General features: G+C 45.5%; 46 protein-coding genes and 1 non-coding gene across 47 annotated transcripts, besides 2 other annotated features; 32 read left to right on the forward strand and 15 right to left on the reverse strand.

Annotated features, from left to right (window-relative positions):
- On the forward strand, window positions 1-472 carry BO94DRAFT_293810 (uncharacterized protein). The gene is made up of 2 exons (XM_025606701.1): window positions 1-151; window positions 216-472. The coding sequence occupies exons 1-2, from the start codon at window positions 78-80 to the stop codon at window positions 448-450; spliced, it is 309 nt and encodes a 102-aa protein (XP_025462427.1). The 5' UTR covers window positions 1-77; the 3' UTR covers window positions 451-472.
- A 2,440-nt stretch (window positions 473-2,912) lies between these two features.
- Window positions 2,913-3,933, reverse strand: BO94DRAFT_590387 (HNH endonuclease signature motif containing protein; the record flags this gene model as incomplete). Its single annotated transcript, XM_025616019.1, has 2 exons — window positions 2,913-3,453; window positions 3,650-3,933. 2 exons carry the CDS (start codon window positions 3,931-3,933, stop codon window positions 2,913-2,915), a joined length of 825 nt encoding a protein of 274 aa, XP_025462428.1.
- Window positions 3,934-4,738: 805 nt separating this feature from the next.
- Window positions 4,739-6,177, forward strand: BO94DRAFT_610826 (uncharacterized protein; the record flags this gene model as incomplete). Its single annotated transcript, XM_025616613.1, has 4 exons — window positions 4,739-4,801; window positions 4,959-5,014; window positions 5,053-5,412; window positions 5,451-6,177. 4 exons carry the CDS (start codon window positions 4,739-4,741, stop codon window positions 5,902-5,904), a joined length of 933 nt encoding a protein of 310 aa, XP_025462429.1. The 3' UTR covers window positions 5,905-6,177.
- Window positions 6,178-7,904: 1,727 nt separating this feature from the next.
- On the forward strand, window positions 7,905-8,135 carry BO94DRAFT_477792 (uncharacterized protein; the record flags this gene model as incomplete). The annotated part of the gene is made up of 1 exon (XM_025608663.1): window positions 7,905-8,135. One exon carries the CDS (start codon window positions 7,905-7,907, stop codon window positions 8,133-8,135), a length of 231 nt encoding a protein of 76 aa, XP_025462430.1.
- A 751-nt stretch (window positions 8,136-8,886) lies between these two features.
- On the forward strand, window positions 8,887-10,845 carry BO94DRAFT_569663 (uncharacterized protein; the record flags this gene model as incomplete). The annotated part of the gene is made up of 4 exons (XM_025614748.1): window positions 8,887-9,561; window positions 9,726-9,882; window positions 9,973-10,530; window positions 10,576-10,845. Exons 1-4 carry the CDS (start codon window positions 9,065-9,067, stop codon window positions 10,843-10,845), a joined length of 1,482 nt encoding a protein of 493 aa, XP_025462431.1. The 5' UTR covers window positions 8,887-9,064.
- Window positions 10,846-11,722: 877 nt separating this feature from the next.
- BO94DRAFT_560715 (transcription factor domain-containing protein) lies at window positions 11,723-13,224 on the forward strand (the record flags this gene model as incomplete). The annotated part of the gene is made up of 3 exons (XM_025614178.1): window positions 11,723-11,784; window positions 11,834-13,029; window positions 13,076-13,224. 3 exons carry the CDS (start codon window positions 11,723-11,725, stop codon window positions 13,222-13,224), a joined length of 1,407 nt encoding a protein of 468 aa, XP_025462432.1.
- A 359-nt stretch (window positions 13,225-13,583) lies between these two features.
- Window positions 13,584-14,953, forward strand: BO94DRAFT_477671 (FAD-dependent oxidoreductase; the record flags this gene model as incomplete). Its single annotated transcript, XM_025608653.1, has 2 exons — window positions 13,584-13,876; window positions 13,924-14,953. The coding sequence occupies 2 exons, from the start codon at window positions 13,584-13,586 to the stop codon at window positions 14,951-14,953; spliced, it is 1,323 nt and encodes a 440-aa protein (XP_025462433.1).
- Window positions 14,954-15,325: 372 nt separating this feature from the next.
- Window positions 15,326-15,992, reverse strand: BO94DRAFT_477772 (uncharacterized protein; the record flags this gene model as incomplete). Its single annotated transcript, XM_025608661.1, has 2 exons — window positions 15,326-15,544; window positions 15,660-15,992. Coding segments are annotated over 2 exons (552 nt in total), but the record flags the coding sequence as incomplete, so codon positions are not given.
- Window positions 15,993-17,021: 1,029 nt separating this feature from the next.
- Window positions 17,022-18,209, reverse strand: BO94DRAFT_590392 (uncharacterized protein; the record flags this gene model as incomplete). Its single annotated transcript, XM_025616020.1, has 5 exons — window positions 17,022-17,207; window positions 17,264-17,372; window positions 17,429-17,729; window positions 17,784-18,060; window positions 18,195-18,209. The coding sequence occupies 5 exons, from the start codon at window positions 18,207-18,209 to the stop codon at window positions 17,022-17,024; spliced, it is 888 nt and encodes a 295-aa protein (XP_025462435.1).
- An 867-nt stretch (window positions 18,210-19,076) lies between these two features.
- On the forward strand, window positions 19,077-20,729 carry BO94DRAFT_610844 (efflux pump antibiotic resistance protein; the record flags this gene model as incomplete). The annotated part of the gene is made up of 2 exons (XM_025616614.1): window positions 19,077-19,588; window positions 19,637-20,729. The coding sequence occupies 2 exons, from the start codon at window positions 19,077-19,079 to the stop codon at window positions 20,727-20,729; spliced, it is 1,605 nt and encodes a 534-aa protein (XP_025462436.1).
- Window positions 20,730-23,019: 2,290 nt separating this feature from the next.
- On the forward strand, window positions 23,020-23,545 carry BO94DRAFT_590394 (uncharacterized protein; the record flags this gene model as incomplete). Its single annotated transcript, XM_025616021.1, has 2 exons — window positions 23,020-23,199; window positions 23,312-23,545. The coding sequence occupies 2 exons, from the start codon at window positions 23,020-23,022 to the stop codon at window positions 23,543-23,545; spliced, it is 414 nt and encodes a 137-aa protein (XP_025462437.1).
- Window positions 23,546-30,978: 7,433 nt separating this feature from the next.
- BO94DRAFT_610845 (NAD(P)-binding protein) lies at window positions 30,979-31,944 on the forward strand (the record flags this gene model as incomplete). Its single annotated transcript, XM_025616615.1, has 4 exons — window positions 30,979-31,026; window positions 31,052-31,342; window positions 31,401-31,620; window positions 31,691-31,944. The coding sequence occupies 4 exons, from the start codon at window positions 30,979-30,981 to the stop codon at window positions 31,942-31,944; spliced, it is 813 nt and encodes a 270-aa protein (XP_025462438.1).
- Window positions 31,945-32,930: 986 nt separating this feature from the next.
- Window positions 32,931-33,851, forward strand: BO94DRAFT_424934 (WD40 repeat domain-containing protein; the record flags this gene model as incomplete). Its single annotated transcript, XM_025607433.1, has 3 exons — window positions 32,931-33,035; window positions 33,233-33,633; window positions 33,686-33,851. Coding segments are annotated over 3 exons (672 nt in total), but the record flags the coding sequence as incomplete, so codon positions are not given.
- A 932-nt stretch (window positions 33,852-34,783) lies between these two features.
- BO94DRAFT_628452 (MFS transporter) lies at window positions 34,784-36,862 on the forward strand. Its single transcript, XM_025617484.1, has 5 exons — window positions 34,784-34,954; window positions 35,020-35,512; window positions 35,578-35,920; window positions 35,965-36,220; window positions 36,265-36,862. The coding sequence occupies exons 2-5, from the start codon at window positions 35,101-35,103 to the stop codon at window positions 36,592-36,594; spliced, it is 1,341 nt and encodes a 446-aa protein (XP_025462440.1). The 5' UTR covers window positions 34,784-34,954; window positions 35,020-35,100; the 3' UTR covers window positions 36,595-36,862.
- Window positions 36,863-37,460: 598 nt separating this feature from the next.
- Window positions 37,461-38,754, forward strand: BO94DRAFT_539961 (sterigmatocystin 8-O-methyltransferase precursor; the record flags this gene model as incomplete). Its single annotated transcript, XM_025612807.1, has 4 exons — window positions 37,461-37,656; window positions 37,701-37,842; window positions 37,888-38,014; window positions 38,074-38,754. Coding segments are annotated over exons 1-4 (1,109 nt in total), but the record flags the coding sequence as incomplete, so codon positions are not given.
- Window positions 38,755-38,931: 177 nt separating this feature from the next.
- BO94DRAFT_579119 (MFS transporter) lies at window positions 38,932-40,505 on the reverse strand. The gene is made up of 2 exons (XM_025615247.1): window positions 40,226-40,505; window positions 38,932-40,169 (listed from the first exon to the last, which is right to left on the reverse strand). The coding sequence occupies exons 1-2, from the start codon at window positions 40,498-40,500 to the stop codon at window positions 38,984-38,986; spliced, it is 1,461 nt and encodes a 486-aa protein (XP_025462442.1). The 5' UTR covers window positions 40,501-40,505; the 3' UTR covers window positions 38,932-38,983.
- A 1,080-nt stretch (window positions 40,506-41,585) lies between these two features.
- Window positions 41,586-42,743, forward strand: BO94DRAFT_527175 (class I SAM-dependent methyltransferase). Its single transcript, XM_025610374.1, has 4 exons — window positions 41,586-41,786; window positions 41,842-41,862; window positions 41,914-42,060; window positions 42,117-42,743. Exons 1-4 carry the CDS (start codon window positions 41,622-41,624, stop codon window positions 42,633-42,635), a joined length of 852 nt encoding a protein of 283 aa, XP_025462443.1. The 5' UTR covers window positions 41,586-41,621; the 3' UTR covers window positions 42,636-42,743.
- A 530-nt stretch (window positions 42,744-43,273) lies between these two features.
- Window positions 43,274-44,664, forward strand: BO94DRAFT_610871 (MFS general substrate transporter; the record flags this gene model as incomplete). Its single annotated transcript, XM_025616616.1, has 4 exons — window positions 43,274-43,477; window positions 43,540-43,858; window positions 43,912-44,480; window positions 44,572-44,664. Coding segments are annotated over 4 exons (1,185 nt in total), but the record flags the coding sequence as incomplete, so codon positions are not given.
- Window positions 44,665-45,793: 1,129 nt separating this feature from the next.
- On the forward strand, window positions 45,794-46,354 carry BO94DRAFT_477755 (GNAT family N-acetyltransferase; the record flags this gene model as incomplete). The annotated part of the gene is made up of 1 exon (XM_025608660.1): window positions 45,794-46,354. A coding segment is annotated over one exon (561 nt), but the record flags the coding sequence as incomplete, so codon positions are not given.
- Window positions 46,355-48,166: 1,812 nt separating this feature from the next.
- BO94DRAFT_293949 (uncharacterized protein) lies at window positions 48,167-49,358 on the forward strand. The gene is made up of 3 exons (XM_025606702.1): window positions 48,167-48,196; window positions 48,286-48,508; window positions 48,575-49,358. Exons 2-3 carry the CDS (start codon window positions 48,485-48,487, stop codon window positions 49,265-49,267), a joined length of 717 nt encoding a protein of 238 aa, XP_025462446.1. The 5' UTR covers window positions 48,167-48,196; window positions 48,286-48,484; the 3' UTR covers window positions 49,268-49,358.
- Window positions 49,359-50,247: 889 nt separating this feature from the next.
- Window positions 50,248-51,306, reverse strand: BO94DRAFT_590404 (uncharacterized protein; the record flags this gene model as incomplete). Its single annotated transcript, XM_025616022.1, has 1 exon — window positions 50,248-51,306. The coding sequence occupies one exon, from the start codon at window positions 51,304-51,306 to the stop codon at window positions 50,248-50,250; it is 1,059 nt and encodes a 352-aa protein (XP_025462447.1).
- Window positions 51,307-51,654: 348 nt separating this feature from the next.
- Window positions 51,655-56,691, forward strand: BO94DRAFT_527179 (RHS repeat protein; the record flags this gene model as incomplete). Its single annotated transcript, XM_025610375.1, has 2 exons — window positions 51,655-56,058; window positions 56,098-56,691. The coding sequence occupies 2 exons, from the start codon at window positions 51,655-51,657 to the stop codon at window positions 56,578-56,580; spliced, it is 4,887 nt and encodes a 1,628-aa protein (XP_025462448.1). The 3' UTR covers window positions 56,581-56,691.
- Window positions 56,692-56,887: 196 nt separating this feature from the next.
- Window positions 56,888-57,055: a sequence feature (Protein overlapping with rRNA (BO94DRAFT_293973, PWY69621.1) was converted to a misc_feature.).
- Window positions 57,056-57,350: 295 nt separating this feature from the next.
- BO94DRAFT_628459 (uncharacterized protein) lies at window positions 57,351-60,026 on the forward strand (the record flags this gene model as incomplete). The annotated part of the gene is made up of 2 exons (XM_025617485.1): window positions 57,351-57,985; window positions 58,021-60,026. The coding sequence occupies 2 exons, from the start codon at window positions 57,351-57,353 to the stop codon at window positions 59,909-59,911; spliced, it is 2,526 nt and encodes an 841-aa protein (XP_025462450.1). The 3' UTR covers window positions 59,912-60,026.
- Window positions 60,027-60,672: 646 nt separating this feature from the next.
- BO94DRAFT_590407 (uncharacterized protein) lies at window positions 60,673-61,038 on the reverse strand (the record flags this gene model as incomplete). The annotated part of the gene is made up of 2 exons (XM_025616023.1): window positions 60,673-60,757; window positions 60,812-61,038. 2 exons carry the CDS (start codon window positions 61,036-61,038, stop codon window positions 60,673-60,675), a joined length of 312 nt encoding a protein of 103 aa, XP_025462451.1.
- A 447-nt stretch (window positions 61,039-61,485) lies between these two features.
- On the reverse strand, window positions 61,486-62,632 carry BO94DRAFT_527182 (ankyrin repeat domain-containing protein). The gene is made up of 2 exons (XM_025610376.1): window positions 62,222-62,632; window positions 61,486-62,169 (listed from the first exon to the last, which is right to left on the reverse strand). The coding sequence occupies exons 1-2, from the start codon at window positions 62,593-62,595 to the stop codon at window positions 61,641-61,643; spliced, it is 903 nt and encodes a 300-aa protein (XP_025462452.1). The 5' UTR covers window positions 62,596-62,632; the 3' UTR covers window positions 61,486-61,640.
- A 411-nt stretch (window positions 62,633-63,043) lies between these two features.
- On the forward strand, window positions 63,044-63,607 carry BO94DRAFT_590409 (uncharacterized protein; the record flags this gene model as incomplete). The annotated part of the gene is made up of 1 exon (XM_025616024.1): window positions 63,044-63,607. The coding sequence occupies one exon, from the start codon at window positions 63,044-63,046 to the stop codon at window positions 63,605-63,607; it is 564 nt and encodes a 187-aa protein (XP_025462453.1).
- A 689-nt stretch (window positions 63,608-64,296) lies between these two features.
- BO94DRAFT_527186 (uncharacterized protein) lies at window positions 64,297-65,666 on the forward strand. Its single transcript, XM_025610377.1, has 2 exons — window positions 64,297-64,554; window positions 64,615-65,666. The coding sequence occupies exons 1-2, from the start codon at window positions 64,419-64,421 to the stop codon at window positions 65,295-65,297; spliced, it is 819 nt and encodes a 272-aa protein (XP_025462454.1). The 5' UTR covers window positions 64,297-64,418; the 3' UTR covers window positions 65,298-65,666.
- Window positions 65,392-67,706, reverse strand: BO94DRAFT_539968 (glycoside hydrolase family 15 protein). The gene is made up of 3 exons (XM_025612808.1): window positions 65,942-67,706; window positions 65,834-65,898; window positions 65,392-65,784 (listed from the first exon to the last, which is right to left on the reverse strand). Exons 1-3 carry the CDS (start codon window positions 67,692-67,694, stop codon window positions 65,560-65,562), a joined length of 2,043 nt encoding a protein of 680 aa, XP_025462455.1. The 5' UTR covers window positions 67,695-67,706; the 3' UTR covers window positions 65,392-65,559.
- A 323-nt stretch (window positions 67,707-68,029) lies between these two features.
- Window positions 68,030-69,089, forward strand: BO94DRAFT_539971 (uncharacterized protein). The gene is made up of 2 exons (XM_025612809.1): window positions 68,030-68,455; window positions 68,511-69,089. The coding sequence occupies exons 1-2, from the start codon at window positions 68,335-68,337 to the stop codon at window positions 68,642-68,644; spliced, it is 255 nt and encodes an 84-aa protein (XP_025462456.1). The 5' UTR covers window positions 68,030-68,334; the 3' UTR covers window positions 68,645-69,089.
- A 541-nt stretch (window positions 69,090-69,630) lies between these two features.
- BO94DRAFT_579129 (C6 zinc finger domain-containing protein) lies at window positions 69,631-71,735 on the reverse strand (the record flags this gene model as incomplete). Its single annotated transcript, XM_025615248.1, has 3 exons — window positions 69,631-71,270; window positions 71,328-71,355; window positions 71,410-71,735. 3 exons carry the CDS (start codon window positions 71,733-71,735, stop codon window positions 69,738-69,740), a joined length of 1,887 nt encoding a protein of 628 aa, XP_025462457.1. The 3' UTR covers window positions 69,631-69,737.
- A 358-nt stretch (window positions 71,736-72,093) lies between these two features.
- Window positions 72,094-74,119, forward strand: BO94DRAFT_477746 (MDR family MFS transporter; the record flags this gene model as incomplete). Its single annotated transcript, XM_025608658.1, has 5 exons — window positions 72,094-72,255; window positions 72,302-72,583; window positions 72,638-72,973; window positions 73,037-73,217; window positions 73,269-74,119. The coding sequence occupies 5 exons, from the start codon at window positions 72,094-72,096 to the stop codon at window positions 74,117-74,119; spliced, it is 1,812 nt and encodes a 603-aa protein (XP_025462458.1).
- A 170-nt stretch (window positions 74,120-74,289) lies between these two features.
- Window positions 74,290-75,560, forward strand: BO94DRAFT_294085 (hydroxyacyl dehydrogenase). The gene is made up of 4 exons (XM_025606704.1): window positions 74,290-74,764; window positions 74,814-74,921; window positions 74,990-75,146; window positions 75,198-75,560. The coding sequence occupies exons 1-4, from the start codon at window positions 74,460-74,462 to the stop codon at window positions 75,363-75,365; spliced, it is 738 nt and encodes a 245-aa protein (XP_025462459.1). The 5' UTR covers window positions 74,290-74,459; the 3' UTR covers window positions 75,366-75,560.
- A 3-nt stretch (window positions 75,561-75,563) lies between these two features.
- On the forward strand, window positions 75,564-77,934 carry BO94DRAFT_590416 (Zn(II)2Cys6 transcription factor; the record flags this gene model as incomplete). Its single annotated transcript, XM_025616025.1, has 8 exons — window positions 75,564-75,602; window positions 75,651-75,778; window positions 75,827-75,886; window positions 75,945-76,324; window positions 76,369-76,673; window positions 76,727-77,146; window positions 77,201-77,433; window positions 77,481-77,934. 8 exons carry the CDS (start codon window positions 75,564-75,566, stop codon window positions 77,932-77,934), a joined length of 2,019 nt encoding a protein of 672 aa, XP_025462460.1.
- A 105-nt stretch (window positions 77,935-78,039) lies between these two features.
- Window positions 78,040-79,058, reverse strand: BO94DRAFT_539975 (alpha/beta hydrolase). Its single transcript, XM_025612810.1, has one exon. The coding sequence runs from the start codon at window positions 79,013-79,015 to the stop codon at window positions 78,107-78,109; it is 909 nt and encodes a 302-aa protein (XP_025462461.1). The 5' UTR covers window positions 79,016-79,058; the 3' UTR covers window positions 78,040-78,106.
- Window positions 79,059-80,627: 1,569 nt separating this feature from the next.
- BO94DRAFT_421845 (uncharacterized protein) lies at window positions 80,628-81,149 on the forward strand (the record flags this gene model as incomplete). The annotated part of the gene is made up of 1 exon (XM_025607408.1): window positions 80,628-81,149. A coding segment is annotated over one exon (522 nt), but the record flags the coding sequence as incomplete, so codon positions are not given.
- A 603-nt stretch (window positions 81,150-81,752) lies between these two features.
- Window positions 81,753-82,157: a sequence feature (Protein overlapping with rRNA (BO94DRAFT_477670, PWY69635.1) was converted to a misc_feature.).
- Window positions 82,158-82,423: 266 nt separating this feature from the next.
- BO94DRAFT_539976 (uncharacterized protein) lies at window positions 82,424-84,093 on the forward strand. Its single transcript, XM_025612811.1, has 2 exons — window positions 82,424-82,777; window positions 82,831-84,093. Exons 1-2 carry the CDS (start codon window positions 82,629-82,631, stop codon window positions 83,909-83,911), a joined length of 1,230 nt encoding a protein of 409 aa, XP_025462464.1. The 5' UTR covers window positions 82,424-82,628; the 3' UTR covers window positions 83,912-84,093.
- Window positions 84,094-84,868: 775 nt separating this feature from the next.
- BO94DRAFT_590420 (uncharacterized protein) lies at window positions 84,869-85,485 on the forward strand (the record flags this gene model as incomplete). Its single annotated transcript, XM_025616026.1, has 5 exons — window positions 84,869-85,003; window positions 85,065-85,169; window positions 85,225-85,245; window positions 85,300-85,335; window positions 85,405-85,485. 5 exons carry the CDS (start codon window positions 84,869-84,871, stop codon window positions 85,483-85,485), a joined length of 378 nt encoding a protein of 125 aa, XP_025462465.1.
- A 1,165-nt stretch (window positions 85,486-86,650) lies between these two features.
- Window positions 86,651-86,724, reverse strand: BO94DRAFT_t288. The gene has a single exon. It is a non-coding gene; the product is annotated as a tRNA-Val (tRNA).
- A 31-nt stretch (window positions 86,725-86,755) lies between these two features.
- BO94DRAFT_569682 (ABC transporter ATP-binding protein) lies at window positions 86,756-91,423 on the reverse strand (the record flags this gene model as incomplete). The annotated part of the gene is made up of 11 exons (XM_025614749.1): window positions 91,003-91,423; window positions 90,880-90,957; window positions 90,717-90,832; window positions 90,602-90,656; window positions 89,953-90,554; window positions 89,308-89,905; window positions 88,655-89,216; window positions 88,434-88,606; window positions 87,859-88,388; window positions 86,840-87,812; window positions 86,756-86,782 (listed from the first exon to the last, which is right to left on the reverse strand). The coding sequence occupies exons 1-11, from the start codon at window positions 91,207-91,209 to the stop codon at window positions 86,756-86,758; spliced, it is 3,921 nt and encodes a 1,306-aa protein (XP_025462466.1). The 5' UTR covers window positions 91,210-91,423.
- A 654-nt stretch (window positions 91,424-92,077) lies between these two features.
- BO94DRAFT_477788 (transcription factor domain-containing protein) lies at window positions 92,078-93,835 on the forward strand (the record flags this gene model as incomplete). Its single annotated transcript, XM_025608662.1, has 5 exons — window positions 92,078-92,414; window positions 92,466-92,749; window positions 92,806-93,291; window positions 93,347-93,564; window positions 93,628-93,835. Coding segments are annotated over 5 exons (1,533 nt in total), but the record flags the coding sequence as incomplete, so codon positions are not given.
- BO94DRAFT_539979 (kinesin family protein) lies at window positions 93,432-95,284 on the reverse strand. Its single transcript, XM_025612812.1, has 2 exons — window positions 93,628-95,284; window positions 93,432-93,564 (listed from the first exon to the last, which is right to left on the reverse strand). Exon 1 carries the CDS (start codon window positions 95,211-95,213, stop codon window positions 93,855-93,857), a length of 1,359 nt encoding a protein of 452 aa, XP_025462468.1. The 5' UTR covers window positions 95,214-95,284; the 3' UTR covers window positions 93,432-93,564; window positions 93,628-93,854.
- Window positions 95,285-95,441: 157 nt separating this feature from the next.
- On the forward strand, window positions 95,442-97,284 carry BO94DRAFT_294569 (HET-domain-containing protein). Its single transcript, XM_025606705.1, has 3 exons — window positions 95,442-96,878; window positions 96,933-97,063; window positions 97,119-97,284. The coding sequence occupies exons 1-3, from the start codon at window positions 95,747-95,749 to the stop codon at window positions 97,167-97,169; spliced, it is 1,314 nt and encodes a 437-aa protein (XP_025462469.1). The 5' UTR covers window positions 95,442-95,746; the 3' UTR covers window positions 97,170-97,284.
- A 1,689-nt stretch (window positions 97,285-98,973) lies between these two features.
- Window positions 98,974-100,416, reverse strand: BO94DRAFT_477642 (acid protease; the record flags this gene model as incomplete). Its single annotated transcript, XM_025608650.1, has 3 exons — window positions 98,974-99,357; window positions 99,405-99,720; window positions 99,767-100,416. 3 exons carry the CDS (start codon window positions 100,414-100,416, stop codon window positions 98,974-98,976), a joined length of 1,350 nt encoding a protein of 449 aa, XP_025462470.1.
- A 1,391-nt stretch (window positions 100,417-101,807) lies between these two features.
- BO94DRAFT_550809 (Zn(II)2Cys6 transcription factor) lies at window positions 101,808-103,388 on the forward strand (the record flags this gene model as incomplete). Its single annotated transcript, XM_025613508.1, has 2 exons — window positions 101,808-101,847; window positions 101,908-103,388. The coding sequence occupies 2 exons, from the start codon at window positions 101,808-101,810 to the stop codon at window positions 103,386-103,388; spliced, it is 1,521 nt and encodes a 506-aa protein (XP_025462471.1).
- A 2,852-nt stretch (window positions 103,389-106,240) lies between these two features.
- BO94DRAFT_294715 (C2H2-type zinc finger protein) lies at window positions 106,241-107,436 on the forward strand. Its single transcript, XM_025606707.1, has 2 exons — window positions 106,241-106,910; window positions 106,966-107,436. Exons 1-2 carry the CDS (start codon window positions 106,486-106,488, stop codon window positions 107,156-107,158), a joined length of 618 nt encoding a protein of 205 aa, XP_025462472.1. The 5' UTR covers window positions 106,241-106,485; the 3' UTR covers window positions 107,159-107,436.
- Window positions 107,437-113,523: 6,087 nt separating this feature from the next.
- BO94DRAFT_477748 (uncharacterized protein) lies at window positions 113,524-113,865 on the reverse strand (the record flags this gene model as incomplete). Its single annotated transcript, XM_025608659.1, has 1 exon — window positions 113,524-113,865. A coding segment is annotated over one exon (342 nt), but the record flags the coding sequence as incomplete, so codon positions are not given.
- A 14,073-nt stretch (window positions 113,866-127,938) lies between these two features.
- On the forward strand, window positions 127,939-128,580 carry BO94DRAFT_539983 (uncharacterized protein). The gene is made up of 2 exons (XM_025612813.1): window positions 127,939-128,441; window positions 128,504-128,580. Exons 1-2 carry the CDS (start codon window positions 128,188-128,190, stop codon window positions 128,517-128,519), a joined length of 270 nt encoding a protein of 89 aa, XP_025462474.1. The 5' UTR covers window positions 127,939-128,187; the 3' UTR covers window positions 128,520-128,580.
- The last annotated feature ends 4,373 nt before the right edge of the window (window positions 128,581-132,953 follow it).

Below are 132,953 nucleotides of genomic sequence, written 5' to 3' on the forward strand. Positions count from 1 at the left end.
CTTCATCCCCACAACGCTAACCCCATCCTAGCACCACCAAAAACAACGTCAACTCCGGCACTTGTTACACGAACGGAATGAACGCCGGCTTTGGCTGCGGAGTCTTTGTCGAAGGGAAAAAGTGCCAAATGACGGGCGCCGAACTCGCAGCGTAAGTCGGATACCAGCTACTTACTACCTTGACACCTATACAATATACTTACTCGGAACGATAGACACTACGATCACATCATGCAATTCACCGGTGGTGGCTGCAAGAAGTGCGGCCAGGCGTTACTCTCGAATGGTTGCAAGGTGACGGTCAACTACGTAGGCCATTGTCAGAATACCGACGGTATTTTGAATTTAGTGGGCGGGGATGATGAGTCGGATGGGATACCTGTGGGTTCTGGTTCTGGTTCTGGTTCTTCTTCAGCGTTGGCTGCTACGAGTCATGGGTTGTTGACTTAGTTGGGTCTTGGTGATTGTTTCGTAATGTGTATTATATGTTAGATGGAAGTGAGATGATAGAAACAAATATCCAGTATTATTTAATGATGATGTAGAGGTATTTTCACCCCGCTAGGTCTGTGAAAGTAGGTTGTTAAACTAGTAGCCAGAGAGTATATATCTTACGTAGTATTACGGAACTAAGAAATGAAAACACGAGCGTAAAATATCCACTGATCGAGTAATGTATGTCAACCATCCCACAATACATATATACAGCTCTCATCGTGCAACGTTACTCTTCTCCCCACCTGACCTTTATTGACATTCGATTAAATATATCAATTACCAGTAGATTGGCTCACTGAACTAGTCTTGATCCTATCCTAGAATGTAGGATCCTACATCGGAAGAGGGACGAATTCCAACTTATCTGGATCGTATCCTTCAATCTCTTTCGGTATGATTATATTGGTTATCTGGTTCATTACAATATGAAGATGATAGGCAACAGGAACGTGCTATACTCTTGCAGCCTAGAGAGAATGTATTGTCTGCCTAATGCTGGCTGTAGCCTGATGCCTGATGCATCCCTTGCTTCCGGTAGAGACCCCATGGGTCCGGAGACATAAAGACCGGGCTACATCCCAACGAAATCGTGATCATTAGCAGAACCTATTCTCTTTCCCTTTGAAATCACAGGAATAAGTCCCAGCTGGAACAAATTTTATTATTCAGGTACATCACCCGACCGGCTCGAGGTATCAGAATTTGAAGTTTCCCCAACGCCAACGATGGTTGGGCTGAGCGATCTCCCGACCGACATTCTTGTCCTTGTTTACGGGCGCCTAGATGATGTTGATGATGCATTGCGTCTCCGTCGCACTTGTCGAAGTCTGTGTCAGGTTTTTGAGCCGGAAAACCGACGGGCGATTCTTAAGGCTATTCTCGTAGCTACCCCCCCCCCCCCCCCCCAACCACGAGACAATACATAGATGCTGATAGCTTCACAGAGTCACCTAGACTATAGATCATACGAGGATGGTGACAACGGATATATGAACTGGAAACGAAACACGTTGACGGCGTTGGAGTTCCTGGTCAATGATCTAACCCACTCGCTACATAACATTACCGGCGTGGTCTGCCGATGGCATACCACCCAGTTACTGAGGAAGTTTCTGGTCCATGATGTGTTCCCCGAATTTACTCTAGTTGGAATAGGATCCTCAGAGGTGATTCATATGTCCAATCCGAAACCTGACCCAGGTCGACTAGCAGATATCGACCCCGCAACACTCATGTATCGCTATGAAGGACTGGAGTTCCTGGCCGATAATCTGACACAGGGAAGCGACGAGAATAAAGGCGACGCCTTGGTTTGGGCCGCCGTGAACGGACTAGAGGCGATCATTGAGTTGATGCTGGAGATCGGCGCGGATGTGCACTTCGAGGTGGCGGGGGAAGTAATTGCTAGAATCTGCGGCGTACCGATCGTTCAGAAGTGGCATGACGATTTCTCGGGGAGCCCGCTGGCACAAGCAGTTTTTCGGGGCCACGCGGGCGCAGCGCGGCGATTGCTCGACGCAGGAGCAGGTATCCAGGATCAATCAGGGGAGGGGAATTCGGTTCTGCATTTGGCAGTGGGGAGGTTGTTCGTGGGTATTGCAAAGAGCCTGCTCGAACGAGGCGCGGACCTGGAAGCTTGTGAAAGAAATGGAATGACTCCCTTGGAATTAGTCTCTAGGCTTGGTCGAGTGAAGACGGCGGAATTGTTGTTGGACCATGGTGCTGATGTTCAGGGCGCGGCATTGGGTCCTGTGTGGTGGGCCCTATGCGATGACAACCCATCTGTTTTGCCCTTGCTTCTAGAGAGGGGCGCAGATCCGAATTACAGACCGGCACAGCCACGCCCGCCGCTGTTCAATGCGATACGGAGAAACAATCTGGATGCTGTTGAGATGTTGGTTGATCATGGGGCCGACATTGAGCATCGTAACGAACGTGGCCGGACACCCTTCGCGAAAGCCTGCAAGGTTGGCAGCGTTGAGATTGCAGAGTTTCTCCTAGCCAAGGGTGCCAATCTGCACGTCAAAGACAACGATGGGAGAACGGTCTTGCATCTGGTGGCGGAAAAAGGATCCCGAAATATGTGCAAATGGCTCTTAAAACGGGGATTGGATATTGATGCCCATGACAACGCGGGTAAAACACCGTTGGATGCGGCGATCAGAGCCGACAAGAAGGATACATTGGCCCTTCTTGTAGAGCATGAGTCGAAATGTGAATCGGAGGATGAAACTTTGAAACCGATACCGTTCGTGCTAGGTGCTCGCGTCCCAGGCTGGGGAGAACGTAAAATAAGATGAATCATGCCATGTCCTATGAGTTATAGGAGCTGTTCGTCCTCCTTCTTTCCCACTTGACTGCGAGCCCGTGGCTTTGGCGTTTCTTCCCTAGAAATATCCCTTCTTGATTGCTTGTTAATAGTCTCCCGCTGACTCTAGAAGCCCTAGAGTTGATAACGACAAGAGCGACTCGACGTCGCTTCCACCTTCAGGAGCGAGCAACCCTGAGTCATCATACTCCCTCTTCAGCTTCTCGGCCTTTCCCCCCCTCCCCGTCATGTGTAGGATGTGGGCTACAGCATTGTGCACCTGCAGAAGGAGCGGGTGAGGGAGCTGGTACCGGTTGTCGTGGGATATGAAAACTACCCGCCCATTGGTTGGTAGAGCTATATTGTAGAGAGTCGAGAATCCCTGATACGTCTTCACCGTGTATGTGTTCTCGGTGCTGGTTGGTACTAGGGTAAGACAAAAGCGACCGAACTCCCGGTGGATACCTGCCTCGAGCATCATGACGTTCTCATGACGGTTTATCTCGTCGGATATAAAGCCGAGCCGAGAACGAAGGCTTGGGAAATAGCGCAATATATTGGCCCAGATGACGCAGTTTTGCGCTCTTTCGTTTGAGTTGCGATAGGCCCCAAGAGCGAAGGGAATGATGTGGGCGGCCTCAAGTGCACTGGTAAGACAACCCGGAATTGAATTAAAGACATCAAACACCAGTGATTACACAACGCCGGCCATCTCGACGGAGACATTCTGTTCGTAGACGGTTTTCGCGAGATGGGGACTCTAGATCCAATGAGGCGAGGTTGTCGACCGAATCGTTAAGCCCAAATCGTGGATTAGAGGTAATAGTAGGCATTTTCCCTCACAAAGCTTTCATCGGGAAAAGTAGGCCGGTCTCAAAGCTCCTGACAAGTTGGCGGAGCGTCTCGTCTGTGTCACAGCTGTAAATATCGACTGCCAAATTCATCGTTCCGTCTTCTGGTAGCTGCTGGAACACAATTCGCAGAAATTCCACAGTGTCGTCGGCTTGGGAGGTGGTAGTATAGCGTTCTAGCCTTCTGTTCATTTCGACCTGAGAGACGCCAAACCCCGAGATGTCTGACGGGGCCTCGGTGAGGAGGGATGGGCTGAAGGGAGAAGCATTTGCCATTTGACTATAAAGATTGAATGATGTCTAAGTGAAATGCGCAGGAAATGCGCAGGTTATGTGAGATGTCTGAGGTGAATGGAGTAAGGCCCCCTTTTTGGTTTAGCGGCATGTAGATTGGGTCACTATGATATCCATTCCCCTTAGGTGGGCGCTATTGGCCAGGTACCACAACACTTTCTGTCTACTCCATCTACTATTCGGAAAGGTTTACTTTTATATCTATTGGAATCCTTGCTGAGTGAGCCAAGATGTCTGGGGCTCTTGCTATGTTTAGGGGTATCATGGAGATATATGTTCGACTACTATATTCTTTCAGCAGACTATCTATATGAAGATTATTTAAGTTCTTTATACGGTTCCGAAGAATAGTATCCCTGAAGCTATGTATGAGGTCCGAGTAATTACCCGTATATAATTATTTACGGTAGATTAACAACTGATAAGTTAATCTGGATAGAAAGATATCCTTTTAGCCGAGTGATAAATTATCCCCAAGGGATGCCTTGAACAGTGCTATTATATAATAGCTGATATGAATAATAGACAAGCTTTTCTATATGGAGTAGGCTACCTATCCACCGTGGACGCAGATGGAGTAGACTGAAAGTGTTTCCCCTATTGGTATGAGGCTGCATCATGACGATGCCTCAGGCCTCAATCACAACCAGCGCGTGACTTTTCGAGAACGCCGGAGTTCCGCCTTCCTCAGATGGCGTTCCCTTACTTTTCGGCGTCTCGTGTCTTCTAGCTGTACGAATACAAGATGCTCTGGCAATACTTCACTTAGCCCCGAGAATCTAGCAACATGGAGCTGCTGTTTTCGGCCCAACCAAACTATGTTAGTGACGTGATCAAGTCATCGCGTTGTGTATGTTCTTTAGTTCACTTTTACCTGGCCTTATCCCGTCCTTTTGCTCACCACTGTTATTTGACTTGGGTGCGAAACCACCGGTCTAATAGCCTCAGTGTCAGTCATCCCGATGACCATCGTGGGAAATATGCAACAACTAACCACTGGTCTCCAGAGTGCAAGGTCGCGGGGCTTGTGGACCATCCAAGCAACCTCTCTGATAGGTGAGGGGTGAGCCAGTGATCGGGCTGATATGTACCCGCGGCCAGATGCTCCCTCCCCATCACGCTTATGTCTTGGTTCAGGTGCACTAAACAAAATCACTGCATAGGTCCACAAACCAGATGTGAACCACTTCGGCTCTACTCCACTCCCGGGATGATGTCTTATCTTAGAGAACTTATCATGCGAGCGGAAGACCAATCCGCAACTCGTAACCGTCCAGCGCTTTGGGGACCCCGGGACTTGGGCCTACGCAAGGGCCGTGCTCCTATCCTCTCAGGAGAGGCGCGAGAATATTGCTTTTTCTCACTCTCCGTAAACAGAGGATACACGAATATTGACGCGACCGAGCGAAAAGGTTCATGCATACTCAACATGCCATTATCGACTGACCCAAAATTGGCCAGGTGATGGGCGATGTTAACTGAACGGAACATCCAACCAGAGTGAACCGAAACTCGTATACCCATGATGAAATCCAGCTTCATGGACTAGCACCACGCAGACGAGGTCAGAAAGCCAACCCAGCCCGCTCACTCATTACCGAGTGTGGCTCACAGAATCCCCTCCAGGTAGACGTTTCCGTCGACACGATATCAACGATCCGCAATGAATCACTAGATGCAGGGCTGTCAGCAAAAGGCAACACTAAGACGGATGACGCTTCTTCTTCAGATGACAATATCCATATGTCTTTTGATGTCATTGTTGGGTCGCGCTGGAAGGAAGCAATCCAGGCCAATGATATTCAAGCGGCGAAAATTCTGATCGAGGAAGGGCAGCTGGAAGCCCGTTTTGATCATTTGTTTGAGGGAGATGAGGATGTCACAACGGGGCTGACCCCTCTCCTGCTTTCGACCTTTATACCATGCACTGAAATTGTCAAGGCTGCTCCCTAGGTGCGCTTCTAGAGACGGAGCCCCTGCTAGACACATACACTATCTGGCAAAAGACTAGGATTCTAAGCCACTAGTCTCAGATGCGCATCCCTTATAAGCTTGACCCCTCTAGAGGCTGTCACAGAAATTGCCGAATTTTTACTTGACAAGGGGGCTGACATTTCTGTAAAAACAACAAGTGCTGGTCAACCGCCATTCATTTTGCCAGTACGACAGGGGACGAACATCTTGTGGATCTTCTGTCGAAGAAGGGTGCTTCGCTTGAGGCCAGAAAGGCTGATGGAACAACCCCACTGCATTTAGCGGTTTGGGACAACCAGGAAAGATTGGTCCGATTGCTTCTCGACCTCGGTAAGACGGATGGTACTACCACGGACAATATAGGATGGTCTGCACTCCATTACGCTGCCTACAGGGGACATGGTAGCGTGACAAAGGCTCTTTTCCCGAAATTGAAGGCGATAATAAATGACAAGACAGACCAAGGACATACCGCACTTCACTTGGCTTCAGAAAGGGGGCATGTGGAAGTGGTTGAATCTGAATAGCACGAGAGAGAATGTGGGGAAGCATGAACGGGAGGACAAGCTACATCCAGGGAGGTTATGTAGACCTCGACATAAGGCGTCAACGGATGGTTTTGACCTGGAACAGCAGAGGTGACAAACAATAGTAAGCGATGTGATTAGAGTCCAAGCAAGAATGTGCCCATCGGCTGGTAGAACCAAAGCCATATAGGTAGAACTGTCGATGGTGGAGCGTTAATGGACTGAGCTATGGTACCACCTGTTGATCAAAAAAGGCTTTTCCGCACTGGTACTGGCCATGGATTTGATGGGTTACAGGCGATATCACCGCGTGGGCTACAGCTTGTTCCAGTTCCTACCACTACGCTTCTAACTTTTGCATTCCACGATATAACAGTCAGATACCATAAGCGAACATTAAAAGCAGAACTCCTCTATTAGCTATGTTTATAATTACGTCAATGGAGTATTTTTCATTGATGGGAGATGGTTGGAAGGGTAATGTTATCGAAACGGGGAAAGTAAGGCAGCTATTGCAGTATGTATACAAGCATCACCGTCATAACAATATGAAACACTATGTTTCCGCTGTATAGATGTTGATAGTGAGCCAATAGGGGGTCTACCTACATATATACTGTTTACGTTTAATATAAACTAGCACTGGATGATCTCAACACATGAAGACATCCTCTGCGACAATATTCTAACCTTATAAATAGTTAGTCTATTTCGCAGGATTAACGAATCCGTCATAAAAATAACCAATTTTGCCTTGAAAATTTATGATAGATTTTGGGAGGCGCTACAGGCACACTGGCGGTCAGGATCCGACATAGTGCCCTTTAAGTCGTAGGATTCTACCAGTTAGCAACTCGGCTATCTGGCAAAAGACTAGGATTCTAAGCTCACTACCTTAGACCACGCATCACTGATTAGGTTACTCACGTAGAACCGCCCCGGGTAGAGCTTTTCGATGGTGCCAATCCTCACATAAAGCGGGACCTATGTAGACAAACCTTCAGGTATGCTAGAAACTTACCTAGATAGGAAATTATTGCGGCTTCTTTCCCGTGCCTAAAGGGAGTGTGTAGGCGGTCTTCGGCTGTAGGAAGCCTCCAGCTGTAGGAGACTTTCAGCTATCTGTAGAAGCTCTCAGACTAGTTGGGAGGATCCCGGCCAGCCAGGGGAGGCCTCCGGTGGAAGAGGTCACCATGCCTCATCTCTGAAGGCTAATTCAAGCCCCTAAGGTCCCTGCCTTCTGTGGGCCATGCATTGCATCCATAGTTTTGTGTCTAGTAAGCGTCTTCGGCTGTTACGCTGTACTTTCACAATCGCGTTAAGGTTTGTCGTGTTCATACCATGCAAGCGCAGTATCAACCATCAGTTCTAGGGCTGACGTGAAGCAAAGCAGTAGGTTCTCTCGGTGTCCACTAAGCGCCCACAATCGTTCCAGTTATTCAAAACATCAAGATGACTGCCAGCTCCGGTCTACCCGGATTTTGCGTAGTCTGCGAACATGCCAATAATGAGCATAGGCCCTATTATTGTACCGTTCCACGTTGCGGAAAGTTATTCATGGTCTGCCATATCAAAGCCCATTCAGAAGTAGATCAGCCTGTTTGGGTGCTTTGCTTGTGGTACCCTGATCATCCTTATAGCTGCCCCATTGACGTCACCAATATGCCTCGCCTGGAAATTTAGAAGAAGCGCCGAATTTAGGTACCTTGCCTAGGTCGTCTTTGAAGGGGAGAGGTGCTTCAAGGAAACCGGGTAGGCTAAACCACACTCCTTTTACACTTCCTGCCTACCCTTTTCAGAAGCTGCCGGGGAGAATATCAATCCTAAAACTTTAGCTACGTACGCCGTGAATCGCAGATCAAAAAGTTTTTTATTTAGTATTACACCGACAGCCCGGGTAGGACTTTATGTAGATAATTGTGTAGGACCTCGCGTAGGAACTAATGTAGGTCATGTAGCAACCCACACAGATTCTTGATATTTATTTCACTCCTGTATTTAGCAGCCTGAGGTATGTTTTGCTGTTTTAGAGATCAGTATAAACAACAGCGAGATTCAAAGTAATCTATTCCCATCATAGTAGGAGGAGAGTGAACCTGAAAGGGTGTGGTTAGTCCGGCCAGGATGCCTGTAGCGCGTTCTTAAATGACACGTACAAGAGATATACACATATATGAAGTTGTTTCATTAAATACTTAGTCTCTATAATCCCCTAGTTGAAATCCCTTGAGACCCTTGCTGCGACCAGGTGACTGATCATGCGGCATGCCTTGTTGATATGGCTCAACATGCCTCTCCTGTGAAGGGGCATCGGACGTCATCTGGCTTGCTACGGGCCTTTCCGGGCCCACGGGCTTGTTCCGACCGCACCGCTGACATATAAACCCGATTCATCTAGTCTAGGGGGGTGGAACAAAGAAAACTTGCCTTTTCTTGATTGTTTTTCTTCATTGTTTCTCTCGTACAGAGACTGGGCTTCGGTATGTTCCGCTGTTGGTTGGTTCATGACCAACTTTGATTAGTAAGCCTTTGTTATTGTCCAACCTACAAATCTCGCGATCTCCCTCTGAATCTGCACCGTTTACTCTCTCACCCTCATCACTTTGTTCATCATGAAAGACGCGGTCCCCAGTGCTGAAGAAGGCAGAACTGTGTATGAAAAAGGTTTTCGCATCTGGCAAAGTCTCTACATGCGTGCTATGGAGAGATCTGACCTTCCCCAAACCTGTTTTCAGATCCAGCCAGCATTGCAGCACCAGCCTTACTTTCCTGATGACTTGAATCTCAAGCTCGCTTACAAGAAGCTCTGGGCTTCGGGAACATCGATCTGGGAAGGATCGTCGGAGAACTGCACCATACCTCCACTGCAACGGCATGTTCAAATCGGAGTCTCGGCCGACATTCCAACCCCTCTCATTGTGTCTACAAACCCGGATCGAAGCCACCAGCAATGGTTTAATACAGACGAAAATCACCTCACTGTCTTGATATTTGCATGGAGTCATATTCTTTCAGCACGCTGGGCTGAACTCATGCCCGAAGCCATACTCACATATACGGACAGCAAAGCATGCAACAGCGACAAGGCCGAGAACAAGATCCTGTCTTGGTGAACGTAGGGGCTGTTGATGATAACGCAGCAAGATGGTGGACTGCTATTCTGGCTCCGGAAGAGGGCTGGGAGGCCTATATTGCTCTAGGAAAAGACAAACACTGGTCCCCTTGGTCAATAACTCTTGCGGAGACCTCGCAATTTAGGCTTTTCTCTCACAGCAACCGATGCATGGTGTCAGATACAGCCATATCAGCTGCGACTGCCTTCGGCTTTCTATCTGATTACTGCTCTCTGCATAAGATTGTTGACCAGGGCTATGCAGCATTATCGGCCGTGTTATTGCTCCCACAGTTGCCTGGCAGAGGAAAAGGCATCGTTCTACCCAGACCACAATTCAGCCTTGAACCGAAGTGTAAAGTGGGGTCATCAAAATGCAAAGTGCAACTTGACCTTGCTCGGGTGCAGGAAGACCATCATTTAGACAAACTTCTCACGTTGAGCTGCACTGGAGGAGCGATTCATTCTCTGCTGGCAAGCGTCTTCTACGAGCCTGGCATAGCTTGCAATGTTGCAAGCCCATGGCTGCAATCCATATTTGCTGTTGTAAACTCTGTTGACGACGATCGCATTCTGATCCATATGCTAATGAGTCGAGTTCCGCACCTTGCCTTCTTCTGGCTTGGAGGAGCAATCCTGGGTAGCCATAAGCAGGTATTAAGAGATGGTCAATTCGGATTTATCCCTACTGACATAGATGTTGCGGCGTGGTCTGGAACCATGCAATCGTTCATGCAAGAGCCTATCCATCCAGCAACAAATAGCTCTATTTTGCGCTCTGATAAATGTCGAATTCTCTATCTTATCCAAGAGGACCGTCATACACGCTGGCCTATATGTCCGTGGATGCCGTTTGGTGCTACCGCTCTTGAAAACACTGAAATTGACGTCCGCCTGCACGCGAACTGCACCGGGCACGGCCTCCGATATGCAGGTTGGAAGTGGACGTGTCAAAATGGTCGCGTGGTACATCAATTGTCTGAGCCCGCTTTTGCAGCATCATTCCCGCAGGTGGAGCCAATAATGCCAAACATCACAATCAATTATGATGCTCTCAACCCGGGGGAAGAGTGTGAGTCAAAGAATGAAACACGATGCATGTTCGGCTGGCTGCGACGTGAAGGGTATCCTCCGCAGGAGAAGAGAATACATGAGTGGATAGAGCTTAATGGATTGGATGGCAGATTGTCACCTGACAAAGATTCTGGAGAGGGCCACAAAGCTTCAAGAACTGATGTGGAAGATTGGATAGACCACATTGTCTGTGATGATGACCCATGATTCCACAGTTACGTCAATGGGGAAAATGATCATGGTTGATGGAAGGTGTCTGGGACAGTAATGTTATTGATATGACGGTAATCAGGCAGCAACTGTAGTAGGCATACATGTACATATTATTCCATAGCCCAAATTTGGTCTAAGAATAGGCGTGGAGTCCCGTAGATGCACTATTCTGGATGTAGGCTAGCCCCGGAAAGTCTATTGCACGTGACAGGGAGATCCTCCGAGACAAATTCCGACTTGCCGAGCAATCCATCATCACCTCACTTCGGAACAATGACAAATCCTCCGTAAGAGAACCAGGCCTATCACCAATATTCCGTGGACGATCCCGCGTGGAAACTCTAACCTACAGTAACATCCCGCCAATCAGACAACTCCCATGACCTTGAGAGTCTGTGACAGCTGTATCCGGTATTTCCTACCCCTTTTCTCCACTGCGCGCTCTGACGTTGTACAGCAAAAAGGTAAAATGTACGGTCTTGGCAGCTCTCCAATACCTGGAGTGACTACTAACAGGTTGGATATCTGCAGGTGACCGAGCGCGACCTTCATGCTCTCGCTGTCTTGAATGGGGATTTACCTGTACCTACACGTCCGAACGGCGAAGGCCAGGGCCTTCACGCGGCTCGCAGCGCGTTTTACCTAGGCCAAGGCCATACAGACCTTTGGGTATTGAATCTCCCTCTAATCACTTGTTTTCGCGTGTTCTGGCGAGAACAACGGATGACATACTAATTAGTTTTTGAACTGTCATAAGATCAATTGAATGACCACACCTCGGCTTCTGGCTCCAATCAGAATCCGTCTCCAACGGCCACAGTTTCGCAGTTAACAGACCGCATCGGACCCGGACCATCATCCGTCCTGCCCCATGGAAACTCTCAAAACCATCCTGCCTTCAGTATATCCCGACATCAGGAAGAGGCCTTGTATGTACATCGTTTAACCCCGATGGTCCTACGCTGAGATTATGGTTATACAGACTTGAAAGGTTTTTCGACATTGCTCGCGATGCAAACCCCATTCTTGACAAAGAAAGGTTTCTCCAGGACTACCGTAGATCATTGTGCAGCCCGGAACTGGTTTCTGCAATTGCCCTGATTACAGCAAAGCTCATAGGGAGGGAACAATTCAGCCATGCTCTAGGACTGGATACTAGTATCGAAAGAATGCTTAGCTCAAGTCTGCTGGAGGAGGAGATTGTTGGAGATTTTCCGTCCCTTGATCAATTCCGCAAAGCATGCATTCTTGCATTCTACGAGTTCCATCAATTCCCTGGCAACCAGTCGTGGATGCGGGTGGGAAAGTTAACACGCATGGCTTATCGGATCGGGCTTGACCGCCTCGAAGTACTTCGTGTGCGATATGATGAGTGGAAGACAGTTAGCTATGAGGATATCCAGGAATGGCGGTCGATATGGTGGTGCATTTATCGGCTGGATGCGTACTCGAATCTTTCATCAGGAACACCGTTTTTGATTGAAGATAGCCTGATCGATACTTCACTAGTGGTGGGGAAGCAGATATTGGATGACGAACAGCCCCCAGAACTATACGTGTCACAACAGGTCAACAGTCTGTGGAGATTAGTTCCTGCGATTACAGCACACCCAGAAACAATGGTTCCCAATATCCATAATATCACCATCGCCGCCGTCCGTCAGATGGGACTTGTTACACGGCTACATTTCTTACGGCCACGAGAGGAGACTTTATTCCATTTAGCCACCGTTTCACAACACTTGTCAGAGTTTCGTATGTCCCTCCCTCCCGGATGGCTAAATCCCAGACGCAATGCCTTCACCGCCGAGTCTCAAGCCAGCCATCACGAGCGGATGGTCTCCGTTCTTCTACTGCTGATGGCACAATTGCTACTCTCGATACTCCACTGCGCGGCTTCTCAGGGCAATGATTGGCTGGTAAATTGGCAGCGAGTATACCAGACATGTCAGGATATTGCCTTGGTTGCCGAACAGTGGGATAGCTCTTTTTGCCTCAAGGTGGATCCGGCCATCTGCCTCACAACCCTCACTGCTCTTGTGTTTCTTGAGCTTCATCGAAAGTCGGCGACAACAAACGTGTTTAATATCGATTCCGAGATTGACCACGAGAAGACTGTTCTGTATCTTCAGCTTGAGCAGTTTGCCAGTGTTTGGACACTTCCCAGGCTTTTGATCCGTATGTAGATCCCTGGATTCCGTGGCCTCACTAACGACGCAAATAGTCTCATTCAAGAGCTTCAGCGAATCGGTTCCTGGTCCGCTGTCAAATAGTCAAATTTCGTTGATACTGTCTCGTTTTGAGGCACCGCTACACCCACGGTGGCTGCAGTTTCTTTCGTCGGCGCAAGTCATTTTGGATGCTGCTGCGTGATGCTGCTCCAGTTACGTGTAACAGTTACTGGGCCATTTATAATTGGACAATCTGTGGCGCTGCTTTGAAATAGTCAAATTGTGAAAGTGAAATGTTTTAACTCCATTTCGGCCGATCTTGCAAACGATGATGGGTTGGTGGATCCTCCGAGGGCCCACTTCATTTTCGCCGGCCGCCAGTCGAAATAACTCCGTCTAAGTCAATTCCGCCGTTGTGGAGACCTTTCCACAACATGGATACATGATGATTCTATTCCCCTGACGAGCTCCCGCACCTATAACCCATAAATCTAGGGTCGTGAAATTTGTACTGATCTCCCTCCTACGAAAGAGTGCTATACAACTACATCAAAAAACAACATGGAGAAGACCTTCAAAGTCATAATAATTGGCGGAGGTCCGGTTGGACTGACAGCTGCACATGCACTTCATCACGCAGGGATTGATTTCATCGTTTTGGAAGGCAGATCCGCCATCGTTGAAGACAAAGGTGCTAGCCTGGTGGTTTACCCTCACACCTTCCGCGTCATGCACCAGTTCGACCTCCTGGAGGCGCTACTCTCCGTAGGCGGCGAACTGAACCACCATCTGTCTTTTACTTCTGACGGACATGTTTTTAACGAGGGCGCAAGATATGAGCGCATACGCGAGAAGTGAGTTACCTAAGTTACCTGTCAATGCTGAGCTTACAAGCCAACAGCCACGGCCATGGACCTGTTGTTCTCCACCGGGCAGAGGTAATCGAAATCTTGTACAAAGGCCTTCCAGCTACCACCAAGTCGAATATATTGACCAACAAGAAACTAGTCGACATTGTTTCCCACAAAAATGGCGTCGATGTGATTTGTGCAGATGGCAGCACCTATCACGGATCTATACTCATCGGAGCTGACGGCGTCCACAGCAAAACCCGGAACCTGATGAGAGATATTGCCCTGGATGAGGACCCCTCACGAGCCTGGGACCCAGTGCAACCATTTACATCCTCCTACCAGCTCTTGTACGGGGCATTCCCTGCTCCTTCGTCGTCCGGTCAGGGGTATGATGTCCAAGCAAAGGGAAAGGCAATCATGTATCTCAGCGGGCCAAAACGAGCTTGGTTCTTCTTGTACAAAAAGCTACCGCGACCTACGACAGAGCGGAGACAATATAGCGAGGATGATATCGAGACACTCGCCCAGGAGTTTGCCGGATTTCCCCTGACCCAGACAGTGAAAGTGAAAGATGTCTGGCCACACATGCTAGGAGCCGGAATGACGAATCTCGAAGAGGGAATCGCGCAGCACTGGTATCTGGGGCGGATTGTGCTCGTGGGAGATGCATGCCACAAGATGACGACCCATCTCGGGCATGGATTCAACAATGGGGTTCAGGATATCATTGTGCTTTGTAATGAGCTTCGACGGGCTGTACAGATGCCGCCTAGCAAGAACCCGGATATCTCGACTCTGACGGAAGTGTTTGAGGCATATGAGAAGACACGAAAGAGCCGGGCATGTTCGCTTGTTGCTGATGTTGCGAATGCGGGGTTGGAGACACGTATGCATGCTTGGGAGAATATATGTTATTATGGACTCTCTCGGTATCTGAGCACTCCGAGGTGTGTGGAGAGTGTGGCTGTGAACTGGCTTATCTCTCCGGAGCTGCGCAAGGGTCGGGTGTTGGAGTATATCCCGATGGAGGAGGTGATGAGGGGGAGGATGAGTTGGGTGTATCCGATGAATGAATAATAGTCTCTTTTTATCTTCAATCACTCGATATAACTCAAGCGGCAGTGACAAATACATCCAACCCCCTATTCAACTCATATATCATTACAAACATCCACAACGATACAAACAAACATCTCAACCGACAATCCCCCCAAACCCTAACATTCCACTACCACCCGAACATCTCACCTCCTCTTCGTCCCCACCCTCTTCCACACCCACTCACTCTCCTCCCCCCTCGCCAAGTCCCTCGCAATAAAATCCGCATTATCCTCCAACGCTGTGGCATACCCCCCCCACCTGAGAAAACACATTCAAATGCCCCCCAATCAGCGGTACACAAAGAAACCTCCCATTCCACTCCGCGGCTCCTCCGCCCCCACCACCAAATCATCCGCATTCCCTACCCCACCCCCACCATGCCGGATACATGACCTCTTCACTAGCGGGGTACATCACCCCCGGACAAAGCAACGACCAATTCAAACTTGATTTCGGCAGTGCGTTAAGTTTCGCGATTGTTTGTTGATGGGAGGGGAAGATGTGCATACTATTCATTACCCACAAGAGGTACATACAGTTAGCACTAACCCCAACCTCAAAACCACTCTAACCAAACAAAGAAAAGAAAAGAGAGAAGAGGAAGAGAGACATACAAATCCACCCACCTCCACCCTCCCATACCAGGAACATCCAACCCCCTCACCCCACCCAACAATCACACCCGAACTGGTCGTCCCCGTTCACGGCCGATTTCCACCGCTGCTTGGATGACTGCGTCCACGATATCAGGGAGTGAGGTGGAACTCCATGGGAACATGGCTGCGTAGCCGGCTGCGTTGATGATGGCGTCGCAGTTGTGGTCGAAGAAGGCGGATTTTATGGTTGTTGCGGAGCGAGGGTCGCTTTGGATTATGGTTGGGAGGTGGGGGAGGAGTGGGACGGGGAGGGAGGACGGGGTGCGGATGTAGGGGATCACGGTGTGGGAGTGTTGCAGGAGGGAGGGGAGGGGGCGGCTGCCGAGGAAGCCGGTGGCGCCGAGGAGGAGGATACGGATTTTGTTTTGGGGTTTTGTGTGGTGGCGGTGAATGTAAAGGGAGAGGTGAGGAGAGATGAGGTGGGGAAGAATGAGGAGGGATATGGTGGGAAAGAGGTGTATATGTTTATATGGTAGATGGGTTTTATTGTCCGGGGTTGATGGTGGAGTTGTTCCGCGGAGGATTCTAGCCGCGGTGGTGGGGTGGTGGGGGGGGCACTGCTCCACTCTGCAAGGCTGAAAAGGCACTACAGCCCTCACACCGGCCAGGCTACAACCACATTTTTTCGTACTCCAACTACCTAAATGAACAGTTTACTTTACATATTAGAGTAAGTAGACCCATTGTTATAATCAGTGGTGGAACATCTTGTTTACTGTCCACTCCAGCAGCCAACTGGGATATATATATATCATTATCTCTATGGATGGAGATTGCAGCAGTTTTGAAAATGTATTTCATAAGTTTATGAGCTATTTTGGAGAATCTTGAGAAACGTGCCTTTGATTTCTGTCCACAATGGCTGAAGTAGAGCCTCATGTATAGCTTCCCATAACAGTGAATAAAAGTCCCTGTCATGCATGGATTATATAGACAGCAGTTGAGATCATATAGTAGACTAAGATAGGTATATGATTCTGAAAATATAGATAAGAAGCCTCAAAGCATTTATGCCTTTCTGAGCAGTACGAATTCTGCTATTTCTTTAAAACACATATCTTTGATTCTATAGGTAGACTGAACCGAAAGTGTGGTTGTATTTTGACTGGTGTGATTGTAGCGCGTCGGTATAAGCTCCTGTATAGGTCATCACTTAGAGGTAGAATCTCATACGGAGTGTTATAGAGAGCATTGTCTTGGCCCTGAGATGGATACTAAATGGCCTGACAAAGGTCTTGTATACAGGTCGTTGTAAAGCAGTATATATGCAGTAGTCCGAAACAGGTATCACATCATCATTAGGACTCGGGCATGAATGAATATCAAGCAATGTATTTCTACGAGTTTTAAAGTAACCTATGGCTAAGCAAGCAGACATCGAACCTCTATCAGTGCCAGTAGAGATCACCCGCTTCATCAATAGGAATGTTGACAAGGTCCCCTTCATCATCTGTAACCTCTTTCTTCAATCCTGGAGAATTTGTAGAAGTGACTTCGTTCAGCAAGCGATCGAATTTTCGGAAGGCATCTTTGTCCATCAAATCAATACTGGTTCGGTAGCACTTGTGTGAATACTTTGAAGGTTAGTGTATCAAACAGCATAGCAGCTCAGGCCCATTCGATGGCTCACTGTGGAATCGCTGTCAATCCGAAAAAAGTGCCACTCCCTCAGACTGGCTGCAACCCATAGACTCTGTAATCGGGATGACCTGCTCGTTTCCTCGGTTGGTGGATCATCCCTGTTAATCTTAGTATAAGACCCATGTAATGGAAAACGCAAAACTGACCCATGTACGCAAGAGTTACGGATGATTCAACCTTATAGGAATCGTCCTCAACGCGCTCTCCAGTCTCAGGGTCACGTCGAGGGAAAGCGCGTTGGTTGCACCACACAGTCCAACCTATTTTCCCTTTGATCTTGGCTGTCCGATTTTCGTATTGCCAATTCTTCAAAGTCAGAGGCGTCCTGGCTCGTAGCTGTAGGGTATATTGGCACGAGATGAAGCGTTTACTAAGCAGCGCGAGGAGAACCATGGTGATGTATTCTGAGTCGAAGGACAAGAACCCCGCGCTATAGCAGTCGGTCCAAATATTATCTAATTTCGATCTGTCAGAAGTGCCATACCAGAGGTTATGGGATCCGGACTCACCGAGATACTCCGGGACAGGTTTGGTACGCTCTTCCTCTGAGAGCTCCCACCACTTAGAATCGGGGTCAGCGTGGAGGTGGAATACCTCGGGCACGTTCTTAATCTCTGATGCAGCCAGGTTTAAAACTTGACTTTCCAGAATAGCGTCATTGAAAAACCCCTCACAGGCTTTCTGGAGTTCTTCATTGGACTCGACGGAGGTCAATACTCTCTTCTGCAGCCTATCAAACCAGGCCATGGTGAGGGCGATGAAAATTCGATCGTAGAGTGCGTAGGGCTGAGGGGTTGAGATAAGGGAAATTCAAGACAGGTTTGTTGCGATCTTGGGTGTGGTGGGTTGAAGGAGATTTTCATGGATGGCGAAGGTTATGTTGATCCTGACGTCTGACAATGATGTATTGCCGACGTTACAGGCACATCGGCCATCACTTTCTCCAGGCTAGAGCCTTTGCTTACTGTATCAGGCGGCCGCCACGTAGAACCTTGACAATTTAAGCCTTATAAAACACTTCACGTAGCACCTGCCAAGTTTGAATGCAAAATAACATCATGTACAATGTGACCCAGGGCCTCATTCGTTATCCAATAGGTATTGAAAATCCTTAGGTATGGGCCCTTCGCCTAGACCGAGCTATCGGAGGCGAAAAGGTATAACACGAGACAAGCAGATTATATGTGAGAGTGGCATTGGCTTGGCTGAATACGAGAAACATTAACAGGGAAGGTTACTAATCCGTACAAGATTCATCTCTTTGTTCGGTGAAAAGAAAACATGGGCATATTTCCAATACTCTGACCAGCTGCATAAAGTTGAGCAGAATGAATGGATAAAAAATCCAGGGATCTGCGCCGGAATGTATCTGGTCTGGTGGCGGCATCAGTCCCTCAAGAACCGGATGTTCATTGGCTCCAAGGCAGTCAGAGTCACACCCCACTTAGGGTTAAAAGACTGGGCCAACCAGGCACGACTTACTATAAGTATTCGTTGGATCGTTCACTGGTTGTTGTATGCACTATCAAGGTACATTCCATGTCGATCCGAGACATGATAGCGGCGAGGCGCATAAGCCGTGCATATAATAAATAGCTCTGGATGAAGTGCTCGGCAAGTTTTCTCCCAATTTCTTCGCTTATCTCTACTAACATTCCTCCAGACAGTCCTGTTTTTTCAGCTCCCAAGAGTCCAACCAGGATAAAGTGAAGTTTGCTCAATTATCGCTTTTGCTGGCTACTGAGCTCGCATTCTTTCAACGTCCATTGATCGTCTACGATCCCTACCCTTATCTCCATTCGATGGCCTCCAAGCAAGCCGAGGTGGAAGCCAAAGAGGCACCTGCGATTCCTGAATCTTCAGGCCCCGTGGAAAGAGACCGAAAGCCTTTGACCTGGTTCTTGGTCGTTTTCTCCCTTATGGCCTCACTGTTCCTCTTCGCATTGGATAACACCATCGTCGCGAATGTGCAACCGGATATCATTGATGCTCTAGGTGAAATTGACAAGCTGCCTTGGATCTCAGTTGGAATTGCCCTCGGAGCCATCGCCACTGATTTACCTTGGGGTCAATGCTATGGCCACTTTGAGAACAAGACGCTCTTTCTGGCCGGCGTCATCATCTTCGAGGTCGGATCTGCCCTCTGTGGTGCTGCCCCGACCCTCAAATCTCTTATCGTCGGTCGCGTCATTTGTGGGATTGGCGGCATGGGGGTCTATCTGGGTGCCGTGAACATGGTATCCGTGTTGACGAGTGAGGCTGAGCGACCACTTTATCTGAGTTTCATTGGTTTAACCTACGGTATTGGCATCATGTGAGTCAACAAATACCTCATCCGAGCATACCTAACAGCATAATCTAGTCTCGGCCCCATCATCGGTGGCGCCTTCGCCGACAGCTCAGCTACCTGGCGCTGGGCCTTCTACATCAACCTCTGCATCGGTGGCCTCGCTGCGCCCGTCTACCTTTTCCTTCTCCCACAGGCCGACCCCCGTCCCGACGTCTCGTTCACCACTCGCATCCGTGCTCTCGATGGTCTAGGTACAATTCTCAGTGCAGGAGCAATCACCAGCCCACTCATGGCCATTGCATTTGGCGGCAGCATCTATGCCTGGGACAGCGGACAAACCATTGGACTCTTCGTGTGTGCAGGGGTTCTCTCCATTCTATTCATCCTCCAACAGGCCTTCTCCATAGGGACCACCCCTGAGCACCGCCTCTTCCCCGTGGCCCTGATTCAATCCTGGGAGATGGACATCCTATTCGCTCAAATGGGTAGCTCCCAAGTTCTGGTCGTGCCTACGATCTACTTCCTCCCCATACTGTTCCAATTCGCACACCAAAATACCGCTCTCGCCAGCGGCGTCCATCTCCTACCCCTCGTCTGCGTGCTAGTCTTAGCCATCCTGCTCAACGGCGCCCTCATGTCCAAGCTAGGCTATTACATGCCGTGGTACTTAGGCGGTGCAATTCTATCCCTGATTGGAAGCTGCCTCCTCTACACCATCCAACCAGATACCAGCAGTGCAAGGATCTACGGGTACTCCATGCTGGCGGCTTTTGGGGTCGGGTGTTTTTCTCAGGCGGGATTCCCTGTTGCTCAGGTCAAGGCGCTTCCTAGCCAGCTGGCGCAGGCGGTGGCGTTTATTGGGGTGGGTCAGGTCGGTGGTTCGGCTCTTGCGTTGACTATTTCGAATAGTCTGTTTGTCAATCAGGCGACGAGTCGCATTGCGGATATTCTGCCAGATATGCCGCGGAGTATTATCCAGCAGGCTATCTCGGGGGTTAGGGCTTCCATGTTTGCGGATTTGAGCGCGGAACAGCGGGAGCGTGTCGTGGCGGCGATTGTCCGGAGTGTGGATGATGTGTTTGTCATGGCGATTGCATCGGCGGGGTTGTCGGTAATCATGGCGGTGTTTATGAGGCGGGAGAAGTTGTTTGTGAAGAGTGAGTGAAGAATGTGGTGGCGTAGATGCATCCTCCGAGAGAATACTGCTTGTGATATGTGATTGATTATTTGTTTGCTATTGGATGATTCAGAATGGAAACAAGGACCAAGGGCATCGGAGGGTAACTGCTTTTCCACGGAAAATGTAATGCAATAATCCTATTTTCTTCTCCTATCTGGGATTTCTCGCTTTATTTCCACTATTGATATAGACAGCTTCCTAATCCCATCATCTCTAGTAGGAATCTAAATGAAAGCTTCAGTCAGAAAGCAGGGAACCCTCTATATACTCTCTGCATCTCCCGCCATCCTCCTCCTCAAAAATACACAAACCCCCTCACAAAAGGTATATAAATATCCTTATGTCCCTCCCTCTCCCATCCCTCGATACCTCTCACCACCCCACCCCACCCTCCGGGGTCGAGGGAAGTATACAAACGGCATTTCTACACCGCTCAGCAGTGGACGTGAATCACACTATATGTACCTAGCTTCAAAGAGCCTCGATATCAAAGGATGCTCTTACCAAGATGCAAGCTCGTAAGAGAATACACGACGATGGTGTCGTCATCCCTTTTCAGACATTCACCATTCCAGTATGTATATTTCCTCCTGGCACCATATTCACAAAACATCTTCAAAGCTAACGCTTGAATTATAATAGTCCTGTTCGCTCACTGGACATCCAAATCGAATCGACCGTCCACTGATGCAAACGCAAAGCATCCCTTCGCGCAATACCCGTCACTAAGCAGGGCATCTAATCCCTATCATTGAAACTTGGGCTGTCTTGACACTACCCAGGAGGGGCTCTAAGGTACAAACCATGTCATTGCCTATGTGTTATGGGCTATTGTGGAGTCTGGGGACACTAACAGTTACAACATGGCTGGTGTGGAAGAAAGGGGCTTGTTATGAACCCTCTATTTGAAGCCTATGATATACGGCCCACGTGCTGATGAGGCAGTGCTGCTGTTGGGAAGGAAGGGACAGAGGATCAGATCATGGGGGTAGGGTAGTCACACTCCTGCATGATCTACCACCGAATTAGTTTCCCGGGTTGTTAATGCACCGTTTACACGTCGAATGAGAGATGCAACATCGAAGAAGAGAAATAAACGGAAGAAGGACAGACACGGACTAGGACAGTGCCAGCGAGTCATCAGGACAGTTACTTTTTTTGGACAGCTGAGCTTCTGACTACCTCGTCGGCTATTCCGATGCGGATTTGTTGAATGAGGTGATTTTATGGGACATGCTGGTGTGGCTGATTTGGTTTACAGAAACATTCTGATGCTGTGCAGCAGTGGGACGGGCAAAATCTGTCTGTGATGACCGTGATTACTCGAAACTGGACTAGTCCTGCTCATATATGCCATCACGACTACCGTGGTGGTTTCATGGACGCAGGATTTTCCTGAACTAGAAATACATGGAACCTTGCGGCCTTGTCGCCAATCCTCGGCGCAGGCCTCTTACTGCGTTATTGATTCACACGTCCGTCTCAAGGGGTGCCGCTGCCTGATCTGGCCCATCATTGAACATAATATCCATTGGAAGCAGGAGCGGGGAATTTGAGGAAGGATATATGAATATAAGGTGGAAGCATGGCTTCAGTTGCCAGTGAGATGGACGGGTCACACCACCCCGTTGGGCAGTAGAGGGCAACCACCGTCTCCTTGCTCGGGGGTAAAAAAATCGAGCAGTTCCGGAAGTAGATCCAGGCTACTCACGGACCTTTGCCGGGAACTTTCTGCTGCAGCTTAAACCGCTGGTTGTCACTGGAGGTCGTTCGTGGGTTAGCTGATCTTGTCACACCTGCTTCCTCCAGGTATCCATTCCTCGTCAACCCTTCCTCACCACAAGTTTATGTCACGGACTTCTTTCACCCAGCTGGTCATTTTACCATCTACTAGTTCCTTAACGACCTACCTTGCAGAGTCGACTCGGCCACGATGGCACTCTTTTCTCTAACCGGAAATAATGCCCTGGTTACAGGGAGCACACGGGGCGGATGTTATCCTCGTACAAAGGGCCACGCAGGCATCTGGCACTAAGGCGATGACTAAAAACCTCATTCGGCGTCATAAAGAGGTCCACTGTGATCTGACCGACCCGGTCCTGGTGGAGACACTCATCCCTCGCCTGGTTTCTAACAAAACGTCTGTTGTCATTCTGGCCTCGACCAAGACTTGGCCAACTACACCCACGCTGTTAACACCAACCTGACAGCGCCTTTCCTATTATGCCTGGACATGGCCACTTTCCAGGGAGGCCTGTTGGCATAGTGACCAAAAATGCAGCACGTGTTGTTGTTCTTTGCTGACAAGGATGCTGACATCACTAAATCGTCTGCCGAATACCAAGCAACAACTTTCATTGTCAATGTGATGGATGAACAGTGGTTGCAGGATATAATAGACTTTGTTGTCAAGGATTCTGGCCGCATTTATTACGTAGTCAAGGAACAGGAGTGCGTAAGCACTAAATAATCCCCAAAGCGATCTAACCCAGACTCGAAACAGGTCGACAACGGCGTGCAGAAACCATAGCCGACACTGACACATGGCAAATTTCGACCGCATGCAGACCATTAATGCCCGGGGTATGATGCTCTGCTGCCTGGCTGAGGCTGCCGTCATGGGCAAGCAATCCCCCAGCTGCACTGGCACCAGGGATATTGATCGCGGTGCGATTATCAATATTACCTCTTCGGACTCCTTTGCTGGAGTTCCTGTAAAGGCAACTCACAATATTCCAAAGCACGCTTGTTTGGCGGTTACCAAAACGACAGGCACATTAGATAGAACAGAAGTTGATTAATGAACGTTGTTATTAATTCCGTGGCAGGTCTTGACCTTTCCCCCGAAGCAATTCAGTGTGTCGCGCCTGGGTGCGCACTCCGTTGCTGGGTATTGAATTTGAGAAGAACCCTGAGGTGCGCGCGCAGATGGAGGCCGTGTCCCCTCTTGAGCGTGCTGCTGAGTGTGATGAGGTGGCTGATGGTATTATTTATTTGCTGAGTCCATAGCCCATTTTTATCAATGCATCTGGAGAACGTAGGTTGAGCTTTTCTTCTGTTGCTCAGCAGACTGTACCGAGAGGGGCATTATCAGTATTAATAACTAGAAAATCATACTCTGTTTTCTCTTACCTTTTTGACCTTTTGTCCCAATGATGTAGATTATTGGCCAGACCTAGATGTGTCTGTGGCTCTGTCTACAAGATCATCGAAAAATATGTTTAGGTAAACTGTCAGTCCTATATAACTATATGGACCTAATGAAGGTGATGAATGGCTGAAATGATTAGAGGTACTTTGTGCCAATCAAGGTGGACCTTACGAGCTACAGTCATAGATGTTTCTCAGAGACCTATCTAGCTACCTGGGGCTCCATGTAATAGGCCCCCCAACTATGATGGAATGAAAGGAGATTTATTCTTTGTCTAGACAGCCAGTTGGTCAGTAGGCAAGCGCGTCACGTGCCTTGTCACATTGGCCACCATGTTATTATCCTTTTCATCCCGTGTCGGCAGAAGCCTTCTAGCTAGTCATACTAATATTACTTATTTTCTTTGGCTTCGTGTTCTAACAGGTTATAAGCCCAGTTCTTTACCGTAAAGTATTATTATATTCATTATTAAATATTATTTAAAGTAACTTTATAAGATTTTAAATTATTAAAAATGTTTATAATACTTTTACAAAATCACAGATGCAGAGATATTAAACTCTTATAATACTGAGAATCCTGATCCCGATCAGTATTCATAATCTATAACCAATCATTTATACTAACTATTAAATAGAAATTGATTTGAGCTAAAAGAGCTATAAAAAGATCTATAATAGAAAGTAAAAAAGAAATTATATTATTTTTATATATCAGCAAGAATAATACAATAAATATAAATCCCTTAATTTAGATAAATCAAATCTTAATAAAACTATTAAAAAGTCTTACTAAAGTCTCAGATAGACTAAATAAATATATTAATTTTAATATATAAGATTTTTGTCAAACCCTAGGATCGCTTCCCTTTGTTCCTGTTAGCTTAGCTCTCTCTTGTATACGTACCTGTGAACTGGGTCACGGTGGTGTCAGGTCGATGACTATCTAAAGGATAACTTGGTCTTGAACAATGGAAGAGAAGTAAGGCCAGATAGAGCAACGCTCCTATCCGTAAGTGAGTGCGGACGAGTGTTGTCGCTAAGCTTCCAAACTTATGGTCACTTAAAGACGATTGTATTGAGCACGAAGAACAGAACTAGCTAAGTACAGGAAAGAGTGTCCTTAAATATCCTATTCCTCGTATACTATTCCATATACCATCCTGTATACCATGATCATATACCATATACCCGTTCGTATACCAATTCATATACCATAATCACGTGATGCGCGGCTGTGTTCAGGCGTTGTCGCGTCAGCCCGCAGTCCTTCTTGATAAGGGTCGCTGAATACCCGAGTTCTGCCTTTATCAGTGCTTTCTGCCTGGTGAGTCCGCCTCACTAGTAGCTTTAACTAGCAGGGGTCTGTAACAATTTTATAGTCAAGACAGTGCTGAAAAATATCAGATTGTAAGACTCAATAAATAAGAAATTAGACAGATTTTTAATTATATATCTAAATTACAATATCTAGTATGCAGTAGCAGTTAATCTATAGTTATAATTGATTATTTAATTAAATAAAAATATATTAGAGTAATTCATAAAATTAAATAATCTAAAGAATTATATTAATAATATCTATAAGATAATTAAATATCTTATTCTTAATTATAGTTATATTATAGTCTAGACTGCCTGGTTCAAATCTACTAGAATATTAAGATCAGTGTATTTAACTATTTTCTAATTTATTAATAATTTTAAAAATATATATTCTTTGGCTCAGTAACTCAAAATTAATATATAGCTATATTATACCTTATTAAATCTGCTAAAATAGTAGAGCCTAATCTATTTAACTAAATAATCAGTATCAAACTCTGCCTTGCTAATAATATTATAAAATTACTAACTAAACCTGATTTTTTTAATTACTATAAAGATATTAAAAAAAGATAAATAAGACTATAAGAATTCTGCGGCATCTGCTATAAGAGTAAAGATAATTTTCTCTTAATTATTTAAAAAAAAGATTAGATAAAAATAATATTTTTACAAAAGAATCAGAGCATGGAGAAATACTTGAAAAAAATAAAAAAATTATTATAGATTTTATACAGTGACTGCAGATTCTACTATATTTAAAAATATAAGATTTTAAAGTACTAGTATCTTATTTCTAATTTTTATTCTAAAAACTAGACTTATTATATTTATAATATTTAGTACTATCAGTTAAAAATAATATCAAATTATTAAAATTAGTAATTTCTGCAAAGGCTATTTCAGTAACATAATTAATAAAATTATTTATTACAGTTTATATAACTTTGGATTCTGTATAATTAGGTAATAATATCTCAATAATCTACTTCAGTAGTATAGTAATGAAAAGTCTTTTCAATTGATTATTATATTAGATTTATAATATGTTACAGACCCCTGCTAGTTAAAGCTACTAGTGAGGCGGACTCACCAGGCAGAAAGCACTGATAAAGGCAGAACTCGGGTATTCAGCGACCCTTATCGAGAAAGAGTACAGGCTGGTGTGACAACACCCGAACACAGCTGCGCATCACGTGACTATGGTATATGAATTGGTATACGAACGGGTATATGGTATATGACCATGGTATACAGGATAGTATATAGAATGGTATACAAAGGATAGGATAATTAAGGACACTCTTTTCTATACTTAGCTAGTTCTGTTCTTCGTGCTCAGTAACACTGTCTTTAAGTAACCATACGTTTTGGAATAGCTTAGCGACAACACTCGTCCGTACTCATTTACGGATAGGAGCGTTGCTCTATCTGGCCTTACTTCTCTTCCTTTGTTCAAGAACAAGTCATCCTTTAGATAGTCATCGACCTGACACTACGGTGACACAGTTCACAGGTACGTATACAAGTGGAAGCTAAGCTAACAGGAACAGGGAAGCGATCCTAGGGTTTGACATAATACTAAAAGCTCTCAGTATCTTATTTTAGATTACTACTTGCTAACTAATTTTTATAAGCTTAAACTCTATAGGTACTATATATATAACATCTCAGAAAAAACTTTAACAAGGGTTACTACTATAGAATATATTACTATTTTTTTAAAAGTAAATAATGTCTTTACTAAGTTAAGTATTAAGATTTATTACTAATTAAAGTTATTATACAGACTTTTCTCAGCTCAGCATCTTCAGGAAGACTTCAATATTTATAAAATTAATAAAGATTATACTCTACGAGATATAAAAACTGATAATATTATTAATTATATACAAGTAATAAAAAAGATATAATTTATTAAGATTACTAATTATAAGATTAGAATAGCAGTTTTTAATTCCTTATTTCTGTGACGGCGGCGGACTCATTTGTCACGTGACGCTTATGTCATGCCGTTTGTCCTGTTTGCCTTGATATCGCCAGTGTTGTATGAAGCGAGGCCCACAACACTTCGTGTTTCTGTTTTTTCCCCTCGCGTTTGAAGTTCTAGAGTAGTTAGCACCAATACGACCTCATTTTGTGTTGAACGACCGTCTCAACTTCTATATTACTGATACAGTTACACTAACTTTTAATAAGTTAATACTACTGTACAATCTTACTAAATTAAAATTAAATATTGTAATAATATACACTGTAAATTATATTAACTAGAAAAAATAGAATAATTAATATTTTATGATCTTATATTACAGATTATTAATTGTATAAAGCTTTAGTATACAGATATATAAAAGTTGTCCCCGGTTAGTAATAAAAAATATAATTATTATTTAATTAAAGTTAATAATATTATCTGATTAGTCTATATTACCTTATTAAAAAAAAAGAGTAATACCTTATAAAAGCTTATGAAAATAAACATTACATATAAAAATACAGCTAACTATTACATAGCAGCGTGGCATCCTAATGAAAATAAAAAATTTAATTATTTTAAAAATTAGATAACTTATAAACAATATAAGAATTATATTAATTTTTTTATTCCGGACACTTAAAGCTAATAATCTTTTAACTATAGAATTTTAATTAATTAAATAACTAGAATTATAATAATCAACTCGGGCGTTTCTGGTAATCTATAATTTTTATTATTATATAAATTATACAGATCATAGATTATCTAATACTCACTAACAGTAATATTAAAAAGACTTTAATATATAAATACAGATCTTTCTATAAGTTATTTAATTTAGAAGCCTTATTAAACTTTTTATATATATTCAACTATTATATTTATCTCCACATCCCTAAAGAAGACAAAACAACTTTAATAAAAATAAAATCCCGCACTACAGTTAACTATCTAATTAGATTTAATAAAGATAACAGTTATATTTACTATATTTAAATACTGGAAACAAATAAAATTAAGTATTTCTAAAATATTACTTTACAAAAACAAAATATATAAAAATGATAAAAATAATAAGAATAATTTTAAAAGAATTATCTCAGATATTATCTTAGAGGTCTATCCCTAGAGTCAGAAAGAGAAATTGAGCTAAATAATACTTTTCTTTATTGAAGTACTTCTAATATAATAAGAATTAAAAACATTAATATTATTACTGATAGAATATAGACTCTCTTATTCTTTATAAAATCTATTAATATACACCTCCAGCGGTCTATCGAAAACCTTACTAAATATAAGATTAACTTGATTGATAATTTTACTTAGAATTACTAGATCTTTAATAACTTTACTCCGGAAGTTATTTTCCCAGTAAGATACTTTCAATAAATTATTAAAGATAAGATATTTACTTGGTTAGATAATAAGTAAATAATTTTAATAATATATACTTAAGCTATAAAGTCTGCTCTAATACTATATTAGAAACAGGCTATAAATAATTAAATTAAGAAAATTAAGATTATAAAAATATATAATATTATAAGAAAGTCCTCAGGTGCTTATACAATTCTAAAAAAGTAAGTCTTTAATTTGAAAATTCATATTAAAGATTATATTATATGATTCTATATTAAATAAATAATCTGCAGTAACCGCTAGATACTTAATGAAGATTATAATAAATTCTTTACTTCAGTTATTAATAAAATTATTATTAAAATATTTCTGATAATCATAGCTTTAAAACCCTAATTTAATAATAATATAATATTGTTTCTGTATACTTATACATTAAAATTAATATTAAAAATATATATATAAAATAACTAATAGGTTATTACAAAAACAACACTGATAATATCTATAAATTAAATCAGATTTTATATAATCTTTAACAAGCTACTTTTCTGTAATATAATACTTTTAATGATAAGTTTTAAAAAATTACATTTATTACACTACAGGAAGACTCTTGTATTTACTAAAAAAACAATATTTTCCTTATTATCTATATTAATAACTCTATTATTGCTGACCTAACTTAACAAGATCTTAATAATATCAAAGCCTATCTTTATAAAATATTTAATCTCAAAAAATTAAGCAAGCTGAAAATGTTCTTTAACTATTATATAAAATATAATTATAATAAAGATATAATATTATTGTTCTACTTTACTTATATAAAAAAAACCTTGATTATTACAGACTTACAGAACTCATTAACTATTACTTATTTAATAAGAGTATTCTATATCAAGACTAACCGCTAAAAAATAATAACTAAGAGAACTGATATTAAGAAATACTAAAGCTTAATAGAAGACCTTAACTAACTTATTATAAAAATAAGATTTAATATAGAATGTTGGGATCCCCGATGGGCTCCCACGCCGGTAGGCAACGTAGAGTCACGTGACGCTCCTCCCTACACCGCTAGTTAGTCCATATAGATGGCCTACGAGGCCCCTAGCTAGATCATCATCCATCTCATTCTACACGGTTGAATCGCCTTAGTAGCCACTCCAACATAGAATACTCTATATTTAGATTACAGAGGTATCTAACCTTACTAACCATAATTAACTGTAAGATTTCAAAATCTGTTTACTAATATTTAAACAGAGTATATAATAACAGGATTATCTCAATATTAAATTATTATACTAGTATAAAAGTTTATATTAATATTATTTATACTAATCATATAAATAATAGATTAATTAAAAAATATATTATCTTCTTTATTAAAAGCCCAGTTGCCTGATTATTAAAGAAATAATCTATTTTAATATTATTATTTACTGTCACTGAATTCTGCGCGTATAATTCTACTGTTAAAGATATCTTATATATTAAAAAATTAATAATAGTATTCAATTTTAAAATTTCTAATAATAACAAGATCTTAGTTTATAGTAATATCACTAACTTACTTGCTATTTTTAATTATAGCTGCTACAGTCAGTCAACCAGATAGCTTAATAACTAGTATCTTTTTATAATAAATCTAATTAAATAAAAAGAGATTAAGATACTTTATATCCCAGAAAAGAAGAATTCTATAGACAGCTTTATTAAAGTACTTAATCTAGAGATATTCTCTATATTTAAATATTTATTAGATATAAAATCCTATCTAATAATAAAATCATCATATACTTAACACTCCGCACTGCTATAACTTATTTGATATTAATATTTTATTACTTAATTAAATAAAAAATCTAGCTTTATATATACTACTTCTAATATCCCTACTTATCTAAAAAGCTATATCCAGATAGCTAGTTAATTAATAGGCGAGCGTGTCACGTGTCTTATTACATTAATCATTATGTTATTATCCTTTTCATCCCGCGTAGGCAGAAGCCTCCTAGCTAGTCATACCAATATCACTCGTTTTCTTCGGCTTCGTGTCCTAACATTCTTCGATACTAAAGGCATGGAGATGAGTGACATTGCTCCTTCCTCAACCAGCTGCAGGTAACTTCATTGACTCCACAGGCAATCTCATGTTCACTTGTACTTCCACAGGAAGGTACATAGTAGAGAGGGAGAAGTTCCTAGATTCCTTCCGTCTCTTGAGCTCGGGACCTGTATTTAAAATCTGTTCTGTAAGACTATAAGTAGCTTCTTTGCCCCCCTTCTCTCATCCATTCACAACATTTCAGAACACTCCATCAGTTCTCACAGCTTGCCACATCTTTCGTGTCCAATTGCAATTATCTCTGTCTGTCCGCATTGCCTTTGCCGATAACATCTACAGTCATGGCTATCTTTAGTACCAATATCGTCGGTGTCGCTCTTATCGTCGGGGTAAGTCTTGAAACCTGCTGTCCAGAAGCATTCAGGCCACATCGCTGAAACCATCAAGTGCCAGGAAATTGGGCGAGAGGCCGGTTTCCAAATTGCAGATGCAGGCGCTGCAGCTGTTGTTTTTGCCGACCCCAGTGGCGCGCTGGCGGAAGAGTGCTCCAAGTACCTGAAGGACACCGTCCCGGCCAAAGAGGGACAGGAATACCAGACGACCAGTTATACCATTGACGATAAGAGTAAGGAGAGCATACAGGCCGTCGTGACTGCTGTCATTGAAGCATATGGTCGACTTGACTATGTCGTGAATACAATTGGGGTATGTCTCTATTGTATCGTATCTCAAGGTCCGCTATATGCTAACTAGACGCGAACAGATTTCCCAAGACCCCAATGGTGGAGTGCAGAACGAGGGCATGATCAACTGCTGCGATGTGGAGGCGGCCGCCATGTCCAGGCAAACCGATAGTCAATATTGGGGCAAACCCGCCAAGAGAAATATCGGCCGGGGAGTGATTGTCAACGTTACTCCACCAAATCCCGGGGCCTTGTTTCACGATTACAAGCTTGTTGGTATGGATGTTACGACTAGGACAGGTAGGTCGGATTCTAAAGCATTTTGTGGATAGATGCTCACTTTGAGATTGATATTAATGCTCGCTTCTAGCACTTAGGGAGGGTGTTCGGTGTAATCTGGTGTCTGTGGATTGGTTCGAAAACAAATGGTGTAACCAGGACCTCAGTTCCAACGAACAGAACAGTATTGAAGAAAACCTTCCATTCAAGCGGCCTGCAGACCTGGTGGAAGTGGGGGGTACCATTGCCTTTCTGGTCAGTCCAGCAGCAAGCTACCTCAACGCCAACTGTTTGGTTCTGGATGGGGGCCCTCAGAAGACTCGTAATGGTGGACCTTTGCAGTAGTGATAGCGGTAGTACTATTCATTAATATGAAACAGGTGGCCTTTGTGGCCTTGCTCTAAAGGGCTACTTTGTTTGTATACGTTCAAAAGCCATAAAACGTGGTGTTAGCCCTAATGGTCTTACTAAGTCAGAAAAAAAAACCGTAGATGCCATTCCCAACCGCCGATCATTGATTTTGAGAAAATTCTCTTCATCGCCACTAGTAGTGTTCTTCCACAATATCCTCGGCCGTCCGTTGGGTTTGATGAAAGAACAAACAGTTATGATAGTTTTGGAGCCAACCACTGTTAATGCTATGAGGAGATACAACGGAGTATGGATGATAGAAGAAGTCTGGGTTAAATACATACAAGGTTAATTGGCCAATGGATGCAACAGTGCGAGATGAAACAATTTGACATCCTTTGGGAATGATTAAAGGACACTTAAAACATAGAATGCGATGAATATAATCATGGCATCTTGGACATACATGGACTAGCATAAGTGCCTCTCCATAGGACGATCCCACGGTTTATGAAACTAAGGAACAAATAATATTGGAAGATACAAGAGCCTCTGCTGACATCCGCAGATTCTCGCCGACATTCTTTTTGTGATACCGGATATGTATAAAGAAACAGGAACCTATCTAGTCTGCGTTGGAGAGGGTACCCGGAGGAATCCGAGTAAGCAGGAATGGAAATCTCTGCGTATATAGAATACATGGAATACTCCAAGTATAGTTAGAAGGGTAGAGACGGTCTATTGGTCAACAGCAAGGACTTATATCGAGTTGACTATTCGGAGAATACCGTGCTACACTGTAACTAATCTTCACGATGGACGCTACTGAAGATATAACCAAAAGCCTGGCATCTTCCGGGGTCAAAGCACGAATGAAATTGAAACCACTAATAATGGCTCACGCAGCCTCGTCTGACCATCCGACACAGACACCCGAAACAAGGTGGGATGTCAACGTGCAGCTGAATCATTATTTCGATCTTGGATATAATGAAGCTGTGAACTGTCTTGCATTCAGCCCTGACGGCAAATACCTTGCCACTGGATCTGCCCGGGGGGGGGGGCAGTCTTTGAACTATCCACCAGTCATCTTTACGCGGCTCTTACCCGTCCGATTGCATTTCCTTCCCCTGAACCCATCACCGTGAGCGGGATTTTCTTCCTTGTTGACAACAAGATCGTTGCCACTGCCTGGTTGGACGGTTGCATAGGGGTGAGTAGAATCATACCTTTCACGTGATCTCAATGATCAATAATCGAAGCTGATAAGTGTACTGACAAGTCAATCCAGCTTTGGGATATAGAATCCAAGACACTTGTCCATACTTTACAAGGCCACTATGGTGTGATAAGCGCGATGGATTATGAACCTCGCAGAGGTTATCTTGTCTCCGGGGGGCGTGATGCAACTGTACGCATCTGGGACATGAATAAACGGACACTCATACAAACCCTGACGATGGATCGATCAATTACGAGTGTGTCAATGTCTGTTGATGGCCGTCAAGCTGCAATAGCGTTCATCAACGCACCAGTTAGGGTTGTGACTGTCCCTGATGGTGAGTTAATGGGATATCCAACGGGACTTGAGGTATATGACAACTATATTTGGAGCGGTCACTGTCCCAAAACTGGAAAGTCTGATGAGGCTGTAACCAAATTGTGGTATCCGAATGCTACTCAGTGGGTGCGAACTATTGAGGGCGACAATGTAAGTTGGAATACTAGCCTGCAGCACTGTTCTGCTTATTCTAACTTGGTATATGTTTCAGGTTCGTGTCAACTGTACCATGTTTACAGCTGATTCTGAGTTTATCATCAAAGGAACGGAGGACTCTACTGTTCAACTCTGGAACCTAGAAACGGGGGAGCAACATGTGGAGTTAAAAGCCCATCAAGGACCAGGTATGGAATATATCAACCAACCTGCAGACTTATTGTAACTTATATTTTTGGCTAGTGATGTGTGTTGGGACATGCAAGCCAGATCTTTTTGCTTCTGGAAGTACTGGTGGTACTGTGAAGATCTGGCAGTAAGTGACACACCCCTGTTTGATACTGTTATTACGTTCATCATATGTTGTAGCGTGGACAAACTGCTGACCTTTCCAGGTATTCTCTCATGGATGAGTCAAGTTTGACTCCGACCAGCGCTGATACATGTGTCGAAGTCAGTGAATATTTCAAATAGAAATTTGTCTATCGATCGCATGTAATCATTCTCAGCAAACGGAGTGCACCAACACGAACTAGTATGGTTGACACATCCTCAAAAATTTATAGAGCATGTCATGAATCCACCAACCAATTTGAGGTCTTACAATATCCTAACTTACCACTGGGCCGTACGGCGCTTCGTCTGGGTTCCCAATAAATCGCCTTGTTTTTCTTGTCGTACATTTGACAGGCTCTTCTTGGTATTTTGGGCTTAAGGTCCATGTTAGTAATTATTTTCTGTCGAACCCGTGAGTGCCGCTTGAGATATATATTGTGGGCCGCAACAAGCCATGTGGACGCGGAACATCTAGCCAGCAAAGGAGAAGGAATCAGTGGCTTTGTAATCCTTATTAGAACTGTTCCATCACGCATCGAACTATTGAGTAAAAATGGGTACCTGTCTGCACCTCCGGTCACTGATTGGATGATTCCCGCGGGACTGCAGGAGGTCGGACTATCCTTCTCCATCGGGAGGGAGCGGAGTTAATTACGCAAACCTGTTCAGGGTCCAACGGGTGGACCCGCCCCCACTAGCTGCTTTCGGCCGACAAAGCCCCGTGACCAGGCGATGACGATAAATTGCCATCCAGACCATCTTTTCCCCAACCTCCTTCACCTCGACTTCAACCGCACCCTCGGCACTCTACAGTCATCACCTCACCACGACCCGCAAAGATGGCATTCATCTACCAATATCGGGGCTTGCGACGCTATGTGAACGAGCTGGTCGACGACGCCAGTCGCGTCCAGCACGAAACATCCGCCGCGCCCCAGCAAACTTCCCCGAGTAAGATCACAGATCCCTCTCAAATTCCTGGCATTTCCTTGAAATCGGATTGTAACGGTGAAAAGTATTATGAGGTATCCTGGGCCACCCCACACGATCCTTTCAACCCTCAACAATGGTCCAAGACGCGACGAGTGTTTGCCACCATGTGCGTGTGCCTGATTGCTCTGGTCACCACCATGGCTTCGGCAATCGATTCCGCCGTGCTATCTGAAGCTTCCCAACACTTTGGTGTGGCACAGGTGGCCGAGTCCTTGGCAACTGGTCTTTACTTGATAGGCTTTGGAGTTGGGGCTCTTATCGCCAGCCCGATGTCGGAAATAGTCGGGCGATTTCCGGTCTACATCGGCGCTCTGGTTATCTTCGGAGCTTGGATTCTGGGAGCGGCATTGGCCCCGAATTTTGGGGCGCAGCTGGCTTTTAGATTCCTGGCTGGACTCTGTGGTTCGGCTCCGTTGACCGTGGCCGGTGGCTCTATCTCCGACGTTTGGAGTACTCTGGAGAAAACATTCGGGTTTCCGATGTTTGCCATTCCGGGATTTGGAGGTCCTATTCTTGGTATGTTTGATATGTCAACAGTTTTAGATTAATACGCGTCATCGGAGGTTGACTGACCCGGCCAGGTCCTGTCGTGGGAGCATACATTGGATACAGCCCCCACATCAATTGGAGATGGGCTGAGTGGATCATGCTCATCTTCGACGGCCTAGTGATTGTCATCATCTTTCTTTTCAAGCGTGAGACATTCGCCCCGCAACTCCTTTACTACAAAGCTAGGTTCTTCCGCAAAGCGACCGGCGACGCGCGATTCAAAACAGCGGCCGAGGCCTCTGGAACGGGAGACTTGCTGCCTGTGTTGGTGAGGAACTTCACTCGTCCGTGGCAGCTGCTCATGGAGCCCATCGTGATCTTCTTCACTTTGTACTTATCCATAGTCTACATCGTACTCTTCACGTTCCTAGACGGGTATGTCTTCCCACCATCTCTGGAGAACCCACTAACCGGCTCAGGTATGTTTATATCTTCGCGGAAGTATATGGGATCAATGAGGGCTTGGCCAACATTTGCTTCCTGGGTCTTTTCATCGGTATTCTCACTAGCATGGTTCTCGTTCCGATCCTGTATCATAGAACAGCCAAGCAATTGCGCGATGCTGGAGACGATGGTTCTGGTCGCTTGTTGGATCGGGAGTCCCGACTTTTCTTCGCTCAAATCGGAGCCCCGGCAATTCCGATCGGTCTTTTCTGGATGGGTTGGACTGACTATGTACGTCTTTTACCATTGTGAAAGATTCTACTAACCACTACTAGGCTTCAATCTCTATATGGTCACCCCTCGCAGCCTCGGTCGCTGTCGGGTTTGGAGTCATTTGCATCTTCCTCTCCGCCTATATGTACATCATCGACTCTTACCAGCAGTACGCAGCATCTGCACTTACCTTTGTCGCATTGGTACGATATCTCGCTGCAGGAGGAATGACTGTCGTGGGAGTGCCGATGTATCGTAACCTTGGTACTCATTGGACACTTACTGTGCTTGGGATAATCAGCGCTGTGGCTGCGCCTATTCCCTACATTCTCACTTTATGGGGACCATCTCTACGTAAGAGGAGCAAATGGGCCACAGCTATGTCTACCTGAGGTTCGTGACGTCTGGGCCAGTGTCTCCTGAGCCAGTGAGCAACCTGCTTGGTTTCCTTTCACAGTCATCGTCGGAGAGGATATTGTGCAGGGTATGACTTGAACGGTTGAATGGAACGAGGCGGTCACTTTGACATAGATACAGAGCTTTTGATGAACAGTTTAGAGGGTTTTGTTTGCGAGTGGGATAGAGGTGTTTGCAACGTGTCTGAAATTTGCATAGAACTGTCGTGATATAGAGGTCGACTTTATATAAACAAAGTGACTGTTCGAGTAAATTTATTTCAGTCTCTAAAAAGATATTTCTACCTCTCGCATGCTGTTCATAGTGAATGGGATGCACCGGCAACAATCAAGAATATGGGATTACTCCGCCTACTGTATACAAGCTCCGCTTCTCACGGAGGGAGGTTCATCGGGCCTTTTCGCTCTGTGGTCCTATTAATCTGTAATAGTACTCTCACTTGACTCGGGCTTTTTGCAGATAATGCCAGATTAGTACACCGTTGTTATCACCATCTTTAACTCAGATAATGACTCACGTGACCACACGCTTTTGCCTCAGGCAACAAGGTGGTAGGCTTACGTTTGTCACGTCGAATCTGGATTCGATGCCAGGTTATCCGTCAACGAGTAGGTATATCGGCGTATGCATCACATGCCAAGAAGCATATTTCAATCGAAAACCCCTTTGGAGTTGCAATTAGAAGTTCGGTTTCAAACACCGAACTGCCGGAGATAAACATCGGGGCTGGATCGGGGTCGGTGCGGGAATTACCTCCGGCGGACTCGGTCGACCGAGTTTCTACTATAAAGCTGCGCTTTTTCCTTGACAGACATCAAACAATCAGTCTACAAGTCATCCTGTTCTAGCAATCCAGCAGAATCAAAAAGCAGAAAATGAGTGCCACAGACTTTATCAACCTGATCAACTCCGTCACCACCAGCGGTCAACTGGACAACCTTGATGACCAGCAACGCGCCGAGATATCCAAGGCGTGCAATAAACTCCAAGAACAATGTGAATCACCACAGGAAAAAACACTCAAAATTTTACTCTCCGTACGTCCAGCCCATCCATCCAATCACAACACTAACATCACCAGGGCCACCAAGCCATGGTCCTTCGCGTGGCCATTGACCTCAAGCTCTTCGACGCGGTCATACATCGCTCAACCGAGAAAGAATCCCGCACGGTGACCGTGGCCCAGATAGCGGCCGACACCAAGGCCGACCCAGCCCTCATCAGTACGCTCCCCCAGCAACACTCATATCCAACCCTAACACTGCCAGGCCGAATCATGCGCTTCCTATCCACCATGACCATCGTCACCCAACACACCAGCACCACCTTCACTCCAACCCCATCGACAAAATGCTACATCTCAACCTCCCACCTCTCCGCAGCCGTCATCCACTTGTACGCCTCCCTCCCTTCCCTCTCTCCCCCCAAACCAAACAACGTACTAACCCACCCAGCACCCACTTCCACGCCATCCTCACCCACCTCCCCACCTACTTCTCCCAAAACAACTACACCAACCCAACCTCCCCAACCAACACCCCCTTCCAATTCGCCCTCGGCACCAAATCCAACTACTTCGACTACCTCTCCACCCAACCCTACTACCAAACAGCCTTTAACACCGTGATGTCCTCTCCCTTCCGTCGTCCATCCACCCCCTGGTTCTCTCTCCTTCCAAACACCCATCCCATTTTCACCCCCTCCCCCTCCCCGACCAAACCAGTTCTCCTGGTCGACATCGGCGGCGGCTCCCAAGCCCTCGACCTCCAATCCTTCCACAACTCCCATCCCCACCTCCCGGGCCGTCTCATCCTCCAAGACTTACCTCACGTTATCTCCTCCCCCACTTCCCCCAACCCACTCCCGGGATATATCGAACCCCAAGGGTACGATTTCTTCACGCCCCAACCCATCCGCGGAGCGAAAGCGTATATGCTCCGCACCGTACTACACGATTGGCCCGATATTCAAGCGGAGATTATCCTGCGGAGAGTGAAGGACGCAATGGACAAAGACTCGGTATTGTTTATCGTGGAGAAGGTCATCCCCGAGACGGGGGTGGGATTGCATACTGCGGTGGGGGACTGGAGTATGATGGTGAGTTTTGCGGGGGGAGAAAGGACGGAAGGTGAGTGGAGGGGGTTACTTGGGAGGGTGGGGTTTGGGGATGTTACTGTTTGGAGAGGGGATGATAGTGGGAGTGGGGAGGGGATGGAGATGGCGGTTTTGGAGGCGAGGGTTGTGTAATCGGTGTGGATCTGGATTACTTGTTGTTTTTGGGTCTTGGTTGTGTGTATTATAATTCATTAATGGATTATTCTACTGGCAACATCTATACTCTACCAAAAGACAAGAAGGGAAGGATTAATCCTCAACCATCCTCGACATCCTCCTCAACGCAGGCCCATACCTCATGAACAAAAACGGCACTGGTACTAACACAGCAGCAACAGCGCCCACAATCGACACCGCGGGGCCCATTCCCAACGACCTGACCATCGGTTTCGCGGCTAATGGTAACCCCGCTGCCATAAGACTTCTCAGGAACGTTACCGCGGCTGTGGCGCTCGCGGCATACATTCGGTAGACGTCGATCAGGAAATTGAGACATTGTTGGAAGATACAGTTAAATCCCACACCGATACAGAATGCCGCAATGACGGGTAGGATCCAGTGGTAAGGTGGACTTGCTGTCCAGGCGAACCAGAAGAGTCCTAGCACGAGAACAATAGAGCCGAAGGCTATCGGAGGCAGACGGGCCTCGGGGACAGGGGCGCCATTAGCTGCGGCGGAGATACGATTGTATCGGAGTTGATTGTAGATGTTGAGACCGACGGAGGAGATTACGCCCACTAGGAGAGCGAGGAAAGGTAGGGAGGCTGTAACTGGGGACCAGCCTCGAAGCGAGGCAAAGGCGATAGGAAAGAGTTCCAGAGTGAGATACATGACTGCGTAGACGAAGGCAGCGTAGAAGGCTATTGCCGTGACGATCGGCTCGGTCGTTAACATCCGCAGCGGCCGAGCGAGTTGTTTCGTCACGATAGAATGAACCGACAGATGCAGATGTTCATGTGGGTGCCAGTACGCCGGGTTCTGGGTCTTGCGGAGGTGTTTAGCTTTCCGGGAGAGGAGGACCAGGGGGTAGAGCTCGGGCAGCCAGAAGTAAGCCATGAGGAAGGTGACGAAAACCCAGATGGCGTGGGTGTATTCGGTCCAACGCCAGCTGAGATGAGGGTTTTTCATGATGGCGGCGCTGATGAGCGGGCCGAGATCGGGGCCGCCGTTCACGGCGATGGCGTAGAGACTGATTGCTGTGCCTCGGGTTTCTTTACTCCACATGTCGCCCAGCGCGGCGGTCACGTTGCTGATGGGCGCGGAGCCGAAAAAGCCGGCGAAGAAGCGGGTTAGGAAGATGGCAGGGGCGTTGTGGCTGGATGCGGTGCTGATGGCGAAGATGGCGAGGCAGAAGACTGCGGGGAGGATGCTGATGCGGCGGCCCCAGACTTCGGAGATGGGGGCCCAGATGATGGGGCCGAGGACGAAGCCGACGCTGTGGGTGGTGAGAATGGGTGGAGAGTGGGGACGGGGATGGGGGATGGGAGGTACATGTAGAGGGAGACGTCGAGGACGGCGACTTCGCTGCTGACGCCAATGTACTTGGCGATGGTGTCATCGGCGGAGGTGGTGATGCTGGATCCTAAGCTGCCGGCTAGGGCGAGCATGCCGAGTTGGAAGGTCACCCACCATTTGTAGGATGTGGACCAGTTTTGGGGGTTTAATGGGTCGTCAGAATCCCATTGGACTTTGAATTCGGGGTCCTGCGAGGGGGGTGGTTTTTCCAGATCCCCGGGGGTGTCGGTTTTGGGCCATATGCGGATCATGGTTGTGCTGCAGGGGAAGGAATTTAGTTGGGGTTTGGGGAGGGGCGGAGCTATATATGCAGATCAGTTGGTATCCCCGAGGTACATCGGAGTTGGGTCGGAGATGTTGCTTAGTAGATCGCTGGGGAGCCCGAACTCCGCTCCTCGGCAGACTCCGGTGGGTGCGAATCGGTCGCGTTGCAGCTCGATAAGGATGGATAATTGGTTGTGTAGTCTACATTGGCGATAACTTTGCGCGCGTTTTGTCTTTACCCTTGGGATAGTTATTTGTGTTGATGGTGGTGAAGGTTTACTGGGAATTGTTTTGTGGTGGTGGCGGATATCTCCGCTGCGCCGATAGCGGGGGTTCCCGGGTCTTAGGGCAGCCGGCAGGACTCGACAGCCACTATTCTGTCCTGTTTTCTTGGCATAAAGTCCTAGTTAGAGGAAATTTTCGACGACAGGAGATATTATGGAATGCGATGGGCACAATGGGTATGTAAGGGGAATGGGATTTGTTTGAAATCTCGAGTGCTGATGAAAAGTAACCGTTCTCCGGTAATTCTAACTTGTCACCAGTGTCTCCCCTTATTATGTATCGATTGCTGGTGGGCATTGTGTAACCCTTCCTGCTAGGACAATAAATAATAGGGAGCATCCCTTGCCTGATCCACGGAAAAGTACTAGTGCGACACGTGAGATGCTTGTATGACCTCAGACTAAACAGGACTAGTGCGTTCCATCCGAGTGAAAGCTTTTGCAGCATTGCCAAGTCGGCCACACGTGCCTCGAATTTTTGGATACATTCAGCCAGTGGATCCATGTTTCATGTCAAGGGCTGAAAAAGCTTGTTTGAGCTCCTGCGACTTTACTTAAGTGCATCTTAACTGACATGCAGCTTGTCCCTTGTTCAATGTAGTACAATGCATGCCTAGATGCATATTACACAGTGTACAGATCCTGTTAAACTCATGTAGCTCATTTGATCCTTCGTGATTAATGAAATCAAGGTGGCACCTGAGGCCACAGTCACACCCGCTGCCCCGCACTAAGGTGGGTCACACAATCTTTTATCTTTTATCTCCTCTCCTCCCTGACAATCTCACCCGCGACTTGACTTCCGTCCGACCCGAGATACCACCATGGCTGAATCAACCATACCTGCTGAAAATACCCAGGATGGGCTCAATCGCCAATTCAGCTGGTACAAGTCTGACCTAGAGGAGATTAAGGAGCCTGCGCGCACCATACTCGTCGAATACAGTAAGATACCGGAAGAGAAGATTATTGAACATGTCAAGGATGTGGTAAGTAGGCCCCCTCTCGTACTGTATCCATATACTAAACATTGTCCTTTTAAAGAGAGATCGCGCATTTGCAGTGGTACGTCCATTCCCATACCATCTAGCCCTCAATGTATCTGACTCAGAACAGTTCCCATACCCCTGCATCGGATCCTTCCGATTCCTCGACATCACCATCTCCAACTCATCTGCCTACCCGGAGATCCTATCCCGGTTGAAAGCCTCCGACACATACCTTGATTTGGGATGTGCAATGGGCCAAGATATCCGATACCTCGTACGTTCCACCCCACCCGTCATCCACGATCGCAAACACATTTTAACACTACCCAGATCTCCCAAGGCGTCCCCCAATCCCAAATCTACGGCTCGGACCTCCACTCCGAATTCATCTCGCTCGGATACGACCTCTTCGCCGACCGCGACACCCTCACTTGCCCCTTGATCATCAGCGACATCTTCGACGACAACAGCGAGCTTTTCCAACGTCTTGCAGGAAAGGTGGACATTATCAATGCAGCCTCGTTCTTCCATCTCTTCGATTGGGATGGCCAAGTAGCCACCGCGAAGCAAATTATCAAGTTGCTGAAACCTCAGCCCGGGTCTATTGTGGTCGGTCGACATGTGGGAGATATCCGGGCTGGAGAACGGTCAAAAGAGGAGACGGAGTTGAAGACTGCGCTTTATCGACATGATTTGGATTCGTGGAGGAGGATGTGGAAGCAAGTGGAGATGGAGACGGGGACGCAGTGGGAGGTGGAGGTTACGGCGGAGGAGTGGAAGGATGTAAAGAACGTTGCGCATAACGGGGATACTGCGTTTAAGATGCAGTTTGTTTTGAGGAGGGTTTGAACCTTTTTGTTTGGGTGTGTGTTCATGTCATGATGGACGGCCTCAGGTGAAAATTTATACTTGGGGCGGGAGTTGAGTCGAGCTAGAAACAAGAAAACCTGCGGACAGAAAAAAAAAAAAAAAAAAAAAAAACAGAAACGGGAACGGGAACAGGAATAAAATAAAATAACGAAATGAATACATTACAGAAAGGAAAAAATAAAAATGAAAATAAAAAAATAAGAAAGAGAGTCCTGGCCACCATCTTTGGTCAGCGCCCGTTGTACAGCTCGAGCCCTTCTGGCAATACCCCACCACCACTAAGGACTTCTTCTCGTCAACCTTAACCAGTAGCTCGAATTACCCCACATTGATAAACAGTCCGATTAAACCTAAATTTCCAAAACAGAGTTCTTCAAGCCACAGGGTCCTCCTTATCTTATCACCCCAAAGGTTCGTCCCCAAGGTCCTTGATAAAGACAACAAAACACGGTTTTTGCAGGATGTGCGATTGACAAAGTGACTGTCAATTCAATCCTATTTGAAGATCATGTCTATCTCAGATAGTTCAGATACTGGCTTTATTCTTAAGAATATGTCTTCACTCCGGAGGATGTAAGTCACAGAAGATCCTACAAAAACACGTATTAATTTGCAAGCGCAGAGCCGATTTCCGCGTCCTCCCTCTCCTCGTACTCGGATTCACTACCTACCAAATAGATCGCACCAATATATCGAGCGCATTAACCGGGGGATTTGCATCTGCAATAGTGGTGAACCAGAACACAATCAACTTGGGTAACCAGCTCATGTTTCTGGGGGTGATTGTGCTAGAGATACCCTCTAATATGGTTCTTCAGCGGGTATGGATATACACCCACCCATCTCAAACGATTCAAGAAACACTATAGCTAAGAAGGAATAGGTCGGTCCCCGCCGCTGGATCAGCACCCAAGTCTTCATCTTCGGAATCATCGCCGCCCTTCAAATCTTCATCCGAAACCGCACGGGATTCCTCCTCACGCGAGCCATCCTCGGACTAGCAGAAGCGGGGTATATCCCTGCTGCCATGTACACGCTCTCCACATGGTATACAAAAGAAGAGTTGACAAAACGCATCGCCGTATTTTTCTTCGGCATGTTTGGGGGCTCTGCGATCGCGCCACTGCTTGGGGCGGGATTGTTGAAATTGGGTGGAAGGGGAGGGCTGGCAGGGCTGGCGGGGTGGCAGTGGATATTTTTGCGTGGGTTATCCCCCCTACCGATATGCTGGAGAAATGGTATTGATGGTATGCAGTGGAAGGATGCTGGTCCATCCTCGTATCCATCCTCCTATTCACCCTACTGCCAGAGCACACATCACAAACACACCCCACCAAATCCGACGAAGAATGCTCTGAACTCTCCAAGGAATGGAACGAATCACCCAACTCCCCTCTCCATCTCTCAACAATCTACAAAGCCCTAACAAATTATACCAAATACCCCCACTTCCTCGCCACAGCCTGCGTCTTCTCCACCTGGAGTCCATTAACAACCTACACACCCAGCATAATAATGTCCCTGGGTTTCTCTCGCATCGATGCTAATGCCCTCGCGGCAATAGGAAACCTACTCACTCTTCCTGTTATTGTTATCTTCGCGTGGGTTAGTGATCGTACCCGGCAACGTGGGCTTACGGTTATGCTCTCGATAGGTTGTTATCTCATTGCGCTTGTTCTGTTGCGATGTCTGCAAGGACATGTAGGGAAATGGGGAAAGTTTGGTCTCTGGACTACAGTCAATGGGCTGGCCGTGGGGTATCATCCTATTCATAATGCTTGGATTCAGGTGAATTGTGGGAGTGTGGGGGAGAGGAGTGTTAGTGTTGCGTGAGTGATTTCCCTTTTCTTTGAGATGGGGGTGAGGCTAATGGTGTTTAGGATGTGTATGTTGTAGCTATCGCTGAACTGATGAGATGCTAATGGGGTTGGTAGTTGTGATGTCTGCCACGGCGGGGCTTATGGCTGGGACGCAGATCTTTCGACATGATGATGCGGAGAATGGGTAAGTGGGTTGTAAATTGATATGAGTGAGTTACTAATTATGGTTTAGGTATCCGAGGGGATTGTTGATTATGATTATATCGGTGCTTTTGGGGCTCGTGTTGGTTGGTGTTCAGAGCTTTATATATAGTGTTTCGAATCGGTCAAAGGGTGGTGTGGTTCAGGAGGTTTAATCGGAATCTTGGGTGTTTGGGCTTGATTTTGCTGATGCAGTGTGGATATCTGTGAATCTATCTTCATAATTAAGCATTTCTTGCATTCTAATTGATACAGACCTACTGGAACATAAGATGTGATATTCGACACCTGGAAGTCGTGCGTGAACTCAAGCCATCCAAGTTCCTCAGGCCAATATGTTCGAAGATCCTCATCACCTGGGAAGCTCCAGTAAGCGGGCGTTTGATAACTTCCAATCCCTATTATTCGAACGTGAGGCCAGTAATCATGAGGAATAGTGTCGTCATACATTGATACTTTGCACGTCTCTCTGGGAAGCTTGTCACGTAGTTTGGATCTCTAAAGCTTATCGGCAGACCGATAAGATTAGATCCGCGAGATGTCGCGGCTCGGACACCCGGGAGACTTTTATGAAGGATGCTAAGAATATCATTGCCGACATGTATCGGGTCAGGGCGTGCTACCATCACGTGTGGGCCAAACAATGAAGGTCTCCGCACAATTGACTGTGTCTATTCTGTAGGTGGTTGTGGTGTCTGTTTGGGAAGTCGAGTTAATATTCACTATATGTACGGGTTGATATAGGTGTCGCTGACCTGTCATATTAGCCGGTATCACACCATCGTGTCTGCCCCCGCCAACTTACACCTGATGACGACAGCTTGTTATTTTCCCCTTCAATCTCACAAGGCCATTTCGAGTGGGGATCGAAATCCTTCCAACGATTTAGGCAGACACCATAAGTGAGCCAGACCTGATAAGGGACCCCAGGCACCAGCTTTTCGTGATAACGACTCGTCGAACAAACCACCATTAAATTCATCAATACCTGACCGGACCCTGCTGGAAATCACCTTATAAATACCCCAAAACCAACCCTCAAAAGCTTGACCAACAATACACCAAAATGACCATCCACGAGTTCCTCTTCCACACCACCCGCCTCATCTACCGCTCCCCGAAGACAACCCCGCCGACAAAACCTTCATCCAAAAACACATGCTCAACGACCCAACCATCCAAGCCCTAAGCTACCCGCGTCGCAAAGGCCCTCGACCCCAAACCCACGCCGAACAATTCATCAAACACCTCCAAGCCTCCCTCTTAAGCGTGATCATTTGTCTCCGTCCAACCACCGAGGAAACCACCGAACCCGTTCCCATCGGGACATTGACTCTCTCTAATCCATGGGGTCCAGATGCGAGTCATCACCTCCACGCCACACTGGGGACTTCACTAGCGGAGAAGTATCGTGGACAGGGATACGGCGGGGAGGCGATTAACTGGGCGCTGGATTGGGCGTTTTTGCATGCGGGATTGCATCGGGTGGGGTTGACTGCGTTTGGGTTTAATGATGGGGCGGCGAAGTTGTATCGGAAATTGGGGTTTGTGGAGGAGGGGAGGGAGAGAGAGGTGATGTGGCATTCCAGGGGGTGGTGGGATGTGATTCATTTTGGGATTTTGGAGGGCGAGTGGGAGGTTTTGAGGGGGTTGAAGGAGAAATCTGATGGAAAGTGATTATCCATAATGGGAGGATCACTTATGGATACTATGTGTTGACCGAGTGGAAGCGTATGCTGACAGAGATTTTTCGAACTACATCAAAAGAGATACTTTCTGTGTAGTGGAATAATTCTAAGGTGAATAGATTCCAACATTTGCCTCTTGTCTGTTAAGTGAGATCTACATTCACTGACTTACAAAACAGTTGAAACACGCCTCAGGCACGTGGCATCACGCTTGAAATGTAGTCTCTATGTAGTAGTTGTGATTCAAGTTTGTGAGTAAGAGCATCGGAGGATCTCCAAATAATTATTAATAGACATGCTAGGCATGCTACGGAAACAAATGTCTTCAGACAATGTAGGCTGTAAAGAACTATCAGATCATAAGAAGAGTGATGACTCTTGTCCAGATACTAAAGAACAACGATACATCCCTAAATAGAGGCTCAAAAGCCTTTAAATGGAGGTTGTTTTAATGTTCAAGCCTCCTTATTCCAAGTCCCAGCGGTACGCTCGAGCGGTCTCGGTATGGCGCTCACCACGCTCCATTTTTTGCACCCTTACCGGGGATTCGAGTCCCAGTCTGACCGTTCCTTTTATTCTTTCTCACATCTTATTCTCTATCATCCCGATTACTTGTCCGTAGTTTTGAAACTTCCTATCCGCATACCCTTTGCTGCCATGTCTTACTTACAATCATGCGTGACGTCATGGGTCTTTCGAAGGTCACCTCTAAGCGGGTCAACACACCTGATTAGGAGATGCAATCCCCTAAACATGTTTTGGAGTTCACCCACTTAAGTCATCAATTCCATTCTTTCCATTCTAGGTGATACTACGATATCTGTCACGTTGAGGTTCACCATATGCAATCTGGTACAGGCCTGAGCGTCCTATCAGATGACAAAGACCATCCGCCCTAGTCTGGTGGCATCATATCGTGACACATATATATGCACTCATCTCGAGGGCGACGTTACACCATTGTAACATGTCTCAGCCTTGTATCCCGTACATCAACGCCCATTTGTGCAGCAGATAGAGAAGACTCACAAGAACTTTCCGAACCCTATATTCTGTCCCACACTTGTAAGCCGCGATGAGGCTGAACCACTATAATTGGCTGAAGTTATATCCCGCAGTGACACCCACCACCCTCCGATGGGATGTTGTATGGTTCGGGGAATGGGGAGAATCATCCGACCGTTGCAAATGTGGTGGCCTAGCCAGGGTGCATGTGTTACTGAGGCTACGTTGTAAGTCCCCGGGGAATAGTTGGGGGTCCCGGGAAAGTTGAGTGTATACCGTTAACCATGGGAGTAGTTAGCTGGCGAGGGTATGGTTGTAAGGAGTGCAGTAGTTATTGCGTACTTCAGGTCTAATTTTGAATGGCGAATGGTTTCAGGAGGTCTGTTCTCCCGAACCTTTTGAACAGAGACGATACCATTACAGACAACCTCTAGCCTCTGATGCTTATGTGACAGGGGAGTGCTACCTCCTAGTTGAATGTAACCTTTTTTACCTGTTTAGGGGCTGTATTCCGGCGGTCACGATTATGTGTTGCTGACACAATAGTGAACCAAGGGGCTGTCATTCAACATGATGAATTATAACTAAAGTATTCATAGATTCGTATTATATAACCCACAAAAATGAAGGGAGCAGGCGTTGAAATAATGGGATTGGTGGTGTACAGCTCAAACTTATGGGTCATGCGGATGATGCGTTATAGGCTTACATTTCAAAATGAACGAACCTTTGGCCACCTAATGCTGGATTCGATACTCCCCTGGACCTAGTACACTTGTCAGCTGTACATGAAGTGGGACAGTGACGTTACCATATGCTACTGAACGTATGAAATGTCTGGTCCTGCCTCCTTCCCTGTGGTATCTGTCGAATTTCCTTACGGAACAAAGCTGACTGTCCAGGTGACTTGCACAGACACACTCCACCCCCCCTGTTGAAGGACCCTTCTTTGTACAACATATAAACCCCCGTTGCCCTTCTCTCCCTTCCCATCCTCCGGACTCCTATCCCACTATCCTTAATCCCCTCCACTCAAACAACACGGATACGACGAAAATCCTTCCCTCTCAATTTCACAATATGCCATCTGAACACGACGCAGAAGAGGCAGGTTATGGCTGCAGCATCAAAGGATTCGGTAGCGTTATCCTACCTACCCGAGTTCTCGCTGAGGTCCTCGGTATAACCCCTGCTGAAGTTGAAGATCGCATTCGGAACGATCCCGGATTCGACGCGGCCCTCTTGGCCTCTGCTGAATTTCACAAACGTGTCAACAATGGGACCATTACAGTACTTCGGGAGAATTATTCCATTCCTTCCGACAAGGCGGGTGGTGATGGCGATGCGGGGAGTCAACTGTGATGATGTCCTGCTTCCTCATTGTGAGGAGGTTGCAGTCAGGGGATACGATACCGGACCGCACAGGGTGGCATGTTATCTGGAGGTGATTGTCGGCAATGATACCAGCTCGGTTGTTGATTCTGAACAATCCATGGATGGCTCTGACGATGGCTATTTTGAAAAGGATGGGGAGGAGGAGGAGGAAATGGGAGTGTCGCAAGGGGTCATTTGTGATAACCGAGTTCCCGACCATGCCAGCGTCAGTGTTCTTTGCAGTCCCATCGTTCCCACTCAATTGACCTTACCACCCGCCTCTGATCGCGTCCATCTGATTTGCCGTCTCTATCGACAGGGAAACGCCATGTTCAACATCTGCAACACCGATACCTGCCACCCCCATCGATTCACTGCTCAACGGCGAACTTGCAACCGAATTTACAACCAATGCAGTCGAAGAAGTAAAGGGGGTCATGTTGAATACACCGGACCTCATGGTACATCCTCGCTGTATCGGGATGGTGATCACAGCGTGCCACCTGCTTATCCTGGTTGTTAGGTGGTTCTTCACTTTCAGCAGACTATTGGGGTGGATCCAATTCGTTGTTTCGTGCCGTTGTGATAGTCTTTTATTTTGCTCTTCTTGTTAGTCTTGTCTTTGCTTTTAGTTAGTGACACTTATTGAACGTTTTACATGTGGTCTTTTAAGCCGTAGTATAGCTTCGTCCGCATCGCCCGTTATGACTCAAAAACCCCACGTAATCCCCTCATCAGGTATCATGAAATCTCCTATTGTTCTGCACCTCTCTCTCCAACCTCTTAAATCCATCACATTGATCACGCCCAAAATAGAATTGTCTTTGAAGAAGGTTTGGGATCGTTCTGGGACTCGGTCAAAGCTTTCTGGAACAGTTATAATACCACCCAGTACCGAGCTCATCTCATCTAGAGCCTTCGGATACTCGAGACGACCAAGTTCAAGTGCCAATCGGACATAACAAACCCTCAGGCTGTTGCCTCAGGCTCATACCATCTGGATTTCGATTTGCTTTTACTCTCAGAAATGGAAATATCCAGTTGATTTACCTAAGGATTATGAGGGGAATTTAAACCCGTGTTTCGAGTATCATAGATATTTTTAGGGATTGCAAGTGCAGTTGTTGGGGATTTGGGGGGGGATGTCCCGATTTTTATTCCGCCGTGGAGGGTTGCGGAGGTTTAAACTGGTTTTGCTGAACACTGAGGTGGGTTTGATTGAGGTGGGGCGTTCGGCGGTGGAGAGTCATGCCCAGTTGATTGTGGGGTATGGTAAGAGGATTCTAGTTGGGATGGAGGTTGATTATATATAATCTGGTTTGTAGAGGATATATGGAATGGAGATACTTCTTTCTGATGAACGCATGCCCGAGTCCTCTCTCAAGATCGTCCGTCTTCATTGAAAGTAGTACAGACAGGAGCTATTACAGCGAGAACAACTAGTGACCAAGTGCGTCATCAACGAAATGAAAGATGGCCTATTACAACAAAAGAAAAATGCCTTCAGTCCTCTACCAAACGGGAGCCACCTGTATCCCAGTCATTGTCCGGCTTGGCCTTGAACTGACCCGTATTGCCACACCGATCATACAGGATGATGGAGTTCTCTTGGTCCCAATTGTAGTCCGAATTCCATAGCTTTACCATAGTGAAATCGGTCCGAATTGCACATCGGGCGAGATTGAGCTTGTTTGATTTCTTGTTGGTCTCCACCTCCCATTTGGTGTCGATATCAAATTCGTCCCATGGTAGAGGTTGACCGACCCACTGTTGCTCTGGGTCACCCGTATCCCATATGTAGTGAATATCCACTCCATGGTCTACCCAGGATGGAACATGCCGACGATATGCATGATTGAACCAAAACTCCGAGTCGCCTCTCTTCACTCCTGTCACCTCGGATTTGAGCATCCGCTCATTTTTCAGGGACACATACACATTTTGTTGATAGCACGTTCCCCGGGCTAGCGGTAAACCCTCGTAGGAAAAGCTCCATTCATGCTTCTCGACGTCATCCTTGTTACTGTACTTGTCGGTCACGAGGTCGTCTTTATGGTAGGTTATTGGGGCCACTCCAGTCAATGCCACGTAGGAGTCGAACCCCGACTCCTCTTCATGAGTGGTGATGATTTCACCAGATGGAGACAGGATGGACGCGGCAATTTGCTCGTTTTCTACGTGGGTTGTAGAGACCCAGTAGCGTTTGACCTGATGGTCCGCCCGGGGAGTGATATGCAGAGCTTCTGCCGGGGCGGGTATGTCAGAGTCTCGGTTGTTCTTGATATTGGTAACGGTCGTTGGCATGACATGGTCGAATTCATTCTCGGATGCGGTGTAATCCCAACCATCGGGCAGGTCTTCGTCAGGTGAGACGTAACGGACGAGCTTGATAGAAGCAAGTTCTTGCTCGGAAAGGGTATAGGTCTCATCGTTGACGACAGCTTTGATCGAAACATCGATGGGGACTTGCATTCGTCCATTGGCGTAGAGAGTGTCGGTGATCCTGTCGCTTCTGGTGGTTGTGATTTCGAAAAAGGTTACCTCCCAATTAACAGCTGCCATGGTCAAAGTAGAAAGAACTAATTCCTGGAAGCGAGGAGTGGGAGTTCGGCTGTCAGTGTTCTCGATAGAAGAGCTGTGGGGTGACAATGAAGAAAAGAAGACGAAGCCATGACGTCCAAATGATTGAACCAGGCGCTGGTCAGGAGAAAGAAGGTTGGCCAGAAAAGAGGATTCACATGCCGGCATGTGAAGATTATACTGGGTATGAGGCAACACCAGGACGTTTCCATGGTACGAACCGGGAGGCACATGAAGGAGCTAATCGAGCCTTGTTATATTTGTGGTAAGCCCTCCGCTGCTCCGGAATGTGAAGATGACTCCCCAGAAAAACGCCATTCCCGTGGCATCATGGCAAATAACAACGCAATCTATACTCAGGGCTGCAACTTTGGCAATCTCCTGGAGAAAGGAGTCGACCCTCGTACGGGCCAATATAGCTGTGCAATCAGTGTCTGGGAAGCCCCGGCTCAGGCCCGGAACTGCCCCCCTTTTAAACTGACATTGACATTTAATTCACTGGACTCGTTCGACTTCGGGCTAGGCGAGGGATGGTCATTCAACTTTACTTACTACGATCACCGGAAAAGGAGCCTTTATCTCTCCACTGGAGAGCGATTCCGCGTTACCGAGACATCGACCAGTGTGTCGGTTCCCGACCAGAAGCTTAAGAGTTTCGTATTTCGCAAGTTAGACTCGGGGTATCAGCTAACCCATAAATCGGGGCAAACTGAAATCTTGAACGACAATAATGGAACCTTTGACAAATGCGTCCCGTATGAGATCTACGCTGCAAATGGCTGTTTGCTGAAGCCTGTTTGGGGAAGACTGGGAGAGCACCCTCGACTTGTCAAAATTCAGGAGAGCTCGCAGGACTTGCTCACAGTCGACTATGAGTCAACAACTAGAAAGCTGGTCAGGTTTCCAGACACTCCGGAGGAAAGCACTTTTCAGATTCGGCTACAGGCCAACTGTCTCGAGAGATTGTCGCTGCCACTCACGGATGCATCATGGAACTTTGACTATCTCAAGCTGGGACAGAGCGTGTGTATCACAAAGGTCACCAGTCCAACAGGCCTCGTGGAGGAGATAACGCACAAGGCAGACGGCCACAAGCTACCTACTGGGGCACCCATGTCATATGTTCCATATGTGACTATGCATATCGAGAAGCCGGGCCAGTCTCAACCCGCCATCACTACGCGGTATGAGTTCTCTGCGAGAAACTTCCTCGGGTATGACGGTGGCTTTCGGTGGAAAGACGGAGAAGACAATCTATACCGGTCACGCGATGACTACCAGTACTCATCTAGTGTCATTGTTGATGGCGGGTCCACAACCACGAATACATACAATCGGTTTCATCTGATCGTCTCCTCAGAGCAGAAGAAAGGCTACACTACAGTGCTCGAATCGATCAAATACTACGCTACCGATCACGGAACGTTTGAAAGTCAGCCCCCACAATGTCATTTGCCCAAAAGCATTGAAAAGAAGTTTGTGGATAAGAGTAGTCAGACTCCTCGTTCTCGTTCCGAGACCACCCAGTTCGAGTACGACGAATGGGGCAACCCGACAAAGGAAGTTCGACCTGACGGCGTAAAAGTCCTGCGCACCTACTACCCTGCTGAGGGGGAGGCATCGAATGATTCAGCTGACCTAGGATGCCCAGCCGATCCGAATGGTTTCAAGCGCTACATGGCAACCGAATCGATAGTGCCTGCAGACAGCGATTATCCGGCACCCACTCGCACGGACAAATATTGCTATGACCAGATAGTGACTGCGGACGGTGCAAAGACCTCCTATTTTGTAAGTGCTGTGCAGCACCTAAGTACGGACGGCAATCAGATTCTGTCTAGGACTGTCCTCGCATATCTGAATGAACCTACCTCAGTCAATCACGGTCGGCTCAATCAACAGGTCACATATCATTTGGATGGCTTTCCCATCACCAAGAAATGGAATTTTGAAAGCCAAGACACAAATGAACTGGCGATCAGAACAAGCATTACGAACTTTGACGGCACCGGGGTTAAGGAGGAGACGGTCTATTCCACGTTACACGGACTCACCCTGGCTCACAAAGATGAGGCAGGCGTGGAGGAGCGTTTTGAGTACAACTTGCTCGGTCAAATCGTCAAAGCAACCACATCTCCTGGCACGTCGTACGAAACCTCGAGATCCTATGAGTACATCCTTCTTCAGGACGCCAAAGGCACGCAGACGACGGTGACTGATGCAAAAGGGGTGCAAACCCGGCATATAAGCGACGGACTAGAGAGGGCCTGCCTTGTCGAGAAACAAGATTCTGATGAGCTAGGGAGTGGTGCGGACTATGCATTCAGTGATGGGTTCCGCACTGTCGAGAGACGCAACTATAACGCCCAAGGCCAATGCATTGAGGTTGCAGAAATTGATTGGCTCAGAAGCGACAATGGGGACCCCATCCCCCAAGAGAGTATCCAACAGCTGGAGTACGATGATTGGGGGCAGGTATCCAAGACGACAGAAAGCAATGGAGCGGTGATGTTATCACAATCAGACCCAGTTGACCTCACCGAAACCAGGGGGATCAAGGATGAGGGATCAACCATAACATATCGCGACGTCTCCGGCAATGATATTCAGATACGTCTGTGTGAATCAGACGGTTCGGTTTATAGTGAGGTGAAGAAGCGTTATGATGGCTTAGGACGCCTTGTTGAAGAGGAAGATCAGCTTGAGAGAGTCATAAAATATGAATCCGATAGCTTTGACCGCATCCTCACTACTACATGGCCCGATGGTCGAGTTTCGAGGACTACCTATGCCAATCATAGCGAGGATAGACTGCCAGCAAAGGTCAGTATCAACAACGTCAGCCTTGCAGAACAGTCATTCGACGGTTTGGGTCGCGTCACACTGCAGCACATTGGCCCTCGTACGGTGACTCAGACTTACAAAGGCAATGAACCAGAACCTGTGCAGGTTACAAATGCACAAGGGGATGAATGCCAGATCAAGTATGAATCTGCATTGCAGTTTGTCCCCAGGAGTCTCAGTCGGCGCGAAAGCACCGACACATATGAGTACGATCCTCAGTCCATGGTGCCAACTTTACTCAAGGGGGCACATAGTACACAAACCCGCGAATACACTTCCTCGTCTCGATTGAAGCACGAAACCATTGAGTTATCTGGTGCCGAGACATTTTTCTCTGAATACCAGTACTCAATGTCAGGAAAGCTGCAACGCTACGTCAATCCTCACAACCAAACGCAAAGTGTGAAGTATGACGATTCTGGCCGACCTGCATGCTTGGAGCAGGGCAACATAAAGGTTTCCTTTACCTATGACAAAGCGAGTCGCCTCTCCAAGTACTCCGTTGAAGAGAACAGTATTGTCTTTGATTTTAGCTTGGCATACGATGAGTTCGGTCGTGAGATAGACCGTGTAATCCGACGGAAAGAAGAGATAGTGTGCCGCTTGCATCAGACGTACAGTCAGACAGGTCTCATTGAGACGCGGCTGGTAAAGGGCAATGAAGGTGTATCTTTACAGGAAGAGAATTTCAAGTATGATGACCGCAACCGTCTGGTCGAATATACATGCGAGGGGACTCACCCACCCATCGACGGCCGCGGAAATCAGCTTCAAACACAGATTTTCAGCTTTGACAACTACGACAACATCGTCGGTATGACGACAAGCTTTCAAGATGGTGGTCACAATGTCACTACTTATACGTACAGCAAAGACGACCCGACGCAGCTGACTGAGATAACCAATACAAACAATACGTACCCTTCGCAGATTGACCTCGAATATGATACGAACGGTTGTCTAACGAGGGATGAACAAGGCCGCAGATTAGAGTACGACAGTCTGTGCCGTCTTTCTACAGTGCGAGATGAGAAAGAAAACAAAATCTGCGAGTATCACTACGATGCAGCAGGGAAGTTGATCTGCCAACTTGTGCCGGACGAGCCAAACAACTACCTTTTCTACCGAGGAGATTCCCTCATTGCCACAAGGGTTGGTGAACGTCGCATCAGCTATGTTTCCGACGGCAAGGCATATTGGGGGCAGATCATCCAAGACGGTGAGACCGAAAAACAACAGACCCAACTCTGGATGGCGGACAGCCATGATTCTGTCCTGGGCTGGCTTGATAGCCATCAACCGGACACAATTCACCATCAGTCATACACTCCGTACGGATTGGGTGCGCATTCTTCCATAGGGTTCAATGGGCAGTGGCGAGACCCAGTCACCGGATGGTATCACCTGGGAAATGGGTACCGCATCTACAATCCCGTTTTGATGCGCTTCCACACCCCGGATCCGTGGAGTCCTTTTGTGTCAGGCGAGATCAATCCGTACACATACAGCCTTGGTGACCCGAGTAATCATGTGGACCCAAGTGGCCATTTTTCCCTGTTCGGGATTCATTTCGGCTGGAAAAAGCTCATTGCTGCCATCCTTGGCCTGGTGGCTAGTATCGCCACCGGAATCCTCACTGCCGGCGCAAGCTTGGCAGTTCAAGTTGGCGTGGGTGCTGTCGCTGGTGGTGTAGCCTCCGCTACAGGAGGTGCTCTTGGTGACCTTGCAGAAGGCCGCACGCCCACCTGGAGCAGCGTTGGCAAGGATTTCCTCATGGGAGCGGCGGGTGGTGCTGCCGGCCCTGCACTAGGAAGGCTCGGTGGCGCCGTTACAAGCCGAGTAGGAAAGTTCCTGGGGCAGTCACCGACTTCCTACACCGTCAGCAAGGCGGTCAATAACTCGGTCTGGCGATGGGGCTTGTCAAAGCAGATTGCAGGTCATGGGTTGCAGGATATCGTCAAACAAAGCGTCAAAGGGGCAGCGAAGGGCTTAGTTGGAGGACAAACCATCTCGCTGGCATGGGAGGCCTTTAATGCCAATGTCATCTACAAAAGGCCTTCGCAGACTGCTTCCAAGTCGGGATCAGGTGGTGAATCCCAAGTCAGTCGACCTGAGCAGATCAGGCTGCCTTATGTTAAAGTGGGATCTTCTCTTGGAAGAGACACCATTCGGCCATTGCTTAAGAATGGCCATAATGCTCTAGCAGGGTATATGATCCAGGCCAGCGCCTCATCTATGTCTTCCAGCTATGCTGCAAAACCTACTTCTGGGCAGTCTGTTGCTGAGATTCTGAACTTGAGCTTCAGATGCTCTTTTGATTTATCGCGGAAGGAACGCGACAGTGAGGATGATTCCGCATTGTACTCCTCTGTTAGAGGTGCCCTGCGGAGTCCGGCAGACTGGGAATCTTAGGAGGTCTGGAGAGGAAGTTGAGATATGCTTGGATATCTTACTCCGTTTGATTTGGTTTTGCTTTATCGTTGGATATCTAGTATGTTGAATCAGAATGTAAGCAGCGTTGGGATTCCTATTACTTCTACGTTGTGTAGCCACCTGTTGGAGTCACTGGAGAAATGTAATCATCTCTAACTCCCTCTTGATTTATTACTACATGCGCGCTGATGGCCACAGGTAGATCGGCATCCGCGAATCGCCCATCTCAGCCCTACCCACCAGTTCCCAACATAAAATACCAACACAGAGCGCCGTTTGGATAAACATGTTTCCTGATTCCGTTCACCCTTCCTTCCCAACAACGCTTCAACAAATCCCTCATCGGAGAGTATCAACTATTACAACGCTGTATCTAGTACATACGACCACAGGGTGTGGAGAACAGGGCTTCCCGTCCGCTCAGCCGTACTTAAGCCACACGCCGGGAGGTTAGTAGTTGGGTGGGTGACCACCAGCGAATCCCTTCTGTTGTATGTTTTTATTCTCTAGTCAATCAAATCGAGAAAATAGCATCAATATCCATATATAACAAAAATTACATGCAAAGTCAATGGTGAGGCCGTTTCCGACCTGCGTAGGCGGTGGCCCGTCCCGATGACGGAGAATCCCGTTCTGCCAGTGTTTCAACATTCTCTTCCATCTCTTTTATCTCTTCCACCTCTTCCATCCATCTTGCTGCAACAAGCAGTCGGCTATCTCACTCTGCTTCAGTCATCTCAATACCAATTATGCAACCAAGACCGGACCACCAGTTTGACCCTTTCGGTCCGGGGGCAGAGCTCTATGATAATCATGGCCTCCCCGATGAGATCGACAAGTTCGACTGGAATGATCCGGCTGCTTTCTTCAAAGCCATCGGTGCGGGGCAACCCGGTGCTCTTCCCCTCCCAGAGATCTTGTCCAAGGAAGATGTTTGTCGAGAAGCCACCACCTGGTCACAAAGTATCTTTACCAGCTATGAGACCCTCCACGCCATCCTACAACGTCACGAGGCTACAATCCAGAAACGCTGGTTGAAAAAAACTCGCGCTCAAAGGCTCAAGATCCTGCTGACTGCCTGGCCCAATATGCCAGCCATCCACCGTCCCGATTTCGATGCTTTCCGGAAGGAGTCCGAGTCCCAGCGTGAAAAAAGTACCAAATATCGGGAATGCTTCATGTGGCCGTACATCAACCAAGAGGATCTCCTGAACACTAAAGCGCTACCCCTCTTGCTGAATGCTCGAGAACGACACCCTCCTTCTAACTTTGCCGCCGCCGACATCGATGCCATGCACTTGTGCCTGGTAACGAAAGCCATTGTGCCCATCTTTCTGAATGAGCACGTCCTGATGCTCAATGGCATGACCGAAAATACTCACGAGTACGGTCGGCTCGTGTCCTAGAACGACAACCCAGACGCCTTCAGCTGGATGCACAGGGGCGACTGTTGACCTTCCTCGTGCAATGCTCCCGAGAGATTCTTCGTGACATTCCAGAGCCCAGTCTATCCAGTGACACCTTCCCTATTCTTCCAGAGCCGCAGTTGAAACCTGAAAGCGAGATCAGCGGCTTCGAATCCCTGAGTGTGATGGCTGCAGAAGCCCCGTATCGCGTTCCAGCGCAACTCGATCTTGGTCGCATTGCGTCGCTACTCACCGCAAGGGCTTCCGCTGCCGAAGATCACCTGTGGGCATTACGGGAGGACCCTGGCTATTTCGCCAACACGTTGCTCGAGGCCAAAGAGCATCGTCAAGAGATGCTGAAGGATCTGAACGGTAGTAACCACCCAGTCCTGACTCGTGGTCGGCAAGGGATTCTGTGGGGGCGCGTCATCCGGTCTGTGGTATCCGAGGCATACCTCGAGCTAGAAATGTTCTCTGAACTCAGCAGCCAAGCGAACAAATTAGTCGCATTGCAAAGAGTGTACGCTAATGACATCCTGCCTTCGGAGGATCTGCCTGCGGAGTATCTCGAGGCCTTGCTCCGATTCCGCCATTACCTCCATCAAGTGGCCAAGGGACCATTGTCCAAACTTAAGTTGGGAGCTGTGGCAGCTCCGCCTATGCGAAGGCTCTTTGTGCGCGAGCCACCGCTTGACGCTCATACGACAAGGATGACAGTCGTCGTACGGCCTGGTTCGAAGATGAGCAAGGTAGAGAAGCAATTGATTTGGCTGCTGTGCACCCTTTGGGAAACCGGCAATGACTTGTTCCTCGCTGGTATGCCTCTAATTGTGGACGAGCTGGAGCGACTGCTTCAATCAGATACAGCAGCACAGGAACTACTCTCTTCGTATGTCACTGAAGTAATTGGTGACCTCTCTATCGTCTCCCAGTGTTTCAACCAGTTGAGCCTTTATCACCCATGGGCCAGAAGCTGGGAATCCGAGGCTGTTGGCCGTGAGGATGAACTGAAGCAGGACTATGCGAAACAAACTCAATCATGGGCCCAGATTCTGGCCGCACTTAGTGACGCGATACCAGCAACCAGCAACTCCAGTCGAGCTGGAAATCTCGGCGATCCATCCGACGGCAAATTCAACTATCCCATCGAAAGGCGCCGCAACAAGGACAACGTGGAGGCGCTGCGGAAGGCAGAAAGTAATCTCGACGCGTTCTGGGCAGCCATTGACCAGATCATGGTCGCTAAAGCGGGTGACCTGCATGACACGGCGGTGCGGAACCTCCTCTCCCAATCGCGTATCCTACAACGTACTGCAGAGTGGGTTGAGCCGGAAAAGTCCCGGCCTGCCGGATCTACCGGATCTGCTCAGAATAAGGTCGGCGATGTCGATCTTTACGCTTTGTATCAACCCATCTCCACCATCTACTCCGGCTTCTCGGCTAGGGAATTGGACATCGCACAGCCAAAGACCAAAGCCAAAACCCGCGGAAAGCCACGACCTCCCACACATATCGATGAAGCCGAAGCGCTCCTGCGGGTTAATCCTGCTGATCATCAGCCTACCTTTACTGTGGATGCACGGACACTCAAGGTTTTTCGGACGATTTTCTTCAACCCCACACTCACTTCCACGCCGGGTGAAGTGCCCTGGAATGACTTTCTCCATGCGATGCCATCAGTCGGCTTTACAGTCATCAAGCTTTACGGCTCAGTGTGGCAGTTTCAGCCAACCCGGCCGGATGTTGAAAGAAGCATTCAATTCCACGAACCCCACCCGCGGGGCAAGTTGCCTTTTAGAACCGCCCGGCGCTATGGCCGTAGGCTTAATAGAGCCTACGGTTGGTTTTGGGGGATGTTTGTCCTCGACAAGAAGCCCGATTCTGGTGTGCAACCGCTCCAGTAGAGATATCGAAAGATCTGTTCGGCTTTTGAACACTCAGGCTGACATTTGCAAACACACATGGACCGGAGATGAGAAATCTACTGAGGTGAGAACATGTTACAAAGTATGAATGGTGTGAATTTACGAATCTATCGGGTGAGTCTAAAACAAACTTAGAATAAACCATTTCCACTCCACCTTGGTCTCCATAAAAGCCCCTACAAAAAACTATATACTCGAGACAATACATAAAAGAGACCAATCATGAGTCAAGCAGGATAAAATCATGCTAGTCAAACTCCAGACCCCACCAACGAAATTCACCATTGCTCCACTTACCTTTCTTGCACCACGATTCCCAATTGACAATGTAGCTGTAGAGAAACGGTAAGCTTTATAAGAACAAATGTAAATACGTGATACTGACCACTTTGCTTTGGCGGCATCCCAGATAAGATTCTCAGGATTCGGATTCAGATTGATGAATCCATATCCGTAGCATTCCCTAAAAGCCAATATAAGCTGATTTCCGAGTGGAAAATGACAGCAACTCACAGGTATGATGATTTAAATGCTTCCCGTAACTCGATCTGCCGTTGAGCATCCAAGTCATCAAGAATCTCATGTGAGAGTTTTGTTCCTTTAACTTTCTCCATAACAAGATACTCCAGAAACCCTCCCGGAATACATTCACCAGCCCCTTGGTATTCATGCTTTGAAGCGAGATAGCGTGGTGTGCGAGAGCATCCACCTTTCATCAAACCAGTAAGGGCTCTAATCTCTCAGTCAGTGCGACCGGAGATACCTGCCAGTGCTTGATCAAAGCTTGGTATCAAGGAACTCAGGTCTTCTTCGAGGTATGGGATTCTAGTGCTTTCTGTTAGACAATTGTATATTTGTCAAGGGAGAGACTGGCTGTACTGCATCCGAATCCTCATAATAGCTTGGGTTGAGCCCTCCAAATCTTCGGAGACGAAGGTACAGCTTGCTTCGGAGTAGAAGCCGCAGATTCTGAATTCGCTCTGCAGATAGCGTGCCTCATGCTCCTGTAGCTTTGTTGTTATTTGCCAGGAGCTTGAAGGGGGTTCAAAATCAATAGTCTTTCCGATCCATTTCGAGTCAAACCACGAGCCACTGTGCAAAGCCATGACCGAACAGGAAGATAATTGATGAATATAACAGCGAAAGATAATTACGGAGGAGGAGGGATCTGTGATAGATGGAAGATAAAAAAGGTTCGATGGGCACAATACTTATTGAGAAAGGGATGTCGGATAAAATAATATCCGGGTACCGCCTGGCCCAGACTATAGAGATGATTTGCCAATCAAACCCTTCCAATAGTGTGGTCGTATGTACTAGACACAACATGTGAATGTGCGTATATATGGGTATTAAAATATCAGAATAACCTTTGGGCTCGAGAAAGAATGAATATCTGAAAGAGAGGGAATTTCCGTTTCCAGAGGAATACAAGTAGAGGATACACACGGTAACTCTGTCGAATACCTCTATTGTCCTGTAATCGCTGTAGCCATGCCTTTCGGGTCTTTTAACGCATTACAGGCTATGTACGAGGTATATCATTTCATATCACCGCATTCATAGATGATTTCAATCTCGCTTTTACTCATAGTGATCACTCAGATTCCAAGATGACTGAAAAAGGGCTATGTCAACCAAAAAAAGAAAAAACAATGCATGAAGCAGGAAGTCCGGCGCACAAAGCGCAATCAATGGAGTATACAACTTATTCCCCCTTCTCCTCACCCTCCTTCTCTTTCTCCTCTTTCTGCTTCTCCTTCTTTTTGTCCTTCTCCAAAACCTCGACAACTTCCAACCGGTTCATCCTTCGTGCTAGCTCGATAACCGTCTTCCCTTGGTAATCTTTCACTGTCGGATCGGCTCCTTTGCTCAGCAGAAGGCGAACCACATCCAAGTTGCCAAGCTCAGCTGCCGTGTGCAAAGGGGTGCCTAACGACATAAAACACTGCATTGACACAGTATTTGAGTCCTGGTACATAGGAGTGTTGAGAGGTGCGCCTTTTTCAATTAGCATTTCCAAAACCTGGATAGTATCTGAAGCTCGTCTGGCTGCATGATGAAGCACCTGGCCGGCATGAATGTCTGTGGTACGATCAAGCATGGCTTTTATGACTGAAATAGAACCCCATTCAACAGCCCATGAAAGTGGAGTAACATCCATGAACGTTCGTTTATTGGGATCAGCGCCGTTATCAAGTAACCAGACAGCCATCGATTCATCATTCACTGCAATACTTGAGGATTGTTAGAAAAGACCTATGTAAGAGGCCTTTGATAGTAACTTACCCTAAAACAGACGGTTCGGTGCCACACATTGGCGCATTGATATCCCATCCGTTCTCCATCCAAAGAGCTAGCGTCTTTTTGGATTGGTGTCTGGTTGCTATCCGGGCATAGCATGGGTCTAAGGGGAATCCTCGATCCAGAAGCGCTTGTATGAAGGGCACACGGTCCTGTTCAACAGCCTGGCACATAACTACCCCGAAATCGGTTATGGTGAAATGCTCCGCTTCAGAAGGTGCCGAATCGAGGAGCTCTCGAAACCGTTGAATATCATTGCTGATACATAACTCCTTCGCTTTGACAACGATTTCCCGTGGAGTCCCACCTGGAAGTTGGAAAATAGCACCGGGGTGATGAAGAGGGGTCTGTGACTCCATAGTGTCGGAGGGCGGTCAGAATAGCAATAAATTGATGGGGGGTTGTTTAGCAGCTGGGAAAGGAGCGGTAGTAGCGGTATTTAAGCCATTGCCAAGTCTCGACGCTCGCAAATCATATGGTTACACCAACTCACTCCCCTGGTACTCCCGGGACTAGGTACATAGAATTCTCAGGAATTTCTCCACAGTGTCGGAGTCTCGCATTTTACCATATATTTTCGTCGGAGGCTTTTTTCCCAAATACGAGCGATTTTCCTCGTAGGTGAAAAACATCTATGATCGTAACCCTAAAACAGAAGGAACGAGCCGGAGATGTAGAATCAATTGACAATCTGGTAAACTATAAGTAGCAGGAACCTGAGCGCCCATCTGAGACAAACAACAGTCCCTGGACATCCTCCGTGAAAACATATATCATTTCGGCCAGCCTCTCGTACAGTATCCCAAAATGTCTCAACAACAAAGTTTACTTGTTTCATATAAGAGGGAATATCCGACGAGGGTTATCATTGTCCCCATGAATGCCGTCCAAAGCGCTGATCTCAACCAAATGGTGGCTATTGGCACCAGAGACCTTGGAGGATGCTCTACCGTTGTGATCGCATCAAAAACCGGTGCTATTCTCGCTCACCTACCACCCCGGCCTTCTATGGACTTGTCAGACCCGTTCACTGGCGACAGCAATGTTAGGCGCCTTATGACCCAAGTGGTTGACCTATACCATGCGCACCGTGATAAATACTTCGCTACCATCACCGACACGGTTATTGTTTGTGCGTTTCATGAGGGAGAGATTGCCCTGCAGGATCAAGTGCAGATTATGACAACCAAGCTACAAGGTTTGGGGCCAGAAATCTATACCTATCAGGTTCCTGTCCAACACGGTATTCCGGGAAGGGGAACCGTAGCCGTTGTGGGGAGCCAGGGATTTGTGACGCTTGGGCTACCCGATCGACCTCGCCCGCTTATCTTGGTGGAGGATATGGTTTACGTCCCTAGGCACAACTCTTGAGCATCCAACATGGAGTTACCAATCATCCCACAAGTTCAGACCAGGAATGGTGAAGCTCGCTTTGGTCACACATGTCCCAACTTCATCGTTTAATCGCGCAGACTCTTCGATCCGCAGTTCCCTTTGTGGTATTTCAATGTTAGCGAAAAGCTATTTGGCGCTTTGTTTTCCAGTTTATTATAGTAGATAAGCTATCGCTTCCTGCGTAGACAGTAGAAAAAGCGATTTAGCACATTTGACCTATGGCTTCAGCCAGACTATGTTGGGATCCCCGATGGGCTCCCACGCCGGTAGGCAACGTAGGGTCACGTGACACTCCTCCCTACGCCGCTAGTTAGTCCATATAGATGGCCTACGAGGCCCCTAGCTAGATCATCATCCATCTCATTCTACACGGTTGAATCGCCTTAGTAGCCACTCCAACAGACTATAACGCTGTATTGTACTCATGCTATACACATGCCTCAGGCATCTCAATAATAATACCATGTTTAAAATGTGGGTCATTCTGCACAAAAATGCCAAGCCGCGACCGATGGCGGCAGAGAACTACCGACAGCCGAGCCATGCACTAGTCGGATGCCCAGACCATCCGGTTCCGAGCACGTGGGTCGGGCCTAGAGCCCCCGGATTATACATCGATCTATAGAGTATAGGGGTGAATTTCAAATAACTATTTGAGTGTATATGATGCTATTGCCTGGGTTATATATATTGCCTTTCTATTTCATGTCTTCTGTCTTCATTTTTTAATAAAGGAAATCATCTAACACCATCTTTCCGAACTATATATACATCTCCTATCAACACAATGTCCAACACCAAACTCTTCCCCGGCGACCCCTCCGACGTAATGGTCATCCGCCAAGTAACCGAAGACATCACCACTTTCAGCGTCCCATTTTCTCGCTTCGGACTATTAAAATTCGGTGGTCGAGGCACATTAAGTACCCTCCCCCATCCCCTTCCCTCCCCCAACCACAAACCCTATTAACAACATTCACCAGTCCGCCTCACCACTTCAAACCTCGCCATCTTCTCCCCCGTCGCCCTAACCCCAGCCATCCACCACCTGATAACCACCACCGGCACCGGCAAAGTGTCATACATAATCGCCCCCGACCTCGAACACCACATCTACCTCTCAACCTGGAAAACGGCCTTCCCTGACGCAAAGATCCTCGCCCCGGAGGGTCTTTACGAGAAACGCCGAGCTGATCCCACCGCTTACCCCGATGCTACACCCTTCGAGTTTATCTTCACGAAGGAAAACAAGCACACGTTACACATAAGCGATGAATTCCACGCTGATTTTGAGATTGAGTATGTGGACGGACATACCAACAGGGAAATAGTATTATTGGATAAAAGGTCAGGGACGTTGATTGAGGCGGATCTGTTGTTTAATTTGCCTGCTACGGAACAGTATTCCCGTTTGAGGGAGGGGGCGGGGGATGGGGTTGCCAATCGGTTGTTTATGCCGTTGGTGAAGTTGGGAGGGGGTGAGGGTGGGTGGCAGGCGTGGTTTATGTGGTGGGTTCTGAGTAAAGGGGATAGGGAGAGTTTTGGGGATAGTGTGAGGAGGATTGCGGAGTGGGAGTTTGAGAGGGTGGTTCCTTGTCATGGGGATGTTGTGGAAGGTAAAGGGAAAGAGGTGTTTAGGGGGGTGTTTGGGAGGTTTTGGGGGTGAGATCGGAGTAGAATTGAATGGTTTTGGGATGGTGTGGGGTCTGGGGTGTTTGTATCGCTGTATGTTATAAATTATATATCTGTTTCGTGGTTATTTTTCTTGTTTATTAGTTGCATTTGTTGGTTCAGAACAGTCAACTGTATTTCGAGAGGTAAGTACATTGTTTCTGTATGATTATGTAGTTTATGGAGTGTCCAATTACTGAAATCAGCACAGGCTTTTATGAGATCTGTATATCTTTGGATCTTACTTCTTGTCCATATCACCTCTCTCCACCTCCACCTAGATTCATCGCTGCGCTAACACAGGCCAGATGACTAAACGCCTGTGGCATATTGCCAATCTGCTCTCCTGATGTGGCCACCTCCTCGGAGAACATCCCCAGATGATTCGCAAAGGAGAGAATGCTATCAAACTGCGAGGTGGCCGTCTTTCGCAGTTGTTGGAAGAATGGATCGTGCGGGAGATATGCCTTGGAGCGAGCAGCCTATTCCGTGGTTAGCGATCTGGTATAGAAGCAATAAGGGGAAGCATACACGCATCATGGCTTCGACCAGCCAGAATGTGACCATGAGGAAAGCGCCTTCGTTTCCTCCGACACCTGGGAAGTTAGTAAAGCGGATCGTACTGGGGGGGATACTCACCATCATCGACCTTTCCGGTATCGTACCGGGACACCATGTTAGCCACACTCAGCCCCCCTCGAGCGGGAACGTCTGTAATCTTTTTGATTGTACTCAACAGTCGGGGGTCATTCGGTGCGATAAAAAATACCAACGGGGCAACAAGCACAGATGCATCCATTGCATCCTGATTCTCGTAGCTCATGCAGAAAAACCCTTTCTCCGCGTTATACCCCTTGGTCATGATCTCGTCGTACAGCGCATCGCGCTCCTGCACCCATCGTGCTCGCTCCGGACAGGGAAGGTTAGAGCGCTTCTCCGCCAGTCGCACACCACGGTCCAGAGCGACCCACAGCATGATTTTGGAGTAGACGAAGTTTTGGGGCGGTCCGCGCACTTCCCAGATAGACTGGTCCGGCTGATGGCGGATCTGAATCACAAAGTCGACCATGCGACGGATTGCCAGCCACTGGTCGTAGGAGATTTCGACAGCATGTTTGTTGTATAGGTAAATGCTGTCCATTAACTCTCCGTAAATATCCAGTTGGATATGCGTCGCTGCGCCGTTGCCGATGCGGACCGGTCGGCTCCCACGGTAACCCTCCAAATGGTCAAGTTCCATCTCGGGAATGTCGCGTTCACCATGGATTGTCACCATGATGGGAAGAAATGGCTCTCCAGCCTTAGGCTTCTTGTTCAAGGGCGGAAAAATCCGTTCGAAGATAAAATTGATGTAAGATTCAGCCTCCTCGGGATACCCGTTCTTCAAAAACACGTAGACTGTGAAAGCAGCATCGCGCACCCATGAGTAGCGGTAATCCCAGTTCCGACTACCACCTATATGCTCAGGTAGAGAAAATGTAGGTGCTGCGACGATAGCCCCGGTAGGCTTATAGGTCAGCAACTTCAACACCAGCAAACTACGTTCCACTTGCTCGCGATAGTGGCCACGGAAGGTGCATTTGCTGGTCCAGTCGGACCAAAAATCGCCTGTAATCCGCTCAATCTGCTGCAAATAAGGCGCGAGTACCTGAACATCAGAAGTGATAGACTCTTGGTCATGCAGAAGCAGCGTAATCGACTGCCCCTCTTTCAAGGTGACCTTTCCGACCAAGCCGGGGCCCAGGTGACCGGCACGCTCGGATAGTTCCAATTGAATATTGAAATCGGAGGAATCCGTATGGAGATCACCTTTATCTTCCAAGATGCTGACTTGAAGATTTTGAGCTGCTGCCTGGAAGTGGTAGACCTGTAGACCGTCTCCTGCAGTGAAGGACGGATATGCTGTATGCGAATCCCGAGCGTAATTGAATGCCGGGAAGAGCTCAATCTCTATCTCCATCTGCCCGCGCACACACTCGGCCTTTCGTACCAGTCCAGAATGACATGCATGGTACTGACCAGGAACCTTGGGCTGATGGCAGCGACACCACTGGGGCAGTCCCTTTTCCGAGATGTGGGGTTTGGATTTTGCGATCGGAAAGTAGTCCAAGATGTTCACGACTCCCTCTTCATGAATCCAGCGAGTCTCCAGCATGTTAGAGTATGGGCGATAGCGCTGCTTGCTCAATGGATTCTTCAAGCTACGATGGGGAGTGATGGAAAAATGGCCGCCTTTCTGCTTGTCAAGGATGCGGCAAAAGATGGAGGGAGAGTCGAAGACGGGCCAGCACATGGAGTCGACACTGCCATTCTTGCTGACCAGTGCACATGTGTGCATATCACCGACAAGGCCATAGTCTTCGAGGCCGCAATATTCGTTGATGGGGTCCATGGTGGATGGGTGGTGAGATGGAGGAAGAGTGCTGCTGTCAGCCGCGCTGCCCTCTTTGTATCCCTGACGTCATCGCTGGCAGCCAATCGGACCTCCCCGGTCCATCACCTGATGGCATTCCCCGATATTCAATTTCGGCATAAGTATTTCTCTTTCTGGTGAATGTATGTCATTAAAAATGCGTATCACATGGCTGACTGTAGTTACAGAACGAGTTTTACTAGCAATACCATCCATAGTGGTCTGATCATACTTGGCCGATGTTCTGCGGACCACAGTGCATCATGTATATTGCGAACCAACCGATAATTGCAGTAGTCCGATCATCCCATCATGTTCCACATACTCTGTCAAGTACTGTTGGGGAAATGCTCGACCCCTCAGATTTACCCCACTGTAACACCATGACTATACCGACATCCAAACACCGTTGCACAGCCATCCATTCCAACATCAAATGGCAGAAACTTTATTCCTGATCTCCGCACTAGATGACAATCATGCGTTGGCAGAAATGGCTGTCGAATATCCTCCGTCTGGATATAACTAGGGTCTTCTCCCCGGATCTTGATGCTAACCAGATCACGCGAATTCAAGCTTTTTGTCATCATCCACACCCAATCATATACCATTCATCACGATGAAGTTCGCATTCTACCTTCTGGCCTCGCTCCCCCTCGTGTTCAGTATTCCAGTCGACGAGGCTACCCCTGCTCCTCCTGAGACGAATCCAGGCCAGCTGAATCTTCTGTTGAACAACAGTATGTTTCGCACACCTATTGCATGCGTTTCAGAGTGATCACTGACTATATTCAGGCACTGATGATATTTCGCCTGCAGCAGCATGGTGCGGTGGCTACACACCGCAAAGCTGCCGCAATGCCTGTCGCAGTTACAACTACAACTGCTTTTGCTGCACTGGTAATTCCTGCAGCTGCCACAACTGTTGAAGGGCGGACAGAAACTAGCTAGTATTGTTGAACTGGTGCTGCATGGTGTAGCGACAATCGTTTCAGCCGGTGTTACTCTTAACTTGTTAATGAAAGGACGCATAGTACTTGGTGGATGGTTTTTGAGTGTGGGCATATTGGATGATAAGGAGAAGTGCATGGAAATCTCATGCGGTGCTGAGTTTCGGTGTTTTCGATTTCTGGCACTGGCGATGATGAGCATACTTCTCATTCCAGTTCTCGGCTTTTTCGTTTGCACTCTCGGGTCTATTATTCCTAGGCTGTGATGATGCCATTCTTCCTATGGCCAATTTGAATCCTGGCAAGGGTTTGTGGAAAATTGAGATGATCTCTCTGTTATGATGGTCAGCGTGATCATGTATGGCATAATTGTAGCTATCTCAGCCGGGATTTCGCAATGACAGTCAATCCAAGTCAATAGGCATACTCACCGAACAAGTAGATTGTCCCTCTCGCGATATCTAGACGGTAATATAGTCATTGCATGAGGGTTGTCAGTTCATGTCCAATAGCTTGGAGCTATTGGGCAATTGAGGAAGTCAAACAGCAGGGTCGGATTACTGCCTGAGGCATCCAATCAGCCATCTTCCTCGTCCGTCCCCTCAACTCACTCGCATTCTTCCGTCTCACCACCACACCATCTTTATCATCGATTTAGAAAACATCAACGCAACATAGGTGATATTCTTGAAGTCGGGGTCCACGCAACTCTACGCTGTCCAATCTAATCCCACAACCCTCACGTCTCCCTCACCTGCCATAATGAGCAACACGCCATTCGCTCTCCACCTCACCCACGGTCGGAAACGCCATGCAAGAGCAGGGAATAAAGGATAGAAACATCTACAGCGAGGATTACTGACGTACGGCTCTTGCAGGAAGGCATCTTTACTGATATACCCCTTCAGCGTCATAGCCACCTTTTTCATTCCCGTCGTTAACCTAACTGCCTTCCTTCTAGGTCCCTTCAATCAGACAAAGAGCCGTTATGGCACAAGGCTACGGAACAAACGCATCGTCAATAGTCAATTTAATGATACATTAAGGTGTTGCCCATCACCAACTCGCGTCTTCACAAGCGAAGCAGATCGCTCCAGTACACCCAGTTCAACTCTTTTTCATCTTCCAAACTGAGACCTTGAGGGCCATCAGGATTCGAAAAGGGGTGCAGATGTCCGCATTCCGGAAGTTCGTACTGTCTCACATCCCAGAGCGATTGGATAAACGGCGGCGTTTCACGCAATTTGCGGGCCCCCCATGCCTCCAAAGTCAAATTTCCGAAAGCTACAAAGAACTCGTTCGTATCACGGATGAGTTCTGGATGTTCGTTGTAAAGCTTCTCTACCAGATTCCAAGCCTTGAGTACCCTTTCCCCAGAACATCGCTGTCTCAGCTCGCTAATGAGGTAGATATAAGCATCCAGCTGGGAATCCGTGGTCATGTGCGCGAATAAATGAGGTGAAAACGTATTGCAACGCCTCACATCCGCCATAGCTTCGAGCCAAGTCAAGGCTGACTCAAACAGAATATCGCTTTCTTTCTCGACTATATACACGTCCGTATCTTCCTTCGTTGCACGTGCCCGGGGATGGTAGATGGCAAAACGCAGGCGCGCGATTGAAATATTGGCAATGTTGAGTGTTAGACGGTGCAGTGGTATACGTGTGTCTGAATTGATAAAGTATTTCTGGTAGTATATGGCTTGGAGTTCATTGACAACCTTGCTTTGCAGGTTGATTGACGCCTTGTTTCCGACTTGGTTCTGAAGAACATTCTCGAAGAGTTTGGCAGCGTTGGGCGAGTGGCGACACCAATTGGAGACTTCGAGCTTCATCAAAACACACATCATCTCGGTAGGACCATTGTGTTCCAAAGGGGGCTCGGTCATGTTCGGATGCAGATCCGCGTCGTTAACGTTGAGTGGGAGGCGGATGTCGCCAATCTCAGATGGTGGTGGCGGCTTCTTGATTCCTGGGGTGGAAGCAATACGACATCGGGCATCAAGTCCGCGTAACTGCCACCAAAGACGGATGCGCATCTCCTTTTCGAAGAATGTGATCCTTGGATCGGTGCTTTCTTGCTGAAGCCCCATTTTGTCGGCTATCCGAATAGCAGCACCAGTCAGGGTGGTTGATAGCTCAGACCGAGGATTGGAGAAGAGGAACAGCACTAATGCTTGAAGAACTTCGAGATTCCTCGTTGTGAGGAAGTCGGCTTCCATGAGGGCCCGGAGAGTTGCGGCACGATATCGCGTGAGTAAGGACCCCCTGGTTTCGTCAAACAAGGCCTGACATTCATCTGACGTGGTGGAGGTAACTGCGATGGTATAGATGGCAAAGAGGATGGCTGCCAACGGTTTCGCCGCGTTCCTGGGGTCCCAACTAACATCCAAGACGCGCTGCTGCAGTGTGGGCACATGGACGATCTTCGTCATCGGATTGATCCTTTCGACGAACATCTGCCAGAACCGGTAGATGTGTCTTGGTTCTGGATGCAATTCATGGAGTTCGGTATGATTATCAGAGAGAACGGATTGCAAAGATATGGCGGGATATAGAAGAGGATCGTCTTTGTGTCCCAGGGTTTGAGTGGGAGGATATTGCAGCTACGCGTGACAGATATATTAGTGTTTGAGATTCGAAAGATGGTGGAAGCAACGAACCTCTAGCGGAAGAGTCGACCACAGGCAACTGAACAAGCGTCAACGAACAAGTCAGAGTGGACTGGGTTCTTGGTGGCCTTACAGCACTTTGTTTGCCTCCCTCTTATCAGCGTCGCTTGCATCTAGATTGGAATGGATCCACGTGTGAGTGTAAGGCTCAAATTCAATATTGTGCTCTCGCAGAAGGTCTTCATATTGTGCTATCCGGGTGAGGAGCTCTTCATCCGCAGCCCTTTTTCGAGGTCGATTTGGAGTGGGTCCTTCATAAAGACACTTTGCTTCGGCTTTGAGACAGTTGGAGCAAGGATCGCCTTTGTCACATTTCACCTTGCGGCGCGCACAGAGCAGACAGGCCAGCTTTGGTCTGTTTAGCTCCTGGAATTCAGTCGGAGGTGGGGGTCGAGACATGACAGCAAGAGGTACAAAGACATGAACCAGCTATAATGATGGTGGATGGTTGAGTTACGAGCAGTGTTGACGCGTCGGGAGGCTCGGGTCCCAAAATGGTCTAGCGTCGGACGCATCTACCCTGCTCGGCCGACGGCTTTCCCTCTAGGGAATGGTAGCATCAATAATGCTCGGCCGCAGATGGATATCCTGCCACAGTCCCCAACCTTTATAATGGATTCTTTTCCCATGGCTGGCTCATCACCTTTCTGTGGCCGGCTTACGTCCTTCTTCCCAGAACTTTATCTCCCCTTATACAATCATTTCATATTGCTGCCTCGAGTGGGGAGTTTAGGACACGCAAGTTCTGTTAGTCCACATGTCGCTCAAAGATTCGAACCAGCTGCAAGGGCACCCGCATGTGAACTTGTCCAATGCAAAAAGTCTCAAGGATATGGAGTCCGACATTGCGTACCCCTCGGGTCTCAAGATTGCGATGTTGATTGTATCTATCTTCATTGGCATGTTCCTCGTGTCCTTGGTACTTTGGCTTTTCCTCATCTCCATTGATATAACTGACCTTGCAGGATCGCCTCATTATCTCCACAGCTATACCTCAGATTACCAACGAATTCGGTTCAGCAGATGATATTGGCTGGTACGGCACGGCATACCTTCTCACCAACTGCGCATTCCAGCTGCTGTTTGGAAAGCTATACCCCTCTTTCAGTATCAAGGTCATCTTCATGTCGTCCATAGTTGTCTTTGAGACCGGCTCAGCCCTTTGTGGGGCTGCACCAAACTCAATCGCCTTCATTCTTGGAAGATCCATTGCTGGCATAGGAGCTGGTGGTATTCTCTCTGGAGTTGTACGTTCTCGTTTATTCCATTCAGTCTCAAACTACTTACATTAAGGTCTTCAGATGGCCATCATCGTTTATGCTGTTCCCCTCCATAACCGGCCCAAGTATCAAGGTTTATTTGGCGCAGTGTTTGGTATCGCTTCGGTGACTGGTCCCTTGATTGGTGGCGCCTTCACCTCAAATGTCACCTGGAGATGGTGCTTCTATATCAACCTTCCTATAGGTGCCGTGGTCCTGGTGTTTGTTTTCTTTCTACTCCATATTCCCGATCGTCGCACCACCAACGTTCCTCTTAAAGAGAAGCTGCGACAGCTCAATATTCTGGGTATGATTGCCCTCATTCCCGGTGTTGTCTGTCTCTGTCTGGTCCTGGAATGGGGCGGCACCACATATTCTGTGAGTTTTTCGGCTTCTTCTGCACCTCAGGTTGCATGCGACAGACGGTACTGACCAGCGTAGTGGAGCAATGGGAGGATTATAGCATTGCTTGTGCTCGCATCTGTGCTATTGATTATTTTCGTCTTGATTCAAGTGCTGAAGCCTGACCAGGCGACTCTCCCCCCAAGAATTCTCACCCAACGCAGCATTGCGAGCGGTTTCTGGGTGAGCTCCTGTCAGGGTGCACATATGATGATACTCGGTACGTACTCTTGCTTCTCATGGAGGCACGTTATGTATTGATTATGGGCAGTTTACTACCTCCCCGTTTGGTTTCAGGCCGTCAAGGGTGTCTCCGCAGTCAGTAGCGGTATCCACCTGCTTCCAATGGTGATCCCCTTGGTTGTAGCATCCATACTCACGGGCCAACTCATCTCCCGCATCGGCTATTACACGCCGTTTTTAATACTTGGAGTCTGTCTTACATCAATAGGGGCCGGTCTATTGACCACCCTGACCACCAACACATCCGAGGGAAAATGGATTGGCTTTCAGATCATATATGGCTACGGGCTAGGGTCATGCTCTCAAGCTCCGAACATGGCTGCACAAACCGTTCTACCACGCAAGGATGTCGCGATCGGAGCCTCGCTCATGTTTTTCGGCCAACAGCTCTTCGGTGCTATCTTCACTTCCGTGGGTCAGAACATCCTGTCCAACCAACTGTCTAAGCGTCTCTCCGACATCCCGGGTATCGGCATCACTCCGCAGTTGATCCAGAGAACGGGCGCAACGGAGATTCTGAGCCGCATACCCGAGCAGTACCATGCCGTTGCTCTGAAAGACTACAACGATTCCCTCCGCGAGTGCTTCCAAGTCGGCGTTATCATGGCATGTCTCGCTGCCCTAGGTGCATTCGGTATGGAATGGCGCAGTGTCAAGAAGAATAATCTCGCCAAGAAACCCGAAGCTGAGAGGTCTCTCGAAAATGGAAACGAAACGGGCGTTGATGACAAAGTGGTCAACGCCCAGACTGAGCACACTCGGCCTTCCGCTGCTGTGGAGAATGCGGGAGGGAAATCCGAGACCTCGGAACAGAAGACTCCCACTTTGCCATTTGTGCAACACCGCGAGACTGGCACGAGAATAGAAACGTCCAGTTAGTATGAATGTCTACGTGTGGATTGGGCCACATTGGCCAAGCAGTCTCGGCCCAGTTAGCTTTGGTTCAATAGTGAAAGAACAGCGACCCGAGACTTCCATACGATATAGATCGATGAATCTCCACACACAATCTTCGGTCTTGAAGAAATTTTCCAACAATGGCCAAACCCTGTGATCACCGACCAGGTGGGCCTCCGGAAGCTCTTCGTTTCCGATAGCCCCGTTCTTTCGGAGCGCCGAGGGCGGTTCACGCCGTCTTTAAAATTCTGCAACATGTTATAAAGGAAATCTAGGTCCAAATTCCATCTTAGTATTATTGAATGGAAGGACAGTTCAAGCGATGTCGAGTGTGCTGATTACAGGAAGCTCCCGAGGCCTTGGCCTTGAGCTGGTGAAGCAATTGGCTTTGCGGACAATCGGGGTAGATCTTATCGTCGCAACAGCTAGAGAATGTAGCGCAGCTCTGGAAGATGTCATCGCACACACAGATGGTCGCGTCTTGTTCGTGTCCTTGGATGTCTCTAATTTGGAGAGTATCACTCGGTCCGTCGAGCAGGTCAGGTCCGCCCTCGGTCAGCGCAGACTTGACATTCTCATCAACTGTGCAGGTGTACATTCGGATACCCCAGGCGGCGTGGCCCACATGTGAGTGAGTTAACTTCTCAGAAAGACATTGATACTTACGACACGATAGGACCGACCTCGAGTATCAGCTGTCGGTGAATGTGTCTGGTGCTCACAACGTGATCCGTTCATACATCTCTCTGATGGAGACTGGGGAAGGGAAGAAGATAGTCAACATGTGAGTTGTTCCAAATCTAGACCTCGTCTAGCTCAACCAAAGGCTGATTCTTTCCGGTGTTAATCCAGCTCGACTGCATATGCATCCATAACTCGAGCGGCAGAAGTATCCTACGCGCCTTGCCCGGCTTACAAAATCAGCAAAGCGGCACTCAATGCTCTGACTGTCCAGTATGCCATGTCCTACCAGGATGCGGGCTTTATCTTCCTGGCTGTCAGTCCAGGGGTAAGTAGACATTCACCAGAGCCCACCGACTCCTGTTTAACGTTTACATAGTGGCTGCAAACCGACATGGGTGGTACAGATGCCGACCTCACGGTCGAAGAGGGAGCCAAAGCAGTGGTGGATGTTGTAATGTCTGCAGACAAGGATTGCAATGGGCGATTCAAAAACATCCAAGTGCCGAGATGGGCGGCTTATGACGGACTCGACATTCCGTGGTGACGAGCTAGACTCTTTCGGCTCGGATGTCCGAGCATTTTAGGCAGGCGGGGCATTACGTCAGCAGAGCGGTGTCTCACCCATCCATCGCATCTTTTCGCGCTTCACAATTACGCTTTTTTCTTAGCTGGAACGTATTCCCCGTAGGTAGCGCGGGATTAGTATCTAGACGCTATGCTATAGCCGACGACAGGTTGAATCATGTCGGACTGCCTCAACGGGGAGGAAATCTTGCCAGCTGTGAGTCTTCCGCTCTTTCCGGGCCCACTCTGACTAACATCAACGTAGTGCGACTTGTGCCATTCCAGAAAGGTGAAATGCGATAGACGAAGCATTTGCGCTAATTGCATGGATGTTGGGGTTGAATGCCGACGTCTACGCTCGGGGAGATCGTCTAGAAAGAGACCGCTCTCAGGGTTAGTCCTCTGTGCTTGCATATAACATACGGCTAACTGGAGCTCCAGGACTTTGAACCGAGACGAGAAAGTGCTAAACTTGGAAATGTTGACGAGTCCGTCGAATAGGTATGGTTTTTGCTTCATCTGGAGTACTCTTAACCATACTCATTGGCTGTATATGTAGGGGAGATCATCGCAATCAAGTACTTCACACAAATGGTGAAGTGGAACAACCACCCCCAAGGCGCCAGCGAATGGATGGTCATGGTCATGGTCAATGGGGAATCACTCCAGAAAGTAATCCTACACCAGGCGCCGATGCTGATGGCTCCAACTACCATGCTATCCAAGCAAAATCCGTCATAGAGCTGGAGCTTGGCGATTGCAGGCATATCAGCAAGGGGCAGCAGTCCATCCTGAGCTCGGCACTCCAACTAGTCAGCCAACTCGCAGAGAAAGAGTCCGTGGAGTCCGGGGAAAATGAAGGCGATATTCTCGTCGAAGATCCCTCTGTGACCATCCCGGAGAGTCCGCCTCCGGAGCTGTTGTTCTTGCTCCTCCGATGTATGTATCTCGGGCCTGTTGATTATTTGACTAATCGAATGCAGTTCCATCAGGTAAATCGGATATTCGATGGCCTGATCATATATCCAACAAAACCTTTGAGAGAATGGCAACAGCACTAATCAAGGGAGATTGCCGTGGTCGGTTGTTCCATCAGTATTCTGTCTGCATTTACGTAAAAGCAATTTGCTATGTATTCCAACTTTCAAGAGTCGCCGCCAATGCGACAGTCAAAGGGCAATTGTTCCAATCGAGGAAGGCCTACACAGCTGCCGCTCTTCGAAGCATCAAACAGTTCGATATTCTAGCACCACCGAGCCTGTCAGCTATACAGTCCTTGATATCGGGTGTGAGTGTTGCGGACCGCCTGAACTACGCCCGGGGACTGACCTTGTTTACCAGTCATTACTGATGCAACAACTCGGGGATATCAACATCTGCTGGATCCTGAATTCATATGCCGCTCGTCAAATTGCGGCTCTTGGTTATCAGAAGGTTGGAAATGTATCAAGTCGCTCCGAAGCCCAACAGGAAATACATAGTGCGGTGTATTGGTGCTACTACATAGACAGGACTCTCAGCGCACTGCTCCTTCGCTCCCCATCCTTTCCGGAAATGGCAGTCTCTGCCACGGAGCTTATCAGCACAGACAGCCCATCGCCATATGACCCCTTGATCCGAATACTTCTCGATGCTGCACAAATCCAAGGGCAGCTGCTCGCATTGCAGTCGCAAACAGCACCAGTTTCTCACCATCATGTCCTTGACGAATGTCGTCTTTTGCGCGAGAAGATGGAGGATATATATCCCCGTTTACAATCCGTATGCTTGACGGTTCTTTACTGACTGGCATTAACGCTAATGAGGAACCCTCAGAGCCGCAATCTAGCCCCCGAGAGTATTCATCAGGACTGGATAGCTGCCGAATTCTGCTACTATGCCATAATGGTGGATATCCACCGCACTCGCCTGCGATGCTCGTTCACGCCCCTCGTCCATAAGGAATGTCTAGCTTGCGCGCGACGATCACTCGAGGCACTTCGATTTCTTCTCCAGCATCCAGGAGGGATGCCGGGGTTTGACGATCCCTACCCGACATTTCTGACCTGGTGAGCTTCCATCATTCCCCACTTTTGACTTGCTAATATGTATCAAGGACCCTGTTTCTGTACCCCCTCACTCCTTTCTTTGTTCTTTTCTGCCATATCATCGGCTCATTAGATCAACATGATTTTGATCTCACTCAGGATATCACCAAATCCTTATCACGCTTCAAGAAACATCCACATTTGGATAAGGTCCTCAGACTATTGACATCCCTCGAGCACCTTTGCGAGCCATTGTTCCAGGGACGAGAGGAAGCATCTGCCCAGACTTTACCTTTGGCGTTTTCTGTGCCTGAAGCTAACAATACCGGCGAGGCCCTTCCGTCAGCAGTCAACCCAATGATGGGGGAGTTCGGTACCGATGACGCAGATCCTAGGAATCCAGCTATGGCACATGCCGAGCTGGGACCATCCGCCGATTGGCTTACGTGGCAGATGTTTGACAGTCAGTTGCCATCGGGGTGGTTGAATGTGGATCTAGGCCTGTATGGCCTTAATGGATAGCCTTGCTGTGGTAAGGAAGTGGTCATCAACAATATAGCGCTACACACTTTGGATTCTACTATATCCAATCAAATATTTCAATACAACACATTAAAATCCAACCCGATTCAAAATACATACATACCAACAATCTATTAACAATCAAAACAAAACACCCATCCCTCTCAACTCACTAAAACCCCTCGGGAACATCCAACAACCTCCTCAACCACTCCAACCTCGCCGCCCTCGCCCTCCTACTAACCTCCGCCTCCGGCACAAAAACATCAAACCCATGCCAACTCCCCGGCCAAACATGCAACTCCGTCGACACCCCATCCCTCCACAACGCCGCCGCATACTTCAAATCCTGATCACGGAACACATCTGCCTCCCCAACATCAATAAACGTCGCCGGCAACCCCCTAAAACTCTCCGCCCTCAACGGCACCGTATACATATCCGCAAACTCCCTCTCCATCCCAAACGCAAAATCACTCGCCTGCGCCGCATCCGCCCTTGTCAACGGCGCAATATCCCCAAACTGCTCCATCGAACACCCCTCCACCCCATCATCCACCCACGGATACATCAACACCTGGCCGCGAATCGCCGGCCCGGCCCGATCCCTCGCCAACAACGTCACTCCAGCAGCCAAATTCCCGCCCGCAGAACCCCCACACACCACCAATTTATCGGCATTAAACCCCAATTCCTCCGCGTGCTCGCTCATCCACCTCAACGCAGAAAAGCTATCCTCCAATTGCGCAGGTTGCGGGTGTTCCGGCGCGAGCCGATACTCGGCTGTCATGCACACGGCACCGAGTTTCTCGACCCATTCGAGAACAGTGAATCCCATGAAACGGTTTCCGGTTGAGTGGCCCCCGCCGTGCATGTGCAGGATTCCGGGGATGGTGGAAATGTCGGTGCGGGGGTGTTTCGGGCTGAAAATGGTGGCAAGGAGAGGGCCCGTCGGGCCCGGGATTTCTACTTCTTTGTAGGTGATGGTGGATTCGTGGCCTTTGAGGGTGTTTTCAAGGGTGAAGAGCGTGGAGAGGAAGGTGCGGTAGGTGTGTCGTTTTTCGGGGGTGCTGATGTCCATTGTTGGGATGGTGGAGTGGGTGGGGGCTAGGTCGGGGTTGAGGGGGGGCGGATTGGGGTGGTGGTGGTGGTCATGGTTGTGGTTGTGGTTGATGAGTTGTGTGATGGGAAGTGAGATTGTGTTATTCTTGCTGTTGTTGCTGTTGTTGTTGAAAGAAATAGAGCATCACGACAACTCCTCCACTCTTATATACAATCCCATCCCATAGTGAGCGGAGGATATAATCCCTCCCGGACATATCTTACTCACCGCGCTTACAGCACTCGGGAACTACATCCATCCACAACGCCCTTAATGTCTCCGAGCCACTAACAATCACTGAATGATTAATGTCTCCGTCGGGGTAATCATGGAGATATTTCTTCCCGAGTATGCGGGAGCTAACTACGTCTGGAAAGGTGTCGGGAGAATTATTATTAATTATTGGCCCGCGGGGGTTTTTCTGTGCCGTGATTGGGTGGGGCTATTTTAAGCTCGGTCGGGGTGACAAATCTTTGGAAATTGGGGGAAATCCGGTTCGGTGGATTGGGGTTTTGGGTCTACGGTGGGATGATTAATTTCTCTTCTGATGGATAGATAGTCAACGCGTTTGTTATGTACTCAGTTCATTACGTTTGGCAAGTAAAGTGTTGCAATTGCACATGACTCGATCACCTTGGTGTACTAAGGATTGTGTTCCTGCAGTAGTATGCAATGTTGAGTGCTGCGCCCGATGAATAGCATCCCGGATCGGATCGAGTAGAAAGAAACCTTGTCTAGGAGACCTCTACAATGAGGAAGGACTTATATATCAGAGTAATGAAATAAATACAGGAATAAGATTATTTACGATTTGCTTATAGGGGAAATGAATCTCGATTCATCATGGGGTTATCGGTATGCCGGCCGGGAAAGGAGAGAAGGGGTGAATGAGGGCAGCTCGGAGTAATGGTAGGTTGAAGTGAGGATTGCTTTGAAGAAGTGTGTTCTGATGCTGGAGAGTGATTTATGGGGCTGTGGAGGATTTGATCGGACTACGGAGTATAGAGGTCGGCAATGGGTGTTTTCGAGTGCGTTGTTTGTTTCTAGTTTCCCTTCGTATTGAGGTCGATTTGAGTATGGTAGGGCAGGGTCAGAGTCTAGTTAGGGCCATCCTGTCGGAGCGAGGAATCGTCATTGACCAGAAAGCCAAATCTAGTCAACTGGGCACACTTTGACCCACGCAGAATCCCACTATCATCTCCCTGGCAACCGCACCAATCGGCCCATCGCGACCAGGCTCAGGATCGCTCTACAACAACAAGTATAGAAGTCAGTCCTACACTATCTACTAAAACACCAAGCTATACCTTACTGGAGACGCGAGGCAGAGGAAACAATGATATTGGTTGACTAGCTAGAAAGACTTCTGCCTAAAGAAAACCCCCTCCGTTGCCAACGTGACGGCCTGTCACGTGCCGCTCGCCTACTCACCAACCAGTTGCTCCAACATACCTCACCGAGACCAAAACCTCAAATTATATACGAGACCAAGATGCCAACAATGTCCTCCATTCCACCTCCACCCCCTCCCCCACCCCCACCAACAATCCCTCCCGACATCCCAACTCCACCAACCCCCAACCCACGGAACATCCCCACCAAACCCCCCACCCCCAACTCCCTCCTCCTCGAACTCCACATCTTCAACGGCCACCCCTTCAAAGACCACTGGGCGTATTGGATCCCCTCCCCGAGCGATCCCAACATCGGAGTCAAGATCCATGCAACAGGGGACATGCGAAACGGATTCATCTTCGAGATCAAACGCAGTCATAACCTCCGCACGAGTCCTGATATACCCACTAAACGAATCCCGTTGCAGTGGTTGGATGAGCGGTATATTGATGAGAAGGCGATATTTAATGATGGAGTGGAGAAGATTGATTATCGTCCGGTTTGTGGGTTCGAGGAGATGTTGTATGGAGTGGAGGTACCGGGGAAGACGTTGAATAGTGTTGCTGATGGTGGTGAGGAGATGGGGAAGGGGAGGGCTCGGAGGAGGGTCGTGCAGAGGGATTGTCAGACTTGGATTGTGGAATCTGCGGACAGGTTGGTGAGGGAGGGGGTTGTAGGGAGGGAGGGGGCGGAGTTTGTTTGGGGGGTGAAGCAGTGATTAGGTTGGGGTTTTGATTGATAGGGGAGATGAGCTTATTGGGTTTACTGATTTAGGGTTACTGGTTGATCAGCAGTGCAATGCTCAGAGTTCAGGTGAGCCATCCCACTCTTGAAAAGTGTGACATTTGAATGGAGCGTGTTTCAGGGCGTGCCGTTCAGATATTATTATACATGGACTATTCCATGTCTGGGCTTTGGGTGATAGAAAACACACATGGACTACTTGCGCGGTGTGAGCTAGATCCCATCAGATGAGCACTAATCGTGGTTAATCCTCTGTATCCATTTGAGTAGTCATGAACTAATTCTTTGACTCGTAGTTTTCCTGATTCTTTCATGCTATGCGATGTCTTGGACAGAGCATGCCCTACTTTATAAGATGAATCTCCATGTAATATTCGGCATTGATAAATCGCATAAAGGGCATCCTCGATGCTGTTTGAAAAGCTGGCACCGCTTATTCCTGTTACGAATTTGTAATAACAACGACAATGGCTATAAGCATGATGCTTTGTTTGGAGAAATTTTTGACAAAGAAGAAAAATTCCGCGTTCTAGTCTCCGCATGGTTGTATATGTAATTCAGGTTGCCAGGCTGCTCATTATACCTCGTATCCATGATAATGGTCGATAGGATGTTCAATTCTTGAACTTAGCTGTATGATACTGATGTGGTGCGTGATGCAAACCTTGTATTGTGTTGCGTTTTGAAACCAACTGGCTCCATCCCACCAGACACAAAATCGGTTTAACCTGGCGTATAAGTGTAACCATACAGTCATTACATGAATTAATTTAAAAACAAAGAGATAATGAAAGAAGGAGATGATAGGGGAAATAGAAAACAAAAATAAAAATGAAGGCACAAAAACATACAACAGAAGGGATTCGCTGGTGGTCACCCACCCAACTACTAACCTCCCGGCGTGTGGCTTAAGTACGGCTGAGCGGACGGGAAGCCCTGTTCTCCACACCCTGTGGTCGTATGTAGTGGACAGAACAAGGAACTAAATTATATACTGTGTTAATATAGTTACTACAATTAGCCTGGTAGATAGAAGACAGCCCTCAAATGAAATTGTATGGGGTCCCATCGCAATCACGCTAGCCGGCCAACTCAGCAGCGCATGAAGACGCGCGCCTCCCCGCCATGGGCCAGTCACTTCCCTCCAATCATGCCATCTTGTGCTACAACCCCCGGTCATTTCGCGTCGCGACCTACTAGCCTTCAGCCTGGTGTTCCACTGACGTGTCCGCGGGGTCAATCGAGGCAGCCATCGGTTGCTGCCTTGGGTTCCATCGATACCCATCCCATTCTACTTACCATCATTCCCTGTGTGGTTGGAAACTATTTCAACCTGACATCTCATATTTCTGGAGTTTCTCTGGTTTAAGAAGACTTTTCCACAAAGACTCCGAAATCTCTCACAATCAACGCATCCAACCATCCCACGCACTTTCTTATCTCGACGACCACGATGAAGAAAGGAAAGAAGAAATCCAAGAAAGCAATCTCACAAGTTCTAGGTGTTGACACTGAGATGCCACCAGCTGTGAATGATGAACCCGATATACAACCACTCTCACCTGTACCCTTCGTGAATGAATACGATCAGCCCCTGACCAGGTGACCACTGATTTCTTGATCATCCATGTCAGGCGCTAACTGATTCTCTGAAGCCCCTATTCCACATCAATAACGCGGTTTTTCATTGGTGACACTGAGTACAGCGTACCGGAGTACTATCTGCGTCCATACCCGCTGCTGTCCTTCTCTTCCTCCTGGCAACGTTTCCAACTCGAAGGCATCAACCCAGACATCGGACACACTCTGATCCACTTCCTATACACCGGCACCTACCAAACCATCGCACCGTCTACCATTGATCCCGACTTTAATCCTCGAAGCCGGGAGTTCGAACGCAGCGTCTATGCCTACCAGACTGCACGATTTTACAGAATCACTGGACTAGATGTCTCTGCGAGGGAATACATGCGTACTTTTGATGACTCAGTAACAACACTCGAGATACTGACGATTGCTCGCAAAGTTTATACAACCCTTCCGAGTGGTGATACGTGGTTCGAAGGCTTTATTCGCGATAAACTTGTTTCAGCGTTCGAGGCAAATGAGCCGCAGTTCCGAGAGGTTATTGAGCAGTATGGCGTCGGTACGGAGATTAAATTTGACCAGTTCTTGGTGACGACAGTGCTGGATATCTACTCTAGCAGGATGGCCATGCTGGAAGATGCTGCTGCCGAGGAAGTCGATGATGATGTCCCTGTTGAAGTTGTTGAGGAGGTGGCTATTGAAGTTCCTCCGGTCGATGCTCTGGCAGAGGTAGAGGCGCCTTACGAGGAACCGCCACCTACATCACCTGCTCCTCCCTCCCCGAGCCTCGATCACCCCTATCAACCTCCACCTTCGTCCTTTTCCTCCCCTCGACCAGTGAGAGAGCCAAGTCCTGGATTTGAGCCAGTTGAACCGGCATCAGAGCCAGAGCCACTGCCAGAACCGGCTTACGGGTCGGAGAACCAGCCAGAAGCAATACAAGAGCCAGAGCCAGAGCCAGAGCCAGAGCCAGAGCCTGTGCCCGAGGAAGATAAGTGGGGTCTATTTCTGACGACGTCGAAGCCACCAAAGAAGAACAAGAAATTCTTGGGGAAGTCTATATCCTCCAGTATATCCTACGACTCGCCGGATGCTCACATCGAACCTTCGGGGTTGCAGACAGTGCCGGAATCTATCTCGTGGGAATAGAATGAATGACCTTCATTCACAGCGAACCTTCCAAAATGTGATGAAAAATCATTGACCCAGATTCCCGATTCAGTCATATGGTCAATCTCATTTGTTCTCGTATTGAAACTTCATTGTTCCGGGATTTTTCTCCTTTATGCAGCTGACGTAATGAATAATGACAAGCGATAATTGTTTGATGCGTAAAATGGTGTGTTACGTGGTAGAGATATGCAATATCTAGCCTTAACTCCATGAGTAATCCAGACGAGTTTTGTCGAATGAGATGGTTTGGAAAGGATCGCATTTGTTGTTCATTGCGGGTGCCTCAGGCATACCATATCGCGGAGGGTATTCCGACTGCAGCTATATGTTGAGTTGGAATGTATAATTTATCACCATCACCCAATCTCATGGTGCTCTAGAATCCAGTAGAGTAATTATATGCTTCTCTTAAAAGACTATCTACCTAGCAGGGTTGTACAATTACTGAGTCGTAACGATCGACCAGAAAGGGTCGAGATGAAGAGGTATATCATCATCAAATCCTGTATTTCCCAGAATCCTCGACTTTGCATCGATAATGATACCAGTGCTGGTATATCCCAGGATGTAGGATCAGTATTCACTGTAGAATCTCGCTCTTACTTCTTAATTCCATGATACTGTCATCTAAAGAATGCTCGCATCACCCGGTTGCCGTTCTTAGTAAACCCGGCCTTGAGTCTAACTAGCAAAATTCTACGACCCTTCTGCAGTAACACCTTACCATAGACCATTCAAACATTCACTGAGCTACCATACATGTGGTGCTGTCACTTTATGTTTGCTCTCTTTGTTCACTTTGCTCCGTTTTGCTTCCATCTCAGTTGCAAGAAAACACCACGCATCGTACACTTCGCTTCCTCGTAACCCCACCCATCACACCTTCTACATTTCTACTTAATCATCTCGAACAAAACAAGGTCTTTGATCCCAATGAGCACCGCTACGCGTAGCGCCAACGCCGGGACCACCACCTCCTCCGGCGGGGGAGGCAAGCGGGGAAAGAAGCGAGGAAAGAGAGGAGGTGACAAGGGCGGTGGTCGTCGGGGCCGCGGAGTAAACAAGAAGGTATATTGACAATCTCCTACGTTTTAACCAGGTTCTTGTTGCTAATACTTCAGATCTACAGCTGTTCAAGAAATGGTGCGGCTACTGTCACGAATTTGGCCATGTTATGGCTAATTGCTACTTTTACCATTTTCACCTGAGCGTCTACAATTTTCAACGGAATATAGTATGTCCTTGAACCGGGTTTGGGGTTTTGATTATTTTTGACTAATGCTTTATAGGAGCTTGTGGGATGGATGTTTGTTAGTTTAGGGTTGTTGAGAATGATGTGAGGTATATTGGGCTAATTGGGGTAGGCTGATTTGACGTATACTCGAGGCCTGGTTGGCGTGGTAAGTTGTGGTCTTGGTTATATTGTGGTGTTGCGGATGTGTGCTGATGATTGTCGTCGTCTCGTGTAGCAGCCTGGTTATCAGATTCCTGAGCAGCAGTACCAGCAGGGACAGCACCAGAAAGGCCAGCAGAACCAGCAGCAGAGGTAGCGGCGGCAGATGGCTTTCTGTTTTCATTTTGCCTTCTTTGATGTTGTGTTGTTTTTCTTATTTTACTTACTTCCTTTTACTTCGAAGATGGAACTGGATGGTTCATCAATACAAGCATCCGATACCTAGCTGCCATAGGACATGATGATGAACAATTGGACAATACCAAGTTATTATATGACATCAGATACCTAAAAGGAGGAAATTCAAGGAACAGGACAAGAAGGAGGTCAAGAGGCGAATAGATTCACAACAACTAAGATAAGAATGTTTATCCCAGTCAGTCTCGCCCAACACGCAGTTGATTCTACATAAGTTGACTACATGTAGTCACTCATTTCATAAGTTTGGTACAATGTCCCATCCACGAATATCAACCCTCTTACACGTATTCCCTGTTCCCATCGACTTATTTAATATATCTATTGATGACGTGAACTATTCTACTACTTCCGGCTGAAGACGGGGTTAGTGGAGGAGTTTGTTTATTTTTTTGGTGCCGAGGGGAGTAGACGGGATGAGGTATTTTGTGTAAAGTGTCCCAGAGTTGATGGTTTTGGGGAATGGGGTGAATGATGTGTTGTCATTTTATAAGGAGGCTATGGTGGATGGTGGCGGGGAGGAGGCGGTGAATTTCGTGCAGCATTTTGCGGAGGCGAGGGGGATGGAATTGGGGGTGGCGTTGGAGGAGGTGGTGGAGAGGGCGGTTCAGTGTTTGGGGGATGTGAGAATGACGGTGGAGGGGTGCGAGCTGCTCAGGAGGTTGGTGGAGGCGTTTGTGGGGGGGGGGGGTGCATTTTAGGGAGGAGAGGTATAGATTAGCGGAGTTGGGGTTGGATGGGAGATTGGTTTTGGGCGAGGGGGAGGGAGAGGGGGTTGATGGTGTGTGAAATATATACTGGGGTGATGTAGTTGTTAAAGATATACTATTGGGGATGGGATGGGATGGGATTCTTTGGAATGTTTTACAGTGTATACTAGTAACTTGATAGTCCGGACGTTTCTGGATAGGACTTATTGAGTCATGATCTATAGACAAGAATCATGTATATTTGGAAGAGCTATATATATGACAAAAATTAAGCTCTTAATCTAGTCTTGGATGATCGCCAAGGCTTGCCGGGTGCTCCACCCGCAAGAAGAAGAAAAAAAAAACAAAAACAAATGACCAGACTGGGGCTCGATCCCAGGACCTTATCGGTGTTAACGATACGTGATAACCAACTACACCATCCGGCCAATTTATGATGGAAGCATATCTAAAACGCGATTAGCTGTCTAGGCCACTTCCTTGACACTGCAACTTATTAGCAAACACAAAGACGATCGGAATAAGATCGGGTAGGAATCTCACCATCTGCCAATACATCCCTCGACTCCGCAACAACTCCTGATGCGACCCCTGCTCAACAATCCGAGATCCGTTCCCAGTCTGGCTCTCACCAAAAACAAAAATCGTATCCGCTTTCTGGATGGTAGCTAGTCGATGAGCGACCGCAACGATCGTGATACATCTTTTCGCGGCGAGACGCTCAAGGGCTGCCTGCACCACCTTTTCGGATTGGGAGTCAAGACTTGAAGTTGCCTCATCTAGTAGAAGAAGAGACGGTTTGCGCAAAAGCGCCCGTGCAATACACAGTCGTTGTCGTTGGCCTCCGCTGAGAGATGCCTGGGCTTTGAGTCCGAGGTCAGTCGAGTATCCTTCTGGGAGGGAGGTGATGAAATCGTGAATCTCTGCATCTTGGCATGCTCGGATGAGGTCATCTTCAGTGAACTCTGAGCTATCGAGTCCGAGGGTGATGTTGTCGCGAATGGTCCCTTCGAAGAGTCGTGGCTCTTGGGCGACTAATGATAGGGAGCGGCGGTAGTAGGAAGCTTCGATGGAATGGATGTCTTGGCCGTTGACGAAGATAGTCCCTTTGGATGGGTCGTAGAATCTCTCTAGTAAAGATATCACGCTGGTTTTTCCACAGCCTGACGGTCCCACGAAAGCAACGAATTGGCCACTTTCGATCTTAAGGTTGAGACTCGTGAAAAGAGGGGTATCATGGGAAGGATATTTAAATGCCATGTTCTGGAGTTCAATACTGGCCCCCGAGCCTGATTGCAAGGATTCTGGTTTCATCGTGTCGATACTACACAGCTCTCGTTCGGTTCGGCTCGGCCGCAGCTCCAACATACGGTTGGCGGAGGCAGTTGCCTGGGCAATGTTGGATCCAAAGCTGAAGAATTGACCAGCTGCCTGGCCACCTTGTATAATTGCCATATATATAACGAAGAATGATGTTGGTTGATATTCTCGAGATGCGAGAAGTTGACCGCCGTACCTTCGACAGTTAGTCATATGTCACATGTACAATAAGAGACACATACCAGAATGTGAGTGCCATGGCGCACAACTCGATACTGTCGGAAAAAGCAAAAATCAAGGTGGCGTACCACGCCTTTCGGAATGCTTTGTTTTGTTGGTGTTGCAAAAGGTCGGAATACCTATTCAGAATGGAATCCTCCATTGTCAATGCTGAGACAGTTCGAAAGGCGTCTATGGCTTCAGCTGCAAATTGAGAACTCTCAGCGTAAACCCCCGCATTCATTGCTTCAAACTGCATTTCATATCGTATACGCATGAATGCAGCGAGAAAGGTGCATGGCAACGCCGCTAGTACCGCAACAAGACTGAGTTTCCAACCGAATACAAACGCGATTATAATGCATCCCAACATGCTGAAAGTCGAAATGATCGGAAATGCACCATTTAATCCAACCAGGTCTTGGACCTGCTTTGGATCGGTCGCCAGTCGGGAAACGAGAGAGCCAGAGGCGTTCTCGGTCATATCATGGAATGGTATCGGCTTGCTGAGGATGTTGTGAAAGTATTCTGTTCTGCAGGTGGCCGAGATTTCCTGTCCGTGTTAGCTTCATCCAGCATAAAGCATCAATCTCCTTACTGCAGAGAATCTACTGGCGGCATATCCCAGCGTTCCGTAACAAACACCTGTTCCTAGGGCGAGAATGAAGAACATCAAGGCCCAAAAGTTGGCTGCGTGGACCAGTCTCTGGCCAGTATACTGAAACACCTCAATGATCTTTGCAAACAACCAACTCTGTAGTGGGAAGACGGCTAGCATCAATTAGCCAATTGCCATACAGGAGTCTTTGTAACACTCACCTCCAGCGCCAGCCGCGCTGAGCAATGCGGGAAGATAAAACTGCCACTGCGCGCGCTGTTCATAAAGAAACAGTCCGATGCTATTAAAAAACCCTCGACTCTTCTTTTCTGCTTTCGTGTTATCCTCCTGCTTATGCTGAATCATATGTTCTGTAGGCTTGAGCTCTTCCTTCAACTCTTCAGTACCGTCACTAGCGCCCGTCTCATCTTCCAGAAGGTCTAATTTCTGAGCATTGACGAGGCTGTGATAGACACCATTCTCTATAGCCAGGAGCTCCTCATGCGTGCCTTGCTCGATGTCAACACCACTCTTCATAACAATGATCCGATCGGCTCGCCGAATGGTTGATAGCCTGTGTGCAATGACAATTGTGGTCCGATTCCTAGAAAGTCGATCAAGGGCTGCCTGGACTATCCTCTCGCCGCGCACATCGATCGCGCTTGTTGCCTCGTCGAGTATCAGGATAGTCGGTTGTTTCACAATACTCCGGGCTATAGCAAGGCGCTGCCTTTGGCCACCACTCAACATGGTGCCATTCTCCCCCACCATCGTGTTATAACCCTGCAAGTGTCAGATAGGGATGCCATGCATCGCGACTAGACATGGGAGAGACCGGTGCCATGATGTCATAACCTTATAAAGAATTACATACCTCTGGCAGACGTTGGATAAACTCCTCTGCGAAAGCTTCCCTGCATGCATTTTCAATAAGCTTTTTCTTGACTGCAACGTTTTCGTGCTCCCATTCGGTACCGATCAAGCCGAATGAAACATTATTGAAGATGGTATCATTGAACAGAACCGGCTCTTGTTGTACGAGGCCAACTTGTGACCTCCACCATTTCAGATCAAGCTCAAGGATGTTGTGTTCACCCACGAAGATCCCTCCTTGATCATGGACATTTCCAGTTGTATTCAATTCATACCATCGCTCCAGTAGAGCAACGATTGTACTCTTCCCCGAACCTGACGGGCCTACCAGCGCCGTCGTTTTGCCTCGTTCAAATCGAACATTCAGCCCTCGCAGGACCTGTGTATCCGGTCGGGAAGGGTAGGTGAAATAAACATCTCTGATTTCGATGTCCACCTGAGCAGAGGCATCAGGGTTACGAAGACCGCTGGTGTCTGTCTTCTCTGAATCCAGCATTTCGAAAAATATACCTGCAGCACTGGCTGCCTTGGTCACAATCATCAACGGCGATATGATGCTTCCGAAAACGCTGAGTGCAACCATGATCGAGAAAAATACTCTAAGACTTCATTAGCATGTCTCGCAAGTATTGGCAGATAATCTCACGTGATAACAGTGTTGATGGTGCCTATGTGCCCCTCTCGGTACAGTTTCAGTCCGAACCAGAATGCCAAGGAATAGCTAGAGTTCATGGCGAAGAAGGCCAAGCCACATTGGACTCCGAAAAATATGGACATCCTTTGCCCTCGCTTACGTGCCTCTTCGATCCAAAGGGCGTATTTTACGGAAAGGCGCCCTTCTGCGCCGAGTGATACAACCGTGCGCATCGAGCCGAATACTTCGGCTGCTATAGACGAATGCTTCTCATCTGCCTTGTCAACACCTTGCTGGGCCTTCGTTATAAGCGGAAGCGTCACACCAGCAACGAACAGGATGAACAAAAGCGCAGCACTGGTAACAAGAGTCAAAGCCCACGAATACCGGAAAGCGATGATATAAGCGGTAATCACCAGGGCCAGCGATTGGAACAGGATTGCTAGCTTATCGGAAATGCTCTGCTGGATCGAATTGGACAGAGTTGTGATGGTATTGGTGACTGTGCCCATTGACACTTGGTCAAGCTTGCTGATGGGCTGGGCGAAAAGTGTTCGCATGTATTCCTCTCGCATAGTGGCTGAGATCCGCAGACTAATGACCCGGAAGCAGTACTGGGGTGTGTAAGTCATCTTTCAGCCCGACGAGCGTTTAAGCTTACCATGGCGAAATACGTCAAGACGAACTTTCCGATGAAGAGGTAGACAAAATATAAACTACCACATAGGTCAGTACGTGATGAACAGCATCTCTGACCCATCCTTTGAGGCCCCTACCTTAGTCTGCTCACTGATGATTTGAATTTTTTTTCCGTCACCGATGAGCCTTCAGTAAAGTACCCATTGAATGCGCCGACGAGGCTCCCGAAGACAATGTTCATGAGAGGGAGTGGCTATGACGAATGTTAGGCCCATATCATCCTGGAAGAGACCGACATACCACTCCGGATCCAATCGCGGATAGCAGCGCGATCGCGAGAATTGCGCGATCCTTCCCCCGTGTATACGAAAAGACTCTCTGTTGAATATGAGCGACGAACGAACAGTGGAGTCAAGGCCATACAAAGTAGTTGCCTAGTGACGCGGGCTGCTCCAGCTTTGTATTGTCATCTGTTTCCATTTTGTTTCCAATAGCCAGATCGTCTTCGTCTTTGATGTGAATCGCACTTCGCTGATCGTCGTTCACAGGCTGTGGCGACAGTTGGTGCTCTGAGTCGCCAGGACGTTTCGCGTCCCGGTCATTTATGGAGTTGTCTGATAGATGGCCCATCGTGATACCGAGTGCTACTATCACAGACTATGATATATAATCGGTGCGAAGCGCAGTATTTATACGTCGCCGCATTTCCTGGCAGATGTTGAATTTGGAAGGAGAGGCGGGTCCAGGCAACAGCCCGGCCCCATAGTTTAAACGATGCATGAGTCAACAGGATTGCCCTTTTCGAACAGTCCAGGTGGCAGTGTGGGCTGGAATCGTAAAGTCCCTGAGAGAATAGTAGTTGGATTGCGTGGAGTCCAAGGGACCAAAAGTGGGCCAGATCGCCTCTTCGGACTTTCGGGACTTGGAATATCCGGGCTGGGCATTCAGGCGGCGTCGATCTGTCCGGGCTTTCGGACTTTGCCAACCCCGCGGCATCCCTTGCAAGTTGCAACGTCAGCCTCCCAACCATGACTTCCCGAAAGCCCATCTCGGTAAGTCAGCCCCCTGCGAGGCCTACGCCAGGAGCCACATTTGACAGTTATTGCAGTGCAGCCGCTGTCAGGCCAAGAAGGTAACAGTCTCAACCGCGATTACGCAGTGACGCATTCAATGACGAAAGCCAGATTCGATGCAATCGACTTGCCCCACGATGTGACAAATGTGAAGCTATCGGAGAAGACTGCACCTACCTACCGCGAAAGCAACGGTCCGTGAAGCCAAGGTGACTTGTGTGCCCCATTTCCTCTTTCCCTTGCCATTCTCGATGGTCCCTGGCGCCGTCCGTGTAGCTGGACCCATAGCTCATTAGCTTCCTGACAACTGACGTGATGGGGATCAACTTAGTGCGATAAATGACAAGGATGTTCTCTCGGAAATTCTAAAACGCCTAGACCGCTTGGAAGACCACTGCAGGATCAATCAGGACGTGAACCATCCGCCGCCAGACGCGTATCGTTCAGTATCTATTGAATCGGACAATGATGCCTCGACAAGGACTGATCTGCCACATGGTAGCAAGTCGCCTCCCCCACCAGGCCATAGTGTTGCACATATCATGCTGGGCGGGTTGAAGGACGAAAGTACTAGATCGTTGCTTCGGTCCAACGTATTCTGCCACCTCAAGAATGTGGGATCCCGCATTTTTGAAAATAAGAGATGTACCCAGGCTGTGCAAGCTGCAATGACGGAGATTGCAAAATTGAAAGACACAAGAGTCACCCGGATGCAGACTTTCTCTGCAATTCCAAAGGAATCTGCCCGTTATTGGATAAATAGTACGCCTCTCCCATTAACTACCCGTGGCTGTCGTGTTGATCAAGGCCTAGAGTATTACGACACCTATCAATTTGAGGGGTTTCGAATTCCATTTGAGAAGGGTTTTATGCTTTCGCTTCCTGATCTCTTGGACAACCCTCACGTTCAGCTCGACTCTACGCTCAAACTCATATATTACAACGTCCTCTTCCAGGGGCTCCTCCTGGATTCAAAACCGTATCCTAACAGAGGCGGTATCGTACATTTCCTGTGTCAAACATGCATGGAGTTGACGGAGAGCTGGTTAAGCCAGATCAAAGATACCCCCGCAGACTTGTTTGCAGCTTTCTTCATGGTAGTTCTCCCCTGCCCTGGCTGAATGTTACCTGACACTGATGTCTTCCCATCTAGATGTCCATGGCCCTTGAAAGTTGTAATAGTGAACTGTCCTGGAAAGTCCTTGGACATGCCTGCAGAATCGCCAGGGCTCTGGGGTATTTCTCCGTCGATGCGGATCACCCAATACACAATAACCAGGATTCTCTACTTGACGGGTCGTCGAAACCGGAAAATGAGATAGAGAAGAACCGAAAACGTTTCGAGTTCTGGCATTTGCTACGCACAGACTGTCTCTTTCGCCTGTCCTTCGGCAAGCCAGCAGTAATTGCCGAAGGGTCCTGGGCAGTAAATTTTCCAGATCCCAGCATAAATGGCGTGGACGACGCATCCACACGTTTTATTCAAATTCACTTCCTCGCATCGATGCGCCTTACCTTGGTCTTGTTGAGGTACCTGGATCTGGTCAACATGGAGCCCGAGCCGCCTACTCCGCAGTACGATGAAGCCATGGATAGTCTTATTGCAGAGGTGCAGATGATTATGTCTGACTGGAGTCCGGTATGTTAAGCCTTATAAACAACATGCCAGTTGATCGGAGCCTGATGAATCACAGGAGGAGCTCCTCAATACGACGACTACTCGCATCGACACGTGGTTTTGCGTAGACATTCTATTCAGCAGCTACAAGATGCTCATCGTGTTCTACCAATCCAAGAAATGTAACCAAAGCAGTGAGTTTCTTCCGTACCACACTGTGGATATTGCGAGGAAGAGCCTCCAAATGTCCCGGTCAATTATGATCTCCACTCCACACCCGTACTGGGGTATCAGGTAAGGTCCCAAACTGATTTCAGCTATTCACATCACCCTACTGATAATTTTGCTCTACTTAAGTCTCATTCTGCTCCATCAATTCATTCCGTTGTTTATTCTTAGCATGGACATGATCGGATTTCCTGAACGTCACGATCCCGAAACAGATCTCGCCTTAGTGACTTGGTTTAACCAGTTTGTCGAAACGGCATCCCAAGAACGAACGGAGCTGAAACCATTGAGTATCATACTAAAGTCAATGGCATTAGCCTCCGGAATGTCAACATAGGCTCCTTCCTGGCCTTAGTTTATCGCGCTGCTTTCTTGTCACTGCCGGCCACGCCAATCAGATTTCCGTACTTTAGCGTGTTCATGGTCGCAGCAAACTGCTCGGCTGAAGGTGACACCGTAAGAATCATCGCTGAATGGCTTTTCACGGTGCGAGATCCCATGAAGTGGGCACGAAGGACCATGGTTAGGGGTGAAGATCTGAATGGAATACGGGTCTGCTTGTGTGCCTTTGCTCTTATGACCTCTTTTAGGGAGAGCAAGTCGGTATTGATCTGCCGGCCTTCCTGCTGTTCCTGAGCGGTCTGCTTTGGCCGGGGAATCGAGGGGGCAGCTTTGTCATGGTAATACTCAGATCCAGCCAAATCGACAAACACCAGCTTTCCTCCAAGGCACCGATGCTGAGATGATGTCATTATCTCTTCAACATGATGCTCTGCCTCCTTCACAAACGTCTCAAACTCAGCCTTCTGCGCCTCTGCGGCATCAATACGTGCCTGGTCAATCTGATAGTCTGGACTGGGGATGTACTCCCCGTCTGGTGTCTGCACCACCCCCTTCAAATTTTCTTCCAGGTATATATCGGTCGCGCGCTTTGCAACTGGCACGAGCTCTGACTGTCGCTCGATCACGGCATCGCGAGCATCGAGCAGAGCTCTTGTGACGATTTCAAGCTCTAGCACCGCATGCGTACGGGAACTTTGGTCATGAATGGTCGAACTACCGGTCGCTCTCAATGCCAAACCAGTCAGGAGTTCCCTACGCAATTCATCAAAGCTCCAGCATGCTTTGGTGACAATGGGACGCACTCTGACCTTTCCATTTTCTAGCACCTCGGTCTCTCCCCTGATATGCGTCTGCCCATCATACCCTTCACGGACATGACAGTTACAGCGTCCATTGAGGAGATCGAAGGCTGTTTTGTTCCGCAACTCGTACATGCGTAGACCAATCCCAAGTTGCAAAGCAGCATCACTATCCGCTTCATTCAATGCCTCCAGCTTCTCAAATAGATGGTGACCCGCTGCCAAGCACATCCCGAATTCATGGGGGTTATTGAAATCGTACCCCATAATCGTATGCGATTTCCCGCTTCCTGAGTGACCGTACGCGAAGAAGTTGGAACAATGGCCTTTCAGCACCTCCGGCAGTGTGGGAGCCACCACTGCGTCGAAGACAGTCTTGTTGTTGTCTCTGGCTTCGAAGACCTGTGTAAAGGCGGCTTCGCTTTTCCATGGCCGAGTATTTGGGGCGGATGGGACAAGTGACATTGAAATGCGAGAGTTGGGGTGCTCCTCACAATTCCGATTGATTTCAGTCTGGTGTACGTCACTGCTTGCTAGTGGGCGCCATCTGGTGATGACTCGGAACTGATTCATGTCGAACGCAGAATATGGTGAAGAGGAAATTATAAGGTATTGTCCTGTTGTCAATGATATGCCTGGCCCAAGCTCTGCTGGTAAAACGTCAGACCTGAGGGGGACGAGGCTAGGGTATAAATACCCCGATCTTCATCGGTTCCAAAGGACAGTGGGTCTCATAGGTACAAGGGTTTCAGGCCCCTTTCTCCACCGGATCCACTCCGATGCATCGCCTGCTTTCGCTGGGATCAACCAACAAAATACCACAAAAGCTTCCTTGGTTATTTGTGGTTAGCACCAAGGAACTAGCCCACTTTCAGTATGGTGGTTTCTTGGTTCGTTCTGATTGGCCGAGTATGAGGCAGTCACAGCCTCAGGCAGCCACAGCCTTACGCAGCCGCCTTAACAAACGGAGCCGCCCGTCATTGCCATCTGAACACCACCACCACCATCACTCCGTACTCCACTTGAAACATTAGGAGAGAGTGACGGCGAACTCCTCACTCCCTCACACCTGCCATTATACCCCGGGACTTGCTGCGTGCTGCATCATGCGGCTTCTTTATACAACTCAGTCAAGCAATAATTGCTTCGACATCCTCGAATTCGCCGACAACAATATCCCGCCGTATGCTATTCTCTCGCATACCTGGGAAAATGAAGAGGTCACGCTGCAAGATATGCAAGGTGGCTGCGCAGAGCGCAAATCCGGCTTCAAGAAAGTTCAAGATTGCTGTTCTGTTGCCAAAGCCTCGGGATATGATTATGCGTGGATCGACACATGTTGCATTGACAAGACGAGCAGTGCGGAGTTATCCGAGGCAATCAACTCGATGTACCGTTGGTATTATGAAGCCGATGTGTGTTACGTATACCTCGCAGACATTCAGTCTGGGTCTGAGTTTGTGGGTAGCAGATGGTTTACTAGAGGATGGACCCTTCAGGAATTGATCGCTCCGCCGAACATGATCTTTTTTGATGGGCAGTGGAAGGAAATTGGAACAAAGGAAAGCCTTCACCATGCTCTATCCGAGTGTACCGGAATTCCGGGAAACATTCTACTTGGTGAAGATCTAGAGACGGCCAGTGTGGCACAACGAATGTCATGGGCCGCCAAGAGGCAGACAACACGACTTGAAGATCGAGCCTACTCTTTACTCGGCATATTCGGGATCAACATGCCCCTCATCTATGGAGAAGGCAAAAGGTCATTTATCAGGTTACAGGAGGAAATATTGAAGGTCATAGATGACCACAGTATCTTCGCCTGGACATCTGTCGACGAAGAAGAAAGCCACGGTGGGCTTCTCGCAACATCCCCTGCCGCATTTCAGAAATGTGCAAATCTCGTTGCACATAATCCGTTCGTTACATTTGGCAATGAGCCTCTTATTATTAGCAGCAAAGGGATTCACTTAGGATTCAATTTCGTCGGACTTAGTCAAGCAGGTTTAGGCCTTGCTATCCTTCATTGCACGGAGCATGGGAAAAAGGAATCTTTGATCGCGATCCATCTACAAGACACGTCTCTTACTATGCAGAGCTTTCAGCGAATTTGCTGTGAAAAAACCGAACTTCTTGATATGACAAAATTCAGACCCGCGTTATGCCCCGTCAAAAGAATTTGCGTCCAGCAGCGGCGCTTGGCAGCTCACAGAAGCACCGCAAGTATAGCTCACACAGGCAAGTACCGGTTAGCAGCAGGCACAGATTATCGCGTAACTGACACTACTGCAGGCGCACCCGGGTGTTTCAGGGAAGAAGAGTTCGCAGAATTGCTTTCTACAACCCTGGAGATAAACAAGGACGTGGCCAGAATTCCGGGTGACCTCTTATCGTCTGCAGCACAACGCGATGATCTAGATCTGGTGTGGTCCCTCTTAAGTCAAAGTGGTATACGCACGGATAACCAAGACTTTCAAGGGCGAACGCCATTATCATATGCTGCAGAGAACGGAAGCGAGTCCATCGTGAAATTGTTACTATTCCGAGCGGACGTTGAGCCAGACTCTAGGTCCCAGGAAGGACAGACCCCACTCCATTTTGCTGCCAGACAAGGGCATCTTAATATCGTGAAATTGCTGCTCGAGACAGGAAGGGCCACTACGAACATAAGTGACACAAATGGCATAACACCACTCTCGTGTGCTGTGCAGAGCGGACAGCTGTCTGTCGTCCAGCTTCTCCTTGACAAGGGTGCCCTCATGCCTTCTACACACATTCCTAAGTACACATTACTGCCGTGGGCTTCAAGGTCCGGGAATGAGGAAGTCGTTGAACTAATTATCAATCGACTTAACTCTACAGATAGTACAAAGATCGACCGGCAGCAGTTATTGATGTGGGCGGTCAAAATGGGATACACGTTGGTTGTCAATGTACTCCTCAAGATGGGCGCGGACCTCAAGCTCAGGAACAAGGAAGGCCACACACCACTAACCCTGGCTACGTTTCATGGACATGAAGATATCTGCCGCCTACTACTTCCGATGGATGGCAATCTGGAGGAGGAATGGTGGGGTATGACACTCTTATCATCCGCTGCCGGAAACGGGCATCGTGGAGTTGTACAGCTACTCCTCAATCAGGGAGCGAACATTGATGCAACTGACAACAAATTCCACATAACTCCCCTATCATGGGCTGTCCATGGCGGACACGCAGACGTGGTTCAGCTCCTCCTTGACCATCAAGCCAACACAGACTGTGGGAGTAAAGAGGGTCGGACGCTACTATCATGGGCCGCTGACCACCGTGAGAACCCAGCCGCTCAACTACTTATTCGCCATTGCCCACCAGATCCTCCGTCCTCTCTTCCCGAGAAACCTAAAAAGCGAGGACTTATTAGTCAGATGGTCAAGAAAATGACATAGAAGCATCACGGACATCAGATCAAGAGAATTTTATAACAATAGAATGGCGGTTTCTTCAGGTGCAAGGTTCCTTGTGACGAATTGACCAATTAGTCTTTTATACCAGCGATGCGCGTTTCATGTCTGATGTCTCGAGATTCTACTCTTTTCCCGATTGTCCTATATATTGGACTCATCCCCGACCGGTGAATTCACATTTAGAAACGCACCTAGACTAGATCCTGTCCGTGCTTGGGGAATTACACTGAACCATAGTCTATCTATACGAACCCTAACTTGTATCCTCCTTCAACATCACTTCATATCCTCCAAAAACAAAGTCATAAAAAGAAAATCCTGTCACTAGAAAAATAGTAGCACAGCATTCAACCAAAATACATACAGTATCAATGATAGTATCATCCCAAGATTTCAACCAACCTGACTAACCAACCAACCTCTATTTCTCAACATTTAAACATAGAAAGTAAACAACAGACTCACGCTCTTCTACTACCCCTCTGTCACCATTTTCTCTTTATCACATACACACCCTGACCCGAAGCGGAATTCCCCTCAGCGATAGAATATAGATAGCCCGATAAGATAAGGACCGGACCACTGCCGCTGTCGGGTGGGGCACATCCCGGCAAATGATTATGCCGGGAGAAAGATCCACATCGTAGCGTGAGAAATAACTACCTAGTAGTAAATGGTTTCATGTATGGACATACTTGAATTCTTCGGTTGGTGGTTGGTCTTTTTTGTGTCTAGTCGGGGGATATTTGGCTTCTAGGGATAATATACTGATTCTGAGAGTATGAGAGAGGGCTACGTTGTGGTTTAAACAGATGCGAACAAATATTATTTCATACATAGCGACGTAACTATACACATGAATGGCCAAACATAAACATTTAGAGCGTTTAGTAGGTGTCGTTAGAGGTGTAGTTCTCGCGGGCTGCAAAGCGCAGCTCGGTGGCACCAATGTCAAAGACAGTGACAACGTTCTTCTGGAAGGTGTCGCCCAGAATGTACAGGTCCTCGGAGCTGTCGCTGCCGCCGTCGACGATACCCGAAATGCAGATGGTGTTGCCCTCGTCGTCGGTACCGGCATCGAGGATCATGTCGAGGGCGTTGATGTAGAAGGTCTTGCCGTTGATGGTGATACCGTGGCTGGGGGCGGTGGCATCGCAGTCGACGATGTAGGCACCCTCGTCCTCCGAGTAGGTGGCGGCAGGGGAGAAGGCGGCGTTGACCTCATCGGCGATGGCGGTGGGGTAATAGTTGAGAGTGGTGCCAGAGTCGACCTGCATCGGTTAGTATCTGTCTATGAGTATAATGTGTGGAGACATACGATGTACTGGATGCTGTCACCACCGGCGCTGGTCAGGCTCTTGCCGTTCAAGGTCACAGCGTCAATGTTGATGGTGTAGAAGTCGTATGAGTCGGGGTATCCCTCGATGCTGGTGACCAGGATCGAGGTGTTGGTAAAGTCCTCGACGAAGTCGACAGGAGGCAGACCGCCAAGAGCCAGGTAACCGGCGTCACCGGAAACATCACGGGAGATGGCCAGACTGAAGTAGGGGTCGATCAAGCCGTCCGAGATCATGGTGGTGATGACATTGCTGTACTCAACCTGCTCATCGGTGGAGGTCGAGTAGGCGCTCGTACTGTGCACTGTTAGCTTTTGCATATATCATGGATCGGAATACGTACAGAGCAGGATAAGCAAGACCGGTCAGACCGGAAGTCGTTCCATCACCCTCCCAGGCGGCCTCGTTGACCACAGCGATGGTCGTCGAGTCGACGGTAATATCGGCCAGGGTGACGCTTTCGGTACCGAGCACTCCGTACAGGTATTCACCATCGCCGTACTCGATGGCGAACTCTTCGCCCTCGATCTCCTTGAAGGAGCTCTCCACACTCCAGGTAGAGCCGAAGTCACAGCTGGACTCGGAGGTAGTGCGGCCAGTGTCAAGGTCAATACACGTGAAACCCTTTTCGACAACCCAGGTGTCACTGGAGCCAGTGTCGACGATAACGTCGAAGGAATCGCTGCCGATGGTGATGGAGGTAGCAAACTCCTCTCCCTCGATGAGGGAGATCAAGCTGGAGCTGCCGCTAGAGGTGGAGCGCTTGACATAGGCGGCACTGCGGGGGTGGCTGCCCTTGGACTTGACCTTGCTCAGACTGAGGTACTTGGAGGTGGCCTTGTGCTCACTAGGGCTGGTAAACGCTGTGGGCTTGTAGGTGGTGTAGCTGCCGGTGCGGCGGACAATGTTTTTTCCCTTGAAGGGAGTGGGTGCGGCGGCAACCGTCCCAGCAAGAAGGGAGGCAGCGGCAAGAGTGCCGACGGGGAAGTACATGGTGAAAAGATGAAATGATCTGAGGATTGCTTGACTGATAGAGATAGAATCCCAGGTTGAGGGGTGTGTTCAGGGCCTTATATAGGTGCCGGGAGATTACATCCTGCACCCGGAGAGGCCGTCAGATTAGCTCCACGTTAGCCTGCAGAAAGATACATCCTGGCCGGATAGTCTCCTCGGTGGTGACTCGGTCAGCGTATTCGCACGCCGCCGAAGTGGCGGTTAGGAATGACGCGATGGGAGTGGTTGAAGAGACAAGGCCGCCGGTAAAGTGCTGCCTGGGCTGCATAGTGTCGAGCCATGGCCTCCCACTCGACCATCAGGAACAATAGCGCCGAGTGGACCCGGCACCGATATTGCTGATAGGAAGCTTGCGACAACGCTGGCCGCGGATTGGTGCGAAGTTGGGCCCACCGGCCGATAAGACGCAAGGTGCGCGTCGGAGTCCGTAGGGGAGGGGTCGGGCTTGCGAAGATGGAGAGAGTTAGATTGGACGTTTAGTGGGGAAGGTGGGAAAGCAAGGACGTTCTGCATCCCAAGGGCGTGATGGACTGCCACTTCGATTGCTAGTTCTCTGTAGAAGGAGCGAGTGGTGAACAATCATATCGGGCATCATCTCGGCGATAAGCGTGACGGGACTAGCGCGCGGAGCAATCCTGCCATCTCCCTCGACGGACAATGTCGTCCAACAAAGCCATTGTCTACCGTCCCCTTCATTTCACATGCACGGATGCCTAGTCGGGGGAGAAGATGACCGCCTCCTTGAGACAGGTATTGCCTCGGGGGGATCCGAGATGGCCATTTATCTGAGGTGACATACGTAGGCAGCCAGGGGAGGATCAGCCTGTCTCGTGGACTGGGGGTGAGGGGAATCAAGCCCGGAGACACCGGAACTTGGAAGGGGGGATGCTTGATCCCGTCAAGCTCAGATCGCCCGATGTTCGGATGGACGCCGTCACGTGGTGGGGCACGCTACTCCGGCTGATAACGAGGGGCTTCGACGATGCGAACGTGATGGAGCTCATCGGCGCACTTTGCCAACTAATGTTCTGCAAACAATATTGCGTGAGCGGCAGATAAGGGTCGGCCTTTTTGGCCCTGCAGTTGCGAGATAGATCCTCTCAGGAACCGTGAAGAGAGCATAAGAGTAAGACGGTTATTGGGATTTGGAGCTGCCAGGAACCCGCCAGTGCGGGGGCCTCGGAACAGGATGACCCGCTCCGCGCCGGGCGCCATCGGACCTCCGGCGACTTCATCTCGACCGCCGTCTTTCACCTCCCATCACACTCCAAATCAGCCCACCGGGCCTCCTTCTGATAACGCCACAAGCAGCTAATATTATCGCTTGATTGCATGGCTCCCACCCGGTGGTGGTGACTGAGCGGGTCTACATGGTAGCGACGGACTCCGGTCGCAGCACCAAGTCTCGAGGTATGCCGATTCCTTCTGCGCGCAGGAGAGGAACCTGACTCATGATCTCTCTTTCTCTAGGGTGCTTTCAGTGCTCGAAGCGCCGAATCATATGCGATCTGGGGGAGCCCGTCTGCTTGAAATGTCAGAAGAAAGGCATCGATTGCTCGGGTTTGGGTCGGTTTCGCTTCACTGCCTGCGTCGCCACCCGCGGCAAATTGAAGGGATGTACCATCCCGGTCGTTGATGCCAACCCAGACACCGCATACAAGCTACTATCGGATGTTCCGAGTTCTATACGATGGCGTCATGACCGGAATAAAGTGGCCAAGAAGCAGAAGCCCGGAGACGGTGGGAGGGTGGGGATCGGCACTGGTAAGGTTGGGCGTCTTGAACCGAATGCGCCAGCGTTGTCAGATGCGCGTGTGCTCGCAAACTCCGGTCAGAGGACGCTAGACATGGACACGCATGGCGCTGTAGATGGCTTTATCGTAGAGACGGATCTCGAAAATGCGAAAGCCCTGTCGACAACTGTCACAAACGGCGATACTGGCCTCATTCTAGCACAACAGGGATATAGACATACCACACAGGATCATGGGCAGCAGTTTCTCCACGGAAAATTCTCGCTTCGTCGGTGGATAGCCCCTATTGATCACAAGACGCGCCAATCCTTCGATTACTTCGCAAAATATGTTGCGCCGGTCATGGTCGTCCTTGATATATCGAATGGGTATCGGGATCTCATCCTTCCAATGGCATTTGAAGACGAGCTTTTACAGCAGGCTGTCTCTGTGGTGGCTGCGCAGCACCTCCGTCCTCGACAACCCTCTAGTCAAGCGACAACGGAGTCGAACCGGTCAGCAATTATATCACGCTTACGAAGTGCTTCCCAACTCGGTTCGCCCGATCTTGTGTTCAATCAATCGACCTGGGCAACGCTGATCGTGCTCCTTGTTGGCGAAACCGTCACTGGAAGCTCCGAATACAGTCATCTGCTGCAGACCCTTCTCACCCTGGCGAGCAACATGAGGGCTGTCGAAAATTCTGAGTTGAATGAGTTCCTGACCAAACAAACGGACATGTTTGCTTTTCTAGGCCAACCGTTATTGAATGAAGATTTGGGTGCTGAACAGCTGAGGAATCCCATCGACCCGGGGGTGTGGATGGCGTCGGGTGTCCACACAGACTTTCACCATGACAGAACTCTGTCTCTTGTCAAGCAGGGATTTGCAATGGGCGCTCAGATCTACCTTCAACGCGCAACCACCAACCAGAGCTCCTGGGATGCTTTGGAAGGATTGCGCCAGCTCTTGTGCCAGGTGAACCCCACGGAACCAGGTGCCCATGGCTTTGTATGGTCATGCTTTATTGCCGCAGCAGACAGTGTAGACCCCGCTCATCGGTCATTCTTCACCAATTATCTGAAAGGTATTCACTCGAGGACGCTGTTCGACAACATCCCCAAAGCCCTTGCCGTCTTGCCTGCCATTTGGGAGCAACAGTGTTCGAGGAAGTGGACCGAGGACTTGCCCAGCCTTTCGCCCATTCTAATTATGTGAAGTATGTCCAGCTGTTGAATCCATAAACCGACAGTGTCGTTGGCCATTCGTTTCTCAACCGCGCAACAGGGCGGAATCTCCAAGGTCCGCAATGAACCCTACCTCCAACTAGTACAGGGCCATCTGCGTGTCGAATCATCCTGATTAGAGACGAGCATGTATAGAAGATCATCCAGTCCGTATTATGAAGCACCAGGTATGCACCACCAAGTGGAAGGCTGCGTGTTCAAGCCTAACCCAAGCCATCTTGACACGACATCCGTCGATTCAGAAAGTAAAAACACGCAGAGACCGAGTTGCGATCATATGGGAAAGGTAAGAGCGCTGCCAAAGTTATCCACATGGCAGAGCCTAGTAAGCAGACGGCTCACTCAGTAGATCGAGTGTTGAGTGGAAGTGACGGGAAGCCATCCGGTCCGTTCGATCGCCTGGCCTCGATTGCCACACGTGATTAAACGGGCAATGGCTGAGCAGCAGCTGTGGAGAAACTCCTCATTCTAACTATGTGCTTCGTAGGTTCTATCCAGCCCAGGCATAGGGAATCTTTCGGCAATCGCAGTGCCCCAGACGATATACGCACGGAAGCTTTCTACACGTACGCTGGCTATCTCACATTGCGAGATCTCCACTGCCAATTATATAGAGCCCTCTATGCTACTCTAGTGACCCAATTATCCAACAGCTTTACGCTCTTTTGCACAATTCGCCTTTTCTGGTGAACTGTGTGGATTGAGGGTGGTTTTTGGACATTTCACACGTCAGGTACTGCTGGGAAAATATGAGAAACATACCATATGGTAGGGCAGTAGCCCAAATTGTCTCGATTATCTTATCCCACTCGTCTAAGCCATACCTGGATCACTTGTATTGAGTGCATTTGCGCCGAGATCAACAGCATACCATTTTCCTCTCCCTTCTACGCCATATCACACTACCACCGATGATCCTCCCACCTCTTCCACATGCGAGTGCACAAGAATCCATCTTATACACTGGCCTCGATATGTCAACCACACGGTTTTACGCAGCCACAGCACGGGCTTCAGCTACCCTTCTCTGATGAAGTGTAATACCTGTCCACTCTGCCATAGATTCCGACAATTACTTGCCATCTCATGGACGAGCATTCCCACGGTCGCTTATGATGCCAACCAAACCCATTTATTGTGTGAAAACCAATAATGCACGTTGACTAATGCGCAGCTCATGCGGGCTGTCCGTCCTCGAACGACCGATATTGCGCCAGCAATGATAGCGCAGGTCTACCTCGTCGAGATGGGGTTATCGGGTTCCAATATAAGGGGTGTCATTGAAACAGGTTCAATGTCTTCAGCCCACGTCGTGGTGAAAATTGACAAATACTGGTATATCAGTGTACCCAATCCAGAACTTTGCTGGATGAGCTGGATGAGGAAGCCAGACAGGAGTATAAGGGATATCATGAGGCATTATAGAATTAATCTATGGGCTTGGGCCATCCTTGATCGTAGAAATAACGTCACGGATCTGAACCAGCAATATTCCGTTACTTGACAGGGCCATCAGATACATAGGAGCTTGGGTTGTTATTTCGTTGAAGTCTTTTGTGATTCTTCAGATACTGACTATCTCCCATGTTGTTCCGGGCTATAGGCGGTCGCAGTTTGCATGTAGTTGATTATGTACTAACACTAGCAATAAAGACAACCGGAAAATTCCATACAAACATAATTTTCCGAATTGAATTTACTACTGAGGCTGGACTTACTTATGGAGTGATTAAAGAAGTAAAGGTGTATGATTATCAGTATATTATCAAGTCACTTATCAGTATAAAAATATTTGTACTGCTTTAATTATCTAAAGGGTTTCATCGTATTGTTCTTATCTTCTTAGCTGATGAAATAATAGCTCCTACCCTTGTTGCCAAGCAAGCCTCCTGTCGTGATTACCTCCCAGTCCTGCCTTGCGCTAATGCGCTTTGCGGATAAGCCCATTCGTGCGGCTAGTTATGACTTGTCAGGAGGCTATAACAGAGCCTATAACAGAGCCTATCTGTGACTTTTTGGAGGCTACTCGGAGAATATCCAATAGGCGACTCATATCGATGCCACGTAGAAGCTACTCATCAGGCTGTTCATGATGGCATATGGAAGTTATCCGCATAAGGCCATTTGAAGGCCCTTCTCGAAGCATTTCGCCAGATGCTTTGTAGGGCCTTTTCAATGATATTTCGAGATGTTTCAAGTACCGTTCGGTAAGAAAGTATTATAGAGGATGGACTTTTCCTTACATAGGTTTTTTTAAACCAGTAGATGGTGTGTGGGTAGCTTGGCCGGTGTTTTTAAATATGGTAGGGATACCGTTCAGTCACGGGATAGTCAACAGTGTGAGATGCCTTACGCATTACACGGTCCGGGCTTTACTATTGACAGTAGACTTGGAAGAGGCTGATGTATGATAATACGCTGTGAAAGAGCCCTCCCCCAGACCCCCCCTACCTATTTGGGGAAGCTAAGCGGTGAGTGCTGGCAATATAAAGTCACGTCACGTCACGTTACACGTGAAACAAAGAGCCAATTAAATCTTCAGGGCTAATCAAAAGGCTTCCGCTGTAAAATTCCCTTGCCCAAGTCCTGACCTAGTGTTCCTCAGTGCTGCGCGCTTCGAAAAAAAAAAACGAAATTGCAAGTGAGACCTCACTTCGGTCAGGCGGTATAAGGCACATCGGCCACATCGGCCACATCGGCCACATCAGCCCTCAAGCAACAATCCATCCACCTTCTTGGCCCACGTGTCTGGGAACATGAAACCGCCCGCGCCCGCAGAAATGTACTAAGTGACAAATTAAGTACAGATGTGCCCGGCCTCTGCACGTCCCTCCCGCTGCTGACAATCGATGCGGCCAAACAACTGGGTCCCCTCCCGCCGCCATGGGTCAATTCCCGATCTTGCAGCCCAGGCCCTTTAGCCCGGAATGCTCCCCATGTCTTCCTATCTATCAATATAAATACTGGACTTGGCCTTTTCACAAAACTATCGTCTGACTTCCACCCTCTTGGTCGGATTTACCAAGAATCGAGCAGGGCGTCGATTCTTTTTCTCTATCATTTATATAATGTCTCGCTATACAAATCCCTTGTACCCCAAGGATGATCGTTCCTTGTTTACTACATCGACAGCCGGCCAGGACATGTCGATAAACACCACCTCGGAGAACTATCTACCTCCAAGTGTTCCTGCTCATCATCTCGAGAACATACTCTCTTCCCGATACCCTCAACCTGATCTAGCGATGCACTACCCAGTCCACACCACAGGGCTAGGGTATCCTGGTAATGCCTCTGCTTTCAACCCACCCCAACAAGGCCCATTCCTTGGACCTGCTGAATACATAAACACCACGGTACCTATCCTAGAAAGCAATCCTAGCAACGTCGTCGCTCTTCATGGGGACTACACCCACGGCATCCCCTCAGGCCCCGGGATCATTCCATCCTTTCAAAATAGACAGGCACTTATCGTGGAAATTCCGAGGGAAGAGTAAGACCAGCGAGGATCAAGTATACTATTCGTTCAACCGCTAACTAGCCAACAGAACCCATGACCTTCGCTGTGGATGGAAAGACTGCCCTACCAAATCACCCTTCAGCAGATGGGAAGACCTAAGCAGACACATCAAGACCATCCATGTCTTTCCCCAATTTTATGTTTGTCCTTTTTGCGATAAATCCTTCAATCGGAAGGATAATCTCCACGAACATATGTCGCGGCCTCACTGGAGAGTATAGGTGACGATTGTTCATCCTCTTCTCTCTTCTCTCTTCTCTGTTCTATTCTTCCTTGCTTCCTTCCTTTCTTACTTAATTTGTTGTTGATTAATCTCGAGCAGGAGACATCGAGGGTGCTTCATCAGGGCGTTGGTATATATATTTCGGGATTCTTTTTGTTTATTGACGTATTCTCTTTATGATATCATGATTTTGTGTTTCAAACATCAGGTTAATACAGGCTGCGGTTATTGGGTGGAAATGTATCGGGAAATCTGTTTATTATTTGATGTTATGGCTTCTAGATCTGGAATTTTGGAAGTTTAATAGGGAGGCTACAACCATGCCTTTACCCACCTAATCTATAATTAAGCGGTTCTGTTCTATGTGGAAACCTGATAAATGAATATAGGGCTATATCCAGATCACTGTTTCATATATTATCTAGGGTTTTACACAGGGCCTCACGTATAGCGTCAAACAGAGCTTATAACTATCCAATACTATGATTGCCTAAGGCATTGTTAATGCCTTAAGTGTAAACTGAGTGCCTCAGGTATTATTAAAAGCGGTGAAGATTCTGCCTGGATATACAAAGTAAGCCTTGCCTAACATAGTAGGCGGAGTAAGCAGAAAGTGTGGTTGTAGCCTGGCCGGTGTGGCTGTAGCGCCTCCCATTTAATATCACCAGAATACCAAAGTAATAAAGTACTTTATGAGGTAACCCTCGTTGTTGGAATTACCTGCCCGAGGACATGTTCTTGTGTCGAGTGGTTTGATATACATGATAGCTCTAAACCCACAACAAAAAGAATCATATCTCATTCCGGAAAGAAAGTAATTGCCGAAGCAGATGAGATCATGAGAAACCATTATTTCCCGGGAGTGGGACGGTTTCATGGGGCGGCAAGGCGGACCGAACCTTGGGGCAATTGGTACCCATGAAGTGGAGTCATCGGAGTGGATCGGAGCCATGGGCCTCAATGATATATACTGCCTGAGGCATGAATATGTGCCTGAGGCTACTAGTCTTGCGTGTTTACATTTGGAGATGAGTGTTTCAATAGGCTGGGTTAATTGTAATCAATTCACATTCTTGGACAAGTTTTAGCAGTATATAGGGGAATGACAGAGACAGCTGAAAGTGATAGTGATATTCTAGAACCAAACCAGTCCGTGTCTGACCACAGGCTCACTGGTAGAGTAGGGTATTGGTGCTGTAGCAAATGCTAACAACCTCAGAGGTCTATTACGAGGGTTGAAGCAGTGAGAAGATCCCATGGAGTAACCCCGAAAAGTCCCATGCTAGCCTAACTGAACAATATCCATGGAGTTACAGTACACAGCAGGGTTCCTAAGTGGCAATCTCCATCTTCTTACGGAAGCTTTCAACAGGTCCAAGCCATCACCCTTTGATGAACCGATATTCTCCTGGGGGGAGATTTCATCTAGGAAGACATCCGTCATAGGATTGAGGGTTACCGGTGCCAAATTGGGTACCTGGAGGTCTATATAAGGGCCATGGTTCCCGCCATTTTTGTGTGGATGTAACAGGCCATTTTATCACTGAGATTTGGCTGTAAAACTACTTGCTTCTCCCTATACTATATATTTAAGCAACTAAGCCACCCTGAAATAAATTATTCGTCTCGAGTCCGGTCCCATCCTTGTCAGTCAACCATGGTTTTAAAATTCAAGCAACACTCATCCTCACTAGTCGGATCTGTATTGGCGTTCAACCACCCAGTGCGAGTAGCCCTCATATACTTGAGGATACCTGCCTAATCTGACAATGCATCCGCCGTTACAAAGGAAGAAGCTGGAACCAGAGCCTCAAGAACCATGCCGAAGCACATCATCGTCTGATCAATTGGCCAAACCGTGGTGGCCGAAGCAGAATGCCACATTGCCTCGGCACCATCACATCGGGTGAGAAGGTCGCATTTTCAAAAGGGGCGATTGGCTCCGGCTTCATACAGCCTTGAGCATTCCAGAGATCCTGAGTATGATGTGGGATATATCTTACTGGTCAAGTTCGTGCCAGCCTAGCCGAGGAGGTTACGCTCAAAAGTATGTGTAACCTGCAGCTACAGGGAGTCACAGTGCGTTATAAAGAAAGACATCATTTGTCAAAACATCTGGCATTACATACTGGTCTCCGTCGAACATGCCAGAAATACATGATCGATATTTGAACCTAGTTTAGGACGTCGAATCCGGTGTTGTTGGCAGATTGGATGACTATCAACTACCCCATCTCTAGATGGGCGGTGGATATGTTCAGTCAGACTCGGAGTCACGTTGAATTGATACCTAAGAAAGGTAGCAGCGACGAATGCTGCTCGTTGAGATCAGGTCCGGAGCCACTAATTTGGTGCTCATTGCCATCGACTAGTGAATGTTGTATAGGATGCATATTGCTATTCTAGATGCCGGCACAGCGGAAGACTGCTGCGTCATCGTTGTGCAAGGGGACTAAACCTATCACATGGGGTTTATACATGCAGTACTGTGTATTGGTGGTGTCTCGCTTGACATGGGATCATGCCTTGGTATTATCATTGGCAACTGCGGGCGTCAGACCTTACATCGACTTGATATAAAATCGATCCTGAACAGACAGCACGTTTAGCCAAAGCACGGTATTCATATGGCCAGCAAACTCTTGACCCTGAGCTTACCCATTGAATCTCCTCTCGGATCCCGCCGTCATCGAACAATGTACCACCTTCTCGCACTCGAAGACCGGGCTGGAGGATGACTCTTGACCTCCATGCTTATATATCCCCGGTCTCAGGCCGTTAGGCTCTTTTTGGCGGGAACTTCAACAGGTGGGTGACTGTGGAATGGAACACTTGTGATTTTCCACTGAATATACCCACACTGCCCAAGGCCCATCCTAATCACCATCATTGCTATCAATAAGCTGCTGGCATATACAACACAGTGGCTATTAAGTCAGCAAAATGACTGCATTCTCTCATCATGTCTGCTACGAATAGTGTTCATGACTCTCCTCTAGACAACTTCCTTTGTGCAGCCCCACTGGAGGAACCAGATATCATTGCTACTGGTGAGACACAAGCCCCAGTGAGGTTAAGTGATTATTACAATCGATTCTGGTTAAGTCATTCGAGCAAAATCGCCCTAAGGGCTGGACCTCAACGGATCGTCAATTTAGCCTGTCAAAATGCTGCTCCAATACAACAAGTTGATTACCTCGTCACTAGTTGGGAATCGGGAAGATCCCAGTCGGACTAAATATTTAGCATCAGGGAACAGTAAGGGTGCACATGTTGGGTCAGCTCCTAATCAGCAAACTGACCCCATGATCCTCGCTGTGAATGGGAAACCTGCATTACCAGGTCAATCTTCAGCAGATGGCAAGGCCTAAGCAGACACATCAAGACCATCCAGGTCTTTCCTCGCTCACACGTTTGTCCTTTTGACCAGTGAGTCAAGAAGACATACCGACGTGAAGCGGCGTTTCAGGTGTCTTTCTTTATAGCGAGCAGATCTGCAGCCGCAAGGACTACCTATCCTACAATCTACGGAATTCCCATGAGCTACAGATGCGAGGGACCTCTGAACGAGAGATCTATATATCATGTAGTTTATCTTCATGATGTACCATCCACCCATCATTTCCACGAATCTTCTGTCAGTTGAATGGGGTGAAGGTGGTCCCATACTACCATCTCCGAAAAGCCCCCTTCTTCATACCCCCTTCTCGTAGGCTTGATTCATGCGATCATCTCTAACACGAATCTTTTCGTCTGTTTAATGGAGTGTCTAGCATCGACTCTCTTGTCTGTAACACAATTGCCTACAATTTAAAAGTCTTTATTACGATGTTGGGTTGACTGGAATGGGCGGAATATCTATCATACATTAGTCACATTTCCTTCTTGATCTACGGAGTCAATATGAAATACACAATGCATATTCGGAGGGCGTGTCTTCCTGGAAATGGTTATAATTGTAGTAAAGTAGATAATGAATCTGTCTTTCGGTCTTTGGGTTATAAATTCTCTCACCAAACACGGCGACCTACATGCCCAAAAGATTCCTAGAAGCCTAGTCCCAGCCTTGCACAGCCTACGACACTGACTTCCACCTAGACGGCGGATGGAGTGTTACATCCAGGATTTGGAGCCATTAAACTAGTTAATGGTACTACCGCAAGGAGTAAATTAGTCTCATTTACTCGATTTCTAAACATCAATACGACGAACACAAACGAAATAAATCAAGTGGAGTCCCTGTCCATCTATACTATCCCTTGATTTGAAAATAAAAAAGCAGTAAAATGGAAAAAAGGCATAAAAACATACAACAGAAGGGATTCGCTGGTGGTCACCCACCCAACTACTAACCTCCCGGCGTTTGGCTTAAGTACGGCTGAGCGGACGGGAAGCCCTGTTCTCCACACCCTGTGGTCGTATGTACCAGTCATCCCAGAGAAATGGATGATATAGAGCAAAGATATGGAAATACTCACAAATGGCGTGGAATAGATAGAATACAAAAACCCGGGTTTGCCCCATGAGCAAATGAAAATATCTTCTCCCGGTAATAAATACAGGATTGGTCGCTTATGACCACGATTCAATAATAGTTAGATCATGATAACAACCCAGGGATTAATTCATCTCCGAGGAGGATATACCTGTGGGTAAGGCCCTAGGATACAACAGTGCAACGATGGATGCACATTACCATTCATCTGGCGTGGGGTTCGGAAATCGCAGCCGAATTATCTTCTTTGCAATGAGATGTTGACGAAAGGGAGGATCTGCTTTAACCCAACGATGCGTAAATTGGAGGGGGTCTTTGAGTACATGGGGGGAAATTACGATGCGGGTGAAGGGAGCTGTGCATTCCGTGCGACGGCGCATGTTGGTCCATCGGCGGTTCCTTATTGCTTGGAGGATATTGTGGAATAATGGAACGCTGCTTCGGGATACCTGGCACTGGTGCAGAGTGTTCGTCAGGATATGTCTCAAGAGGATTTGGTAGATGATCTTCGCAGAAGAGATGACGGAAATGGGATCGTGGAAAGTCAGTAGGGGTTTGTTGGAAGGGTTTGGACCATGGCAACATGGGCATAGAGTTGAAGATTAAGATGAAGATGGGTGCTTTCACTTCACTCTGTCGGTTGTCTTCGAGTCGGCAACTAAACTGGTCGGATATGGGGTGAGTGTGAATGGATATTAATTCGGGATGATGGAAGTTGAGGTTGGTTGGACTTTTTGCTCGAAGGGTCGTGATGGTAAACAATATTACTGGGCCAACACAGGAGAATGACTGGAAGATTATGGTAGCTTTGCAATAGAAAGTTGTTTATCCAGAAGCGCTCTGAGGTCCCCAGACTCAAGTACCAATGCACTACACCGGATAAAATATCAAGGGTAGGAGAACCAACCAGGTTAATTGAATTTATTAAATGTTGAGGCAGTAGTACTAGTAGGCTTGGTCACGTGGTTAGCTAGCGCCACACCAGGCACCTCTTCTACGCGCCTCTCGCTGCGCAACCTCTAGATAGCAATACAACACTCATATTTCTCTGCGTTCTTGCTTCCTACTAGTAGAGCGTTCCCGACATTAAATGTAGTCCAAAATACAAACAATCAATAATAACCAGAAGTTATAATACTACAAGGCTTGATAGCATTCGCAACACAAGAATCAAACTAAAAGACCAATATCGGAATATAATATCTTAATAAAGTAAAGATCTCTATAAAGCATCCAAGCAAATAAAAACCCTAATAAGAGTTTATCCTAAGCTAATTACTACTCCAATCCCTTATGAGTATTCAAGCAAGAGGCCCCATCTCTTAACCACTTATACACTTCTTTCCTGGCCTCAAAACTATCCTTATCCTAATAGACACACTTAAGTACTCTATTAACTCCAACTTTTAAAATAGAACACAACGGGTCATGACTATCTTGATTTAGAAACTACATATACTTATCCAGAATAAGATATAACTTGGCTATAAGAATATTTAACTCTAATATAAATATATTTTAATAATAATATATATTATATTAGGATCCCCAATAGGCTCCCATACTGGTAGATAATATAAAATCATATAATACTTTTTTATATACTATTAATTAATCTATATAGATAGTCTACAAGGCTCTTAGCTAGATTATTATCCATCTTATTTTATACAGTTAAATCGTCTTAATAGCCACTCTAATATATTATAAAAAGACTTAAATTCTTTATTATTAATAAAAAAGTTCTGAACATCTTAAAGCTGTTTATCAGATTTATTTTCTCTATTAATAATCAATACCTGAAAGTACTTTCAGTAAAAAGACTGTAAATCTTAAATAAAGAAATCTATATCTTTATAAAAGTTCAGTTAGTAAACTATAATATTAAGTTTAAAATTAATATCATGCTTATAGTATAAATCCTGGATTTTATAAAGTTTTAAAACTTGGTTACTGGATCCCCGGTTAATCTTAATATTAATATATTTATTAAAAAAAGTATAGAAAATAGCCAGAATATCAATATTACGCGCATATCTGGCGAGGAATTTTCTAGTAATTAAATTATTATTTATAATAATAAAGACTGATTTAAGATATAGAATTTTTTTACAGTAATTAATTATTTTTTTAAGATATTGTTTATCCAGAAAGGGTTCCCTGCTAATAAAGTTAATCTTTTTTATATCTACAGTTTTAAGAAGGATGAGATTTTATATAATATTCTTAATACTTTTTATATAGAAAGTAGATACAGTATAAAAGTAAAAGTCACAGCTCTTATTATACTGTTAAATAAAATAATAATTCACGAAGACGGGGCATTTCAAGAATATAAAAGTCTTGAATATCTTTTTAATAAATAAAGCAGGGAACAATACCAATATAGTAACTCTAAAAATAATAATAAGTAAGAAAGTTAGTGAAAACATGTTATTAATATATATAAGATTAATTTTATTTAAGAGTATAGCTAAGCAGTTTTATGAAAGAGTTTTAGTAAGAAATAAGACTAAATATACTGACAGATTTCTGTAAGTATCTATAATAGAAAAATATAAGAAAGATTTCTGATTATATTACTATTATTATTATAAATATAATCTTAATTACTGCTACAGAAATTAATGTGTGAATCATAATAAAATAAAGTATTCTAGCAAATTGTCAAACCCTAGGATCGCTTCTCCCTGTTCCTGTTAGCTTAGCTCCCGTTCCGATACGTACCTTGTGAACTGAATCAAAGGTAGTCAGGCTGTTGACTATCTAAAGGTGACTTGATCTTGAACAGAAGAAGAGAAGTAAGGCCAGATAGTGCCGCGCAGCTATCCGTAAGTAAGTGCGGACGAGTGTTGTCGCTAAGCTCTACCAACGTATGGTTACTTAAAGACAGGTTAATTGAGCACGAAGAACAGAACTAACTAAGTACATGAAAGAGTGTCCTTATATATCCGTCCCTCGTATACCACTCCATATACCATCGGGTCTGTCGTATACCCACTTGGTAGTCATAGACCATGATGGTATGTTATATACCACATGCTTGTCCGTATACCATGGTCACGTGATCCGTGCTGCCTGACGGTTCAGGTCGGGATCCTCCTCGATAAGAGCCCCCTTCCGTCCGGATGTGGCCTTCTGCCTGACATACCCGCCTTACTAGTTGTTCAGCTAGCAGGGGTCCGTAACACAAATTCTCAGGGATAGTAAAAAATCTTTAGATAAGACTAGGATAAATACCATATTTACTTATAAGTACACATTTTTTCTTTATTTTTTAATCATTTTAAAAATATGCCGCCATTGATATCAATATTTAAATATATATTGTAATCTTTATAAATACCCTTTTCTTTATCATAACTCAATTATTAAATATCTATACTATAGAAGTCTATTATAAAGGCAAGATAATTCTCTATATAATATTAAAAAGATACCTATTTACTAATCTAAGTGCTGGAATGTTTGTGATCGAGTAAGATAGTTTTAAAAATATTAATAAGATTGTTTAATATATTATATACACAGAAGACTTCTTTATAATCTATATTAAAGAGTCAGATACAGGACTGGATCTTTAAAGATATACTCTTCAGGCTTAGTTTAATATTGAGAATAAGCTAAATATCTGGCTTATTTTTAATAAATCTGGAATTAACTTAATTATATATACTGGCTTTTTTTTAGAGCGATCTGCAGCAGAGAAGCTTACTATACTTAAGAACTAGTATTTTTTTAAAAAATAGATAAAGAATATACTTATCATTATTTATAAGCTGGGTAATAAGAGTTAGCTATTTAGTAATAAGATAAGAATGATCTGTAAAAACATTGAGAAATAAAAAAAACTTAGTCAGATATTTTATATAATATGTAAAAAGTATAATATTAAATTTATAGTTATTTTATAAGAAATAAAGGATCTGGAAGAGCAGGTATAATTTATAAAAAGGCTTCTTAGATCTATCTACTAAGTTTAGTATATATCTATACTATTAAAAACATTATCTTGATTAATAATGTAAATTTATTCTCTGAAGATATATAGTAGCTTTATTATTATTAAGATATATAAAACCTGTTATGTAAGATTAATAATGAATTATATATCTAGATAAGCAGTAAAGCAGAAGATCTCTCAATCTTTCTAATATAAAAACATCACAGACTCTACTAATAAGATATTTATTATTATTACTATACTTGTTACCTAGTAAGAGATAAGAAACATAAGATTTGAAGCTGGTTTTAGCAGAGAGATTCTTTTACTTTCTCAGTATTACTCATGTCTTGCTTACTGAAAAGTCTAGAGAATTAATCTTGAAATATTAGAAAAATAAGTATAGTCTTAAATAATGCGCAGTATTTTAAATCTATATTCTGATTTTGGCAGTCGAGTGGTTAGCATAGCTTAGTTTAAAGTTCTTTAGATAATAATAAAGTTAGTAAGAATATAAGATAAATAGTAAATAAATAGATAAAAATATTTGATAATCTTTATTATATTATACTATTTACATAATAAATCTAGATTATTATCTTATTTTAGTCTTGTTTTACAGGACTTAAAAGCATGTGTTAGTACAGAGCTTTAGATCACTAAATATAATTATTAAAAAAAAAGATCTTTAGTAAACTGACTCTGTTATAAATCTATAATCTACTGTATTTTAAAGGCCTCTTAGCCAGCAGCTAACCCAGAGTAGATATATTCAGAGCTTTATCACCCGTGTTACTGTAGATAACAACCAAAAAAAAAGCTTGTACCCAGGATTAGATGATCCTGATTCTAGTACTAGGGCCTGAATTCTGATAATAAGTCATGTACTGTATAGAAGATTAAAATTAAGTAAGCTAAGTACATATAAACACAGACTATATTAATAGATTATCTATTCTGAAAATCTGCAAATCACATTAACAGTAATAGACTCTGATTAACTGGATTATATATTAGGCAAGATACTAACCATATTACTCATATAGATCACAATGTATTCCAATGACAGGGTTATATAGATATGGGTGATTAGTGACTGTTGAGACAGTAATACCAGTTGGCTTGGTCATGTGGTTAGCTAGTGCCACACCAGGCACCTCTTCTACGCGCCTCTCGCTGCGCAACCTCTAGATAGCAATACAACACTCATATTTCTCTGCGTTCTTGCTTCCTACTAGTAGAGTGCTCCTGACATTAAATATAGTCCAAAATACAAATAATCAATAATAGTCAGAAATTATAATATTACAAGGCTTGATAGCATTTGCAATACAAGAATTAAACTAAAAAGCTAATATCAGAATATAATATTTTAATAAAGTAAAGATCTCTATAAAATATTTAAGCAAATAAAAACCCCAGCAAGAATTTATTTTAAGCTAATTACTACTCTAATCTCTTATGAGTATTTAAGTAAGAGGCCCTATCTTTTAACCATTTATACACTTCTTTCCTAGCCTTAAAACTATCCTCATCCTAATAAACATACTTAAGTACTCTATTAACTCTAATTTCTAAGATAAAATGCAACGGGTCATAACTATCTTAATCTAGAAACTATATATATTTATCCAGAATAAGACATGACTTGACTATAAGAATGTTTAACTCTAATATAAATATATTTTAATAATAATATATATTATATTAAGATCCCTGATAGACTCCTATATTAATAAGTAATATAAGATCATATAATACTTTTTTATATATTATTAATTAATCTATATAAATAACTTACAAGATCTTTAACTAGATTATCATCCATCTTATTCTACATGATTAAATCATCTTAATAATTATTTTAATATATTATAAAAAGACTTAAATTCTTTATTATTAATAAGAAAGTTCCGAACATCTTAAAGCTGTTTATCAGATTTATTTTCTCTATTAATAATCAATATCTGAAAGTACTTTCAGTAAAAAAACTATAAATCTTAAATAAAGAAATCTATATTCTTATAAAAGTTTAGCTAGTAAACTATAATATTAAGTTTAAAATTAATACTGTGCTTATAGCATAAATACCAGATTTTATAAAGTTTTAAAACTTGATTATCAGATCCCCGGTTAATCTTAGTATTAATATATTTATTAAAAAAATATAGAAAATAATTAAAATATTAATATTATGCGCATATCCGGCGAGAAATTTTCTAATAATTAAATTATTATTTATAATAATAAAGACTGATTTAAGATATAGAATTTTTTTATAATAATTAATTATTTTTTTAAAATATTATTTGTCCAGAAAGGGTTCCCTGCTAGTAAAGTTAATCTTTTTTATACTTATAACTTTAAAAAAGATGAGGCTTTATATAACATTCTTAATATTTTCTATATAGAAAGTAAATATAGTATAAAAGTAAAAACTATAACTCTTATTATACTACTAGATAAAATAGTAATTCACGGAGACGGGGCATTTCAAAGATATGAAAGTCTTGAATATCTTCTTAATAAATAAAACAGGGAATAATACCAATATAGCGAGTCTAAGGATGATAGTAAGTAAGAAAGTTAGTAAAAATATATTATTAATATATATAAAGTTAATTTTACTTAAAGGTACAGCTGAGCAGCTTTATAAAAGAGTTTTAGTAAGAAATAAGACTAAGTATATTAACAGATTTCTGTAAGTATCTGTAACAGAAAAGTATAAAAAAAATCTTTAATTATATTATTACTATTATTATAAATATAGTCTTAATTATTACTACAGAAATTAATATATGGATTATAATAAAGTAAAACATCCTGACAAATTCTTAGAAATAGTAAAAGATCTCTAGATAAGACTAAGATAGACACTATATTTACTTATAAGTACATATTTTTTTCTTTATTTTTTAATTATTTTAAAGACATGCTGTTATTAATATCAGTATTTAAACATATACTATAACCTTTGTGAATATCCTTCTCTTTATTATAACTTAACTACTAAACATCTATATTATAAAAATTTATTATATAGACAAGACGACTCTCTATATAATATTAAAAAAATATCTATCTACTAATCTAAATGCTAGAATGTTTATAATTAAACAAGATAGTCTTAAAAGTATTAATAAGATTGTCTAATATATTATATATATAAAAGGCTTCTCTGCAGTCTATTGTCAAACCCTAGGATCGCTTCTCCCTGTTCCTGTTAGCTTAGCTCCCGTTCCGATACGTACCTTGTGAACTGAATCAAAGGTAGTCAGGCTGTTGACTATCTAAAGATGACTTGATCTTAAACAGAAGAAGAGAAGTAAGGCCAGATAGTGCCGCGCAGCTATCCGTAAGTAAGTGTGGACAAGTGTTGTCGCTAAGCTCTACCAAAACATAGGTTACTTAAAGACAATTTGAATTGAGCATGAAGAACAGAACTAGCTAAGTACATAAAAGAGTGTCCTTATATCCTATCCTTTATCATAGCGTCGCCATGATATATTATGTTGCCGATATATTATATCATAGCACTGCCATGTCCTGTCATAGCACTGCCATATCCTGTTGTAGCGCTGCCATGTTATAGCATGTCAGTGACATGTCCATCATGGTCACGTGTTGTATAACCGTCCCGGTTTGTAGGCTGCTCTAATTGGGATTCTACTTAATAAGAGTCCTTGCTCTCCAGACGTGGCCTTCTGTCTAACATGTCTGCCTTATTAGTTCGTTCAGCTAGCAGGGGTCTGTAACACCACTTTCCCTCTTTCAAGGTTTCTTGTCTCCAAGAAACATAAATCTGCAGTGCCTCTCTCTTAAGGTAAGTATCTGGTATCATTTTCTAAAACTTTGTTTGGATTATTGACCATATTGTCTAGTTCTTCTATTTGTAAGAAGAGCCTTTACCGGTGGATTAAGAATAAAGGTTTTCTTGCAGTTTTCCCTTACAAGCGCTGTATTCACCTTTACAAGGTTTGTATCAAATCTGAAAATTCTGATCACTGTAGCGAGTGTGTTAAAATAAACAGTATTTATTATAAAATACCTGATCCTTCCTTCTCTGACGCCGAGTAAAAGCGTTTAGTCAAGGCTCAAAATTCCATTGAAGAAGAGGAAGAAGTCATTCTGGTAAAACTTCTTCAGTTACAGAAATAAAAACAGCTATTATAAAAACGAGCTGACGATTTTATAGCTCGTGATATAAAGGAAATCAAAGAGCTGGAAAAGCTTGAAAAGCAAGAGTAAAGAGAACGTAAGGCGCAAGCGAGGCTGCATGATCAACAAGCTGCGATATTTAAGACTGAGGCTAGTATTGTTACGGGTGGTGTTGAGCTAGCTGCTGTATCTGAGCTTGATCTTAGTTTATTCTAACTTATTGGCTCTTCTTCTTTCTAAGCGAACTTTGACTTGCCTGCTAGTAGTACTGTTCCATAAACTAGTAATAACCTGTCAAATTCTTGATAGATTCCCATGTGTTTTCTGAGGTATTATATCCTACCTATTTCATTAAATATTTCAATCTGCCGCTAATCTTCTTGTGGTCCAAGATCTTTTTAACTTCATATTCTTTCTCTGTATCATCATCAATCTCCATATTTTTTATGATTCTAGCGTTCTTTGGTGCGGGTTCCAACAATGAGATATAAAATACTGGGTGAATTTTGCTTATTAATTTTGGCAATCTTAACTTGTAGTTGACCGGTCTCTTCTTATCTTCAATAATAAATAGTCCTAGCTTGTGATAGTCAAGCTTCTGATTTGATTATTTTATCTTGATATTTCTACGGAGTAGAAACACCTTCTCTCCCCTTTTAAGATCAGGCTTTCTCCCGTGTCTGTGATCGTAGTATATCTTGCTGTACAAGTTCATAAACTTGATATCTTAGAATAATTATAGATATATGTTTTCTATAAACATGACAATATCCTCAGCTACATCAGTAACTTGCTATCTTCCTAATAATGTTTTCAGAAACCTCGGGTAATATCCGTAATTAGCATAAAACAATAAAACTCTAATAATTAAGTAACTAATATTATTATATAAGAACTATATTATTAGTAACAAGTTTACCTAATCATCCTACTAGTAGTTCATGTAATGCTTTAAATATTACTTAATTATCTGATTAATCCTTTCTATTTACTTATTTATCTGCGGGTGGTAAGCTGTTATTATTTATTTTTCTATTTTCATGAGATCTGCAAGTAATCTCCAGAACTTTAAGATAAATAATTTATTTTAATTTAATATAATATACTTTAGTATTCCATGATGTGCAACAATGTTTTTTAGAAATAGTTCTACTATCTATATTACTGTTATTATTATCTTGCTTAGTACAAGATAGATGTATTTAATAAGATGATCAGTGATGACTATAATAATATTAAATCTCTCTGATTTTGGTAGTAGATCAACAAAATCAATTATTATCTATTCTTATAGCTGTTGTAGCACCTTCTGTACTTGTATTTATCTGTAGGATTAATATCTCACAGGCTTATCTCTAATACAAGTCTTATATTGTTTAATGTAATCATATACTTTCTGTCTAAAGTTTAGAATATAATAATTTCTTATAATTAGTTTAGTTATCTTTTCTACTCCTAAATAACCCTTAAGCAGTTCATTATAATATCTAGCTATAATCTCTATCCTTATTATAATTAATATAAAGATTAATCCATGAAAGTGCGCTAGTTCTTCTTTATTAATAATAATTTTATCCAGTAAGCCCTTGCTCATTTTCTAGAATGTTTTATTATTTTTTATATCTTCAGCTAATCACTTAGTTAAGTTACTGCCTATTTCCAACGTTGCTGCTAGATTGGCCTTATTATAGCTAATCAACTCATCCGTATTTCGCTTCAGGATGGCCGGTTTAATAATCTTTTCATCTAATTCATAATCTGGCCTGCGGCTCAGTATATTTACATGTTCATTCTCTATTCCCTTACAGTATATAATTCTGAAGTCATATTATAACAGAATCTCAGCCCATCATGCCTGCCTTCAGATCAACTCTTTGATTATCATAAAATAGGTTAAGTTCTTATGATCTGTCTTCACAATAACAGTATACTTTGTCCTTTCAAGGTAGACCCTCTACTGCTTGAACACTATTACTATAACTAGCAATTCCTTATTGTGAATGTCATAGTTGAGTTCCACTTGAACCAACTTCCTTGAATAAAATACAATCAGTCTTGGCTTTCTGTCTTCTCCGGATTGCGTCATACGCATACTAACAGCATAGTCCGATACATTGGTTTCGATGGTTGTTTCTTTCTCTGGATCATGCTGTACTAGTACTAATAATATGATAAGTCACTGCTTGATATCTTCAAACACACTCTGCTGTGATTCTTTCTACTAATACTTCTTTAACTTCTTTATAAGCTTGAAGAGTGGTGTTATATAGATGGCGTATCCGTCCATGAATTATTAATAATAATTAACTAATCTAACAAACTACTGTAGTTCTTTCAGATTCCTAGGTTAAGGCTAATCCTATATGGCTTATACTTTTACTTACTCAGTATAGATTCTCTCTGTAGATATCTAATATCCCAAGAACTCTGTCTTCTATATATAGAATTCATACTTCTTCAGCTTATATTATAATTAATATAGATATAGTTTATATAGAACTAGTCTCACATGCTTTATGTGTTCTTCCTCAGTCTTTAAGAAGATTAATATATTATCTAAATAAGTAATTATAAACCTATCAAGATATTCTCTAAGAACTTTATTAATATATCACTAAAATGATGCTAGTACATTGGTAAGTCTAAATAATATAACTAAGTACTTAAAGTATCCATACTTTGTTCTGAACATGGTCTTCCATTCTTTACCTTCTATAATATATATATGATAATATATATTCATAATATCAAGTTTAGTAAACCACTTTATTCCTCATATCTTGTCTTAGATTTCTAAAATCAAAGATAATGGATGTTAATCCTTAATTATAATAATATTCAGCGGTCAATAATCCACGCATAACTGTAAACTACTGTTCTTTTTTAGTATAAATAGGACTCTATGTTCTACTAGTGACTTTAAAGATCTGATATTACTTTTAGTTAGTTAGTTATTAATGTATTCTTATAATGCCTGTAATTCCTTTTCAGATATTGGGTAAATCTTTTTATATATTAATAACTTTTTTTTCTTTATAGAAATAGTATGGTTATACTTTCCATGCTGAGATAATTCAGGTTGCTCTGGCTGCTTGAACAAGTCCTTGAATTGCTTATACTGTGGTGGAATCTACACATCATTCTTGACCGTAGCTAGAAGTTTCCATAAGTCTTCTAGTTCCTGGATAGTTGTCTCAACCTCTATATTAAAGCTGTTAATGCTGTACTCTCAGTACTTATTTATTATTATTAATATCTATCCTGATAATTTCATGAGCCAATCTTTCTGTGATGGCTTGGTTGCTGTTATTACTTATATAACTATACTTAAGATGTTATTTTCCTTTAAGTTACCTCCGATGCCTGGCGTGTTAGGCTTTTATAGCGATCTTAACCTCCCCTTGCTAGATTGCTTAGTCCTTGCTTCAGCTCCATGCTGAGTAGCGAGCCGTATAGATCCAGACCCTATACCTGGTTCTTGCTGGTGTCGTCTTGGGTAATCACAATTCATGAATTAGAGACTCTCAGTCTTCTAATCAATCTGCGGGTTATGATTCCTAAGCCATAAAATTCTTAATATAATATTATATCGTTTTAAAGGTGTCACATCAAAGTCTATATACTCGTAGTGATTTTTTATAATCATAAATACTGGTCCTAACTTGACTATTAATACGAGAGTTCCCAAATTCTCTCTATTTAGTCCTGTGATTAGTTCGGGTTCTTCTTTCTATTATCCAAGTATCTTAAGCTATTGTATGAATCGCGGGTTCATGAAGTTCCTGGTTACTTCAGAATCTACCAGTACTTGGGCTGATTAATCTAATATGACTGCTTGGATCTTTAGATATAGCCCTGACTCTGTGGCTGCTAACTGCTATTCCGGCTAGTTAGGTTTTAACTACTGTGGGTGTCTTCTTAAAAATCTTAAGCCTTCTATCTTTACCATGTAATATATTATATATTGATTGTTAAAACATGCCAGCCAATATATTAATCTATAGTGAGGGTGTCTCTAGTATCCTTTACACGCGCACCTAAAGATATTATATAGATAGTGGCTTGTCTTAGCCCTAACTACTTCCAGTATCCTAGGTCGGTAGTTGGTAATGTACTTCTAATCATGGTATATTAAGCATATATTCATGTAGTATACAAGCCAAAAGAGTTTATCATATCTTCAATAATCTCTGCTTTCTTTAAAATAAACGTACAGACATGGTTTATTATATTAAGACTCCGTTCCTGCAATATTTACCTTCTAGCTAATCTCTGATAACTAGTAATAATAGTCTGTGTTATCTCATCCATATGTTAAATAAACTTCTTGATAATAAGAACATCTCTATAGATATTATTCCCAAGTCTCATTCCATGATTTCCAATATTTTAAATCCTAATATGGGCAATGCTGTATGATTGTCTTAAGCTCTAGACAGAATCGTGCTGGATTCTCCGAGATCTCTTTCAAGATGTGGTCTAACCAGTAAATAATATTTTCTTAATTATTCTTCTAATTCTTCTTGTCCTTGTCTTGCTGCGATGGACAGAGTTTACTAATTTTTGATGGAGGTTTTTCAGGAATATTAGGTATCTTGCTAAATCTCTTCTTACTGGATTTAAGGCCTTTAAGCAGTGTACTGTACTCTTTGTCTGACGGTTTATCTTTATTCTAAACTATACTGGGATAGTCGTTCCTCGAAACTAGCTTATAACTGTTATTATTAACTTCTGTGGTCCAAACTAATAGTACAGACAATTATTAATCCTCTTGTTGGCTAGGTGGTACTGTTAACTTATCTAATATAGTCTATTATCTTAACCAATCATAGTGTATTTTGTCCTCTGATAACTGATCATGCTGAATAATATATAACTTCTTATTACCTGATATCCACATTGCAGAATCCGTTTAAACCTTATACTGAATGGTGGTAATATTATAGACTCCTCTGCCTTAATCTTGATACATAGCCCTCAATTACTTCTAAGGCTGTTACTGTTTCTGACTGCAGTTCTTTGACTAATGACCTGCTTTGCCGCAGCTGAAGTACAAGCAGTCTCTTTTACACTATTCGAGTTCCTCCTTGGACACTCAAATCTCTTGAGTCTGATGCTGTACTGCATCCAGCTTCATGGGCTTCAACCCGTAGGGATCTTTGTATCCCAAGCTCCTAGATTGTGCTGACCTTCTGTTATTGGCTCGGTAACCTGGCTGGTTATTATATTAAGATATAGACCCGCTGGTCTACCAACCCTCTCGTTATTTCATATTGAAGTTATACAACTTGTTATCAATCTTCACTGCTGCTTTGATCATTTTGACCAAGGTATCTGATTATTCTTGCCAAATAATCTTCTCTTGGATCTCTATCTTGAGTCCTTCTTTAAATTGTGAGATGTAAGTATTATCATCCTAATCTAGGTGACTGATAACTTGCTGAAACTCTGAAGCATATACAGATACTGATCCTGTTTGCTTGAGTTGTTATAACTTTTACTCAGTATTCTGTACCGCATCAATATCTCTGAATATCTATTCAAGACACTATTTAAATCTGGTGTAACTAATAAAAAGTTATTTTATATCATTGTTCTGGTTACTTACTGACTTCTCTTATCACTTGTGGATATACAGTTCAAACTAATCAAATACTGCTCCGGTAAGGTACATAGACGCGAAAAAGATCTTGTTCTCTTTATTCTTGAGCTTTTCCTTGTTCATATTAAGATACAAGTCTAACTGGATCAAGAAAGCCCTGAGTTTCACTCATTTACCGTCAAATAGCTCGGGTGGTCGGACCTTGACAGATTTGACTGACAAGCGACCTTCGAGTAACTGGTTCTTTTATTCTAAGACCGTGATGCTTTCTTATAGCTGACCAACCATGTCCATCAGTTCCTTGGTCATCGGGCCCTGCTGCTAAGGCGCTCGCGATATATTCGATATAATCAACATGATGACTGGTTATCACTAGATAACACTCATACTGACTGATACTCAATGTATCAAACCCTAGGATCGCTTCTCCCTGTTCCTGTTAGCTTAGCTCCCGTTCCGATACGTACCTTGTAAACTGAATCAAAGATAGTCAGGCTGTTGACTATCTAAAGGTGACTTGATCTTGAATAGAAAAAGAGAAATAAGGCCAGATAGTGCCGCGCAGCTATCCGTAAGTAAGTACGGACGAGTATTATCGCTAAGCTCTACTAAAACGTAGGTTACTTAAAGACAATTTGAATTGAGCACGAAGAACAGAACTAGCTAAGTATATGAAAGAGTGTCCTTATATCCTATCCTTCATCATGGCGTCGCCATGATATGTTATGTCGCTGATATATTATGTCGTAGCACTGCCATGTCCTGTCGTAGCGCTGCCATGTCCTGTCATAGCGCTGCCATGTTATAGCGTGTCGGTGACATGTCCGTCGTGGTCACGTGTTGTGTAACCGTCCCGGTTTGTAGGCTGCTCCGATCGGGATTCTACTCGATAAGAGTCCTTGCTCTCCGGACGTGGCCTTCTGCCTAACGTGTCCGCCTTACTAGTTCGTTCAGCTAGCAGGGGTCTGTAACATCTATATCAAAGAACTAAATATAAGACTAAATCTTTAAAAATATATTTTTCAGGCTCAGTTCAATACTAAGAATAAGCTAAACATCTGGCTCATTTCTGATAGATCTAGAATTAATCTAATTATATATACTGACTTTTTTCTAGAATAATCTGCGGCAGAGAAGCTTACTATACTTAAGAAATAATATTTTTTTAAAAGATAAATGAAAAACATACTTGTCATTGTCTGTGAGCCGGGTAATAAGAGTTAGCTATTTAATAATAAGATAAGAATAATCTATAAAAGTATTAAAAAATAAAGAAAACTTAGTCAGATATTTTATATAATATTTAAAAAACATGATATTAAATTTGTAGTTATCCCGCGAGAAATAGAGAATCTAAAAAAATAAGTATAATTTATAAAAAGACTTTTTAGATCTACTTACTAAGTTTAGTATATGTCCATGCCATTAAGAATATTATTTTAACTAATAATATAGATTTATTCTCTGAAGATATACAGCAGCTTTACTATTATTAAAATATATAAAATCTATTATATAAAGCCAGTGATAAATTATATACCCAGATAAATAATAAAGTAAGAGATCTCTTAATCTTCTTAATATAAAGATACCACAGACTCTATTAACAAGATATTTACTACTATCACCATACTTATCACTCAGTAAGGGATAAGAGACATAAGATTTGAAGCTGGTTTTAGCAGAAAGATTCCTTTCTCAGTATTACTCATGTCTTGCTTGCTAAGAAGCCTAGAGAGTTAGTCTTAAAATATTAAAGAGATAAGTATAGTCTTAGATAATGCGCAATATTTTAAACCTGCATTCTGATTTTGGCGGTCAAGTGATCAGCATAGCTTAGTTCAAAGCCCTTTAAATAGTAATAAAGTTAGTAAGAATATAAAACAAACAGTAAATAAATGAGTAAAAATATTTAATAATCTTTACTATACTATATTATTCACATAGCAAATCTAGATTACTGTCTTATTTTAGTCTTATTTTACAGGATTTAAAAACATGTGTTAATATAGAGCTTCAGACTATTAAATATAATCATTAAAAAAGAAAATCTTTAGCAAACTGACTCTGTTGCAGATCTATGATCTACTGTATTTTAAAGACTTCTTGACCAGCAGCTAACCTAGAATAAATATATTTAGAGCTTTATCACCCGCGCTACTGTAGATGATGACCAAAAAAAGAAGCTTGTGCCCAGGATTGGATGATCTTAATTCTAGTACTGGAGCCTGAATTTTGATAATAAGCTGTGTACTGTATAGAAAATTAAAGTTAAACAAGCTAAATACACATGGATACAGATTATATTAATAGATTACTTATTCTAGAAATCCGCAAATCGCGCTAACAGTAATAGACTCTGATTGGCTAGGTCATGTATTAGGCGAGATGCTAACTATGTTACTTATATGGGTTACAATGTATTCCAATGGCAGGGTTACATAGATATGGGTGATTAGTGACTGTTGAGGCAGTAGTACTAGTTGACTTGGTCACGTGGTTAGCTAGCGCCACACCAGGCACCTCTTCTACGCGCCTCTCGCTGCGCAACCTCTAGATAGCAATACAACACTCATATTTCTCTGCGTTCTTGCTTCCTACTAGTAGAACGCTCCCGACAGGTTATGAGCCCGGCTTTATCACCGTGAAGCTATACACACCCGCTAAACGGGACTTTTGTGACCAAACGAGGCGGAGGGCCAACGGCCACTAGGATAGTGATGAACGAGGACGCGCCGGTCTTGGTCGAGTCAATACAAATCGCCAATTCGCACTAAAATCGTGCTATACAACACCAATTATTGCGCCTACTACCCCTACATGGTCAGAATGGCGTTCCAGGTGGGGACTAGCCTCAATATTGAGGGCCTACTGCGTGCCAAAGCGAACCGCGGACCACCAACCACGCAGGCAGATCGCTTGCCAGAGAACCTTATCAAGAATGTATCAGGAATGCCTCTTCTACTACACAGATGCTCTAACTTCACTGGTTGGGATTTTGAATTGAAGCAGATACTGAAGAACATCAGCCTGAAGGACTTAGTCAACTTAGACCTTCCAAAACCTCCTATTATATATACAAGGTATGATGATTAGCACAACTACTCGAGACTTCTACAGTCATGGCTGACTGGCTAATTAACAGAGAAGATAAGAAATAAGTTTATTAAGTCCAAGAAAGAAAAGAACTATGTTGATAATATATACAAGATTGTACGCGGGATTGTACTGAAACATAATATTATAAAGTGCCAGACTGTTATTATTAAATTAATGATATATATACGTTCCGATTACTTAACTACATGTTAATTTATTAAAGGCTTCAGTAACATTTATGATCTTGCTAATCAGCTAGATTATCCATTCTTGCCATATCTAGTAACTCTAAAATTACTATATAAGCTACAGTCAGACTTCCCTATCTAAACAGTAAAGCAGGAAGATAAGATCCTAGGAAACATGGGAAAGACCTATATAGAAATACAATTTAAAGTTATATACAAAAGTATTATTAAAGAAAGTCAAAGACTTAAATTAAGTAAGATAAGTGCTGCTACTATCAGTCAAGATAAGGAATAAAATCTGTTAAACAAGCCAGGATCTACTGATAATCAGTAAAAGGTGGTTACCTACCCGGAAAAAGATGTCTTGTACGAAGAACATATTATAAAGATGTGAAATATGAAGCTAGAGTATGTTAACAGCACCTGCGTATATTACAGATCAAGGAACTATAGGCTATCAAAGTATTGATATATTGATCTAATCTTACATCTAGCAGGGTGGTGTCAAACCCTAGGATCGCTTCCCTGTTCCTGTTAGCTTAGCTTCCACTTGTATTCGTACCTGTGAACTGTATCATGGTAGTGTCAGGTCGATGACTATCTAAAGGATGTCTTATTCGTGAACAAAGGAAGAGAAGTAAGGCCAGATAGAGCAACGCTCCTATCCATAAGTGAGTACAGACGAGTGTTTGTCGCTAAGCTGTTCCAAAACGTATGGTTACTTAAAGACAGTGTTATTGAGCACGAAGAACAGAACTAGCTAAGTACAGGAAAGAGTGTCCTTATATCCTATCCTCCGTATACCATTTCATATACCATCGGGTCTGCCATATACCCACGTGGTAGTTGTAGACCATGATGGTATGCCGTATACCATATGCTTGTCCGTATACCATGGTCACGTGGTGTGTAACTCTTCTGGGTATTGGTCACTTCAGATCAGGATTCTACTTGATAAGAGCTCTCATCTGTCCGGGCGTGGCCTTCTGCCTGACGTGTCCGCCTTACTAGTCGTTCAGCTAGCAGGGGTCCGTAACAGGTGGATTCTCTATATAAACAATATCTGGTTTTATAGAAGAAAGCATACTAAAGTAAAAGATGTAAAGAATGACTTTAAAACAGCAGTTACAGTGTCAACAGGATTACTAAAGCAGATTACTGAGATACCTACTCAATATATTGCTCTACGCGAAGTGAAGTCAGATAACAAAAATTTATATATTTTGAATTTTAATGGTTTAGTGGTTAGGAATACCACTGATAAGTCCCTATACTGGATTTATAATACTAGCAGCTCGCAGCACCTGATCTCTAACTATATCTTACTAAATGACTATCATAAGCTAGATATCTGTAATTTCTATAAATACAGTATCTCTGATAGCAGTATTAGTATTATAAAGTCAACAGGCTATCAATCCCTGTTTTTAATTACTAATAATCAGAGTATTGGGTTAAAAATCAAAGTATACTACTAGCCAGGTCTTGTCTACAGTCTCCTTTTGGCGGATCGCCTGCACAAGGACTTCAGAATATATACTACTATAAAGAACCTAATATTATATAAGAAACAGGATAATAAAATAATAGATTATCTGTAGATATGTAAAAACATGTTTTATATATATATAGAAAATATAGAAATAGCTCTTACTGTAATAGATCCCTTTCTATTATACCAGTACTACAGGTATACAGGATTTTAAAAGATTGCCTCCACTGTGAAAGATTAATAAATTAAACTTAAATATAAGAATAATCTTCACTGTAAGACATGCTCCCTAAGTAAAGTAAAGTAACTAGTATCAAGGAACCTGATTCAGCAAATCACTGATATGACCCAGCTATAACATGCTTGTTACGGACCCCTGCTAGCTGAACAACTAGTAAGGCGGGTATGTCAGGCAGAAGGCCACATCCGGACGGAAGGGGGCTCTTATCAAGGAGGATCCTGACCCGAACCGTCAGGCAACACGGATCACGTGACCATGGTATACGGACAAGCATGTGGTATACAACATACCATCATGGTCTATGACTACCAAGTGGGTATATGATAGACCCGATGGTATATGGAATGGTATACGAGGGACGGATATATAAGGACACTCCTTCACGTACTTAGTTAGTTCTGTTCTTCGTGCTCAATAACACTGTCTTTAAGTAACCATACGTTTTGGTAAAGCTTAGCGACAACACTCGTCCGCACTTACTTACGGATAGCTGCGCGGCACTATCTGGCCTTACTTCTCTTCTCTTGTTCAGATCAAGTCATCTTTAGATAGTCATCAATCTGTCTACCTTTGATTCAGTTCACAAGGTACGTATCGGAAACGGGAGCTAAGCTAACAGGAACAGGGAGAAGCGATCCTAGGGTTTGACAATGCTGACGTTTAACAGATGACTTTAATCAGTTATAGAGAATTTAAATACTTTCTGATTATAGTTAATAATATTATCTAACTAGTACATACCATCATACTGAAGCAGAAAAGTAATATCTTTACTGAGCTGATTTAAATAAATAATAAATGTAAGAATATGGTTGGTAGATACGTCACTTTCTGGTATCTAGATAGGGGCCGCGAGTTTAACTGATTCAAAGAATAGGTTAATCATAAAGATCAAGATATTCAGATCATTATATTATCATCTTAAATACCTGAAGTAAACAGCCTCTCCAAACAGTACAGGAGCTTGCTCAACCAGATAAGCAGAATCATGATACTAGATTTTAGTCTATTTACTAATCTTTAGCTATTCACCGTACGCCTCGCTATATAGATTCTCAACCATTTAATCCCTGCAGGCAGTAAACTCAAACAAATATCTGTTCAGTTATACAGATTATTTTATAATCTTCCTAATCCTGATATCTTACTAGACTTTTTATACATATTTAGATACTGCTGCTACCAACATATACCTATAAAAGACTGTGTTAACTCTAGGAACATGGCGCCTCGCGCAGATACTGGCTACTTTGTCAGCTTTGATAAAGATAACAGCCATATTTATCTAAGATGGTATCCTAATTTTGAACAAATCATGAAATCAAGAAACATGATGTTTTATAAGAATCACATGTATAAAGATAATTATAAAAATCCTGGTAGAGTCGCTGAGGTACTTATCTCTAAGAGCCTGATCATGCCGGAATCAGGTATCTTACTTAATTTCAATAACACTTACCTATATTAACCTGATAATATAAAGATTAATATCATTAAAACCCTCTCTGTACAGGATGACTCTACTGATAATATTACACATAGATGTCAAACCCTAGGATCGCTTCCCTGTTCCTGTTAGCTTAGCTTCTACTTATATACATACCTGTGAACTGTGTCATGGTACTATCAGGTCAATAACTATCTAAAGAATAACTTGGTCTTAAATAAAGAAAGAGAAGTAAGACTAGATAGAGTAATACTCCTATCTGTAAGTAAGTACAGATGAGTATTGTTACTAAGCTTTCTAAATATATGGTTATTTAAAGACAGTATTATTAAGTATAAAGAACAGAACTAAGTACAGAAATAAGTATTCTTGAATATCTTATTCTCTGTATATTATATCATATACCTTCTATAGTAGATTAATAATTAATCTAATCATATCCCGGGATCCAGTATATCTTAAGTATATCTTTAATAATAGATCTGATGGTAGATGATCATGTAACTGTCTTGGTTACTCAGATCAGGGCTCTGCTTGATAAGAGTCCTTGACTTTCCGGACTTAGCCTTCTGCCTAACGTATCCGCCTTACTAGTTGTTCAGCTAGCAGGGATCCGTAACAATAGAAAAATATAGATATTATCTATCTCTATTAAACCTACTAATCTGATCTGTTTGATTGAGAACCCTGTAGAATATAAACCATCATCTACTAAATATATCCACCAAGACTTCTGACTTGCTGAATCTGAGCCTCCTGCTACTATTACTGCTCTGAGATGATCCCAATATACTATAAAAGATAAGAGTCCTAAATAGATAGAGAACGAGCAGGTGGCTGTGTTGGAGCAGGGATTTAACCTATCTTCTTTATCTATACTGAAACAATATGAGGTTACTATACTGAGTATTTATATTGAAGTAATCATATTCCTGCTGGCTTTTTACTGGAGAACAGCCATGACCACATAGATGTCAAACCCTAGGATCGCTTCCCTGTTCCTGTTAGCTTAGTGTTACGGACCCCTGCTAGCTGAACAACTAGTAAGGCGGATACGTCAGGCAGAAGGCTAAGTCCGGAAAGTCAAGGACTCTTATCAAGCAGAGCCCTGATCTGAGTAACCAGGAC

This window comes from Aspergillus sclerotioniger (assembly GCF_003184525.1).
Source record: "Aspergillus sclerotioniger CBS 115572 chromosome Unknown BO94scaffold_41, whole genome shotgun sequence".
Classification (NCBI taxonomy): domain Eukaryota; kingdom Fungi; phylum Ascomycota; class Eurotiomycetes; order Eurotiales; family Aspergillaceae; genus Aspergillus; species Aspergillus sclerotioniger.

Coding starts and splice junctions, on each gene's coding strand:
- BO94DRAFT_527175 (XM_025610374.1), top strand. CDS start 41,622: ATGGCTGAATCAACCATACCTGCTGAAAATACCCAGGATGGGCTCAAT. Junction 41,863..41,913: donor GAGATCGCGCATTTGCAGTG/GTACGTCCATTC, acceptor GACTCAGAACAG/TTCCCATACCCCTGCATCGG. Junction 42,061..42,116: donor GCCAAGATATCCGATACCTC/GTACGTTCCACC, acceptor AACACTACCCAG/ATCTCCCAAGGCGTCCCCCA.
- BO94DRAFT_539983 (XM_025612813.1), top strand. CDS start 128,188: ATGGCGTTCCAGGTGGGGACTAGCCTCAATATTGAGGGCCTACTGCGT.
- BO94DRAFT_293949 (XM_025606702.1), top strand. CDS start 48,485: ATGGCTGCAGCATCAAAGGATTCG. Junction 48,509..48,574: donor CTGCAGCATCAAAGGATTCG/GTAGCGTTATCC, acceptor CTGAAGTTGAAG/ATCGCATTCGGAACGATCCC.
- BO94DRAFT_628452 (XM_025617484.1), top strand. CDS start 35,101: ATGTGCGTGTGCCTGATTGCTCTGGTCACCACCATGGCTTCGGCAATC. Junction 35,513..35,577: donor ATTTGGAGGTCCTATTCTTG/GTATGTTTGATA, acceptor TGACCCGGCCAG/GTCCTGTCGTGGGAGCATAC. Junction 35,921..35,964: donor CTCTTCACGTTCCTAGACGG/GTATGTCTTCCC, acceptor TAACCGGCTCAG/GTATGTTTATATCTTCGCGG.
- BO94DRAFT_294569 (XM_025606705.1), top strand. CDS start 95,747: ATGCGGCTTCTTTATACAACTCAGTCAAGCAATAATTGCTTCGACATC. Junction 96,879..96,932: donor CGCAAGTATAGCTCACACAG/GCAAGTACCGGT, acceptor ACACTACTGCAG/GCGCACCCGGGTGTTTCAGG. Junction 97,064..97,118: donor AACGCGATGATCTAGATCTG/GTGTGGTCCCTC, acceptor AAGACTTTCAAG/GGCGAACGCCATTATCATAT.
- BO94DRAFT_539976 (XM_025612811.1), top strand. CDS start 82,629: ATGAAGAAAGGAAAGAAGAAATCCAAGAAAGCAATCTCACAAGTTCTA. Junction 82,778..82,830: donor TACGATCAGCCCCTGACCAG/GTGACCACTGAT, acceptor GATTCTCTGAAG/CCCCTATTCCACATCAATAA.
- BO94DRAFT_527186 (XM_025610377.1), top strand. CDS start 64,419: ATGTCCAACACCAAACTCTTCCCCGGCGACCCCTCCGACGTAATGGTC. Junction 64,555..64,614: donor CGGTGGTCGAGGCACATTAA/GTACCCTCCCCC, acceptor AACATTCACCAG/TCCGCCTCACCACTTCAAAC.
- BO94DRAFT_579119 (XM_025615247.1), bottom strand. CDS start 40,500: ATGATCCGCATATGGCCCAAAACCGACACCCCCGGGGATCTGGAAAAA. Junction 40,170..40,225: donor CTCGACGTCTCCCTCTACAT/GTACCTCCCATC, acceptor CACCACCCACAG/CGTCGGCTTCGTCCTCGGCC.
- BO94DRAFT_539968 (XM_025612808.1), bottom strand. CDS start 67,694: ATGGACCCCATCAACGAATATTGCGGCCTCGAAGACTATGGCCTTGTC. Junction 65,899..65,941: donor TACCGGAAAGGTCGATGATG/GTGAGTATCCCC, acceptor CTAACTTCCCAG/GTGTCGGAGGAAACGAAGGC. Junction 65,785..65,833: donor TGGTCGAAGCCATGATGCGT/GTATGCTTCCCC, acceptor ACCACGGAATAG/GCTGCTCGCTCCAAGGCATA.
- BO94DRAFT_539975 (XM_025612810.1), bottom strand. CDS start 79,015: ATGGACATCAGCACCCCCGAAAAACGACACACCTACCGCACCTTCCTC.
- BO94DRAFT_294715 (XM_025606707.1), top strand. CDS start 106,486: ATGTCTCGCTATACAAATCCCTTGTACCCCAAGGATGATCGTTCCTTG. Junction 106,911..106,965: donor GTGGAAATTCCGAGGGAAGA/GTAAGACCAGCG, acceptor ACTAGCCAACAG/AACCCATGACCTTCGCTGTG.
- BO94DRAFT_527182 (XM_025610376.1), bottom strand. CDS start 62,595: ATGGAGTCACAGACCCCTCTTCATCACCCCGGTGCTATTTTCCAACTT. Junction 62,170..62,221: donor ACCGAACCGTCTGTTTTAGG/GTAAGTTACTAT, acceptor ACAATCCTCAAG/TATTGCAGTGAATGATGAAT.
- BO94DRAFT_539979 (XM_025612812.1), bottom strand. CDS start 95,213: ATGAATCAGTTCCGAGTCATCACCAGATGGCGCCCACTAGCAAGCAGT.
- BO94DRAFT_539971 (XM_025612809.1), top strand. CDS start 68,335: ATGAAGTTCGCATTCTACCTTCTGGCCTCGCTCCCCCTCGTGTTCAGT. Junction 68,456..68,510: donor GAATCTTCTGTTGAACAACA/GTATGTTTCGCA, acceptor GACTATATTCAG/GCACTGATGATATTTCGCCT.
- BO94DRAFT_293810 (XM_025606701.1), top strand. CDS start 78: ATGAACGCCGGCTTTGGCTGCGGAGTCTTTGTCGAAGGGAAAAAGTGC. Junction 152..215: donor ACGGGCGCCGAACTCGCAGC/GTAAGTCGGATA, acceptor TCGGAACGATAG/ACACTACGATCACATCATGC.
- BO94DRAFT_294085 (XM_025606704.1), top strand. CDS start 74,460: ATGTCGAGTGTGCTGATTACAGGAAGCTCCCGAGGCCTTGGCCTTGAG. Junction 74,765..74,813: donor CCAGGCGGCGTGGCCCACAT/GTGAGTGAGTTA, acceptor ACGACACGATAG/GACCGACCTCGAGTATCAGC. Junction 74,922..74,989: donor GGGAAGAAGATAGTCAACAT/GTGAGTTGTTCC, acceptor GTGTTAATCCAG/CTCGACTGCATATGCATCCA.